The sequence below is a fragment of the Marmota monax genome, unplaced genomic scaffold, assembly GCF_021218885.2.
Source record: "Marmota monax isolate L192 unplaced genomic scaffold, Marmota_monax_Labrador192_F-V1.1 WCK01_AAM20220418_F8-fsc00871, whole genome shotgun sequence".
In the NCBI taxonomy this organism is placed as follows: Eukaryota; Metazoa; Chordata; class Mammalia; order Rodentia; family Sciuridae; genus Marmota; species Marmota monax.
Genome location: NW_026694812.1, coordinates 33,793 through 137,734, shown reverse-complemented (window position 1 = coordinate 137,734; position 103,942 = coordinate 33,793). Strand labels below are relative to the sequence as shown.

General features: G+C 33.6%; 1 protein-coding gene across 1 annotated transcript; it reads left to right on the top strand.

Moving 5' to 3' along the window:
* The first annotated feature begins 12,524 nt into the window (after window positions 1-12,524).
* Window positions 12,525-91,415, top strand: Adam18 (ADAM metallopeptidase domain 18). Its single transcript, XM_058573112.1, has 12 exons — window positions 12,525-12,570; window positions 17,591-17,610; window positions 20,411-20,547; window positions 23,086-23,269; window positions 26,937-27,032; window positions 29,731-29,929; window positions 34,720-34,825; window positions 36,869-37,058; window positions 54,239-54,319; window positions 76,845-76,959; window positions 83,455-83,614; window positions 88,504-91,415. The coding sequence occupies exons 1-12, from the start codon at window positions 12,525-12,527 to the stop codon at window positions 88,559-88,561; spliced, it is 1,392 nt and encodes a 463-aa protein (XP_058429095.1). The 3' UTR covers window positions 88,562-91,415.
* The last annotated feature ends 12,527 nt before the right edge of the window (window positions 91,416-103,942 follow it).

Here is a 103,942-nt window from a genome sequence, read left to right as displayed (position 1 = left end):
TCTCTACTTTTCTACATGTTTCAGAATTTCTGTTCCTACAGAAATTGGCTTTACTGCTCATCACCTCATGAAAATTTCTGAGGCAGGTGGCAGAAAAATAAGTCTATTCACAGCCTGATTTGAGGAAGATAGAGGAGAAATTTCTGTCTCAGATGTCCTCTTGGGAGCAGGAAAGGCCAGCTCAGGAGAGTGGGAAAGTTTTTATAAAAGACAGGAGGCAAAAAAGGGCAAAAGTCAAGATATATATATATATATATATATATATATATATATATATATATATATATACACACACATACACACACACACACACATACATGCAAATTTTTTTTTTTTTTTTAGCCAGAGAACTTGTCTGCCTGAATTTCCGTGGTGTCTGTCCTCAGCATAGCAGTTTTTTATTCTCAGTGTAAGGAAGTTCAGCTGTTTCACATCCTCTTTTCTACTCTGGGGACATTCTGGAGAACTTTCCTTTTTTACCAGTTTCTATTAGACAGTCTACACAGCTATGTTTTGAGAATATTTAGTCTTGTCTCTTTTGTGTCTTCCTCTTTTGTGGTTTGCTCACTCATCTTGATAGAATACATTTGTATATAATCAACATATATTTACTGAGAAACAGTTATGGGATGCAAACTGCATAAGAACTGCATGAGAGAAAATGTAAAGTATATATAGGTACCAGGGATTGAACCCCGGGGGTGCTTAACCATGGAGTCACATCCCCAGCCCTTATTTATATTTTATTAGAGACAGGGTCTTGCTGAATTGCTTATGTCCTTGCTAAATTGCTGAGGCTGAGTTTGAATTCATGATACTCCTGCCTCAGCTTCCCGAGTCGTTGGGATTACAGGCATTTTCCATCATGCCTGGCTGTAATAAATATTTTTAAAAGCTTGCTGAATTTCAAATTTTTAAAACATATGGCTTGAACTTTTGAAGTCCTCTCTGTTGTCTTTTACCTCTCTTCAGAAATTACAGGGAATTTTTATTCTCATTCACTAGTATGTGCCTTACTTGTTTTCTTTGTAGAGATATCCAAGAGATTTTTATCCTTACATGGTATCTTAAGTCATCCAGTGTTCTGGTTATATTGAAGCCCTTTCTATGTGGAAATTAATTAATTTCTGACCTGAGAAATTATACTATATTTTTTGTTAATTTTTTTGTTTCTATTTTCTGTTTAGAATTTTTAATTATGTATTAGATCATTTTGATTCATCATCTACTTTCTTTTCTCATATTTATTTTTGATTGTTTTATTTTGTGTTCCTTAGTATTTATATTTTGAGTCGATCACTCACCTAAGTGTTCTCAGGAGCCCCTGTTCTGGCTTGTCTCACAGAGAACTAGATTTCCTATGCTTGGCTTTTGTGTATGTTTATCAAGTATGGGTAATTGGAGAGTAGAGGGGAAAACTTGTGGTATAATTTTATCCTGTCCCTGTTTGGAGTGATGTTTCAGAAATATTGCCCCATGCCCTTTGAAGCAGCTCCTTCATCTGTGGGTTTAGGTCCTCCTGACCAGCACTTGTTTGTGTTTCTAATCATAATTCCTCCCTCATACTTTAATCTCTCTTCTTGTCTTAGAAGCAACATTCTGCTTTTCTGATCTCAGAGTTGCCTCCTCAACCTGTCTTGCTTTGTCAACGATTGGTTAACTGTTAATCAGTTTCTTTTTTAAAATTTTTTTTTATTATTAGTTGTTCAAAACATTACAAAGCTCTTGACATATCATATTTCATACATTTGATTAATCAGTTTCTTTTATTAAATTCTTTCTCTTTGGATCCTGTGTGTCCTTAAAATAATTGCTTTTGTTTTGTAACCACTAGACACATATAACTAAGAATTGTGCCCCTAAATGTGTTGTTTATTAAATATTTTTTACTAATTTATTTATTTTAATTAAGTAAATATGACAGCACAATGCATTTTGATTCATCGTACACAGTTGCAGCACAACTTTCATTTTTCTGGTTGTACATGATGTAGCTTTGCACCATATGTGCAATCATCCATGTACCTAGGGTAATGATGTCCATCTCATTCCACCATCTATCTGTTCATTAATTCTTGCAAAATTATAAATGGAAGGTGGTGTACAGCTGCACTAAATCTGTCATTTTATGGTAGGAGATTAATTGGGAAGGACTGAATCCTAAAATTTGAGATGTAACATTGCATGAACAAAGAAGCCTAAAATTTCTCTACAATTTTTTGAACATCTGAAATAACTTGGAATATTATTCATCAATAAAAGAGATTGGAATATTATTCATCAATAAAATTATGACATTTTCAGGTAAATGGTTGGAGTTGAAGAATATCAATTTTTTAAACATTTGAAATAAATTATCCTTATATGTCTGGTAAGGTGAGCTTTCTCATTTCTCTTGCATAAATATCCTGTGATTATCAAATTTGTATTATATATATATAATATATATATATATATATATATATATATATATATATATATTTGTAATATATATATAAAATATGCTTTTGTTATATATATATATATATATATATATATATATATATATATATATGCCTTTGTCTAGTATGAGATAACTGTATTTATGTGGGTTTGTCTTTGTGTCTTCTATTCTGTAGCATTGGTCTACATGTCTGTTTTGGTGCCAATACCATGCCACTTTTGTTATTATTGCTCTGTAGTATAGTTTAACAACTGGTATAATGATGCCATCTGCTTCACTCTTCTTGCTAAGGATTGTATTGCTTATTCTGGGTCTCTTATTTTTCCAAATGAATTTCATGATTGCTTTTTTCTATTTCTATGCTGTATAATGTTGGGATTTTAATTGGTATCATATTGAATGTGTATAGTGCTTTTGGTAGTATGGCCAGTTTGACAACATTAATTCTGCCTATCCAAGAGCATGGGAGATCTTTACATCTTCTAAGGTCTTTTTTTCAATTTCTTTCTTTAGTGTTATGTAGTTTTCCTTGTAAAGGTCTTTCACCTCTTTGTCAAATTGATTCCCAAGTATTTTATTTTGTTTTATTTTTTAGGATATTGTGAATGGGGTAGTTTTCCTAATTTCTCATTCAGAGGATTCATCAGTGATGTATAGAAATGGATTTGATATATGGGTATTGATTTTAAATCCTGCTACTTTGTTGAATTTATTTACTACTTCTAAAAGTTTTCTGGTGGACTTTTTTTGGATCCTCTAAATGTAGAATCATGTCATCAGCATACAATGATAGTTTGAGTTTTTCTTTTCCTATTCATATCCCTCTAATTTCTTTTGTCTTTCTAATTGCTCTGGCTAGAGTTTCAAGGACTATGTTAAATAGAAGTGGTGAAAGAGGGCATTTCTATCTTGTTCCAGTGTTTAGAGGAAATGCTTTCAATTTTTCTCCATTTAGAATCAGATTGGCCTTGGGTTTAGTATATATAGCATTTACAATGTTGAGGTATGTTCCTGCTATCCCAGTTTTTCTAGTGTTTTGAACATGAAAGGATGCTGTATTTTGTCAAATGCTTTCTCTGCATCTATTGATATAATCATATGATTCTTATTTTTGAGTCTATGGGTGTGGTGAATTATGTTTATTGATTTCCACATGTTGAACCAACCTTGCATTTCTGGCATGAATCCCACTTCATCATGGTGTACTAACTTTTCAATATGTTTTTGTATGTGATTTTCCAGAATTTTATTGACAATTTTTGCATTTACGTGTTATCAGAGATATTGGTCTGAAGTTTTTTTTTTCCTTTATGAATCTTCATCTGGTGTTGGTATTAGGGTGATACTAGCTTTGTAGAATGGGTTTGTAAGAGTTCTCTCCTTTTCCACTTCATGAAATAATTTGAGGAGTATTGGTTATTGGTATTAATTCTTCTCTGATGATCTTGTAGAACTCAGCTGAGAAACCATCTGGCCCCAGGCCTTTCTTGGTTGGTAGGCTTTTGATGGCATCTTTTATTTCCTTTCTTGAATTGATCTGTTTAAATTGTGTATGTCCTCCTGATTCAGTTTGGGCAGATCATATGCCTCTAGAAATTTGTTGGTGTCTTTGGGATTTTCTAATTTACTGGAGTATAAATTTTCAAAATAGTTTCTAATTACCTTTTGTATTTCTGTAGTGTCTGTCGTGATCTTTCCTTTTTCATCAAGAATTTTAGTAATTTGTGTTTTCTGTCTTCTTCTTTTCACTAGGATAGCAATGGGTTTTTCAATTCTAATTATTTTTTCAAAGAATTAGCTTTTTGTTTTGCCATTCTTTTTCAATTGTTCCATTTGTTTCAATTTCATTGATTTCAGCTCTGATTTTAATTATTTCCTGTCTTCTACTGCTTTTGGTGTTGATTTGTTCTTTTTTTCCTAGGGCTTTGAGATGCAATATCAAGTCATTTATTTGTTGACTTTTTCTTCTTTTAATGAAAGAACTTAATGCTATGAACTTTCCTCTTAGCACTGCCTTCATAGTGTCCCAGATATTTTGATATGTTGTATCTGAGTCCTCATTTACCTATAAGAATTTTTCTTATGTCCTCCTTGATGTCTTCTATTATTCATGGATCATTCAGTAGTGTCTTATTTAGTCTTGGAGTATTGGACTTGCTTCTATTTTTTATCTTATCATTGATTTTTAATTTCATTCCAGGTCAGATACAATGCAGAGTACTATCTCTATTTGTGTGTGTGTGTGTGTGTGTGTGTGTGTATTTTCTTAGACTTGCTTTGTGGCAGAACATAAGGTCTATTTTAGAGAAGGATTCATGTGCTGCTGAGAAAAAAGTGTATTCACTATTTGATTAATGGAATACTTTATATATGTTGGTTAAGTCTAAATTATTGAGTTATTATTGAGATCTATAGGGGTTTTTTTTAGTTTTTTTAAATTTATTTATTTATTTATTTTTTATTGTTGGTTGTTCAAAACATTACATAGTTCTTGATATATCATCTTTCACACTTTGCTTCAATTTAGTTTTTGTTTAGAAGATGAAACTAGCAGTGAGAGAGGTGTGTTAAAGTCACTCAGTATTGTGTTGAGGTCTATTTAATTCTTGAAATTTAGAAGGTTTTATTTGATATACAAAGATGCTCCATTGTTTGGAGTATAAATATTTACGATTGTTATGTCTTATTGATGTATGATTCCTTTAAGCAGTATGAAATGTCTTTCTTTATCCCTTCTGACTGACTTTGATTTGAAGTCCACTTTATCTGATATGAGGATGGAAACCCCTGTTTGTTTATGTGGGACCAGTGCTGGGCCTACCTGGGCTTGCCTGGGCCTGAGGCTTCTGGTGCAGGTTCTGGGTTGGTGACTACTAGATTTTACCGTTGTAATGCAAGCCAACTATGTTGCAACAAAATTTTATGAATCTTGAAACTTGAATTTCATATAGTTTTCATGTGTCACAAAAATATCGTCTTGAGTTTTTCCTTTAGATCATCGAATAGTCCATTATGATCTTTTTTGGTTTACATGTTTAAAAATATAAAGATCATTCTTTGTTGTAAACAATAGAAAAAGAACTGGCAGGCTTTTGAGCCATACATTACCAACCCAGCTTTATTCCCATCAGCTGTTATGCTCAGACTAATAAAAGTTGTAAAGGTTTCTCAGGAGCATGACAGTTCATAAAACAAAAGAGCCTCGAATATCGTGCTAATTCACATTGGTATGTATGTACCAGGGAAAATGTGGAGAGAAGGATACTAATGCTTCTAGAACAAAAAGAACAAAATAATTGTTGGTTCATACTAAATTAATATAGTTTACTAGAACTTCATTGAGGACTTTTCCATCTGTGCTCATCATAGATCCCTCTATATCTATCTTTTGGAAATTTTTAAAAAGGAATGATATTAATTCTTCGAGTATTTTGTAGAATTCAGTTGTGAAATCTTCCAGTCCTGGGCTGGTCTTTGTTGCAAGTTTGTTCAAGTAAGAAGAAATCACTTTATGTGTAATAGATTGATTTGGATTTCCTATTTCTTCATGATTCAGTTTTTGTAGGTTTTATGTTTCTTGAGACTTGACAATTTCCTTTAGATCATCTAATGTGTTGGCACATAATTGTGTGTAAAAATCCATTATGATCTTTTTTGTTTATGTGACATCTCTTTTAAAAAGTCTCCCTTTCATTACTATTTCCTTCTTTGTTAATGTAGCTAAGGTTTTCTAAATTCTATTTTTTTAAAGAGCCAACACTTAGGTTGCTTTTTTCAATTTTTTTTATGTTCTATAATTTATTTCTTTCTGTTCTGATTGTTGTTATTGCCTTCCTCTAGTGTTAGATTTATCTTGTTCCTCTTTTTTTCTGATTCCTTGAGTTGTAAAGTTAGATCACTTAGTTGATATCATTTTTTTTTAAATATAGAATTTTATTGTTAAATTCCCCTCTTAGTACTACTTGTGCTGCATCCCATGGTGTGGTCATGTTTAGTTTTCATTTTCATTTTCATTTGTGTTGAGATATTTTTTATTGGTACTTTTTAGTTATAGTTGACAATATGATGCATTTGGACTTAATTATAAAAGCATGGAATTTAATTTGTTCTAGGTTAGTCCTCTTCCTATCCCTTTCTCCTTCTCCATGTTCCCTTCTTTGAACTCTACTGATCTTTTCTGCTACTTACTTATAGTTCATTCATTCATTTATTTATTCATTAGTGTCTTGTGGATGGACATGATGGTGAGATTCACTGTGGTGTGTTCGTAAATGTACATAGAAATGTTTGGTCAAATTTATTCCATTGTCCTTCCTGATCCCATTCCTCCTCCTCCCTTCCTTCCATTACCCTTTGTCTACTCCACTGATATTTCTTCTATTTTTTAAAAGTTATACTTTCCCCATCCCCATGTTTTGGATTAGCTTCCACATATCAGAAAATATTTGACCTTTGGATTTGGGGGACTGGCTTATTTCACTTAGCTTGATAGTCTCCAGATCCATTCATTTGCCAAGAACTGCCATAAAATCATTTTTATTTATGGCTGAGTAATACTCCATCATGTAAATATATCACATTTTCTTTTTGCACTCATCTGTTGAAGGCCACCTAGGTAGGCTCTGCAGATTCACTATTGTGATTTTTACTTCTATAAACATTAATGTGACTGTGTCTCTGTAGTATGCTGATTATAAATTCTATGGATTCAAGCTGAGGATAGCTAGGTCATATGGTGGTTCCATTCCTAGTTTTTGAGGAATCTCCATATTACTTGCTAGGGTGGTTGTACCAATTTGCAGTTCCACAAAGAAATATATGAGAATACCCTTTTCCGCACATCCTCACCTACATTTACAGTTACTTATATTCTTAATTATTGCCATTCTGACTGGAGTGACATGGGATCTCAGTGTAGTTCTGGTTTGCATTTTCCTGATTGCTATAGATGTTGAACACTTTTCCATATACTTGTTGACCTTTTGTATTTCTTCTTTTGAGAAGCCTCTGTTTAGTTCCTTTGCCCATTTATTGATTGTGTTATTTATTTTGGTGTTGATTTTTCTCAACACCTTTGTATATCCTGGACATTAATGCCCTCTCTGAGAAGCAGGTGGCAAAGCTTTTCTCCCATTCTGTTAGCTTTGTTCATGCTCTTCATTTTAATGTGAAGAAGCTTTTTAATTTGATGTCATCCCATTTATTGATTTTTTATTTTACTTCTTGTACTTTAGGAATCTTGTTAAGGAAGTCAGTGCCTGAGCTGATACGTTGTATTGTGGGACCTACATTTTCTTCTAGTATGTGCAAGGTTTATGGAATAACTTCCAGGTTTTTGAAACCCTTTGAATTGATTTTTGTGCAGGGTGAGAGATAGGGGTTTAATTTCATTCAACAACAGATGGATTTCCAGTTTTCAAGCACCGTGTATTAAAAGGCTATCTTTTCTCCAGTGTATGTTTGTGGCTCCTTTGTCCAGTAGGAGATAACTATATTCATGTGTATTTGTCTCTATGTTTTCTATTCTATTCCATGGATCATCATGTCTGTTTGGGTGCCAGTACTATGCCGTTTTTGTTTTTATAGCTCTGTAGTATATTTGAGGATCTGTTATTTTCATGCCTTCTGCTTTGCTTTCCTTGATAAGGACTGCTTTGACTTTTCTGTGTCTCTTGTTTATTCAAATGAATTTCTTAACTGCCCTATTTCTATGAAGAATGTCATTGGAGTTTTGATGGGAATTACATTGAATCTGCATAGTGCATTTGATAGTATGACCATTTTGACAATATTAATTGTCTATCCAAGAACATGGGAGATCTTTCCATCATCTAAAATCTTCTTCAATTTCTTTTTTAGTGTTCTATAGTTTTCATTATAGAAGTCCTTCCCTCATTTGTTTGATTGGTTCCTAAGTATTTAATTTTTTGATGCTATTGTGAATAGGATAGTTTTTCTAATTTATTTTTTAGCAGATTCATCATTGGACCACAGGATGCGATTGATTTATGGCTGTGGATTTTGTATCCTGCTACTTTATTGCATTTATTTATTAGGTCTAGAATTCTACTGGGGGATTTGGGGTGTCTTAATATAGGATCATGTCATTGGCAAACAGAGATAGTTGGAGCTCTTCTTTTCCTATTTATATCCATTTATTTCCCTTTTCTTGCCTAATTGCTCTGCCTAGAATTTCAAGGACTATGATGAATAGAAGTAGTGAAAATGTGATGAAAAATTCTGCTGTACATGGGTAATAATGAATGTAATGCATTCTATTATTGTCATGTATTTTTTTTAAAAAAAAGAAATGGTGAAAATGGGCATCCTTCTCTTGTTCCTGTTTTTGGAGGAAATGCTTTCAATTTGACTTTCTTCTGAATAATATTGGCCTTGGGGTTGTCAAATATAGCCCTTACAATGTTGAGGTAAGTTCCTTTTATCCCTAGTTTTTCTAGTGTTTTAAATATGAATGGATGCTGTACTTTGTCAAAAGCATTTTCTTTATTGATGAGCTAGTTACATGATTTTTTTTCTCTTTAAGTCTATTTATGTGATGAATTACATTTATTGATATGTATATTGAAGGAAACTTGCATACAAAAACAGATTAAAAAGATAGGATACCATGATCAAGTGATTGAATGAAACTCACTTGATCATGGTATCCTATCTTTTTAATCTGTTTTGTATGCAATTTGCCAGTATTTTGTTTTGAATATTTGTATCTGTGTTCGTCAAGGATATTGGTTTAAAGTTTTCTTTCTTTGATATCTTTGCCTGGTTTTGGTATCATGATGATACTAACTTTATAGAATCAGTTTGGAAGAATTCCACTTTTTCTATTTCATGGAATAATTTGCAGATTGATATTAGTTCCTCTGTAGAGGTGTGGTAGAACTTGGCTGAGATTCTTTCTGGTCCTGGGTTTTTCTTTGATGGAAGTATTTTGATTATTGCTTCAATTGTATTACATGAAATTGATCTGGTTAAGTTTTCTATATCCCCTGGTTCAATTTGGGTTAGCCATGTGTCTCTAGAAATTTGTCCATATCTTCAGATTTTCTAGCTTATTGAGTTTACATTTTTAAAATTGTTTCTAATGATCCTCTGGATTTCAATAGTATCTGTGGTGTTATTTACTTTTTTTATCTCGTATTTTGATGATTTGAGAATTTTTCCTCTTTCTTTTGGTTAGTTTGGCTAAGGGTTTATGAATTTTGTTTATCTTTTCAAAAATCTAACTTTTTGTTTTGTTGATCCTTTGTCTTGCTTTTTAAGTCTCAATTTTATTGGTTTGGCTCTGATTTTAATTATTTCTTGTCTTCTACTGAATTTGCTGTTGGTTTGTTCTTTCTCTAGGGCCTTGGGGTGTAACATAAAATTATTTATTTGGTTTCTGTTTATTCTTTTAATGTAAGATTTCAATGCTATGAATTTTCTTCTCATCGGTAGTACATTATTGTTCATTGTGCCATTAAGCACGTTACAGAGTTAGCAACATTATGCAGTTTATCCCTCAGTTATATACTAGAGTTGCAATGTGTAATATTAGGAGCTTTGGGTAGGTCTCAAGGAATTGCCTTCCTTCTGTCATAGAAATTTTGATCTGTTGTATCACTATTCTCATTTATTTCTAAATAGTTTTTTTGTTTTATTTCTTCTGCTATCCATTTATCATTCAAATATGTATTATTTACTCTCTAAGAGTTAGTGTGGTTTCTGTTTTTTAATCATATTCATTCCATTATAATCTGATAGAATGCAATGTATTATCTATTTTCTTTTTGTATTTGCCAATATTTTCTTTGTGATCTAAAATATGGCCCATTTTAGAAAATATTCCATGTAGTGATAAGAAGAAAATATATTCAGTTATTGATGGATGCAATATTCTACAGATATTTGTTAAGTCCATATTATAATTTGTATTTTTCAGTTCTATAGACTCTTTAATTAGTTTTTGTTTGGATGATCTATCCAATGGTGACAGAGGCATGTTAAATTCACCCAGTATAATTGTGTTGTTGTCTTAGATTATTGATATCAATAAAATCTGATATATGTAAATGCTCTGTCATTTGGAGCATAAATATTTATGATTGCTTTGTCTTATTGATACCCTTAAGTGGTATGAAATGATCTTCTTTGTCACTTGTGATTAATTTTGGCTCAAAATCTACTTTATATGTTATGAGAATAGTTATCCCTGCTTGTTTAAGAGATCCACATGAATGATCTGTATTTTCTCATGTTTCACCTTCAGTTTGCTGTTGTCTTTGTTTTTGAGGTGAATTTCTAACAAACAGCATATTGTTAGGTCATGTTTTTTAATCTGATCTGCCAATTGATTTCTTTTGTTTGAATAGTTTAGACTGTTTATATTCAGTGTTACTATTGGGAAATGATTTTTTTTTATTTCCTGCCATTTTGATTTCTTTCTAGTGTTTAAATTGAACTTGATTTTCCTTTAATTGATTATTATTCTGGTGTAATTCCTTGCTATGCTGGTTTTCATTTTTATTTCTTCTTCTTGAAATACTTTATTGAGTATGTTTTGTAGTCCAGGCTTTCTAGTTACAAATTCTTTTTACTTTTATTAATCATGGAAAGTTTTTATTTTCTCTTCAAATCTGAAGTTAGTTTTGCTGGGAAATAGTGCTCTTGGTTGGCACCCATTTTAATTCATAGCTTGGTATATATTACTAAGCCCTCTGGCCTTCAGGTTCTGGGATAACAAATCAGTTGAAATCTGGCTTCATTTATTTCTAAATTTGACCAGCCATTTTTCTCTTGCAGCTTTTAAGATTATACCCTTATTCTGTATGTTGGCCATTTTTTTTAATGCCCAGACTGGAACTTCATTTTTTAAAATTTTTAATCAATTAATTAATTTATTTCATACATGACAATAGTGGAATGCATTACATTCATAATTATCCATTCACAGCACAATTTTTCATAACTCTGTATGTTCATGGCAAATTATGCCATTATACATGAGCTCTCTTAATAATGTGTCTTGGATTGGATCTATTGTGGTTTTGTATATTTGGAGTCCTATATGCTTCCTGTATTTTAATTTCCATTTCATTCTTAAGGTCTGAGAAATTTTCTGATGTTATTTTATTGAAAATATCATTCATTCTGTTAGTTTGTATTTCATAGCCTTCATCTATCCCAATGAGTCCTAAATTTGGCCTTTTAATGTTATCCCAGACTTCTTGAATATTCTGTTCATGGTCTCTTAGCCTTTTCTATGCTCAACTTTAATTTCAAGATTATATACTTTATCTTCAAGGCCTGAAAATCTATCTTCAAAGTGGTATAATATATTGTTGATTATTTGAATTTTTAATTTGATTTATTGGTTCCTTCATTTCAAGGATTTCTGGGTTTTTTTTCATAATCTCTATTTATTCAAGTGATGTTCACTTCCTGTTTTTTTTTTTCCTCTGATTTCATTCCTTATGACTTTCTGTAGCTCTCAAACAGTTTTACAATGAACTTTCTAAAGTCTTTTTCTGGCATTTACTCCACTGTGGTATCAATGGAGTCTGTTGTTGAAGCATTATGTGCTATTTGGGATGGTTTGATCCTTTGTTTTTGTATATTGATTTTATGTCTACCCATCAGTTGGTATAGTTCTGGCTTCTTTTAAGTGAAGGACTACCATGTGAGATTCTTTTTCTTAAAAGCCCTGGGTTGGTAGAATATCCCAGATAATAGTATTATAATTCAATATATGACCTCTGGCTCATCCCAATATTAGCACCACTTTAATAGGGCTATTTACTATAATCACTTCTGAGCCAAGCTCCATGCTATTCAAACTGATAAGTAACAAAAACTTGTTGCAATTGTTCTCTGTGGTTTCTAAAATTCAGGTATAAACCTATAATAAAGTTCTGGAATAAGCCAAAAAAATTAGTTGGTAAACTTAGTAAACTTATTATTTCCTTATTAAGTGGGATAAAAGCAGGAGAAGAAGAAAGATTGGGCAAATTGGTGAGAGGAAAATTGGGGGTGTAGCTATAAAAGGATAATTTACACCAAGATAGAAAGGATAGATATATGAATAATGGTATTTGAGGTAATAGACAATATTGCAAGAGAACAAATAGGAGGTAAGAGAAGAGGTATAAACTAGAGCTATGGTAACAAAGATAGGAAGATTGATTCCAATTAATGATTTAAAACATTAAATGAAGTACATATAGATGTGTTGGAGGTACACTGTTGACTATTGGGTTAACAATTCCCACTCTACTTAAGGAATTATTTATCTGATCAAAGTTGACATTAAAGTTGTTTATAGTATACCATGTCAAAGTAAAGAAAATTCTTGTTGAATCATGGTTTGGATTTCACTGGAGTTTGGACATTTAGCAGATGTCCATCAGTTTTGCCCTGTAGATCTCTCCTGAGTTGCAGTGGCACAGGAGCCAATTCCCTAGTTGCTATGAACCTCCTACCAGAAGATTCTGGTTTGTCAGCTCAGGGAACTGCAGCTGACTGCTCAGAGGATGGAGTGTTGTGAGCTTGGCTGTTTCTATTGTGCAGAAGTTCAGGATGCAGGCTCTGAGGTGCCCAATGTTTGCTGTGGTTCATTGTGTATCTGTTCCTGGCTACTGGATGCTGCTCAGAGCTTAGAGGGTCTAAGTGCACTTTACAGCACAGATTCCCAACACTTGTTAGATCCCTCTGTTTGTAGCAAGGGGGAGGGAGAGAAGTTTTTAGTGATTTTTGGCTAGTAGTGATCCTTCTAGATATTTCTGGGCAGATTCTTTAGAGGTCCCACTACAGTTACCTGGGAGTGGGATGATGCCATGATGACTTAAGGGGGTGACTGGCTGGCTGAGGGCTCCACAAGATGGCTGCAGATGCCGGACTCAATTTTCTTTCCACAATTTGTTTTTAAGTTGGTTGTGCTGTTTTAAGGACCCTTATGTTGCCATCATGCTTTAGACTTTGCCTTTCCAACAGTTTTTAAGTAGGTGAGCTAAAGAGAATATACACTCCCCACACCTTTCTCTGTTGCCTGTCCCCCTTCTCACCCACAGGTTTGGATTCTGGGTTAGGGCACTTTTGAGTTTGTTTTCTCTGAGTTTGTATCCTATCTTTCAGTCTCTCCAGGTCTCAGACTGTGCACTATTGAGTCTTAGGGTATTTTTTTTTTCATCTCTCAATTCTGCTTTTCCTTTGCTGCCTCTTTTCTGTGTTGTGAAGATATTAGGAGTTACTACCTAGATCAATTCTGTCATCTTCCAAATCATGTTGAGATATTTTAAAAATTCCTTTTAGGACTCAATATTTCTTTCAGATTGTGTTATTTAGTTTTCTTGTATTCATAAATTTTTCTCATTCTCCCCTCTTATTTGCCTCTGGTTTTATTTCATTACATTTAGAACAGATACTTGGAATTATATTGATCTCAAATTTGTAAATAGAGATGCTCCTTTACTTATGATGGGATTCTATCATGATGAAGTCATTGCCAGTTAGAATACTGGAAATGGCAAATGCTTTTATTACACGTAAGCTATGAAATATCATAACTTAAGAGCACAGTACACTCTAGAATATTAGTATTTTACCCTTGTGGTCACATGGCTCACTGGGATATGTAACTCACTGCTTCTACTCAGAAGAATATAATAATGAGGAAATCCACTTTCACCACTCTTATTTAATATAGTACTGGAAGTCTTAGCCAGAGCACTTATGAAGACAAAGAAAGAAAAGTCATCTAGATTGGACAGGATAAAATTCAGTTATTCATATTTGTGGATGACATGCTCCCATACATAGGAAAACCTAAATACTTAGTCATAAAGTTACTAGAAATTAACTTAGAAAAGAATTTAGTTAAGTGTCAGGATAGAAACTCAACATACAAAAAATGGTAGTATTTCTATATAGAAATAATGAACTTGCTGTAAAATTAAGAAATCAATCCAGTTCACAATAGCTACAAAAAATAGGATGTTTAGGAAAAAAGCTTAACCAAGAAAGTAAAAGATTTCTGAAAAACAATATACCACTAATAAAATTATAAAGGACACAACATTGCAAAGAAATATTGTGTTCATGAAAAGAATCATATTATTTAAATGATCATAGTATCCAAAGTAATCCATAGATTCAATGCAATTCTGTTCAAAATTTGATAACTTTCTTCATAGAAGTAAACAGACACTTCTCAAAATAAGCCATAGAAATGGTGAACAAACACTTGAAAAAATGCACAGTTTCAATAATCAACAGAGAAATACAAATCAAAATCAAATGAGATATCATCTTACCACAGTGAAAGTGGCTATTATCAAAGAGACAAGAAATAACAAATGCTGATGAGAATGTGTAAAAAGAACTCTCATACTCTGTTGGTGGAAATATAAATTTGTAAAGACTTTATGAAACATAGTATGGAGATTACTCAAAAGACTAAAAATAGAACTATTCTATAATCTATCAATTCCACTACTAAGTATAGACCCAAATACAATTAAATCTTTATGGCAAAACAAAACACATTACTTGAACCTCCAATTTTTCCAGCAGTATTCACAATAGCCAAAATAAGGAATCAACCCGGATGTCCCTCATTGGATGAGTGGATAAAAAAATGTGCATATTAGCACACATGGATACTACTTATCCATAAAAAGGATGAAATCTTGTCTTGTGCAGCAATGTGCATCTAACTGGAGAATCTTACATTGAGTGAAATAAGCCAGACAGAGAAAGACAAGTATCACATGTTTTCAATCATTTACAGAAACTAGTAGGTCAACATGTAGAAGTATGGAACAGATTGGTGGTCACTAGAGACAGAGAAGGTTAGGAGGAAGGGGACAGAAAGAAATTGAGAGTGACTTTTAAGGACTGAGAAGTGTGCTGTGGAGGAGAGGAAAAGGGAAGCTGAGGGTAGAAGTAAAATGGATGGACATGATCAATGCACAATGATTACATGTATGGAAATATCACAATGAATCCCATTAAAGAGAGAGTATGGTACTACATATCACTAGCCTGGGAAGAACTAAAACTCAAACTTTGAAGTAAAGTTTCTACCGAAGATATAACATTTGTTCACCATCATGAAGTCAAAAATCATAGTTTAAACTTGGGAGGCATAAATTGGGGATTGTTTGTACCTTTTTTGTGACCAATGTGATTTACCTTAGACAGTGTTTTATGTGCACTTGAGAGAAATGTGCTATTGGGTAGAAAGTTTCACACACACACACACACACACACACACACACACACCTCATTTGGAATAGTATTGTTCAATTGTATTCTTTCCGTACTGGTTTTTAGAAATGTGATATTCAAGTTTCCTACTACTATTATATTGCTCTTTGCTCCCTCAGGTCTATCATTGTTTTGTGTATTTCAATACTCTAATATTGAGTGAATATGTATTCATAATTGTTTTATTTTTTCTATTTAATTGACTGTTTTATCATTAGATAAAGAGTTTAATTATGTCTTGTGAAGTTTTTTGAACTTAAACTTTATTTGACATGAGTGTAGTCACTTCTGCATACTTTTGATTAACATTTATTTGGAATGTCTGTATCTTTCCCTTCACTTTTAGGCTGTGTATGTCCTGAAATCTGATATGTCTTTTTTAGACAGCATATTTTGTGAAGTATTGCCTTTCTTTGTTTATTTTTTTCTTCTTTCTTTCTCTCCCCCACCCTCTCCTGATGATTTTGGTTATTGTTATACAGGTGTGTTTTGATTCTTTTCTCTTTGCCTTTTCTATAACTATTGTAAAATTTTTATGGTTCCCGTGGGGTTTTCACTGAATCTTTTCTATTTATATCAGTTGTTTTAAGCTGATAGTTTGTCTTTAAGAATACATAGAGAGTTATTTATACTTTTGTATACTTTTATGTTCCTGTTTAGGGTCTTTATTTAAGCATGAAAAATTCCTTTTAGTACTTCTTGAAAGGCGGGTCTACTGGTGATGAACTCCTTAACTTTATGTTTGTCTGGGGAAGTCTTTATCACTCCTTCATTCTTAAAAGACAGCTTTTACAGGTAAAGTGTTCTTTGCTCTTTTTTTTCTTCTAATACTTTGAATATATCATCTTCCTCTCTTCTCACCTGCAAGATTTCAACTTTGAAATTCACTGAAAGTATTACAGAAGCCTTCTTGCACGTGACAAGTCACTTTTCTCTTGGCTGCTTTCAAAATTCTCCTTCTCTTTGACTTTTGGAAATTTATTATGTATCTTGGTGTAGGGTTATTTTGTTTCACTACATTTGAAGATTAGGGGCTTCGTGAATCAAACTATTCATTGATTTTACAAAATTTGAGTAAATGTCTGTCATTATTTATTTAAATATTCTATCCTCTCTCTTACCTGTTACTCTGTGAAACATACACATATATACTTGGTGGTGTCCAATAAGTCCTATATGCCTTTTCTCACTCTTTTTATTTTTAATTTTTGGTTCTCCTAACTGGATAATTTTAAATGGTCTGTCTTTAGGTTCTTTCTTCCATTTCATTGAATATGCTATTAAAACTCTACTAAATTTTCCAGTTCAGTCATTGTATTTTTAGGCTCCAGGATTTCTGATTCTTCTAAATTTCTACTTCTTTATAATTGTTTAACTTTGCTTATATATTGTTTTCCTTAGTTTGTTTAGTTTTCTTTTTCTACTTTCATAGCTCATGAAGTTTTCTTAAGAGCTTTATTAATTCTTTGCCAAGGACTTTATAAATTTATATCCCTTTGACATTATTGCTGCATCTCTATTAATTTCTTTTAAGAAGTTATATTTCTCTGATTCTTCTTGACTTGTGTAGCCTCACATTGATTCCTAAATATTTGGAGGATTAGTCACTTTATTCATGGTTTATGGACTGGCTTCAGCAGAGAAGAACTTTTTCTAAATAGCGTGTATAAAATTTTGAGAGATGTCACTAATCTCACTAATAAACTAATAATTCTAGTTCATGAATGCATCCACTTCTCTCTTCTTATGCTTTGCCATTCTATAGAGCCATACAATGTGTGATGATCACCCACTACTATTCCCTAGAATGGTGACTGAGGTGCCAACATGATGGGAGCAATCTCTCCTGAAGGAGCAGTCTCAAACCAATAGCCGAGATCTACTGAGATATACATGCTACCTATCAAGTATGTTTTAAGGACACATGATGGAAATGGGACCACATGGGACACCTGTTTCAGTGGCCTATAGGCCATTGACTGGCTGTAACTCTCAATTAGCTAACTAACTGATAGGATCTTTGGAAAGGTTGGCTGACTGGATCCATGTGCCAGTTATTGAGATCTGCAGGGTGGTCATGTGGGTACCTGACCATTTTGTTTGCTCTTAGTAATCCCCAGGTGATCTAGTTCTTCCTGTACCCTCAACATTATGGGTGAGGCTAGATAGAAAATCCTGTTGAAGTAAAATGCTTATTTTGTTCTCTTTCCCATGGAGTAGAACATAGCCTGAGAGGATGTCTCCTAGGCTTAAACTGTGTCAATTTGGAGGAGGGTTGTTCAGGTGATATAAAACTCTTTTTCTTACCCTTTTCAATGTGGCAATTCTGGGAACTTTTCCCCAACAGGTTATAAGGGCTTCCAAACTGAACCCTATTAATAAGCTATTAAAATGATTTCCTATGGATAGTTGTTTAATTGGTATTTCTCTGGGAGAGTGAAAGTTAGATCCACTTGTCATCTTGCTAACATCAGTTCTTTCATTTTTAAAAAATTTGTTTTATAAGAAAATTTCTTGTTTATGTTCAGAACAGCAATTTTGTATTTTGGATAATAGCTCTCCCCTCAGTTTATATCTGTAGTCTTTAAGTTGTGTTGAGGCTGTTCCATGCATGAATGTGTCCAGATACCATCAGCAACTTGGAGACAGAATTTGGAAAATCCTCACTCTGGATCTTTCCCTTTTTACATTTCTACATACCCAGAGCTATCATTTTCTCATACTCATATTTGACTCTTCCCAGGTCAAAGGTGGGAATTTTTTTTTTATGAATACGTATGCCATGCCAATTCCAAATGTCTCCATGGTAAATGTCAGAAAAATTATACTCTCTACAATTATTTTTTTTGAGCCTGATTCCCATCTAAATAAATTTGCCAGCTTTGTTTAATTCTTCAACATTATTGAGTAGCTGCTTTTTGTATCATGCGCAAAGGAGCAGAATTTATGTGTCAAATTTCTTTATTATTTGAAGCAAATATTCAAGTTAATGCTAAAGATTGCAATCTCTACAAATTATTTGTATATTCCCTTATTCATTTTTTTCTCTCTTCACACATACATCATATCTCTTTTTAAAACGTGTTTTAGTTGTAAATAGAAAAAAAAAAAAAAAATATATATATATATATATATATATATATATATATATATATATATATATAATTTTAATGATATTGAGGATTGAACCCAGGGCCTCACACATGTGAGACAAGCACTCTACAACTGAGCCATAGCTCCAGCCCTCTCTTTAAAATCTATAGATGTTTTTTATTATTCATACTAATTATTTTTATCATCTCATTTTCTTGAACAGTTTAATTAGGATTATTTTATTTTGAGGGGATCTCTTTTCTACATGACTTTATCCTAGAGGCTTACTTTCAGTTGGATAACTAGAGAAGTAGAAGACCATCCCCTCTCTTACCCAGCATTGACCGTCCAGCTTCTGGTTTTTACATCTTGCCCCAAGATGTAAACTAATGCCTCCAGATGTAAACCTTATGCCCCCAAATGAGATCATCACTCATGTCCTGTTCTGCTTTAACTTTCTTTCAAATTCTAACACTGGGATATTTAGGCTCAGGTATTACAGTATATTAGGGAATTATACCTACAAATGATTTTTTCTATACTGCTAGATGCATTTTTTTTTCAGTCATACACATGCATATACATACAAACAATATTTTTTTTTATTTTTTCTATGTATAAATTAAAATTTTCTACTATAAATTTCTTTTTTTGTTTTAATTAGTTACACATGACTGTATAATGATCTTAACATATCATACATTTGAATCAGATGGGGTATAATTTCTCATTTTTCTGAGTGTACAGGTTACCAATTCACATAGCAAAATTAGAAATGCTGTAAGAATTTTATTTGTAGTGATTAAAGAATATGTAAAATATCATTAGAGTTAAATAATATGGAATAATATATTTAAATATTATGAAATATATTGACACTCTGCCACCATTTTAAATCATTTTCCACCTCAAATTTCTTTATCATGGTTGTATTTATATCCCTAGCTTCTGTCCTGTCATTTCTTCCCTTCACTCAGACCATAATTTATTAACTGGTAGCCATTCAAGAACCCTGCCCATATTTATATTGTTGGGTCATCTCCCAACCTTAACATATCAGCCTACATACCAAAGAGGTTTTTGTAACTGCCTTATATTAATATTTTTCCTTATACTCCTTCATAAAATTCTCTTTTGAAGTATTTTGTTTTCTTCAAGAAACTTTTAATGATGTGTTTGCCTTTAAGAAGTTTGTTGTGGATTTCTGCTTTTGTTTTTCTCCCTTTCTATAAACTCTAGGTATGGATGAAGTCCATCATCTATACAGTGCTTGACACATAAATACACTGAAATATTTTAATTGCATGAATTGATTAAAATGAAATATTTTACATTGCATCAAAAATAATGTGTTCAAAATTGCAAAATTTGTGCATACTATATTTTAAATTAGTGACTGACATAGTTAATGTTTTATACTAGTTCATTTTACTTAATCAGTAAATTAGCACCAATATACACATCAATGAAAATCAAAATGAATGATTATAAATTGTACTTACTATAAAAAGTATTTAATTGTAAAGTTTTATAGAAACAAAAATGTTTCAAGCTTTTTGTTGTTTCTGTGTTCTTCTACTAAAATACTCTTTTCTTCAATTGTCTTTATTTTAGTATCCAGATGCTATAAGTTTGGAGGGATTTTCAGTTATTATAGCTCAGCTGCTTGGATTTAATATAGGATTAACATATGATGACACCAATAATTGTTCTTGCCCAAGAGCTACATGCGTAATGAATCAAGAAGCAGTGTAAGGCTTTTTTTTTCTTACTTAATTTCATATACACATTCATGAGGTTGTTTCTAAGATCTGATGAATGTTTTAAATCTTTCATATTCTATCACAAGTTGGAAAGGTATGTTATACTTGAAGAGAATATCATGTGTAATATTTTTTTCTATGTGGCCTGAGAGTGTGGAAAGTGATATGTACTATTATTAAGATATTTTCACTCAAGGGAATTAGAGGGATAAATTTGAAGTTGATGAAAACTATGGAATATTGTGTAAATACATGATGCTATTGCTTTTTTGTTGTAGTCTTTGTTACTCAAGACAAAGATATCTAACATCACCCTTAGTAATAAAACAGTACTGGCAACTTTGGCTATTATACTGAGGGAAAGAAAAAGAAAGAAAGAAATATCTGATGAAGAACAAACTGTCCTTAATTTGTGATGTTATCTTGCCACCTTGAAATATCAATAGAATCAACTTACAATTAAGACAATAGCAAAATAAAAACTCATTAGGTAAATGGATTTAGAAAATACTGTTTATATCAGCACTAAACAAATTAGATGAATTACTATACAATTGGTATTCTTTGCAGTAAAGTTTTATAAATTTAGTATAGTTTTCATGAATAATTTATATTATATTTAAAGGCACCTGATAAATTCTTGAGAGGTGATAAAGTTAGTAAATAGAGCAATATTTTGCAGAGTATGAGATGGAATTTGTGATTAAAGGAAGGATTTTATATATGGAAGACACTATATACCATCTCTAGACAGGGAGAAATAAATAGAAGACAGAAGCAGCAATAATGTCAGATGCAATAATTAAGAGTAAAATCACAGAGGATGGAAGCTGTAGTGCATAATATAGGGGCTAGTTCTTATTAGGACTGGGTACATTTAATAATTGTGATGGGGATTAGAAGAATAAATGTGTAGAGAGGTATGTAGTTTAATTAATTGCAGGTGTAAAGATGATGGCAGTTTCCTCTGAGTGAAAACTAAGAGCTGGGTATGTAACATCTCTGATGGAAAGTGTGAAACAGTTGTTTTGGAGACTGGAAATTGAAATGCTTTAGGAAACATGCTAGGATTGTTGACCATTTTGAAACCCTCAAATTTGTGATAATAAACAATGTGAATTCAAGCATCCTGGTTGGTTGTTTTGGTTGATTTAATATCAGTTTTTGATTAGTATATTCAGTAAAAAGGGAGTTAGTTTTTTTCCCATATTAAGTCCATGGGATTCAGAAAGAGATCTGTAGTATAAGCTGCTTTCTCCCAAAATAATTGTATTTCAAAAATTATTCCCCCGATCATAGAACTTTGGTTGAGAAATCAACGTATTTTGAGACAAGTGCCCTGGCTTACCTTATTCAAATTATCTTTTAGACCAGAATGTTAATCTAATCTGCAGGAGATGAATTGTTTTACATTTTCTTTCTATTGTATATCAAAATTATGTATACCTAGGGATCAAATATATACATATACTCATGCCCCACATAATGACTGTCCATCAACAATAAACTACATGTACCATAGCAGTCCTATAAGACTGTATCACCTGGTGATGTTGCAGCCATCATAGTTTGGATAAGTACATTTTGTGCTTGAACAATGACCAAAATCACCTATTGATGCATTTCTCAGAATTTGACATATGAATGTAATAATTTTTTCCAACTTTCAATTGGTGTCTTAGTCCATTTTCTGTTGTGAATAACATAGATAGTAAGTTTTACAGAAAAGAAGTTTATTTTAGCTGACAGTGGCCAAGGTTGAGGGGGAACATCCATGGATGGCTCTCCTGAAGGCAAAGTCCTGAGGCCATGCAGGTCACCACATGGCAAGAAACTGGAAGAGAGAGAGAGAGGAGAGAGGAGAGAGGAGAGAGGAGAGAGGAGGGAGGGGGGGAGAGAGAGAGAGAGAGAGAGAGAGAGAGAGAGAGAGAGAGAAAGAAGAAGAAGAAGGAGAAGAAGAAGAAGGAGGAGGAGGAGGAGGAGGAGGAGGAGAAGGAGAAGAAGAAGAAGAAGAAGAAGAAAGGAGGGGAGGGGAGAGGAGAGGAGAGAGAGAGGAGAGAGAAGAGAGAGAGAGAGGAGAGAGAGAGAGAGAGAGAGAGAGAGAGAGAGAGTGTCTCCTTTTTTTTTTTGGTCTCTTGCTTTTCTCAGAAAGCCACCAGTGTTCAATTGAGGTGACTGCACTCTGCTGACTATCTGATTTTAATTCCCTTTCAAAGGCCTTAATTTCTGAATACCATAGTCTGATTATGTTTGCACCTGCTTAATAACTTACAACGGATATTAAAAGGCAAGATGATTTTGTAAGGTACCAAACATATTCAAACCAAAGTAGTTTATAAGAAATGCTTTTGGGGAAAATACTAAAGTTAAGCAATATTGAAATGGAAATTTAATTATGGTGATTTAATCTCTTATAATATATAAATTTTTATATGCATCATTATATGAGTTATATGATTTGTGTATGGATGTAATATTTTATTAGCAAGGTTTTTTTTTTACCTGAGGAATATTATTTCATTTTAGGAGAGCCAGTGGTGTGAAGATATTTAGCAATTGTAGCATGTATGAATATAGGAATTTTATTTCAAATTTTGAGGCTCCATGTCTTCAAGACCTTTCATATTTGCAACCATTATATAAAAATAAACCAGTTTGTGGTAATGGAATTTTGGAATCTAATGAAGAATGTGACTGTGGTAATGAAGAGGTAAGCAATAAATTTGAAGTTTGAGAATAATTTTTACATTTCTGATGAAATATAAAACATGTTAGTAATGGTATACATAGAATGATATATGCAACTATGTCTTCAGTTAATAACAGATATAAAAATGAAGATAAATGTAAATGAATCACTTTCCAACACCACTTGAAATGAGAAGATGTGTATGGTGAAGGCTTGGTTTATCAAAACTGTTGCAAATTATGCCTTTAAATAGGTTTGAATATATAAGAAAAATTAAGTCCTTGTTAGTTGCTATTCAATTCCTAACTCATGTGGCTTTATTCTTTGTTTCTATACAAACATCTGTGAAATTTTATTGTACATTTTTTCCCTATCTTCTGTGGCTGCATGAATTTCTAAGCATTATAATGAGTTGTATTTAATCACTCTCAAACATTCCTGTGATTATGAGTTTTTGAATGGTCAATTTTTTTTCTATTTTTTTCATCATTTGATTATACTTCATCAGTCAGATTTTTAGTGTACATTACTCTCAACAGGTGGGACCGCATATTTAGTCTATTATAAATATCATTGTTCCAAATATTTATCAATTCTCCTCATTTATCTAAAATAAAGTATCTTTATGATTCTTCCCCCACCAGTCTCATGAGTTACTTCCCCTTACAAAAGAAGCTGACTACCATGTTTATATACTATTAAATCCCTATGAGTTCTCTTAATCATCTTCTCCACAAAATGAAACTTCTATGTATGAGTCTGCTTATCTGTGTGTGCATTTTTGCGTGAGTATCAAAGGTTTGCAATTATTATGCATTCCCCAACTCTTATTCTTCTGATAAGCAGTACCACATTCCTCTTGCATTTCCTACACCTAAATATGGTACCCATCTCCCTGCCAATAAATACTGGTTATTTTTAAAGAAGCATAAAATGACACAACCCAATACATGGCTAGATATGCATACTGTGGTTTTCTACAAATACAGACTGTGGGTAGATTGACATTTATAACAGACACTATCAGTGCCCTACCAGCATGTACTGTTGCTGCAGAGTGTTTTGTTACCTGTACCAGAAACTTGGTCCAGTACTGCTTCTTGTGGCCTTAACAGTGTGTATAGCCATTAGCAGAGGAGGCTCAATGCACTTAAGAACTAATGATTGGCCCTCAGACAACCATTATGGTCAGTTGGTGGATAAATGTTCCAAATTACTGTGTCTTGTGAGGAAATTCTCTGAAGAATGTTCTACATCAGCTTTTTTCACACTGTAGCCAGTTGGCTAAACCCAGCTGCCACTTTTTTGTTCTTATTGTTGTTTGGTAGTGAGGTTTTACTAGAATACAAACATGCCCATTTGTTTGCATATTATCTATGGCTGCTTTTGTGCTACTACATAAGTGTGGAAAAGTTGCCGTGCAAATCATATTGTGAACAACTTGGAAATAAGCACTCTTTGGTCCTTTACAGTAAATGTTGTTGATCTCTGCTCTATATCCTCTGTCAGAGTTTCTTGTGGGATTTAGTTTAGTTAGTTTGCTGGAGCAGTAAAGAGTGAGTAACCCATATGTAGTAGTTGCTTCCCTTACATAACCTCCATACTCCCATACCTAGTGGCTTGGTGGTAGGCATAATGGACCTTCAAAGGTACCCTCCCTGCAAAACCTGACATTTGTGGATATGTTACAGTACATAGCAAAGTGCCTTTCAAAAGTAAATAAGATTATGAACTTTAATAGGTAGAGATTATTGTGGATTATCTGGATAAACTCCATTTAACCACAAATGAAACTTCACCTGAGATCAGTTGCCTCACAAGACAATGCTTGCTCTTCCCAAGCTCTGCACCCAGCTTCCTCTCTTGGTTCTAGACCACAATTTGTGTCAAGTGAAAGGATAGTTCAAGAGAGAAGGCACTCTCTGATTATGGAATAAAGAATTATTATGCTTTTTAATTTGCAGGATTTTGCTGATATGCATAGATAAGAATATGCCATGGTCAGATGTTAAGGATGCTACCCCAAGTTGTTAAAATATGCACCTGAATAGAGTATTCTTTATTGATAGGGAAGACTCTCTGATGAATGACCTCAATCCTTGGAAAGAAAACCTAAGGCCAATCTTAACATGCTGCTTAATTGATCTCTGTAGATTGGAAACAACCTGTCCTACAATAAATGAAGTTGAGCTGCCAGAACTACCTTGGCAGAGTTAGGGGTCAAAATTTCAAAACAGCCACTTGAAAAGTTCAAAATATTGTTGAAAACCTTAACAATATATTTTTTCTATAGACTGATGTTGGTCATTGGAGGCTTTATTATGGAGCTGGTTTCCCTTATGTCATTGGATTATTAGATTGTATAATAACAAAGGCTAATGGCAGCATTTTACCATGTAATGTAATTAGCACAGATGCAATTAGCATAATGGGAAGTGAGGTATAGATGACAGCTAAGGGTCTTGACCTGCACGGGTTTATACTTGTGGCTCAGATAGATCTGGCCACTCAATGATATTGTTTAATGTATATAACCAAAAATTAAGAGCACAGGATTGGTGCCAGTTACTCTAAGTGGAAAACTTACAATTCATTGCCAATTTCCAGATCTAAGCCAATCTCAGAGCTACAGCTATTTGTCCGAATAGAGCATGAGATCCTATAATGCTCCAGCAAGGATAACTAGCTATTTATTCAGTAATTTGCCCCAAAGTGGCCCACAGCTATTTACTAAAGTAGCTTTACACTGTGGAACAGTGAATACCCAGGTCATCACAGGATACAAAATCACAGTATATACATCAGAAGGCCCAGAATACCATTGTATTTATAATAGCGGTGCAAGGAATCCAGGCAATTCCTGGAATTCCTGCAAAAAATCCGACAAGGGTCAGGTGGATCTATCATCTTAACTCATTTTCATTCCAGGAGTCCTTTAGTGACACACTAGGGTGGATCTATTTGGAAGTTGACAGGTGCTCACATTGGTTCTCTAACTTGTACAGTAAGAGCTCTAAAGACAGGAAAGGACAAATGGAAACACCTGAAATTACCAGAATAGAAATTAAGGACTAATATGTAGTTGATGAAGAAATTAGAAAGTAATCTCAACTATGTGAAAGTTAAATGAAATGATAACCAAGACATTAAAAATATATTGTATGAAGAACCTATACTAACAGTGATGACATCACAGACCTCCAAAGGTCATCATGGTTGGCACCGATTCTGTATCCATGGTCTCATCAATGTAGGTGCTTTGTAGAATAAAGAAATAAGCCACCACTAACACTACTAAAAGAAAAAAAAATACATTAATACACATTAAGCGTATTTGATTATGCTTGTTATACTTATAATAGAAATCTTTGATAAATGATTCACTAACAACACAATTGAGGAAAGTTTATATTTTTCCTAGAAATTTCCTTTTTAAAAAACATCCCCTGAAAATACATTTTCATGCTAGTGATTTATGAGTAAGTTTCTAAATATTTTAGCCAGTAAATTTTACTGATCAACTGCTAATTTAGATGTTGTTTTCTTAGTTCTTAATGGGTAGCCTAGAAATAGTAAACAAAGTAAAGCTTCATTGCATATAATTAGTAAATTGAACATGGAGTTTTGAATTGAAACAAGTTTTTGAGTGGTTCCACTGGAGTAATAGCTTCCTCTTTTGAAATTTTAGGAATGTCAATTTAAAAAGTGCTGCAATTTTAAGACTTGTAAGCTGAAAGGTTCAGTAAAATGTGGCTCTGGACCATGTTGTACATCCAAATGTGAGGTAAGTTGCTGACATTCCTGAAGAGGAAGTTGATTTTCAATAATAGAAGGCTGTGTTAACTGAATCAATATGAAATTTATAAAAAGCATATAGAATTAATTGAGTGAAATAATATATAAATTGCATAAAAAAATAAGTATATAAGGAAAATTGGTATGAAATAAAGAAGACATCTCCGATTGGTACTGATTATTCTGTAGTGTTGAAACCACAAAGCTTACCATCTTCTAAATTATCAAATAAAGAGGACAAAGAAAATATATATATTACTATATCAAAAATATTGATGCTTAAATAAATCATAAAGTGAAATGAATAAATGACTAATTATGAAGAAATTATAACATTAAAAATAGGCACAATGTCTAATATGCAAAACTCACATATAGGAACCATGGTTATTATATTGGAATAATTATATAAATTATTCCTTAATGTAAAAAAGTTAGTAAATGTGGGTTATTAATTTAAGTTATCTCAATACAATAAGTTTGGATAGGAAAGCAAGTTCCCCAATACAAAATATTTTATGATTTCAGTTCTGGTCAATCACTTAGACTTAAATATTAAGTATATTCTTTCTTCCCATTTTTTTCTATTAAGATCTAACTTAGTGCTGCAAAGTTCTGTTGGTGAGGATTTCTGAGTGTTATAAGTGATAACATCACAGCCAAGGCTAGGTTATTTTGTCATGCCCTCACAAGTCCCCCCTTACTTCTTTGCTATCAATCCATATTTCACCCACAGCTCCTAGTACCCACCAGTCGTTTTCTGCCTTTATAATTTTGCTTTGATACAAATTTCACATAAATTAAATCATACAATATGTGTAAACATATGAATTAGGCATTTTAGCACAATTGTTTTGAGATTCATTCTTATGCAGGTTTTATTGGTTCATTCATTTTGTTCCTGAATAGTATTGAAAGGAGTAGAATGACATACCATAGTTTATTATTCATTCCCCAGTTGAGGAATATTTGGGTCATTTTCAGTTTAGGGAAATAAAAAATGTACCTACTACAAATAGTAGATTGTATATGAGCATAGTGTGCCATTTCTTTTAACTGGACACTTTGAAGTAGGATTGCTGAACCATAAAGTAAATGCATATGAAACTGTGCTACTTTGAATTCCAACCAGCACCTTTTAAAATTTACAGTGTATATAATAAAATAACAGTGTATATAATGCTTTACAAATTAAATATAAATTCTAAAACTATACAACTACTAGTTTTATTTTATCTTCTCTATTGGTTTGCTGTTTATACATCTTAAAAATAATTTCACTGGTTGCTCCAAAATTTACAAGATTTGATTAATCAGAGACTAATTTCATATAACCTACCACTTCCTGTGTAATAAATTGATCTTATAAAAGAAAAATTCATGCTTACTCCAAACACAAAATCTGTTGTCACTATTTTTGCTTTAGTTAGCCTTTTATATTTTAGAGCAAGTGAAAAAAGAAAAATGAAGATTTATAATTAATACAATTTATTCAATTTCCAGCTCTTATTTCCTTTGTCTGTTTAGGTTTATATTTCTTGTCCTAAAAACCTTTCCTTAATATTTTTTTGTAATGTGGGTCTGCTGAAAACAAATTCTCTAATTTGTTTGTATAGAAGATTCTTATTTCTGATTCAATTTTCCTTTCCATGACTTTTAAGATGCCACTTCATTTATTTCTCACTTTTGCTTTATTAAATAAGCAATTGTATCAACATGGATTTTACTGTCTGGGTATATGTGTCGAGCAGAGAGAGAAGAGAAAGAAAGAAGGGAAACAGCATTTGGATGTGGTGGACTTTGCTATGAAATGCAAAGGATAACCAATTTTTTTTTCAGCAAGTCACAAACATTTAGTACTAAACACACTCTGAGCTATGCAGGGAGACCTTTATGCTCTCTGGTAATGATAAATATAATGATGGTGGTTTGATCAGTATTATATACACTGTTTTCAAGTATTATAAGCATTCTAAGCATTTTTCCATTAAGTCAATTTAATACCCATAAGAGCTCTATGAAATTATGATTATTATCCTAAATTTACAAATGTAAAATGAGATACCATATGTTGCATTCACACAAACAACCTAATACAAGTCAAAGCCAGGGACTAAAGCTAGATTGACTGGCTTCTTGATCTCTCTAAGAACAAAAAAGTAGTGGTAATGTTCCTTCAATTTTAAGAAACATTTGACCAGTTTGACCAGACTGTTTAATTTCCCTTTAAATGCTGGTTGCATCAAACTGCCTCACACTGAAGGAAACCACACAGGTGGGAAGTTGTAAGCCTGATGTCAGAGGGACCTTTGAGATAGTTACTCTTTCCTGGACTTCTCCATGCCTGTTGTACCTTATTTTTCCTTGGGAGGGAGAACTCTTAGCCTCAGGAATTCTGTCATTCCCTCAATTATCAATAACCAGCCATGTTTTTTTAAATTTAGTTTTAGTTGCAGTTGGACCTGATACCTTTATTTTATTTATTTTTATGTGGTGCTGAGGACCTGGAACATTTTTGTATGGATTTTATGTGGTGCTGAGGACCCAGGTCTTCGAAAGTGCTAGGCGAGCACTCTAGCGCTGAGCCACAACCCCAGCCCTGACCGGGCATGTTTTATTTGATAAATCTGTTCAGTAATTAATTAAGGAATTCACAGAACATAATTTTCTTTTTCATTTTCCTCCAGTTTTCAGTAGCAGGAACTCCGTGTAGAAAGAGTACTGACCAGGAGTGTGATTTTACAGAATACTGCAATGGAACTTCCAGCCATTGTGTTCCTGACACTTATGCACTGAATGGATACTTGTGCAAGTTTGGAACTGCATATTGTTATAATGGACAATGCCGAACTACTGATAACCAGTGTGCCAAGATATTTGGAAAAGGTACTGTTCTTTCATATTTCTTTTACCTTAAATTTGGATCCTTCTGTAGGTTTCAAAATGTACCACACAACTCTAGAAGTGGATAACTAACTCAGTGAGGATGAAATTCAAACTAAGAAAGTAAAGTAGTATAGTACTTCTTGAGATTTTCCCAAGATAGTGTTGTGTCTTCCTTTTCTCATAGCTTGATATTTTGGTTTTGATAGTTGGCTACCTGGCGAAAACTCTTATTATATTTAAAGCTCATAATTTATATAAAGATTCGAATGGCAAATCAGTAGATTCTGAAATTTTAATTACTTTCCTTTTATTCCCCACATTCATGATCTAATTTAAATGGCACGAAACTTACAAAGATCAGAGTGAATTTCATTCCTCACTGAAGAGCAACTGCTAGGATAATAGTAGTTGCAGACCATTTGATCAAAACTCCATGTTCATAGTTTGCTTTTCAGATATCTTTTAAGTGTAATTCATAAAAGATTCATGCATATATGCTTACTTTTTGGTGAGTAATTATTCAAAGTACTCAGTATGATTTTGTGTTTTTAGAGGGATTAAGATAATTTGAATACATCAAAATTACCCAATGAAATATATTCAAATATAATTATTTACTAGTTGACTAAAGGTTAAATAACACCTAGTTTTAATTATTTGTCAAGACAAGGAGTATAGTTTGTACTAAATGGTATGCGTGTGGTCCGTGTTGGCTAATTATTTGAAATTGTCTTAAATAACTCAGGTTAGGTGACTTAACCAAATTCAACCAGATCTGAGTTTTAATTTTTAAATCACCTGTCCATGCTGTTTTTTTCTATGCTGTTTTTTAATGCTACATTTTTGTATGGGTTTGCATATGTTTTTTTTTTTTTCATTTTTGTTTATTTTTTAATATTATTTTTTATTATCAGAATAACTTTACATCATGATATAACACAGCTCTTAAAAATAAAATCAGATAATATTTCTTGTAAGGAAAATCTAGGATATACTCTCTTTTGTTAAAACTAAAAATTAAAACCTTGTACTCATTGGATAACCTGATATTTTATGTCTGTTTGAGTTCTAATTGAAACATTTAGGAGAGTTTACAAATCATGTGTTTCTTCCTCTAATAATACAAGCTCTAGTATCTTCACAAAATGGACATACAAGGTTCAAAAAAAATCTCACTTTTTGATATAATTTGTTCATTCATTTATTCATTCATTCACTTGGGCTCTTATCTAATGCAGGCATTTTTTTTTCTTATGTTACCAAAAACCATAGAGCCAAAGACTGTTCTGAGACTGCTTATGTGAGATGTGCAGAGTAGCAAATAGTTAGCATTAACTTAAAATTGCTTAGTGAAAGAGAATATGCTAGCTGGCCCAATGGAAATGCATGACTGAAAAAATATCTGCAAGGACAGTGGAATTTGATAGTAATTAGTAAGCACTAATAGGTCTAGGAAAAGATAAGAAAAACATGTGTATTTCAAAGCAAAGTGTGATTTCAGAAGGTCTACCTGCAAACATATAATGACTCTTTCATCACTTAAAAAATGAGGTTCTAAAGAACTAAAGAGTTGATTATCAATTTGAAGCAACTCTAAAAAAGGTTAAGTTCTTTATTAGGTCTGTTTTCTCTTTGTTAGTGTTAAAGTTTTTGTTAGGTCTGTTTTCTCAGTGTTAAATTTCTGTCTGGAGAAAAAGATGGACTTGTATTTGGGATGGGGATGGTTGAAAACATGGCTCCCCAAATCCTGAGTTTCTAGGCTTCTATGAAACATCTGACCCTATGGAATGGTCCATCTCTGTTCCCTCCTTCTCTGTCTCTCAATTTAGCATGGCATAAGTATGATCCCCTTGGATAAAGAAACATTTATTGTTTAGGAAGCACTCTTGCAAAATCTAGGATTTACCGTCCTGGCAAAGATGCTAGACAATAGTAAAAACTTTTTAATAGTATGGCTTCCAGACCATGAATCCTTATTCTAAACTGAAATTTAAGTTCCAGAATTTCCATAACAGATTATGGAGAAAAAATGAAAATTCTCAGTAAAGTGTATTGTCTATACTGGGTGTATAAGGCCAAATATTTGGTCCAACAGGAAACCCCAAAACCATAGAAAGTGCTATGAGAGGGATACCAAACTCAGCAGTGCTTAACTTTCAGGAACCAAAAGGATGAACTCAATATAATTAGTGATAGGGTTGGAGTAGCAGACATGAGTAACTACTGAGAGTAAGGAAGTGATAGAATATGACTTCTCTTGTTCTGTCAGCAGACCAAAAGAATATAACTAAATTTGTACCATCAAAAAAAATTTGATGAACTTTGTAACCTCAATAAATGTCATAATGACATGTCCAAATTCTGAATCTAAACCAGTTTTTAGAACCAAAACATACTGACAGAAGCTAAGACCCCAGAAGAAAATCCCCACTGTACCTTGGTAAACACACATTCACAGTTCTCCTACCATGTTCCTACAACTATTTAACTAGGTATCTATACACTGGGGAAAAGAAAATGCCCAAGCATTTTTAAAACTGACATAAACAGTCTGAATTGTCATGGATACCCATAAGGTAGATTTGGACATCCCCAAAACCGTTTCATTGATTAATGATTTTATATAATAAGGCTCAACAAAGTTTAGCAAGCATGCTAGAAGGTCTGTGTTAAATACATGTGCTACAGTGAACAGGAGGTAGATACCAAAACTTTTCAGGGTTTGTCAACAACAGGAAACTTTTTAGGAACCCTGTGGTTAGACATGATCTGTTATTCCCACAAAGTAAAAGACAAACTACCATATCTTGTACCTCATATTATAAGGAAAAAATTGCAATCCATGGTAACTTCTCTCGAGTCTGGAAGCAGTATCATTCACATGAGTAACAAACTGCTCAGTTCCACTCATTGGATGGCATACAATTTGCTAATTTTGAGTAAAATCAACAGGCTGGTCCTGGACAGCAGCATGTCCACGCTGTGCTGCAAGCAGACCTGATTTTTGGAGATAAATCACAGCAGACCCAATAATATTAGAAGTGTTAGGTTATGAGGAAAAAAAGTCACATATAGCCTGTAACAAGCCTCTTTAGAAATATGGTAGTTCATGTTCTAGTGTTCTTAGAGCAAGGCTGCTATCTGAACAGAAATATATCACTTCTCTGCGTGATGCTAGTTCTTACAATGATGGAAAATCTGACTTGAGGACACCAACTGATGACCATATGCATTATAAGCTCACTTATGTCAGAAACACCAAGTTATGTGGTTAGATAGAGGAGTCATTCCTCTGGGTTCCAGTCTGCTTAAAAAAAAGAAAATCACAGAAGAAACATCCATGATCAGGAAACATCCAAGATCAGGAAATTTAGAGCAGTGTGTCTTTCTCCCCTCCTACAGCTTTTCTTTTCTCTCATCTCACAACTATGAATCCCTGGGGTGTCATCATGACCAGCTGACACAGGAAGAACAAGCCCAGACTTGTTTCTTAGATGGGTTGGCTAGATAACTGGTTGTAAGGCAAGGAAAAAAAAACAGTAACTGCTTTGCAACCTCACTTGGGAGTGGTCTTGAAATATTCTGACCACCTGGTCATGCTCCTTCTATAGAAAGATGTATGGCTGGTCATTGGACTACAGATGTTTTTATAGGTAGCGACAAAGGGCTCAGTTTCTTGGTGGGGAAACTGAATGTGAAAAGATTGGAAGATTAGAAATAAAAGTTCTAGGGTAGAAATACATGGGTAGACAACTTAAAGTGGGGGTGCAATGTGAAGATCAGCATTTGAATTCATTAGGTGAACACCCATTGGAAAGACACAAAGCACATAGAGATGTAATGACTCAGCCACAGATGAGACAGAATATCAACAAAAGATGAGCCACATCATCGCCTGCAGCACAGATGCATTCCTGGATTTTTCTCTATTACTTTTCCTTTTTGGTTTTGAAAGGCTGATATTTTTCTGCAGGAGGCTTGTCTCTTTCTTGAGTACTTGCCTCACCTGGTCAAAGGCAGCCAAGAGTAACCAAGACACACCCTCTGTTTTCTTGCCTCTGGGCCTAAGGCAACACATCTATCAGTGCCACTGTCTTTAAATGATTGAGAAGAGTTTCTCCAAATGTGGCAACAGCACAGAGCATGAGCTACTCACTTTTGAGCTTCTTATAGTAGTTTTCTAATCACCCATCACTAGGCTTCACTGCCAGGGCCACATTTGTTAGCCATATTTGATAGTGGTTTGAATTCATTAGGTAAATACCACTTCTAGGTTTCTGTTCCTGTGTTTAACAAAATGGAATAACTCTCAAATCTCCAAAATTTAATATTCCATGTTATTTTCACTATGATACCCAATTTGAAAGATGAGTTTTAAAATACCACTGATCCCCCATAAGAGAGGGGAAAAAAAAACCCATAATATGACAAAGTATATGCCAATTCCAAAGATTTCTGTCCCCAAATGACATGCTTTAAGATTCTCAACAGATTAAGAAGAGCAAGTTACAAGGTTACAACTAATAACTTTTGGACTAGGATGTAGTTGCTCCCATAGGGAGAAACAGTAGTTGTTTTTTAAAATGATTCAACTTGCCTCAGTAGACATAATCCTTTTCTGTTTTGTTAGATATGAGTATTATTTCTTTCAACTTTTATTGACAAGGTGCATATGAAAACCAAAATTGATCAAATACATGATTATTTTGAAATAAGAGTTTCATTAGTTCATTACTGGCAAATATTTAACTGGATTAAGGATGATAATGCAGTTGACATGTTTGCTATAGGTGCTCAAGGAGGTCCCTACACCTGCTTTAAAGAAGTTAATTCTCCTATTGAGAGATCTGGAAACTGTGGTTTTAAAAATTCTCAACCATTACCTTGTGAACAGAAGTACGTATATAGAAGGGGGATTATTTATTTAAGTCATAAAAATTACATATTTCTTGTCAAGAGACACCAAATAATAATAACAAACAATAAATGAATAACAGGACAATGTTTTCAAATTGCAGTATATATATATTTTTTCTTCTATGCCTTAAGAGTTTTCCTTTTCCTTACTTTTTTTGTTGACACCATCCTAAGAATGAGACTGAATGAAAAGAAGGCTTATGCTTATTACCAGAGGAAGGAAAGATGCACAAATTTTCAAAATTTAAGTCTCCTGCTCTGTAATTGAAATTGAGTTTAGATTAGGTGTATCAATGACAATAATCCTAAAGCAATTTTTTAAAGACAGGGTTGTTGAAAGGAAGAAAACAGTTTTAATTATTTCCAAGAAAAAGCATAGAATTACTTTTTAATATGTTAACATGGCAATTGGAGCTGCTAAAAGCCACATGAGAAAGTGATTAATGAAATCCAATAAAGAAAGTTCTTACCCTTCAACAAACAAATGCTTCCTTAATTTCATTGGGTATTGATAATAAAGCGAACACACACACACACACACACACACACACACACACACACACACTAATAACCAAACCAGAGTCAAAAAAATAAAGAATAAGGAAGATTATAGAAAACCCCTCAGATAGATCAAGTAATTCAGGAAGAGCAGAGCTTTCTTTTATTTTTCAATGAATTGCCTGGGGAAAAAAAAACTGTAAAATTCTTAGGTAATCATCACAGTTCAGTTCAAACAACCTTGGCTCCTTTCGAAGGTGTCTATTTGAGTGAGTCTAAGACAATATTCTCCTCTAGGCTCCTCCATCCATTAATCATCTATACATCATGTATGGCACAAAGAAGATATAAAATTTCCCCCACTACCCAACACAAGAGGACTAGTGGATGGAAATGAGATGTGGAATCAAAAAGATGAGTGGGAACAACATGAGTAAACCCTGTATAATAACTAAAAGACAAGGTATAATCAGCTACACCTTGTTAGATACTGATATTGAGCTCCAGTGACTAAGCACAGTAAGATATACCATAGTGGATCCCAATAAAAAGAGAAGGTGTGATAAATAATCTCTCTCCAAGATGGCCAGAAATTTGTTGCCTTTGGTCTAACAGTACTGTGTTAGTTAGCTTTTCATCATCATGACCAAAATACCCAACAAGAACAACTTAGAGGAGGAAAGGTTTATCTGGTTCGATTAGCCAACTCCATTGCTCTGGGTCACAGATGAGACAGAATATCATGGCAGAAGGGTGTGACAGAGGAAATCTGCTCAACTCATGGCAGTCAGAAGCATAAAGAGAGTGAGAGAGGAGCCAGGGATAAGATATAGCCCAACATTATGCCCCACCCACAACCTACTTACTTCAGCTATGCCCCAGCTGCCTACAGTACTACTCCATAGTTCTTTCAGATTGTTAATCCACCAAATGGATTAATTCACAGATGAGGTTATAGCTCTCATAATCTAATCTTTTTAACATCTGTATATGCCTGCACATATATATCAGGGGGCTCAGGATGTACAGAAACTTATTTTCTAGAAAGCATGACAGGGACCATAGGCATATCAGAAGATACAGAAAGAGTAAATACAATTAGCTACTCTCAGCAATTTTAGGTAAAAAGTCACCAGATTGGCCAGCCTATATCAAAAGGGATACAAGTGATGAATTCTCCTAAAGAATATGGTAAATTATGATGAATGCTCCTAAGATAACTGGAAAATAGAGAAAAATAATACTTTTTGAGCTGTATAATCAAAAAAGAAAATCATGTATTTATATCTAATTTCAGTATGTACATTTCAATTCTGCTACAATGCTGGTTAATCTGGTTGCATTTACTTGTTTCTAAAATGTGTTTTACCTTTATAAAAATATAAAACATGTTTCCATTTTGTTTTTTTTATGGTTTTGTGCCATTGGCTAAACAATATTTATGTTTTTATTCATGCAATATTCAATTGGAAGTTGGTATCATTAAAAACTAAAATAATAAGGAAATTCTGTTTTTCATTCCAGGGATATTCTCTGTGGAAAATTAACTTGTGTTTGGCCACATAAAAATACTTATAAAACTGCTGCTCAATATACAGTTTATTCATATATTCATGATCATGTGTGTCTATCCATAATTCCTGGGTCGTCTTTGAGTTCAGATGGAAGAGATAATGCTTATGTGGCTGATGGCACTGTGTGTGGACCACAAATGGTAACAAAATGTGATAATTTATCCATAGTTTTATGAAATCTTCTTAATTATCACCTATCACATTTCATGATGCTAGCATAATTATACTGAATGGATTTCAACCTGGTGCTTACATTAATTTCCCATATAATATAAAGAAGGACAAAGTCTCAGTTATCTAATAATGTTGCTCTTTGTATGAACCTGTTATCAGCTTTTAAGTGAAAAAAGAACATATGTGTTCTAAACATGAGATTATAGTAACTGCCAGATGATGTTTTTTGAGCCTTCAAATACTAGCTTTAAAATTCTAGTTCTGAATTTTTGCTTTATACAGAACCATAATCAATCTTTCATATTTCTTAGGTCATCTACTTATATATCTGATCAAAGCACTTAGTGTCAGTATTTCAACCTCACCATTTTCCTTGTCCTACCGTGTTAGCTAGTGTTTGTAGAACAATAACAATGATAAATGCAATGATAGTTAAAAAAATGTCAGAAGTCTGGAAGAACCCAACAAGAAAACCATTTCTCTGTTTCTGTAGCAGGAATAATAGTAATAGTACATATACATGCTCATGTACATATGCATGTGAGTGTATATTTATGTGAGAATTATATGCTTGTAGTCATACCATAAAGGACAGAAGTTGTACAAAGACTTAGTCAGTCTGTAGATATGAAGGACATATTCCTGAAAAAATAATATGACATTTGAGATATAAAGCAACAATTATAAATCAGTATGTTACATGTAAATGGCATTTAGCACTTACTTGCTGGATAAAAATAAAGCAAAACCTGCAAATGGTGGATCAAACAGAAACCAACTCTTAAATGTAATATCAGCAATCCTGGTCCCTTAAGAAGTTTGCTTGTCCTGGTGTCCTGTAAGATGGCTCCCAATGATCCCACTTCCTGGTATCCACTGCTTTGTGTAATCCACTCCCTTTGTGTGTGGGTTACATCTAAAGCCTTGCTTCTAACAAACAGAATAAATAAGGCAAAAGTTATGGGATGTCATTGGATTAGGTCAGAAAAGACAGTGGTTTCTGTTTTGCATGGATGCTCACTGCCGCCTTCTCACTTTGTGCAGCATGGTGTCCTCAGGGAAAAGCCCACAAGGAAAGCAACTGGGGTCCAGAAAGAATCTGAGGGCCTCAGTCAAGCAATCCATGGGGAGCTTAATTCTGCCAATAACCACATACACAAGCTGTGAAGAAGATCTTTCAGATCAAGACTTCATAGGAGACAGCAACCCCAGATGCTACCTTGAGCATAGCTTTATGGGGGACTGGGAGACTGGGAAACCAGTCTCTGAGAACAATAAGATGTTCTCAGATTTCTGCCCTACAGAAACTATGATATGATAAATATGTGTTGTTTAATGTCATTAATTGTAGGGAAAATTTGTTATGCAGCAATAGATAATGTAGATTTTGGTACCTGAAGTATGGTGCTGCTATAACAAATACCTAAAAATGGGGATGTGAACATAGAACCAGGAAGTGGTAAGGGTTTGGAGGCATTTGGAAAATCTTAATGAAGGAAGCTGCCTGAAACAAATCATGAGTATCCCTCTTGCCTTTGAGAGCCATGTTAGTGAGAGGTCAAGAAATAGTGAGATATATGTCATTGAAAACTGAAGGAATTTTGATTGGAATTGCATTAAATTTACAAAGTGCTTTTGGAAGTATGGTCATTTTGATAATATTAAGAATAGTTCTTTGATTTAAAGGTAGAGAGCTAAGCACTTTGTACCTAATGGGAAGAAAGAAATTGAGAGAATAATTATTAAATAAAAAGTATTATGGCTTTAGGATTTTGAAAATAATCAACCTCTCCAGACATAAAACTGCTTAATTAAGAAATTATTCCAAAGACTATTAGGAAAATGTGGCCCAGAGGCAAAGCAAAGAGAAAAAGAATTTTGCAAACATTAGTCATGAGTTCAAATAGAGCAAAGAATCAGGGCACATTTAATTATCTAAAATTCCATTTAAAACAAGCACATGTCTCACAGATCCACTTTAAGAAAAACGTATAAAAAAATATGTTCTGTAAAATCATCAGGGCTTTGATCTGCAGCCAGCTCAGCAAAAGCTCAAGGTAGCAAGGGGCTTATTTTCAAGATATTTGTGAATGTGGGTATTGTCAAATGTAATTAACCACAGTAATCTTCATAGGAAGTCCACTATTTTCGAAAAACATTAGTAGGCACATTGCCAGCAATGATGAACAGCACAAACAGAATAAAAATGAAAAGTGGCTATTGGACCCCCCCACTTCTCATGAATTAGTAAGAAGTAGGTGGATTAGTCTCTGTGTCATCTATTCTGTACCATTGGTCTACCAGTCTGTTTTGGTGACAATACCATGCTAGTTTTGTTACTATTGCTCTGTAGTATAGTTTAAGTTCTGGTATAGTGATGCCTCCTGCTTTACTCTTCCTGCTAAGGATTGCTTTAGCTGTTCTGGGTCTCTTATTTTTCCAGATAAATTTCATGATTGCTTTTTCTATATCTATGAGGAATGTCATTGGAATTTTGATTGGATTTGCATTAAATCTACATAGTGCTTTTTGGAAGTATGGTCATTTTGATAATATTAATTCTGCCTATCCAAGAGCAAGGTAGATCTTCCCATCTTCTTTGATTACTTTCTTTAGGGTTCTGTAATTTTCATTATATAGCTCTTTCACTTTTTTCATTAAGTTGATTCCCAAGTTTTTTTTGAGGCTATTGTAAATGGGGTATTTTTCCTCATTTTATTTTCTGAGGACTTGTCACTGATATACCGAAATGCAATTGATTTATGGGTGTTGATTTTTATATCTTGCTACTTTGCTGAATTCATTTACTAGTTTTAGAAGTTTTCTGGTGGAACTTTTAGGGTCTTCTAGATATAGAATCATATCATCAGCAAATAGTACAAATTTGAGTTCTTCTTTTCCTATGTGTATCTCTTTCTTTTGTCTCTTTAATTTCTCTGGCCAGTGTTTCAAGAACTATGTTAAATAAAAGTGGTGAAAGAAGGCATCCTTGTCTTGTTCCAGTTTTTAGAGGGAATGCCTTCAATTTTTCTCCATTTAGAATGATGTTTGCCTGGGGCTTAAGACACAGAGAATAACCCACAAAATTATAATTTTCTTATATTAGACAAAAGCGCCAAAAACATGCATTGGAGAAAAGATAGCCTCTTCAACAACTCGTGCTGGGAAAACTGGAAATCCATATGCAACAAAATGACATTAAACCCCTATCTCTCACTATGCATAAAACTCAAGTCAGAATGGATCGGGGACCTAGGAATAAAACCAGAGACTTTGCATCTAATAGAAGAAAAAGTAGGCCCTAATCTCCATCATGTAGGATTAGGCCCCAACTTCCTTAATAAGACTCCTTTGGCGCAAGAATTAAAATAAAGAATCAATAAATGGCATGGACTCTCAGCAAAAGAAACAATCTGTGAGGTGAATAGATAACCTACTTCTTGAGTTCTAATTTTTACCCCTCACACATAAGATAGAGCACTAATCTCTAGGGTATATAAAGAACTCAAAATGCTGAGCACCAAAAAAAAAAAAAAACAAAAAAAAAAACTCAATCAATAAATGGGCAAATGACCTGAACAGACACTTCTCAGAAGGTGATATACAATCATTCAACAAATATATGAAAAAATATTCATCATTGCTAGCAATTAGAGAAATGCAAATCAAAACTACACTAAAATTTCATCTCACTCCAGTCAGAATGGCAACTATTATGAATACAAACAACAATAAGTATTGGCAAGGACGTGGGGAAAAAGATATACTCACACAGTGCTTATGGGACTGCAAATTGATGCAGCCAATATGGAAAGCAGTATAGAGATTTCTTGGAAAATTGGGAATGGAACCACCATTTGACCCAGCTATCCCTCTCCCCTGTCTATACCCAAAGGAATTAAAAACAGCATACTACAGGGACATGGCCACATCAATGTTTATAGCATCACAATTTATAATAGCTAAACTATGGAACCAACATAGAAGCCCTTCAATAGATGAATGGATATAAACAATGTGGCATATATACACAATGTAATATTACCCAGCAATAAAAGAGAATAAAATCATGGCATTTACAGGTAAATAAGTGGAATTAGAGAAGATAATGCTAAGTGAAGTTAGCCAATCCCCCCCAAAAAAATGCCAAATGTTTTCTCTGATATAAGGAGGTTGATTTATCGTGGGGTAGGGAGGGGGAGCATGGAAGGAATAGATGAACTCTAGATATGGCAGAGGGGTGGTAGAGGAATGGAGGGGATATGGGGTTAGAAATGATGGTGGAATGTAATTGACATCATTACCTTAAGTACATGTATGAAGGCATGAATTGGTGTGAATATACTTTGTATACAACCAGAGATATGAACAATTGTGCTCTATATGTATAATAAGAATTTTAATGCATTCTGCTGTCATATATACATAAAAATGTTAATAAAAAAGAAGTAGGTGGAAAATGTGCAGCTGCGAACATGCAATCTTTTATGAAAAATAATGAAATAGTGTGAATGTCAGGGAAGAACTTAGAAAGTGTTCAGATGGGACTTGGACCCTAGGAAACAGATTCAGAATTCTGACAGGTGGAGAAAGATGTAAATTTCAGTTGGGATAGTAGATATCTTTATTCCAAGGCAGCAGAACTCCCCCAGGCCCTAGGTTCAACCTCTAGCCAGCCAGTCCTAGTCATTTCCGTAAGTCTTTTTTATATGCAGACCAGACAAAGAAGGCACATTGCCAACAGGGTACATAAGTGAGTACATGCTCACAAGCAAATGTTTATTACCCTGAGTACATACACTGAATCAAGGGGTTTATGACTTTACTAAAAATCACAGCCTGCCCTTCATAGGGCATATTCAAAATCCAAGAAAGATTATTATTCACAGACCCTGAATCCTAATCAAGGAACTCCCAACATGGGACATGTGATTTCAGAACTGCTATGTATCAGTTTTTCCTTTTTATCTTCTGTCCCCTGCCATTTTTGAGTAGAAATGTCAATAGAAGTTATTCTGTTCTTGTGTTACATTTGTATATTAGGGACAGATTTAATTCTTTAATTTTACATAGCCCCAGATGGAGAAGGCATACTCAAAAGAGTTATGCCACAGTGTCTCACAGCTGGAGTTAATTTACATAAAAATACTTTAGCTGAACTCATACTGTAATGCAATGATAGCTTTGGAGACCTTGGGAATGAATGTGGCATGCATTTTTAAAGGACATGTTACATTAGAGGATGGATGGTGGTCCTCTGTTTTTAAAATGCCCCTCAAAGATCTTACCTTCTCTTATCCATTTCTTTGAATAATGCACATCCCTGTTATATCATATGGCAGGATGGACCTAGAGACTTGCTTCTAAGAAGATCATTGCAAAATAACAGAATGTCACTTCAATATAGATTATAAAAGACAGTATCTTCCTTTATAAAAGACAGGAAGATACTGTCTTTTATAATCTATATTGAAGTGACATTCATTAGAAAGGAATTCATGGGAAGGAACTGAATATGTCCTCAACCTAACAACCCTTGAGAAATTGAGGATGTTAATCCAAAAGCCTGCCAACATCACATGGAAGGTTTGTAAGTTGACTCGTCTGAGTAAAACCTTCTGATGAAACTGGCTGGCACTTTAATTGCAGTCTCAAATGAAATCCTGAAGCAAATATCCTGAAGTTATGCCATGCACAGGAACTCTGTCTCACAGAAACCAAGATAACAAATTTATATTATTCAATTTCTTAAATATCCAGAAGTGCCATCTCTGGCTCACATGGTATGTACATGTTTGATTGTATCAGAAATAGCTATAAACTTTGACCCAGAAACTGTACGCTTTCTCATTTTTTTCCATGATGGGTGAGTGATGAGGTTTCACACATCCTCACCAGCATTTGGTGTTACCACTAATTTTATTGTAACCATCCTGATGTGAGTATATTGATTGATATTTGTGATTTTAATTACCTGTAATCCTAGCAGTTCAGCAGGCTGAGACAGGTGGATCACAGGTTCAAAGTGAGTCTCAGTAAAAGCGAAGTGCTAAGCAACTCAGTGAGACCCTGTTTCTAAATAAAATACAAAATAGGGCTGAGGATGTTCAGTTTGTTTGTTCTTTAATTATCCCACATGCAAGATTGCAAATATTTTCTCTTATTCTGCAGTTTTTATTTTTTATTTGTTTTGGTAGAATGTTTTTCTTGAATCACTTTCACATATAAAAATTTATACATAATTATATATCTAATTTGATGAGTTTAGAGATAACTATGCATCAATGAAACTATCACCACAATTTGTGCTATAAATCTGCCTATAACTTTCAAAAGTTTATAACTTCCAACATATAAGTTACTTAATTATTTATTATTTCTCACTGAAGCATTTAAAATGTTATTTTCCCTCTTATATATTATTTAAACATACATTCCATATCAATTATACTGAACTATTGATGTACAGGAGATCTCTAGGAATTATTTAATTTATATAACCAAAACAATGTACCATTTAACTGATGTCTCCTTATTTTCCCCATCCCCCAAATGCCTAACAACTACCTCTGTGCTTCTGTGTGTTTGACTATTTAATATTTATTATGTAAGTGATATCATGTAGTAATTGCCAATTTTTTCTGGCTTCTCATTTAACATATGTCCTCCAAACTCATTTGTGTTGTAGGAAGTAGCAGGAATCCCTTTTTTAAGGCTGAAAAATATGCCACTGAATGTATGTATCACATTTTTCTTCATCTATTCATCCATCAGTAGACATCAGTAGAGTATTGAGAAAAAATATCAACAGTGAACATGGGAGTGTGCAGATATATCTTTGGAAACCCAATTTATATTCTTCTGCATATAAACCTAGTACTGGGCTAGCTGGAATTATGTCATAGATCTATTTTTAGTTTTTGAAGAACCTCCATACAGTGTTTCATAGTGGCTGTATCAATTTACATTCCTACCAACAATACATGAGGGTTCCCTTTAATCCACATCTTATCAAATGCATGTTATCTTTACTTTCTTCTTTATAACTATTTTAACAGGTGCCAGGTGATATGTCATTATGTTTTTAATTTGTATTTTTCTGATAATTAGTGATTTTGAAGATTCTTTTATTTATCTGTTGGTCATTAGGATGTCTTCTTTTGAGAAATGCCTATTCAGATACCTTGCCTATTTTTAATTGGATTATTTGTTTTCTTACTAGTATTTGGATTGCTTATGTATTTTAAATATTAACCCTTTATGAGATGTATCATTTTGTAAAAACTTTCCCACATTTCATAGAATGATAGAATGTTTGTTCACTCTTGATTATATCTTGATTTTGCAAATGCTTTATAGTTTGATATAATTTCATAATATATTTTTTTTTGCTTTTTTGGCCTCTGCTTTTGAGTTTACAGCAAAAAAATAATTGCCAAGCCAATGTTTTGGAGTCTTTTCCCATATTTTCTTTCTTTAGTTTATAATATTTGGTCTTACACTTAAGTGTTTGATTCATTTAGAGTTAAATTTTTATAAACAAAAATCAGGATTGTGAGACAGTTGTCTACTTTTATTTATTTACATATGAATATCTCATTTTCATAATTATTAATTGAAGCAGCTGCTCTTTTCTCATTGTGTTCTTGGAAACTTTGCCAAAAATCAATTTACCATAAATGTGTGAATTTATTTCTGGGCTCCCTATTCTCTTCCATTGTTCCATATATCTGAACACTAATTTTTGTAATATATTTTGAAGTCAAATAGTCCAGTTTGGTACATTTTGCTTAAAGATCACTTTGATTAATTGGAATCCTTTTTGGTTCCATAAAAATTCAAGATTTCACCTTCTCTATCTCTTCATTCTCATTCTTTTTCTTTTTTTTTCTTTCTTTTCTCTTCCCTCTCCCCCTCCTGTTTCTCTTTCTCCTTTTACATGTTGGACTTCATCAGGCATTAGAGGATTAGGTATTCCAGTCATTCTAATCTGACTTTGGGCCTGTCTTTTCAGAAATTCTAAGCAGGCTGCTTAGAGGGGTGGTGTCAAACTAAAAAGCTGCTTTACAGCAAAGGAAACAATCAAGAATGCAAAGAGATAGCCTACAGAATGGGAGATAATCTTTCTCACCTGAACCTCAGACAGACCATTAATCTTTAGGATATATAAAGAACTAAAAAATCATAACACCAAAAAAAGGAAACAAACTAATTAGTAAATGGGCAAAGGAACTGAACTGGCTCTTCACAGAAGAAAAAATATGACAGGTTAACAAAAATATGAAAAAGTTTTCAACATCTCTAGCAATGAGAAATATGCAAAGTAAAACTACACTGAGATTCCATCTTACTCCAGTCAGAATGGCAATTCTCAAGAATACAAGTAGCAATAAATGTTGGGGAGGATGTGAGCAAAAAGGTTCACTCATGCAGTGCTAGTGGGACTCAAATTGGTGCAACTACTCTGGAAAGCAGTATGGAAATTCCTCAGAAAACTTGCAATGGAACTACCATTTGACCCAGTTAATTATCCCACTCCTTGTTATATACCCAAAGGACTTAAAATCAGCATACTACAGTGATACAGCCACATCAATGTTTATAGCAGCTCAATTCACAATAACAAAGCTATAGAACTAACTTTTGTGTGCTTCAGCAGATGGATAAAGAAAACGTAGGAGATATATATATACACACACACACACATAATACAATATTAATCAGTCTTAAAGAAGAATGAAATTATGGATTTTCTGGTAAATGGATGGAATTGGAGACTATCATGCAAAGTGAAATAAGCCAATCCCCTAAAACCAAAGGCCAAATGTTGTCTCTGACATGCTGATGCTAACACACAATAAGGAGTTCGAGGAGGGAAGAACAGAAGTTCACTGGGGGATGAAGTGAAGGGAGGGGGGTAGGAATAGGAAAGACAGTAGGATGAATCAGATATAACCTTCCTATATTCATATATGAAGACACGACTAGTGCAACTCCACATCATACACAACCTCAAGAATGGGAAGTTATACTCCATGTTCATTGATGTCTAAAAACCACCACCATCACCACCACCACAACAACAAAAACAAAACAAAACAAAAAATAAGCAGCCTGCTTAATTTTTCTGAATCTATTGTCATTTCCAATATTTTACCACTGTATGGTGCCCATTCCAAGCTTGCCACAAGTCTGCTGTTATATTGTCACTATTTCAGCATTAGAGGGCAGCTTTGACCCAAATCTGTATTTGGTGTGTTGCTCAGAATAAACCAGGGGAGTACCTAGAAAAGGTAGTACAAACCTGTGGTCAGGCACTACAGAATTCCTCTTGGCTTTGGACAGAATACCGTGAATGAACAATTCACAACTATCATAGGACACCCATACATGAGACCACCAACTTTACCAAGCTGTGCCATACATTGAGGCTACCACAACCCTGCAAGACCAGAGCAGAATGAATACCCACACTGCTAGGGGATGCTTATCATTGAGCAGAGTTTTCACTGCTGTGACTAAAGGATCTAACCAGAACAATTGTAAGGAGGAAATGTTTATTGGAGAGCTCACAGTTTAAGAGGTCTAAGTCCACAGAAGGCTGGTTCCATTTCTTGGGGCTGGAGGTGAGGCTGAACATCAATGATGGAGTGCATGGCAGAAGGAAGCAACTCACATCAAGAAGCAGGGAGAAAGACTCCACTCTCCAGATACAAATATATATACACCAAAAGCCATGCCCAAATTCCCACTCCTCCAACCACACCCTACCACCTCAGTTACGACCCAGTTAATCCCTATCAGAGGATTAATTCACTGATTAAGTTAAGACTCTTGCAACCCAATCATTTTTCCTCTGAACAATCTTGCATTGTCTCACATGTGAGCCTTCTGGAGATACCTCACATCCAAACCATAACTAATATATTAAGGCAATATCACAATTGTATGCCAACATACATGATAGCTTCCATAACATGGTCTATATTAGAGAAGGATTTACGTGTTGCTGAGAATAAAGAGTATTGATTGATGAAATAATCTATATATGTCTGTTAAGTCTAAATTAGCAATTGTATTTTTTACTTCTATATCTTTTTTATTTAGTTTTTGTTTGGAGGATCTACCCAGTAATGACAGACGAATGTTAAAGTTGCCCAGTATTATTGTGTTATGGTATATCTGATTCTTGAAATTGAGAAGAGTTTGTTTGATATACATAGATGCTCCATTATTTGGGGCATAAATATTTACAATTCCCTTAAGAAGTATGAAATTGCCTTTTTTGTCCTTCTGATTAACTTTGGATTAAAGTCCACTTTATCTGATAATGAGGATAAAAACCCCTGCTTTTTTATATGATCCATGTAAGTGATATGTTTTTTCACATCCTTCCACCTTTAGTCTGTGGATGTCTTTGCCTATGAGATAAGTCTATATTGTTGGATCTTGTTTATTAATCCAATTTGCCAGTCTGTCTTTTGATTGATGAGTTTAGGTGATTAATGTTCAAGGCTATTACTGAGATATAATTTATATTCCCAGTCATTGGGTTTATTTCTAGCCTTTAAAATTCTGTCATTATTCTGTATGTTAGGCATTTTCATTACAATAATCTTTGGTGTGTGTCTGTTGTAATTGTGTACATTTGGGGTCCTGTAAACCTCTTGTAATATATATTCAATTTCAATCTTTAGGTTTGGGAAATTGTCTGATATTATTTCATTGACAAGATTGTGCATTCCTTTGACTTGTATCTCCAAGCCTTCATTTTTCCCAGTAAATCCTAAATTTGGGCTTTTCATGCAATCCTGTAGTTCCTAGAAGCTCTGTTCATGGTTTCTTAACGTCCATCTTCTCTCCATTATCAACTTTATCTTCAAGATTATGTATTTTGTCTTCATTGTCTGAGGTTTTGTCTGCCAAGATACCTAGTCTGTTGGTGGTGCTTTCTATTGAGTTTTTAATTTGATTTATTTTTTCCTTCATTGTGAGGATTTCTGCTTGGTTTTCTTTTTCTGAATCTCTACCTCTTTATTGAAGTGACCTGTCACTTTCTCTATTTTCTCTCTGATTTCACTCCTTGTGCTATCCTTGGCTGATCAGTTTAACATGTACATCCTAAACTCCTTCTCTGTCATTTTTCCACTGTGGTATGGATGGATTCTGTTATTGGAGTATCTTCATTTGTTCTGGGCACTTTGTTTCCTTGCTTTTTGATGTTGTTTGTGTGTCCACCCATCTTACAGTATGGATCTGAGGCAGTACAGTTTCTACCACGTGGACCTATAGTGTCTGAAGTTTTCCAATACCTCACTGTTTAGGAGAGACAAGTAATAACAACCAATGTAAACAACATTACAAAATTAAACAAAATAGTTTCTACTATGACATCTACAGTGTTAATTATCACAATGAATGTAACTGGCATGATCAATTATTGCCTCCAATAAAAATAGCAATTTTGCAAAGGCATTTATAATTTCAAATGGAGAGAAGAAGAAGTAAAAAATGAAAAGAAAAGAGAGAATCAAGGAAAACAAGTCAGAAAAAAATTATAAAAAGTAAAAATTTTTTCAAAAAATTAAAAATAAAAGAATATAAAACAAAACTAAAATATACCAATCGAACATCCTAGTTCACAAAAAACTAACCCATGAAAAATAACTGGGTTCAAAAATGTTAGAAATGAGAAAAAAAAACAAATATGAATATGTATAAATGCCCAAGTACCATTAAGGTCACAATTAAACAGAGTAAAGAAAAGAAGAAGAGAAAAAAAATCTCAATGAAAAGTTAAAGAATTATTTCCATTGGAATTCAAAAGATTCACAGCTTCTCTTCTCAGCAGGTTTAAGGGGGCGGTCATCTGGAGCATGATGCTCCACACTCTGGATTGCTGTGGTGAGAGAGGTAATCCACTAGGCAGAATTCCTGGAGGCAAGGTTTAGGCTTAGGTGGGCTCCAGGCTTTTCCCTGGAGGCCAGTTGGTCTAGAGATTTTAAATCAGCACATCTCCAGGGCCCAGTACTTGCCACTCCACACTGGAAGATTGTACTCCAGGAATCTCCCCTGGGTTCCATTCCTGTGGTGGAGCAATTCTGAGTTCCCTACATTACCTGTGGACCCCATGTTTCCTCGTTTTGGGTGTCAAACTCAGGTTTGCCAGGAATTGACTTCATCAATTGCTGACCCTGCACAGTGCCTGCAGAATGGTTCCTTCCTTTGCCCTCCACACACCACCAGGACACGTGGCGCCCCCCCCCACACACACACACCATTTATTGTGCAGTGTGTATTTCAGGTTTGCTGGGATGCTCCATACCCAGACATGTCTCTGGACTCCCCCCAAAAGTGGATTCCTTTAATTCCCTTATCCCTCCACTATGCTCATGAAGAGACCACTCCGGCTAGTGTTTCAGCTGCAGTGGCTGTGCCACTGGGGATTTCTTCCTTATCAATTGATATGATCATATGATTATCCTTGTTTCAAACTACAATTCTGTTTAATCCAAGTTGCCAAATTAAAAAAAAAAAAGTATGGAAGATTTTTGATGCTGCTTGGGACTTTGATGTACTAGACCACAAGAAAACAATAGTTTGTGGAGATAGTAGTAAATTGTCCCCTCATTCTACATATAACTTATGTTGATAGACATTAGGATACACAAGTGATAAAATATACATGTAGAAATTAGGAAAACTGTTTGAAACAAAGATTTTGATGATAACTACCTGGGATATGTACATAAGATTGCTCAGCACCCTGGTTATTTCAAGATTCATTAATGATTGGGTTTCATTCTTAGCAGAATGAAAACCATTATATTTGTCAAAGTATGAATACATTATTATAGGCGTATGATATTTGGTATGTATAGAATTTTTTTTCCTTAGTTCATTTGGGCTTCTGTGGAAATATTTAGATGGAATAATTTATCTTTTAATTTGTTCTTTTTAGATATACATGCAAATAGAGTGTATTTTGATACATCATACATACAGACATGGAATATAACTTATTCTAATTAGGATCCCAGTCTTGTGGTTATACATGATGTGGAGTTTCACTTGTAGTATATTCACATATGAACATAGGAAAATTATTTCCAATTCATTTTATTGTATTTCTTATTCCCATCCTGCCTCACTTCTCTTCATTCCCCTTTGTTTAATCCAATGAACTTTTATTCTTCTTTCACTCCCTCTCTTATTATGTGTTAACATCCACATATCAGAGAGAACATTTGGCCTTTGGTTTTGGGAAACTGGCTTACTTAACTTAGCATGATAGTCTCCAGTTCCATCTGATTACCAGCAAATGCCATAATTTTATTCTTTATGGCTGAGACATGAAGAACAATGGAACAGAATAGAAGACACAAAGACAAACCCACATATATAAAGTTATCTCATATAAGACAAAGACACTGTAAACACGCATTGGAAAAGAAAGTGTCCTCCATAACTAATGGTGCTGGGAAAACTAGAAATCCATATGTAGTATAATGAAATTTAACCTCTTTCATCCTGCACAAAACTCAACTCAAAGTAGATCAAGAACATATGCATTGAATCAGAGACCCTGCACCTACTAGAATAAAATCTAGGCCCAACTTTCCATCATGTTGGCTTAGGAACTGACTTTTCCAACAATACTCCTAAAGCTCAAGAATTAAAATCAAGAATCAATACATGGGATAGTATCAAACTAAAAAGCTTCTTCACAGTAAAGGAAACAATCAAGAATGTGAAGAGAGAGCCTACATAATGGGAGAAAATCTTTACCAAAATCTTTACCACATGCACCTCAGATAGAGCATAGATCTCCAGGATATATAAAGAACTCAAAAAATACCAAAAGTACAAATAACCCAATCAATAAATGGGCAAAGAAACTGAACAGGCACTTCACAGAAGAAGAAATATGAATAGTCAAAAAATATATAAAAGATATTCAACATCTCTAGCAATTAGAGAAATGAAGATTAAAACTACACTGACATTCCATCTCACTCCAGTCAGAATGGAAATTATCAAGAATACAAGTAACAATAAATGTTGGCAAGGTTGTAGGGATAAAGGTTCACTAGTAAATTTCTGGTGGGACTGTGAATTGGGACAACCACTTTGGAAAGCAGTTTGGAGAGTCCTCAGAAAACTCCGAATGGATCCACCATTTGACCCAGTTATTCCATTCCTTGGTATATACCCCATATATACTACAGTGATGCAACCACATCAGTGTTAATAGGCCCCCATCTCTTAATACTACTCTATTGAGGATTAAGTCCCCAAATATAAATTTTGTGAGGATGCAAACACTCAGACAATAACTTTATATCATATTCATGTTCTTCTCACATGCTAAGTACAATTATTGCATCTAAATAATCCCCAAAACCTTGACTTGTTCCAACATTAACTCAAAAGCCTAAAGTCCAAAGTTTCATCTTATCTAAATATTATCTAGTTCAGATATGGGTGAGACTCAAGAAACAATTTATCCTGAGGCCTATTTCTCTCCAGCTGTGAACCTAAAAAATCCAACCATTTATGTGCTTCTAAATATATATTGGTGAGACAGGCATACAATGTACATACTTAAGAAGTCAGGAAAGCTATGTTATACTCTCAACTCTGCTTAGATACTTCTTTTGCCAAGTATCCCATTTCCTTACACAGAAATTTCACCATCCACAGAGCACTAGGACACGAATACAATTTAGTGATGTAGTTTGCCTCTTTAAGAGGATCATCTTTCTCTCAGTTTATAATACCTTCTTCCATTTGACACATTATCAGGATGATTATTATTATTCATATCTCTATCAATATTCTGATCATAACCATTTAGAAATCCGAGAAAATTGAAACCATTCTTTAGGGTTTTCTTCTTCTTTTGAACCTTCGCCTGAATTACCCTTAATGCATTAATAGGAATGTACGCTTTTTTCAGGCATGAACTTCCAAACCCTTCTATCCTTCTCCCATTACCCAGTTTCAAAGTTAATTCTATTTATTTAGGTGTTTGACATAGTAACATCTCATTTAGCAATATCAAATTTTGTCTTAGTTCATTAGGAATGATATTAAAATAATCTTAAACTGTTATTTTTAAATAACAGACATGCATTGCTCATGATCTGGAGACTGAGAAGTTTAAGATCAAGGCAGGAGCAGATTCAGTGTTGGGTGAGAACTTGCTCTCTGCCTTAGTGATGGCACCTTCCTGTATCCTCACATGTTGGATATAGTGAACAAGCTCCTTCTAGCCTCTTATGAGGACACTCATTCCATTCAAAAGGCGCTCATTCTGCTCTCATGACCTAATCAGCTAATAAGAACCACCTTTCAACCCGATCTCACTGGGGATTAATTTTCAACATGGAAATTTGAGGGTCTGCAAACACTCAAACCACAGCACATTGATATCTCCTTTAACCTATTTATATTTCTAAAATATCTGTAGATTATTTTCTCCTTTGTTGTGAAACAATTGCAATTTCTCACATAAAAATAATAACACTGATTATTTATAAAGAAATGTTTTTAGACCCTGAGATTTTTAAAATATATTCTTTGTCCCTATTAAATGCATAGGATACAGAAATTAATGCAATTAGGGGATCCTTTTTAAAACTATTACCCAATACTTTTCATATATTACAAGATTTAAAATATTGTACCATGACTTTTCTTAGCACACAGCATATTGAGCACACAGATAGAAGGATAGTACATTAAAGGGCAGGAAAAAATTTCGGTCATCATAGGACTCAGAAAATGTTGATAGTTTTTAAAATTTTGGATTTCCATTTTTCATGTGTTATCTAACTAATCTTTCTGAGTGGATTGTAGGAATCCAGGATATTAATGGATTAATTGATATTAACCAAATATGTTCTATTGCAATATGTACACACATTTTAAGATAAGGTTAATTTAACTTTCATGTGACTATGTGGTCTTTCATGCCCATATATTTCATATTTTTGTGCTACTAAAAATCTAACAAAATTGTTATGGGTTTTATCCAGAATTTTCTCCAAAGCCTTGTGTGTTGACATTTTTTTTCTTGATGTGGTGGTGTTCAAAAGTGGGGCTCTTGGGAAATAATTGGAATATGACCTCAGTGAATTAATCCATTGATGGATTACTAATTGAATGGCATGATCGGGTGGTGGTAAAACTAGGAATTGGGCCTGGTTTGAAGAAGTAGATCACTACAGGTATGATCTGGAAGGGTATGTCTTGTCTCCTGACCCTTCCTACTTCTTTTGCTTCTGTACTCTCTTCCTCCACTGCCTTCCTGGCTACCATGAGGTGAGCATCTTTTCCCTGCCCTGCCCCTGCCATGATATTCTGTCTCACCACAGGCCCAGAATAAATGGAATAGGCTTGACCTTGTGGAAATTGTGAGCCAAGATAAATACTTCCTCCTTCAGGTGTGTTTCTCAGGTATTGTTTCCCAGCAACAGAAAGCTAACTAATATACTACTTATAAGTTAACCTGCATTTCATATTGTGAATTACTCAATCACACTTTATGCTGATATTTTCCAAAAATAACCCTACAAAACTAGTTAAATTAGAAAAAGGTAAGTGAGGCAAAAATAATCACATACCCAGATGACTAATTATTAATGGCTTACTTGAATGACATGATAAATCATTATCTAACTAATTATGCACAATGGAATGTTAACATATCATATATGAATACTCAAGTATAAATCCATATCATGTACAACCACAAAAATAGGAAGTTATACTCCATGCAGGTGTGAAATATCAAAATACATTCTACTGTCATGTATAACTAAAAAGAACAAATAATTTTTTTTTAATTTTAACAATAAAAATACCACTGATATAAAATTCAGATTAATCCTAGCTATAGATATCAAAATGAATGACTATATATAATATTTACATAAACCATGTGAAGGCAAGCCACTCAGATTTTTTTTCTTGAAATTATGACTGCTGAGATTATTATATTGCATATGAGAATTTTTGTACCAGAATCAGAATAATAGCATGAATAGAAAATTTTCAACGTGTGCATCTCTTAAGCATGTGACAAAATAATTTTTTTTGTTTTACATGAAACTGAGAATGATTATTTTATGTTTTATTTTAGTATTGTGTAAATAAAACCTGCAGAGAAACCCATTTAATGAGATATAACTGTAATGCCACTAAAAAATGCAAAGGGAATGGGGTAAGTAACTTTTTCTTCAGTAATTCTAAATTTCATTATTATCATGAGTAATTCAAAGTAAATAATTATCCTGTTTGAGGAGATTGAGGGTCTATGTTACTTTAAAACTAACTTTGTCTTTAAAACTGACCAAGATTATTATGAAGAAAATTGAGTTAATTTAACATTTTTAATTGGATTGTACTAGATGTTTATTAAATTTGTTATAAGCATTCACAACTTGTGAAAAGCATTTATTCTTTTGTATACACAATAAATTAATATTTAACTTATGTTATGAACATTTTTTCTCCCTCACATGCTTAATAATGAAAATGTATGGCTCTAAAATATTTTACAAAAATAATAAAAACATTAATATGCTAAGTATTTTTTATATTATACCTATGAAGAGGGTTCCAATAGAAAACTTAGCCTCATTTGAAAAAAATAAATGTTTTTTTCTCAATTGTTCACCTATTTTAATCTATTAAGATAAGTTTGTTGTACTTTTACATCACATATATTTTACAATTTATAATTTTGGGATTTTTGTTAGTTTTCTAAAAGAAGATATGATCCAGTCAATGATATATGGATGGACTAAAATTAATAAATTATATTAGCATTCAACTTTGTAATTTTTAAATTGTTTTGATGCTGAAGAAATAAAATGCTGCCACATTGTCATTAATCTGTTATGAACTGTCAACAAGGAAATAACCATGTTCTGGTTTTCAGTTTCAGTAACAATGTTTTCCATGATTGGTTGCATCATTTTGTCCAATTTTCTGTTTTAATCATTCAATCTTAATATTTTTATAAAATCTCAAATCAATGTTATCATTGTGAAGTTTGATACTTTGCTTTAATCAGATATGAAATGTTTTCTTAAAAGAGTACTACAACTGTTATTTATCTAGGCATTCTGGATGTTTTCATTTTGATGAAATATGTAATATGAAATAGGACATTCATTAAGAAAGTCTGTAAGTTAGAACTTTTATATTAATTTTTGTTTATACTTTTCTGTGAATGCTATATTCCACAGTAGAAATATTTAAAAATAAAACTCTTCAAAAATAATTAATCAACTAAAAAGTAACTGAATTTAGGAAAAGCTCTGTTTATACCCCAATGCCAGATTTCGATGGACTGCTCTATTGTTTTCATTTTCATATCAGTTTTATTAGTACATAAGTGTTCAGAAATAGTGCACATTATTGGCCTTCAAGTATGTATAATGACTTGTATCCATGATGGAATATCATACAGCACAGTTTCACTACCCTACAAATGCCCTATGCCACATGTTATGTTTTCCCACTATCCCTCCAAACTTCAGTTATATTTTTACTATCTCTTAGCAACATTTACCTAAAATTCTTTCATACCTTTCCATGACTTTGTAGCTGACTTTCTTTATTGCTGAATATATTTTACATTTCAATTATAAAATATTGACAATTATAGTCTTATTCTTGTTTCATTAATGGTATACGTTTTTCTTGACTAATCTCCCTAAAATTTATCATTTCATTAATCTGAAAATTAGTAATCCAGGCATCAATATTAGAAAGTTAGGAAGAGAACAGAGTACTAAATTCAAAGTTTTAGTATGCAAATGAATATAAGTGGTGAATATACTTATGTTGTCCTCATAGTGAAAGAAATGATTTTACCACTTCACATTTTAGTTTAATATTTACAGAAGATTGGTTAAATGTTTTTCATATTAAAGAAAATAATTCTTATATTTCAATTCACTCGTTTTTTATATAAATCAATGCTGAATTTTGTCTGAGTTTTAAAAATATCTGTTGCTCTTAACATATAAATTCTCTTTTTTAATCTATTAATGCATGTTTTAGTCAGCTTTTAGCTGATGTAACTGAAAGACCTGACAATAACAATTTTAGAGTAGGAAAAGTTTATTTGGAGGCTCTCAGTTTCAGAGGTCTCAGTCCATAGACAGCTAGCTCCATCCCTGGGACACAAGGTGAGGCAGAACAGTATGGTGGAATGGCATAGCAGAGGGAAGCAGCTCAGAATGATGATCAGAAAGCAGAGAGACTCCACTTACCAGATACAAAATATATACCCTAAAGGCATGACCCTAGGATGCACCTCTTCCAGTCACACCCTACCCACATTCAGTTAATCCCATGAGGGGATTATTTCACTTATTGGGTTAAGCTTTCATAATCCAATCATTTCTCTTCCAACCTTTCTTGCATTGCCTCACACATAACCATGACATTTTGCTCCTGCCCCACCAAAGCTGATGATCTCACAATGTAAAATACATTTAGTCCATTTCCAAGAGTCCCCATAGGCTAAATAGTTCCAAAATTTCCCAAAAGACACATGTAAGACTCAAAGCTCACATTGTGAGCTCCTGTAAAAATAAAAAGCAATTTACAAGTATCCAATATATAAAAGTACAGAGTAAATATTGCCATTCAGAGAAATAGGGGGATAGGAAAAAGGGAGGGGACCAAAGCGAGACAGAAATTCAACTGGGCAAAGAAGTTCTTCAGATCTGTGTCCAGCACCTGGAGCACATGGTATCATGATATTTTCATCAAAGGGCTTTTTTAGCTCTGTCCCTGTATCTTTGTTGATTGTAGCCCACATGGCTTCTCTTTTGGCTTGTCTCTGCTCAATTCCCATAGTGTTCTTCAACAGATGTTCCACTGTACTAGAGTTTCTTAATCTTGGGGCTCCCCAATCCCATTTAGGTTTCCTCCTCATTTCTCCATGCATTGCCCTCTCTGGGGCTACACACAGGGACTCCAAACTTTGTGCACATTGTCTGGCCTCCAAGGCCTTCCTTTGAAATCTTAGTGGAAGCCTCTAAGACCTGCTAACTCCAGCATCCTGTAATCCTGCAGAATCAACACCATGTGGTTGTTGTTGAGGTCTGCCATCATTTTGAGCAGTAGGCAAGCCTCTAGGGATCACAGCTGCTGCATCCTGGGCAGCTGAGCATAGGGAAAAAAAAAATCCTAGGCTACCCAGTGCAAGCAAGTCTCCCCATTGGTCTCTTCTCAAAGGAATTTTTACTTTTACTCCCTTGAACCTGAGATGGGTGTGATCTTGCCAATTCCTGAGATGCCCTTAAGCTATCTTTCATATCTCCAGCAAAATATTTAGCATTTCTTTAGTGGCAGTAATGTCTTTAACAACTGCAACTTCCTTGGCCTCAGTTTTACTCCCACTTTTCAAGTCTAATTTTTAAAAATCTTTCTGCTGTGCTTTCTATTCCTGATTATTACAATAAATTTGGCTAAAAGCTACCAGCAATAATCATTCCACTGCCTGAATACTATGCTGCCTAGAAATTTCTTCCACTAGATTAAGAAGTCCATCACTTTTAAAATTAGCTTCACAGAAAATCTCAGGACACAGGCAAAATGCATTAGCCAGAGCATAACACAAATGGCCTCTAACCCAATTTCCAATAGACTCCTCCTTCTCTGAAACTTCTTAAGCCCTGTCTTTATTGTCCATAGTCCGATTGGCATTCTGGTCTTCTGAGCTTCTGCCAAAACTGCTCATTAAGTGCCACTTACAACAATCTAAGACTTTTCCAGCTTGTATCAATAAACTTGCCAAAATTCCTCCAACAAATTCCAAAGAATTCCAAAAGCTTGTAAACCACATGGTCAGGTTAGTCACAGCAAGGATCCCACTCTCAGTACCAATTTCTGTTTTAATCAGCTTTTTAATTGCTGTTACAAAAGAACCTGCCGAGAACAATTTTAAAGGAGAAAAAGCTTGGGCCTAACAGTTTCAGAAGTTTCAGTCTATAGACAGCTGAATCTTCCATCTTTGGTTATCACTCAGTTAATCCCCTGAGGGGATTAATCAACTGAATGGGTTAAGGATCTCATAATCCAATCATTTCTTGTCTAAACCTTCTTGATTTGTCTCACACATGAGTTTTGGGGTGACATCTCACATCAACCATAACAATGCATGGATAAATTAACTGGGCTTTTAGTTAGATATCATCTTTCAATTCCCAGAATTAAACCAATCATGATCTTTTCAATTTTTGAATATTTTGTTTGGTACAACTGTTAAAATTGTATGAATGCTATTTATCATAAGTTTAATATGTTGTACTTAATGTCTTTGTTTAACATGTTCTACTTAATACCAATATCAAGGTTATGCTATCTTGCTGGTGCTTCTTATATATTTTCTATAGTAGCTTTCAAAACTTGTAGACATTTTAAGGACAGTTTATGGTTTGGAGAAAAGGTGCCATGTAAGGACAAATGCTATATGTCCCCTTTTCTCTCCCTGACCCCGTTTTTGCTATCATTTATATCTTTGTGTCTTGCCTTAATATGGATTAGTTGATATAACTCATATGTCATCTTTATACAGGATTATTATCTAGGTTCCATAGTTTGTATTAAGATTAATGCTTTTTTAGTACATATTATGGGTATTCAAATATATATGACATGTATTCATCATGATGATGTCATACAGAATAGTTTCACTGTCCTTAAAATATACTATATGACATACTACACATTTCCTATAGCCCTTCAAATTCCAATGATCTTTTTACTATCACTTAGCAATATTTATCTAAGATTATCCACATTTTTTAGTGGCTTCATAGTGGATTTCCTTTTGTCACTGAATAGTATTCCATTATACAAACGTATCACAGTTGGTTCATTTCTCCATGAAAAGACAAATTTGTTTCTTCTAATTTTAGACAACTATTAATAAAGCTGCTATAATCACTTAGGTGCAGGTTTTTGTGTGGATGTAAATTTTCAAATCAGTTTGGTAAACAAAAAGAAGCACAATTACTGGTTTGTATGGCAACTTGTTTGGTTTTATAAGAATTGCCAAACTATCTTTTAAAGTGGCTCTACCTCATTTCTATAAAATATGAATGGGAGTTCCTATTGATAGATATCTTCACCAACAATTGATGTGCTGGATTTTAACTGTTCTAATTACTGCTTAGGACTAACTGGTTTTCATTTTAATTTGTCATTCCCTAATGATATAATTTTGATCATTATTTCATAAGCTTTTTTACCATCTACCTATCTTCTTGATGAAGTATCTGTTCTATTCTTTGGCCCTTTAAAAAAAAGGAATTTTGTCATTTTTGAGTATTAGTTCTTTGTATATTTTGGCTCAGTCCTTTATTAGATATGTCATCTTATAAATATTTTCTTTCAGTCTGTGACTTTTGTTTCCTTGAATACCATTCACAGAACAGAGAGTCAGTTTTAATGAAGCCCATCTATTTGTATTTTATAGAATAATAAGTTTGGCATTATGTCTGAAAGCCCCCATCATCAAAGCCAATGTCACTAGATTTTTTTCCTACATTGTCTTCTAGGAGTTTAATGACTTTTCATTTTACTTTTAAGTCTATGATCCATTTTAGAGTTGCATTATGGAAACCATAATAATTTATATTGTGCTTGTGGCTATCTAGAACTATTTGTCAGAAAATCATGGAAAAGAAAATTACATTTACTTCTTTATCAAAGAATATATTTGATTTCTATTTGAACATATTTATTTGGATCTAATATTAGATTCTCTCCTGTTATATGTATTTATTTATTTTTATTCTACTGCTAATGCTACACTTTTTGTGATTAATGTAGCTTTATATTAAATCTTGATGTTGGGTCAGCAAAGCGGTCCATCTTTGTTCTTCAACATTGTGTTGGCTAATCTGTCTTTTGTCTTTACATGAAAACTTTAGTTTGAAAAATCAGTTTGCAAATATCCAAATTAAATCAACTGGGATTTTGATTGGGATTTTGTTGAATGTATAGATCAAATAAGAAAGAGTAGATATCTTCGTAATATAGAGTCTTTTTTCCATTGGAACATCCCTACATTTATGTAGACCTTTCAGATTGTTTAATCAGATTGTTATGGCTTTCTAACATAGATCATGAAGATAAGTTACCCAATTTATAAATAAGAATGCCATTTTGTTCCAGGACAAATTGTATTATATTTTTAATTTTAAATTCCAATTGCTTTTTGCTCTATATAGATAAGCATTTGACTTTTGTACATTAATATCATGTTATGTAAACTTGTCATAATCACTTGATAGTACTGGGATACTTTCCCTGACTTTTTTTTAGGTTGTTCACACAAATAATCATGATATTTAAGAACAAATACATTTTATTTATTTCTTCCCAATTTTTAAGTGTTTCATTTCCTTTTCTTGTCTTGTTGCATTTCCTAGTACTTATAGTGCAGTGCTGTAAAGGAGCAGTGAAGAGGGATATATTTGCATGGCTTCCAATATTACCTAGAAAGCTTCTGATTTTTTTACTATTGTGATGTTAAGTGGAGGGATTTTTTGTAGATGTTCTTTCTCAATTTGAGGAATTTTCTCTCTATTCCTCATTTATTTGTTGAGAGAAGGCAGAAAGTATATTTAATCTTGCCATATATGAAAAAATCAAGTTTTGGAAACAAAACCCCCATCTAAAGTCTTTGAAATTAGAATAGCAATTAATTCCCTTTTAGAAATTTCTAATTCATTGAATGTGGCATACATGGGCTTCTAGGATGTTGGAGGCATAATATTACTTCAGTATATCTCAGTTAGTTAGTTATGATTTTCTGTTTGAAAATTAGCTGAACTGCATACTTATTATATGCTCAAATTATTGTCTTATTATTTAATAGCATAGTTTCATAAAAGTTTTCATTTATAACATCAGAAAAACAAGAGGAGTAAATTATTATTGCATCTGACACTAGAAACAACTATAAAACAAATAATTTTAAAATATTGAAAATGTATATGAAATGGCAGAATTGTTGGAAAACTTAAGAAAATAATCTTAAGAGAGAAACTTAAGAAAATAATCACAAATAATTTGTGATTATTGAAAAAAACTGTAATAATTTGCCTTATTACAATAAAGTAGATACAAATGGCTACCACAACAAATTATGCCAAACATATGAGAAGAAATGATGCCAACTTATGAAAATTATCTATTACAGATTTCCAATTGCTAGTCTAGCATGTGAGCAACTTGGAAGTCAAACATTGCCATCCTTATAATAAGAAAAAAAGCCAAATAAACTAAAAACCAGTAATCTTTTTAGATCCATCAGAGAATAGTCACAATGCCAACAGTGCCCTCAAAATTGTAAATTCATAAATACAGATACAGAAGTTCAGAACAAATCCACAGACAGAAAACTCCACAGGAATCCATGCTGGAGTAGCAAAATCTAAAATATAGTTAATGAATTGCTGGGGACTAGTGTAGACAAGTTTAAGAGTGAAAAATCACACAGGGGCCCAGGGATTCCTACACTTTCATGAGTTTTACCACCTGGGGACCAATCAGATTCTGAGAGTGAAGATTAGACAACACAACCCCTCTTCCCCCACCATGATTCCAGCATGGGGAGGAAAAAGTAGTTATACTGAAATATACTCCAAGAATTGTGTTTTATGAATGAACTGACACTGAAAGTAAAATATTTCATCAGCACCTAAATGACTAGAGTTTAATGGATCCTAACTTGAATGAAAGGCAATACCTAATTTCAGAATTCTCCAGCTTAAAAAGGAAGGAAAATATTCATTTAACTAAAATCCACTCCAGCATTGCACTTGGGGTAACAGAAATGCTCACATTGAACGTTTTTAAGGACTAGGGTTGTGGCTCAGTGGCACTTGCCTGGCATGTATGAGGCACTGGGTTCAATTCTCAGCACAACATATAAATAAATAAAATAAAGGTCTACCAACAACAACAAAAATATATTTTTTTAAAAAAGAACTTTTTTAAGACTCCTGCATAGGGTAAGAGGAATTTCTAATTCCTGATCCCACTAGCTTTCCTATGGCATGAATTGCAGTTTGGCTGCAAAATATGTCCACATGTCAGATCATAGGGACATAAGCTCATTAACAACCAGATACCTAAGGTTAAACTACAGAATACTTGTTTCTCCATATTTTTTAACCACAACAAAATAAATCTGTAAAGTAGAATACAACTAAAGGATAAAACTGCATGCCTTAGACCTTGTTTAAAAAATTTCTAAGGCAACTCAAAGGTAATGGAGGAAACAAAAAAGAACAAGAGAGGAAATTATAGCTGCTGACACCTATGTCAATACAAGACAGTAAACAATCCATAAATTGTAACACAAACTATTTGATCCAGTTTGTTTTACTTATAATACATATATATATATATATATATATATATATATATATACACACACACACACACATATATGATGCATCATATATATCCATATATCATCTACACACACACACATATATATATATATATATATATATATATATATATATATATATATATATAAAATATACAACTTTCAATAATAAATTACAAGGAATGTTAAAAGATGAAAAACACAACTTTAAGAGAAATAACAAGGTATAACAAGGACCAGAACTCAACTGGCTGAAAGATCAGAATTATCAGACTGGGTTTTTAAAACAAATATGACCCAATATGTAGGGGGAAAGTGGAGAAAGCATGCAAGAACAGATGGATAATGTAAGAAAAGAGATAGAAAATCTAAGAAATAATTAAAAGAAAATACTAGAAAAAAGAAGAAAAAACTAACTTAAATGAAGAATGCCCTGGGTGGGTTCATCAATAAACTGAACATTGTTGAGGAAGTGATTGATGAGCTTGAGGAAATGTCAATAGAAATTTCCAAAACTAAAATGTAAAAAGGGAAAAAAACAACTAAACAGGAAAAAAAATCTAAGGATTGTGAGACAATTTCAAAAGATGTTGTTATGATTTAGACATGATTGTGTTCCCAAAAACTTCATGTGTAAGACAATGTAAGAAAGTTTAGTGATGAAATTATTGGGTTATGAAATTCTTAACCTAATCAGTGCATTAATCCCCTGACAGAGATTAACTGGATGGAAGCTCTAGGCAGGTATGTGACTGGAAGAGGTGTGAGTCATTAGGAGCATGCCACTGGGGTATATATTTTGTCCATGGTAAGAGGAGGCTCTCTCTCTGCTTCTTGATTCCCATGTCCTAAGCTGCTTTCCTCTTCCACACTCTTTCATCATGATGTTCTGCCTTACCTTTAGCCCAGAGCAATAGAACTAAGAGTTCTGAAACTGTGAGCCCCCAAATGAACTTTCCCTCCTCTAAAATGTTGTTGACACAGTTTCTTGTCACAGCAGTGAGAAGTGGGAAGTGGGGCCATTGCTGTGACTAACCTGACCATGTGGTTTAAAAGCCTTTGGATCTGGTTTGTGAAGGAAGGAATTTTGAGAAGCTTAGAGGTAAAAACTGGAAAAGCTTCAGATTGCATAAGCAGAGCTTAAAGAGCAATTATGGTGGGAGTTTAAAAGACCAGAATGCTGATAGGACTATGGACAGTAAAGACTGGGTTCAAGAGGTGTCAGAGGGGAAAAAAGACTCCACTGAAAATTGGACTAGAGACCATTCATATGGTGTTCTGGCTAAGAAGTTGTCTGCACTTTGCCCATATCCTGAGACTTTTCCTGAGGCTGAATTAAAGGTGATGAACTTCTTAATTTAGAAGAAGAAATTTCCAGACAGCATAGCATTTAGGCAATGGCATGGATATTACTGGTGGCTTTTAGCCAAGTATACTATGACAATCAGGAGCAGAAAGTAGAGCAGGGAGATTTGAAAAACTTGGAGTTTTCCCAGAAATTGCAAGTAAAACTGGGGCTAAGGAAGTTGTGGTTGTTAAATGGATTATAGTCACTAAAGAAACACTGAATACTTAAGAACAATAGGAAAGATGTCTTGAGGGAAACTCAGGAATTGGCATGACCACACCCATCTTAAGCTCAAAGGTATAAATGTAAAAATTCTTTTTGAGAAGTGATCAATGGAAACTGAGACTTCTTAAACCATGAACCTCCAAATCAACTTTTCTTCCTCCTCCTCCTCCTCCTCCAGAGAGAGAGAGAGAGAGAGAGAGAGAGAGAAAGACAATGGTGCACCCTGCTTGCACAGGGGTCCTAGGAATTTATTTCACTATATTTAGTCACCTAGGCACTCAGAGCCTACTGAAGCCATATTCCCTAGAGACTTGCTTACTTTTCAAGATGGTGGCAGACTTTAGTATCAACCATGTGGGGCTGGTTCTTCAGAATTACAAGATGCTGAATTCAGAGGTCATGGAGGCTTACACAGATTTCCAAGGAAAGCCCAGGACTTAGGAAAAGTGCAGTAAGTTTGGGCAGCCCCTGAGAAGGCAATGCATGAAGAAGTGAAAAGGAAGCTGAAGCTACAGTGGAGATTCCCAAGCTTAAGAGAACTAGTGGAAAGTCTGCTGAGGTCAGCTTCAGGAAGGAATCAAGAAGAAATAAGACAAGAGAGAAGCCATTTGGGCTACAATTAGCAAATCCATAAAGGGGAATCTACACAAGTCCTTTGGTGAGAACATCATGATGTCATGTGCCCCAGATGCTGGATTGGCAGTTACAGGACTTGTTTGCCTAGCTGGATTTCTGTCTTGCTTTGGTCCCATCCCTTGTTTCTATGCTCCTGTTTCTCCCTTGAAGAATGTAAATGTTTACTCTTTGCCTTTATATATTGGATATATGTAACTTGCTTTTGATTTTTACATGGGCTCACACTGAGTGTTTGCTCTGAGTCTCAGAGGGGACTTTGGAGTTGGACTTTTGGCATTTATGGAGCTATTAAGACTATGTGGACTCCTAGAAATGGACTAAATGTATTTTGCATAGTGAAATTGGCATGAGCATTTGGGGGCCAGGGGTACAATGTTATGGTTTACATATGAACAATAGGAAAGATGTCTTGAGGGAAAGTGTCCCTCACAAACTCATGAGAGACACAGTACAAGAGAGTTTAGAGGTGAAATTATTGGGTTATGAGAATATTGACCTAATCAGTTCATAATCCTCTGATAGGGATTAACTGGATGGTAACTATAGGCAAATAGAGTATGGTTGGAGGAGATAGGTCAATTGGGGCATGCCTTTTGGGTATATATATTTTGTCCCTGGTCTTCAGAGTCAGTCCTTCCTTCCTTCCTTCCTTCCTTCCTTCCTCCCTCCCTCCCTCCCTCTCTCTCTCTCCCCTCCCACCCCAACTCTCTCTGTCTCTCTCTGATGTGATGTCCTGAGCTGCTTTCCGCCTCCACACTCTTCTGCCATAATGTTCTGCCTCACCTCTAGCCCAGAGCAATGGAGTTGACCATCTCTGAACTGAGACCTCTGAAACTGTGAGCCCCCAAATGAACGTTTCCTCCTCTAAAATTGTTTGGGTCAGGTCTTTTGGTCATAGCAGCCAAAAAAAAAAAAAAAAAAAAAGCTAATCAAAACAGATATGAAAGTGTAACACACATATAATGGGATATATCAGGTTGTCCCTTCTCCTCCTCAAAACCCAAACAAAACAAAAACAAAATTTAAAATCAGAACAAATGGGAATTGGCTATCTGATTATGAAGGCCAAAAAGTTCAGTCTGTCATTTTCCAACTAGTGAACAACAACAACAAAAAAAACATAGGTAGTGTAAAGCAACCTTAGTTCAAAAGCCCTCGAACAAGGAGTTTTGATTCTAAAATATCTAAGCAAAGGGGTTCCAGAAAGAGATTTCACATTTTCCCCATCTTTTGCTCTGTTAATATACTTAACTCATTAGATAATGCATACCTACAATGGTGAGGACGGATCTTCTTACTCAGTCTGGAATGTAAGGATATCACATATTTCAGGAGGTCACTATTTTACACTCAGTCTGTTATCTCTTGTTAGTAGCAGAATTGAATTGAACTTTTATGTCATCGCATTGATTTCTGCTAAGAAGATGAGGGGAAACAACTCCACACACTTGGAGTACAGAAATATTCTTTAACCAGAAGAGGAAACATGGTATTCCATGTGCAGTTAATTATTCAAAGATAGAGGCAAATTTATCCATACTTGGCATACTACTGTCACTATTATTCTTGCTCAGCTTTAAAATCACATTTTTCAAATTGCTACCAAGCTTGGGAACAGCTATCAAATTACTTTTTCCTTTAGACATTATTTCCCTCACATATCTCAAATGCATAACATAGCATCTGGGTTAATTCATTCTCTTCCATTGGTATACCATTTCAATTTAACAACTATAAATATTTTAGTAATAGAAATGTCACTGCATCACAAAAGCTGTCTATGCTCTCTCAAGGTCTTCAATGAAACCTGAACAGTTTAAGTTACTCACCCCCAAAAGACCAACTTGATATCATTTTCTCAGATCACTAATGCTCACAACTATTACTAATTGTGTTTACTGGACAGCAATTGAAGAGACGGAGATAATTCTGCAGAATGAAAGAGAGTGCTCTTTAAAGATAAATATATGTGAAAAGAAAGGCCAAAAAAAGTAGATTTGGACATGGTCAGGGAGCATTTGAGCTACAAAGCAGTTTCCAATAAAAACTTCATTCAGCTGTTTAGGAAGTCCTAAAGATGAAATGACTTGTTAAAAATGACCCAAGTTGGAGTGAGAGATTCAAGGTTTTAAAATCAATTATCAATTATAAACTTTCCTGAAAAGGAATGTAACCTTGAAATTTGTTAGTTTTCTTTATTTGAAGAAATTTCCAAAGGAGGCTGTGGAATGTAGGTTAGCAAGAGGCCTAGAGCTCTCATAAAAACTAGGCTGATGGTTTATTATGATCTTTGTTTTATGACACTAGGATTAACCTTAGATCATTGACTTTAAGATTTTCTTTTATAAAATAAGTATTTAAAACTATAAATTTCCCTTGCTTTAGTTGAATTTCTAAATTTTTACTGTTTTATTGTCATCACCTATCAATTTTTATTTCCTTTTGATTGTTTCTTTGAACAGTGGATTATTTAGAAGTGCATTTATTGCCACAATGTTTAGCTCTTTCCAAATAATTGTTATTGACTCCATTATGGTCAGGGAATATCCTCTGTTTTTATTTCTATTAAATCTTTTATCACTTTCTTTATGGCATACCATATGTCCTATGAATATATTGTGTACATTTGAAAAGATGATTATACCATGTACCTGTGAAAATAGTTTGTACCCATTAGTCATAGGATTAAAGATCAATAAATAACATCTATGTCTACATAACTGGTAATTATTTTGAGATTATCTATGTCTCTACTGTCTTAAAAATTGTCTAGTTGTCAATAATTGAGAATAATTCAGAATCTTCCATGATTTGGAATTGAATATTTCTCTTCTATCCCACATACAGTTTTCATAATAATTATTCAGAGATTATCTAGAAACTTGGGCTGAATTTATAGAGAGAGTTTGGATTCCTCTGTCCTCAATTATTATGACTTTCATAAGATTTTAGCTGTCCCACTACTTCTGTGAGTGTTGCTGTCCTCGATTAAAGTGGCTACCAAGCCAGGGGCAGTGTTATACCAAGAAGGATTGCATGACTCCAGGTGTTTGAGGTCAGCCTAAGCAAAAATAGATTGATTCAGTCAAAAAAAAAGAAAAGAGAAAAACTGCTACAGTGTAAAGCCCTTCCCATATGGATAATTTCCACCTCCAACATTCCACTACTTTGCAAGTGTTTGTGCCTTTTATAGGGACCACTGTTTTATTGTTATTGTTGCTATGGTTTTGCTATTGTTATTTTGTACAAAATTTACACTTTATAATTATTAAAAAGAGAAATGCACTCTTCCATATGAGAAGTAAAACCATTTATCTTTTGTTACTTATTTCTTATTGATCTACCTTTAGTTCATAACTAAATTAATTCGATGTTTTAAAATTTGTTGTGACTTAATTTATGTCCCAGTGTATGAGTGCCACAACATTCGACTAAATCAGTCAGGGTCACTCCAGGTGAATTGGGCTGGCACAAAATAATCACACAGAGTCAGAGAAAATACCTTTTTCTTGGGGTTCAGAGATGGTGCCTCTGTCCTACAAGGGAGGCTGGCAAAAAGAGAGAGAGAGAGCGAGAGAGAGAGAGAGAGAGAGAGAGAGAGAGAGAGAGAGAACATCTTAAGCCCTATTTATTGAGGGAAAGACACTTGAGGAAGTTCCACCCAAATGAGGCAAGGGATTGGGTTTCAGGGGGGGTGTAGCCCAGTCTCATTGGGTGATACCCAGTCCAAGAGCATCATTCCCCTGGAACAGAGGTGGGGTCCACCTGCTGTCCAGATGGGAAGCCAGTCCCACACACCTCCGTTGTTCAAGGCTAAGGGTCCGTGCTCACTCCTGTGTGGCAGCTCCCAACATGAGTGTATGATTAACGTTGGTATATATTGTGAGATCCTTAATTCAATGTGCATTAAGAAAGAGCTGGGTTGGGGATGCAGCTTGGTGGAAGAATGCTTACCTAATATGTATGATCCCTAGCACTAAACCAAACATATATACATATGTATAATTCAAGTTTATTCTATTTGTCTCTTATGCTTTATTTTTTTCTTCTTATTTCATTTGTTTCTGATAGGATAAGTTCACTCTCAGAATTGAAATTTCCCATTACTATTTTGGAGGTGACTATTTTTCTCCATAAATCTATCCGTTTTTCCTTGTATAGTTTTGAGGTGACATAGTCAAATCAATTAACAAATTTTACATTTTTACTAATAAACCTCTTAATTTTTTATATTTTCTCAATTATTTTGCTTTACTTTGCATTGTCCATTTACATATATTAGCTTTCTTTTAACAAGTATTTGCATAATATAGGTTTTCAGTCCTTTTCCCTACCTCATGTTTGAGATTTGTCTAAGAATCATAGATTTTCTAATTTAACTGTCAGTCTTTGTATTTAAACATATATGTACTGTAATTATTAACATATACTGAAATCTCATATGTATGTGCTTCCATTTTATTATTAATATTATTTTAAAGTGTCAAATCTTAATTATATATTTCACTGGGTATAATGTTATGTTCAATATATGTACATAATGTGGAATAATTAAATCAAACTAATTAAAATGTCTACTACATCACTTATTTTGTAGTCAGATCTTTAAAAATTTTTTTATGTATTGTTGCTTTCTTTCTTGTGTGGTGAGATTTCCAATTAAGTCATACTTTTTCCTTTGTTTAAAGGTAAGAAAATTCTTTACTCTCATTGATTACCATGGGTTTTTGTATTTTCTCATAAAAATGTCTTGTGTTTTTTCCATTCTCCATTGATAATGCAAGTTTCTTAGAACATAGCAACTTCATTTAAATCTTTTCAAAAATATTAAGTATATATAAATTATTTTTGGATCACATAATTGTCTCATATTATTAGCATCTGTCAAGTACTCTTTCTTCTAGTCAAGAGTTTCCTGGAAACGTAGCTACTAACTTGATTTTGAATTTTATGTAAATTTAATTTATAAAACTGTTGCCTTCTGGCATGAAAAAATTTGTATTATTTTAAATTTTATCCATATTATTGCATGTAAATTTTTGGTTCAGTCTTATTTCTTAGTATATTTTTATTGTGCAAGTATGTCACCATCCATTGCACTACTATTGGTGGGCATTTTGGCAGTTACCAGTTTTACATTATGCTATGCTTTGTTATTATTACCAGACACGATGCAATAAGATTTTTATTCACATCTTTAGGTGAACATATACTATTTCTATTTGGCATAAATGTTAGTTTGCTCAGGCTGTCATAACAAGATATCACATCTGACTAGATTAAAAACCAGGTATATATTTTTGTCATCATTTTTGGGTCTAGAAGCCCAAGATCAAGTTGTCAACAAAGTTTAATTCTGTTTTCTCTTTCCTTGGCTTGAAGATGGCTGCTTCTTTGATGCCTTCATGTGATCTTTCTTCTGAATGCACACCTCTCAGTGGCTCTTTGTATGTGCTCATGTCTCCTTTTTATAAAGATGCAAGAAAGACTACCTTAAGGCTCACTCTGAAAGACCCAAGTTAACTTAACCACCATTTTTATCTCCAGAGATATTCACATTATGAGGTAGTGCTGTTTAGGATTTCAGGATACAAATTTGATGGGTTGAACACAATCTTGTCCATAACAGAACTAAGAATGAAATCATTGTCATAGCACAGACACATGTGCTGCTCTTAAATATATATTTGATCTTTTTCTCTGATTCCTAACATGTGGATTTAAATTTCCCTGTTTCATTGCTTATGGCTCCTAAAAATCTTGGCATCTCTGGTTTGATGGATCTAATGAGAAAACTGGTAGCTCAGGAACTCTAGCTTCAGGATAGAGACCGCTCAATGGAAAGATGAAGACATGATTAGAGGATTGGGACTTTCAAGTCACTTCTCAACTTCTGGGAAGGGGAGAGTTTGGACACCAAAGGCCAGGGATGTAATCAATCATGCCTGTCTGAGAAAACCAAAAATCCAAAAGGATTGGACTTAGAGAGATCATGCATCTGCAGGGAGAATGACATATTTCAACTCCATGTGGACAGAAGCTCCTGTGTTCAGGATGAATCCAGAGATTGCCCTATACATCTTGCTCATGTGGCTGTTCATTTATATCCTTTAAAATGCCCTTCATAGTAAATGGGTAACTATAATGAAATGCTTACATGAGTTCTGTGGGCCATTATAGTAAATTAATTGATCCTAGGATGTGACTGTGGTAAATCTAATTTATAACCAGTTGGCCAGAAGTTCTAAAAGCTAGTTTTGTACCTGGCATCTGAAATGAGGGAACTGTCTTTGGGGAATGAATCTTCAACCTGTGGAATGTGACAGTGTCTCCAATAGTATGAGATATAGTGTGAGAATTAAAATGAATTAGAAGACTTGCAGTGTTATCCCCTGGAGAATTTTCTTGGTGTGAGGAGGAAATACACCCACACATCAGTAGTCATGGAGGCTTTCTGTGCTGACTGTATTGTGAGAGTTCAGCAGGTGAAACCAAATTTATCTTTCCCTGTATCTTCAGAGGCTATCTATAGGTTTAATAAATGATATCAAAAAGTGGCTTGACATATTTATACTCCTTTAAATATCTGTATCTCTTTCATTTTGGGTATTCTGGTGGTTGTAGAATGGTATTACAAATTTGAGGTTGCATTTTCACTTCTTTGATAAATAATTATTTGCACACTTTTCATAGTTCTTGAACATAGAGACTCAGGAATGTCCATTTGATTGCTCCAGGTGGATTTGGATTTGTTTTGAAATTCTCCAGGGTTTTGTTTATTTTGTAGATTTTTCATCATTTTCTTGAGCATATTAACACAGTTACTGGAAAGTTATTTTTTGCTGTTTCCTCTTTAGATCATCTTAAATTGCCTTTTTATTTAAAAAAATTCTGTGTTTTACATGGTTAGTAATTTTTAATTAAAACTGAATTTTTGGTTAAATGATGGTGATGGTATTTTTCACAACAGAAGCTTCATAGTTTCCTTTTGCAGAAATATTGTGGACCTGATTACTAAAATCCAGAGTGGATTTAGTTTTATCAACATAAGCTCATAGTTTTGGTTTATGTGTTTTATTATAAATCTAAGATTAGACTTATTAAATTTTAAAAAAATTGCATATATAGATGCAATATTTAATGTATTCCCAAATATTTTATAATTTATCTTTTTTAATATAATTATTTAGAGAAAATATAATTTCCTAATCATTTTCCATTTAACTAATTGGGTATTAACAAACATCAAGTTATAACATGATGTGAAAAATTTGGAGATACTACTATAAAGCGATTTGGAAAACATTCTATCATACCTTTCTCAGATCTTGTCAAGCTTAAAGGATATAGACATTTCATTCTAAAACTATTGGTCAAAATTAGTGAATTATGACCTCTCTTTCTATAGGACTTAGATAATTAACTATAGTTTTCATTTTCTCCTACTAGTTGTTGATCCATTTAGGTTAAAATTCTTCTAACATGAGTTGCTTATTTGCATTTTATTTAAAAATTAATGTATTTTCTGTATATTTAAATATGTTCCAAAACCTAATATGTGCCAGATATATCTTTATATCTTATTTTTTATTATTTTGTTTTTTGAATTGTCCATTCTTCATACTTATTTTGAATTTGCCAATATATGAATTGATCTATTTCCTAAGTTTCACTTTTTAATCCATTTTAACATCTAAGTCTTTATTAATTAATATGCTTGTTGTTTCATACATCACAGAACACTTATTTCTTAAATTTCCCTTTTTTTCCTTTCTTTTTTTCTTTTTTTAGGTACCGGGGATTGAACTCAGGGGCTCTCAACCACTGAGCTACATCCCCATCCTTATTTTGTATTTTTTTTAGAGACAGGGTATCAATAAGTTGCTTAAAGCCTCACTTTTGCTGAGGCTGGCTTTGAACTCAAGATCCTCCTTCCTCAGCCTCCTGAGCCACTGTGATTATAGGCATGCACCACTGCACTCAGCTTCCTTTCATTTTTGATAAATCACTTTATTTTTTAAAATTGTAACTATAATTATTTTTTTGGTAGTAGGGATTGAACTCAAGTTAGCTTTACCTCTGAACTGTATCATCAGTCATGTTATTTTATTTATTTTTTTTTTTTTGAGTCAGAGTCTCACTACAGTGCTGAGTGTTTACCTAAATTGCTGAAGCTGACTTTGAAATTGCAATCCTTTTACCTCCACCTCCAAGTCTCTGGGATTACAGGCATCTGCCACCACACCCAGCTGATAAAATAAAACTATTTTTCCCTGTATGCACAATTAAATCAACCATTTTTCATACTTTAGAAGGCCCTCCACCTTTTACCTCTAAATTTTGTTTTTGTTTGGCAATTTTGAAAGTCAAGATCTCTGATATTATAAGGGATTCTATGCATTATATTAATTTTGTCTCTTAAAAATTGTTAACATTTAAATCTATATCTAAGTTTGCTACTTTATGTCAGGTGTTCTTTCACTTATGTTAGTGTGGCTTGGGAGATGCTGCAGTACCATTTTAATTATAGTGTAGAGGGAAAATATACGTAGGAGATACGCATTTTAGAGTTCTTATGTATTAAAATTACAAAAAAATGTGCCCTTCCAAATAAATGGTCCCTTTTGTTGACTAAAGTTTTAAAATTTCAGTTTTATCCCCAAATTCTGAGCCCCTATTATATTTTCCTGATGCTTTCAGTCCTGAATGCTAGTTTTAGTCTCTTTACACTTTACAGAATGTTATATCTTTTCTTTCTATCGTTTTTCTTTCTTCTTCCTTTTTCTTTCTTTCTTTTTATTGTTATGAATATTTTGGGGGGATTATAAATATAGCCAATAAATGTTTGAGATTTGATGGATTTGTTCAGTTTTCCTATTGGAAAGTTAGTCTGCTCACATGGTCTATGTCAAGATTTTCTTCAATGCAGAAAAGCTGTCCAATACCATTTACCTTTTTTTTTTTTGGTTCTGTCTGATCATCTTTTCATACCAGTAAAAATAAAATGATGATATCCTTTGTTGTTTCATGTTATTTAAATAAATATAAATTAATTTACAAAGGGACTTTGTGGAATACATTTAAAATCATACTTAAGTGATGTTCTAATCCTAATTTCCAAACTGTATATTAAAATGCCAATCAAAATCCCAACGGCATTTCTTGTAGAAATGGATAAAGCAATCATGAAATTCATATGGAAAAATAGAAGACCCAGAATAGCAAAAGCAATTCTAAGCAGGAAGTGCGAATCAGGCGGTATAGCGATACCAGACTTAAAACTATATTACAGAGCAATAGTAACAAAAACAGCATGGTACTGGTACTAAAACAGGAGGGTGGACCAATGGTACAGAATAGAGGACACAGAGACTAATCCACAAAGCTACAACATCTTATATTTGATAAAGGAGCTAAAAGCATGCAATGGAGGGAGGATAGCATCTTCAACAAATGGTGCTGGGAAAACTGGAAATCCATATGCAACAAAATGAAACTGAATCCCCTCCTCTCTCCATGCACAAAAGTTAACTCAAAGTGGATCAAGGAGCTAGATATCAAATCAGAGACTCTGCGTCTGATAGAAGAAAAAGTTGGCTCCGATCTACATATTGTAGGGTCCAGCTCCAAATTCCTTAATAGGACACCCATAGCACAAAAGTTGATAACAAAAATCAACAAATGGGACTTACTTAAACTGAAAAGTTTTCTCTCAGCAAGAGAAACAATAAAAGAGGTAAATAGGGAGCCTACATCATGGGAACAAATTTTTACTCCTCACACTTCAGATAGAGCCCTAATATCCAGAGTATACAAAGAACTCAAAAAATTAGACAATAAGAGAACAAACAACCCAATCAACAAATGGGCCAAAGACCTGAACAGACACTTCTCAGAGGAGGACATACAATCAATCAACAAGTACATGAAAAAATGCTCACCATCTCTAGCAGTCAGAGAAATGCAAATCAAAACCACCCTAAGATACCATCTCACTCCAGTAAGATTGGCAGCCATTATGAAGTCAAACAACAACAAATGCTGGAGAGGATGTGGGGAAAAGGGTACTCTTGTACATTGCTGGTGGGACTGCAAACTGGTGCGGCCAATCTGGAAAGCAGTATGGAGATTCCTGGGAAAGCTGGGAATGGAACCACCATTTGACCCAGCTATTGCCCTTCTGGGACTATTCCCTGAAGACCTTAAAAGAGCGTACTACAGGGATACTGCTACATCGATGTTCATAGCAGCACAATTCACAATTGCTAGACTGTGGAACCAACCCAGATGCCCTTCGATAGATGAATGGATAAAAAAAATGTGGCATTTATACACCATGGAGTATTACGCAGCACTAAAAAATGACAAAATCATAGAATTTGCAGGGAAATGGATGGCACTAGAGCAGATTATGCTTAGTGAAGCTAGCCAATCCCTAAAAAACAAATACCAAATGTCTTCTTTGATATAATGAGAGCAACTAAGAACAGAGCAGGGAGGAAGAGCAGGAAGAAAAGATTAACATTAAACAGATACATGAGGTGGGATGGAAAGGGAGAGAAAAGGGAAATTGCATGGTAATGGAGGGAGACCCTCATTGTTATACAAAATTACATATAAGAGGTTGTGAGGGGAATGGGAAAATAAACAAGGAGAGAAATGAATTACAGTGGATGGGGTAGTGAGAGAAGATGGGAGGGGAGGGAGGGGGGATGGTAGAGGATAGTAAAGGTAGCAGAATACAACAGTTACTGATAGGGTATTATGTAAAAATGTGGATGTGTAACCGATGTGATTCTGCAATCTGTATTTGGGGTAAAATTGGGAGTTCATAACCAACTTGAATCTAATGTATGAAATATGATATGTCAAGAGCTTTATAATGTTTTGAACAACCAATAAAAAAAAATTTTAAAAAAAATGCCTATTGCCAGGCTCAAGTTATAGCTCAGTTGGTAGAGCATTTGCCTAGCATGTGTGAAGCACTAGGTTTGATCCTCCACACTGCATAAAAATAAATAAAATAAAGGTTTTGCATCCATCTATAACTTAAAAAAATACTTATTGCCAGTGCACTTCACAGGTAACAGTTGGGGTGTGGCTATATAACATAGGAGACCACTTTGTGGAAATGTAAGACTCTAATTCAGTGTTTTTTAATTGAAATTTCTTTTGGTGTGTAGGAAAGGGAGATTAAAAATTTAATGAACTTTAAAAAGTTTAACAGAATAATGGTAAATGCACAATGTAATTCTGTAGAAATATCTAAACTACTGAATATTCTGAATCTAATTTTTAAGTGGGCAAATTCTGCACATTTATACGGGGATAGAAATATGTTTATGGTATTATTTTGGCAAAAATACACGAATGTGTGTTTGTGGCTGAAAGATGTGTGTTTATAAATACATGTAATACATACATATGTGTATGAATGAAATGTAAACTTCTTTTAGTGGGACATGGGGCTCAGTGGCTAAATACACTTTTAAATTCATACACTTTCAGTTACAAAATATGTGCTTAATTTTAAAATAAAAATTAACACTAATAAAATATTAAAGCATCAGTAATATGAAAAAACTGCCAAATATAAGCTTCTAGCAATGCAAATTTATCATAAATTTATATTTATTGTTCATTTTTAATATTTTCTTTTCAGATGTTTTATTTTGTTTAAGAAAACATGTAAAATAAAATGCAAATTGTTGATCAGTAGTATAAAATGTTGAAGGGTTTAGGATAAGACATTATAGTATCCATGTCAATTGATAGTTATTTTATCAAAATGTGTATAAGAATTATAAAGTACATAAATAGAAAATGTCCAAATGGTGACAGCAAATGTTTCCAAATCAAATAAATAATATAAGATGATTGAATTTCATTTTTTTAAAAGATGAAGGAGGGATACAAAATATACTTTCATGTAAGTCATGATTTTGCCATTTGAATAATTAATGTTGTCAAAATTTCACTACTCATTCTACCATTTCTTATGTAGTCATAAAAATCTTATGAAAATTCATTATCCTTTGTAATTCAAACACCTATACCAGATATAAAGACCAAGATAATCCAAAGTAATTACACATTTTTCTGTTTCAGATATGTAACAATTTTGGCAATTGTCAGTGCTTTCCTGGCCATAGGCCTCCAGATTGTACATTTCAGATTGGTTCACCAGGGGGCAGTATTGATGATGGAAATATTCTAAAATCTGGTGAGTAAAAGTTCAACTTATAAAACAAAACAGAATTTTGTTTGTTTTACAGGGTACTAATTAAAGAAATCTACTTCTGCTTCAAGTCTTTTATGCTCTCCTGAGAAATTCAAAGAGTTACATGTATGGTGTTTCTATTTAAATTAATGTTATACAAATTTTTAATCATATTTTCTGAGACATCCAAGATTTATTTATTTAGTTAAATAAGATAACATAAAATAGTACTCCTAAATTTTAGTTAATATTTTAAAAATCATATAGAATAACAAAGAATACACATGTGACTTGCATTTCATATTATTAAAAACTTTGTAAATCATTTAAAAGCAACTGTAGGATACAGTGTGCAATTTGAATGAAATTTGGAAAAACATATGGCAAAATATAAAAGTATATTTTATATGGAATAATACTAAATCAATTACATTTGGAGTGGGAGTGCATATTTATATTTTCCCCTGTTCCTATGAATGAATACAATATCCTAAGGTACGTTGCTTCAACCATTCATTCATACTTTCCCTCCACAAACGTGTTGTTGGCTATTTGGAGAGGCAAATTAAGATCCATATTTCATAAACTAGTTATCTAAGTGTTTTATGGTTTGAATGCGAGGTCCCCCAGAAGTTCACGTGTAAGACAATGCAAGACGGTTTGGAGAAGAAATGATTGGGTTATAGCCTTAATCTAATCAGTGTATTAATCCCTGGTGTGATTAACTGAGAGTGAACTGGAGACAGGTGGGGTGTGGCCAGAGGGAGTAGTTCACTGGGAACATGGCTATGGGGTATATGTTTTGTATCTGGAGCATGGAGTCTCTTTCTCTCTGCTTCCTCACCACCATGTGAGCTGTTTCCCTTTGCCATACTGTTCTGCCATGATGTTCTGCCTTACCTTGAGCCCCGAGGAATGGAGTCTTCTGTCTCTGGATTGGGGTCTCTGAAACTGTAAGCCTCCAAATAAACTTTTCCTTCTTTACAACTGTGCTGGTTGGGTCTTTATGTCACGGTAGTGAAAAGAGCTGACTAAAACAAGGTGTTTGGTAATGTCAGACTGAATGAAAATATATTACTTGAAAAGCAATGACTTTAATTATAAGGCCCTTAAGCAGACAATGAAAGAAGGGAAGACAAGTAAGTTGTTATATAATATCAGGTATTTGTAAGTAGCAATGAGTAAAGAAAAATTATGGAGAAAGATGTTTGAGAATTAAAATTGATACATGGAGAAAGATATTTGAGAATTAAAACCAAATTTTCATTAGAAATCAGAAGAAAGCTGGGTGCAGTGGTGCATACCTATAATCTCAGCCACTCTGAGGTAGGGGGATCACAAGTTCCAGACCAGCCGTAGCAATTTAACAAGGCTCTAAGCAAGTTATTGAGACCCTATCTCAAAAAAAAATTTTTTTTAAAGGCCTGGGGATGGAACTCAGTGGCAAATTATCCCTGGGTTCAATCCCCAGTACCTCAAAGTAAAAATAGTAATAATAACAAATAAAAATAAAATAAATCAGAGGATGGACAGACATGAATATAATCCAATTTTCTCAGAGATTAATAATCCATAGTTTATGGTTAAGTCATCAAAGTAATTCATGGAATGATAAAATTATGCACAATGAGTTGAGATATAACTTCAGGAAGCAACAAGAGTTTAGAAACAAAATCTCTGAGATGATTAATAATCCTGGAAACAGAGAGAATGAAAAGGAGCAGCAAAACAGATATGTACTTCTGGCCATGGCAAAGTAATAACAGAAAATTACACGAATGGAATGTTTGTCAACAAGTGACAACAACAACATGGAGTATGATCCTTGAGAAAAGGGAAACATGAAATGAGCAGCACAATGGTGAGACATTGTCAACCATTTTTGTGTGTATGTTTTGGAAGATTCAGATGAAGAGAAGAAAGTTAATGTACAGAACAGATATTTTTTTTAAGTAATGGCCCCAAACTTCCCCCAACCATTATTCTTTTCTAGAGATCAATCAGCAGCTGATTATAATGAATCTTAACATAACAGGAGGTGGTTTGGATCATCCACAACTTTCTCGTGCTCCTGCAGCACACTGAAACCTGGTATTAACTTGGCCTCCTTATGGATGAAAGTCCTTTTAGGTTTTTATTCATGACGACTATTTCTGATAACAGAGTGTGAGGTCTGTGACTTACTTCCATAGGCTGCATCTGACTCAGTTCTCTCAATGTAGTAGTTCAACCAGGAAGAAGCTAGTGTAAAAAAGCATTAGCTTTGTTTTCTTCAACAACCAAAAGAAAAACAATAACCAAACCAAAACAAAATGGTAAACCCCCAAGTAAAGAAGGCAGAATGAGATCTCCAGTTTTCTTTTTTTTATTTTAAGAAAAGTTTCACAGGACTTTACCCATTCACAGTTCACAGGAACAAAATTAACAAAAACCATCCTCAAGGAATCCCCAAATATGATGTGTTAGACAAAGACTTTAAACTTTAAATATTCTCTTATTAAACCTGCTCAACACCTACAGAGAAACATGGACAAAGAACTAAAGCTAATCACAGAAAAGTGTGTGAACAAAATGAGAATATCATTAGAGCTAGGAGTTATAAATAGAACCAAACAAATTTTGGAATTAAAAAAGTACACTAACTAAAATAAAAAATTATAAAGCAGATTTGAACATATAGGGAAAGCAACAGAAAATTTACTGGTAGTTCTGGCTGGTTTGAATGATTTAAGAATTGTTGGTTGTTACATGAATGTCAGTGGTAGTCTGCAGGTACTAATGTGAGGGAAGCTGAAGGATCTTTGCAAACTCTAGATAAACTGATTACGGAGGAAAATTACTTGTGAGAACAAATATCCAATATGGATGAAACTTGTGTTCTGGAAATGGATACCTGAAAGGCATCATACTTAGAAGAAAAAAGTAATAATCACCCCCATGGAAGTTTACAGTGAAGGGTTTAGTAGATGCTTTTGTAGTAGACCTCAGTACACTTCTCAAAAGATTTGAAAATATGGACTCAAACATTAAAAGCTTTTTATTAATAGAGAACATTCATGGTCCATTCCACCATGGACATATTTCCAAAGAGAATAACACATCCTTCTCCAGAAGAGCTCAGACAAGTCCTTCAGGAGGCATTTGGAAAAAGACATTGTTGTCGCAGGAGATGACAGCTCCTGTATGTTTTTGCCCCTGAAGATCTTCTAGTGGGACAAGATGTGCAAGTGGACCAGTGATATTTATTATCTGTCTGGGGCTAAACCTAGACTAATGTTTGTGTTTATATGTTTTTAATAACAAACAGTAAAAAGTTTAATTTTTTTTAAAAAGTATGTTAAAAACATACAATAAGGGTACAAAGAAAAAAATATTTTACACAGCTATGCAAAGTATTTGTGTTTTAAACAAATGTTATGACAAAAGAATCAAAAGATTAAAAAATAGAAATTTTATAAAATAAAATATTACAGTAAGCTAAGGTTAATTTATTGTAGAATTTAAAAACAAAATTTACTGAAGCCCTACTGTCCAGTGTTTATTAATTCTTCTGTAGTCCAATCCTTCACATTTACTCACTGACGGACCCAAAGCAACTATGTGTCCTGCATGCAGTTCCATTCATGGTAAGTGCCCTATACAGTTGTATCTTTTTAAATTTTTTTCCTTTTCTTTTTTTTTCGTGGTGCTGAGGATTGAATCCAGGGTCTTGTGCATGCAAGGCAAGCACTGTAACAACTGAGTTGTATCCCTAGCCCAGTTGTATCTGTTTTTATTTTCATCTTTAAATACTGTATTTACTGAACCTTTTCTATATGTAGATATGTTTAGATAACCAAATGCTTATTGTGTTAGTTTTCTCCAATATTCAGTGCACTAATATTTAGTACACATTTGTAGGTGAGAAGAAAAAGGATATAATAATAGCCTAGATATGTAGTGGGATATACCATATAGGTTTGTTCAGATACATTTGTGATGATTGAACAATGACAAAATCACCAGTTGATGCATTTCTAAAAACATATCCCACTCTAAGTGGCATATGACTGTATATTTATAGTCATTGTATCTTCCTGATAAAAGACCCTTTTATCATTTTACATTCTTTCCTTTGTGTCTTGTGACAGTTTGTCTCATGGTGTATATATTTGTAAAATCTCATCTAATTGTACAGTTGAATATTTGCATTTCATTGTATATAAAAAATATAAAAAAGGAAAATACCAGAGCTATGAAATAACCAAGATTTTCCTTGGCTATTGATGGGAATATAATTGTTTCAACCACTTAAGAATATCACTGGAATTATTTACTAAAATTGAATAAAGGTATATGTTGTGAACAAGCTTTGCCACTCCCAAGGTGTACATGTGCAAGAGAAAGGCAAACATGTTGATGAAAAAAAATATATAGTAGGATATTCATGGCAGCACTATTCATAATACCCAAATGGCAAAGTACCCACACATCCTATGGAATAGAAAGCTTTAATAGCTGTTATTTCTTTGCAATGATATAGTATCCACCAAAAAGCATGAACTTTTTACCACAATAAGCAATGATGTGGGTCCATCACAAAAGCCAGCAATATTGAACAAAAAATGTGAGATGGATTAAAAGTACATATAGTATAATACCATTAATATAACATTTAAAGTCTGTTGAAAATGATGCATGTTTTTAGAGGCCAAAGTAGTTATTTTTCCTTGAGATGGAAAACAGTAGCCTTGGGAAGTTCTGAGGTGCTGGTAAATGTCATATTTCTGGATTTGGTGGTGATTGCATAGTCATGTTCAATTTAGAAAATTCTTTGAGCTATAATAGTATATGCACACATTTTAAAAAATATTATGTTACACTAAAAATAATAAATAAATGATAATTGGAAAAATAAGTGTATATAGATTAATGTATATATCTATACATAGATATAGATATTTATATATACAGGTTATATATATTAGATATCTGTATTATGTATATATTATATTTGGGTTCTGTTTTTGAGTCCAGGACAGTAGGCATATGCATATTAATTTTATTAATGCATTATTAATTCTACAAGTATATTGATATATTGTATATTTTTCTAAATTGTGTAATACCTTAGCTTTTCAAAAGTGTAAAAAATAACCAAAGGGCAAAACCTTGTAGAATATACATGAAAGGAGAAGTATATACACATATCTAGAAACACAGATATAGATATTGACACCAGATGGGAAGTCATGGAAATTGCTTCTTGCAAGGAGAGGAATTAATTTAGCAGTGTTATGGACCAGGCTGTATGGGCAATGACCAAACAGACTCCATTTTACCCTAAGACTTCATATCATGTAAGAAATGCTTCCCCCATTGGAAAGCTCCGCCTCTGTACCCATTAATAGTGACCAAGCATAAGATACTTGGCAACACAAAACAGCAATTCTTATACAATATAAAATTGTTCTCTTTGGTTTCCATTTTTCTTGGGCAGTGTACCTTGTCATACATTGATTGTCTAGACGTTAGTAACCATTCTCTAACTTGAACTGAACTTAGGTCATTTTGACCGCTTCCATTCTACTCACTTGCTGCTATGACAACCTGGAAAGTCCCGTGGGAAGTACCAATATATCCATTGCCCCTAACTGCCCAATTCAGCTTCTGTACCTGCTTGCTTGCAGCTACATCAACCTGGTTGTGTTTTTTTCAGCTTTTGCCTTTAAATATCCTAAAATGCTCAGGTTCAGGGATGTTCCTTGCAGACACAGTTATGGGTCCTGTAGGTATTGAGCCAGCTGGCCGGCTAAATAAAGACTCTTCAGTTTGGACAGGGGACTTGGTGTGTTTTCTGAGCGACCTGCCCTACAACAAGCAGGGAGTGGGTAAAGTTTTTACAATTTTTTTTAAAGTTTAGCTTAAGTGTTTTTAAAATAATAAATTATTTTTATTTAAATTAATATTATTTTTAACTTTTACATAAAACATAAAAGTTATACATACTAGTGGGGTAACATGTAGCACTTCAATACATATATACATTGTGCAATACTTAAATCAAGTGAAACATACCTCCTCAAAATTTATCATTTTTGTGAAAACATTCAAAACTTTCTTCTGAGTCTTAGAAATACACTATCATCATCCGTGGGCACTCTACTGTGCAACAGCACAGTGAAATTTCACACTCCTTCCTACCTGAGAAAGGGAAAGGTTGATCAATGAGTCCTTTTAAATTTTGGTGTTACAAATGAATCCAATGCAGTAAATAGCACTCAAAATGTATACAGCACCATAGTGTTTAAACAAATATGTATAAAAGACAAATTAGAAATGTATGAAAGTATACCATTATGGTTTGGGGATTATGAGCTTAAATGTTTTTTTCCCCTTAATAATTGCAATGTGTTAAAATTTTATGTGTGTGTGTACATTTATATGATTAAAATAAGAAAACTATAATTTATTATAAAGTTTTCAACAAATCTGTACTTTCTGATGTTGCATTTCTAGATTTATTTTTTCTTAAAAAAGGCTATAATGCACATCGGTACAACTGGCTTATTCTGAGTTTCTACATTTTTCTGCCATTTTTTATTGCTTTCATCCTTGTTATCATTAAGAGAAATGAAAGGAGAAAATCAGACAACAGAGAGAAAACAGAATGTGAAGGGTAAGTATGACTCTTGTAGTTAATTTATTAGGTTAAATTGTACTTAATATTAACCATTGTCATAAAATCATACTAATGTTATATAGCATCTGTCATTTTTACTCCTGAAGATGTGCATTTTAATATAATATAAATGCCTTTTTTACAATTTTGCTTTCCAATAGTTTGTTAGTTTATTGAGCCAAGTAAAAAATTAGACTGTGCTAAAACATTTCCTGGTGAGTGTTCCACACTGTACTGGGGTGTTTATAAATCAGAGAAGAATATATTTGGTGCATTATTTTAAGCCTCCTTCTATTTGAATCTAACTTATGTATTGGATTTGGCTTTCTTCAAGGAAAGCCTTTTTTAAATTTAGGAGTTGCATTAAAACTTTTATTAGCAAATTATTTTAATGTCATAATCTTTCTGTCTCAAATAACATAAAAAATCTCACTTAAGATTTCCTCTGAAATTATATACTGTTTCCTGTAGGTTTGTATATGCTATTCTTAGATTTGTGCTTTTTTTCTTCTGATGACCAAACATTCAATTAACTGAAGGCAAGAAACTCATATTAAGACTCTAATTGCAGCTTGGTTGTCTCAGTCTTTTTCTGTTATTACAATTGAATATCACAGACTGTATAATTTATAAATATTTATTCAGCTCACTGTTCTGGAGGTTGCAAGTTCCAAGATTGAGAGATTGCTTCTGTACTGAGGTTCTTCTTGCTAGTGAGGGGTACTCTGCACAGTCCTGAGATGGCACAGGGCATCATATGATAGAAGGGGCATCCAAGAGACAGAGACAGAGTGGCTTTTTTTATGACACAGTCACTCTCAAGAGAACCCATTAATTCATGAATCTATGAGTAGATTATTTAGTTCTTGAGGTCAGAGTTCTCATGACCTAATAACCTCTTGAAAGTCCCACCTGATTTCACCTCTGTAAACCTCACAATGAGGGTTAATTTCAACATGAGTTTTGATGAGGACATTCAAACCATAACATTCACAAATTGTTTCATCTTCAAAGTGTTGTTTTCTTTTAAGCTGTTGTTATGGGTCTGTTTCAGGAAGATACTTTCAGTTTTATACACACAATGCATATTGTTCCAGCAAAAGAATAAGTAACTTAATTAGGCTACCAGCATTTTTCTGAAGAAGAAAAAAAGGCCTTGCATGCTTGCATATGATACAATTGAGGGGATCTGGGTGATGTATGTGCTCAATACATCTCCATAAACCCAATATTTTTATTTTTTGTATTTCTACAAGGAACATTTACTTGGATATATTGAAAAGTTATTTTAACCAGTTGTGGAAATATAGGAATATACTCATTTCCACCATGCATTACCTCTTTATTGAATTTTATAAAGGGCTCTATAAAGGGCTTTGAGTCTCAGGAATCTTTGGATATACTTAGTATAGAACCATCTGTCTTGCTGCCTAGCTTCAAGAGTTCCCTTGAGAGTAACAACCTAAGGCTTAGTCCTAGAAAGTCTTTTTTCCTACCCTTGAGTTAGTTCAATTTTTTGATGTCTTAGGTTATAAGTAAAAAAAAAAAGACTATGGAATATTTTTTTTTCATCTATACCTTGAGTGAATATTTAATGTAAGATAGAGTTGGATTTCTTTTGGTTTCTTTTTTCTTTGTTCATTTATAAATGAGTTTTCCAGAGTAACTTTTTATCTATTTCTGATATTTAGGGGTAAGGATGGCCTCTGCAAACATGCTTTTAGTCATTCTTATCCTTGACATACTCGATCTTTCACTTAAGTAAACTCATGTAAAGTCAATAGACAAAATATTGGACTTTCATATAAAATATGGTAATGATCATTTTCATTCAGATCTTCATAGAAATAATCACTGAAATTAACAAAGAAAATAATGTATTGAGAATTTCTTTAATTATGTGAAATCCTAGGCACATTCCCAGGTAGAGTAGGAAAAAGAAAAATGAGGAGAGCTCTAGCTAGGCTGGTAAAATTCAGCAAGGATGTTGGCAAAATTTGTAATCTTTTTGGCTTCATGCACTCCCAGGAAAAAAACATGGCCATTTAAAATTTGGAGCGAGGTAAGTTCAAACCCGAGAGAAAAGAATAAGTCTTCCCAATAAGTAGGGATATGATTTTATTGTGTATTAGGGTGTGTGTGAGGAGAGGAGGTGGTAATTGTATCTAACTTTTATAAATTATACTTTCCTCTCTTCACATATAGTTCTTATTGACTGAAAAGTTGTGCGGATTTCTTGAACCTTGTGTCTTTGTAAAAGATGTCAAGTAAGACATAAGGCATTGTAAAAGTATAGCAAAGTGTGTTAGAAGAGAAGGAAGGGGGAAAAGACACTCTCAAGGGAGAGAGAGGTTGTATTTTAGAGGAGATAAAGAACCTACTTCTTGTGTCCCAGCTTTTATGGGGATTTTGGGGGGAAGTTTCTAAAGGGTCCCACATGAGAATCATCTCCTAGCTTTTGATTGACAGTTGGCTTATATCAGATTTCTAAATCCCTGTTGCATATGTTTACTAATGAGTGTCTAATGAAATCCATGTGGGTGAAAATTTATAATTACACTAAGATCATATCATGTGCCACAGACCTAAAGGCAACTGGAATTTTTAAAAATATATATTTTATAGTAGTCTTAGGCCAGGGCACTCTGTCTTCCTCTTATCAAAGGAGTCATTTTGAATAGACACCTTTTAGCCCTAGGGATAATGTTGCAGATTATTTTCATAATTAAGTCAGAGCAGTTAGTGTGACTTTGTGTAATGGTTTCCTTAAAAACATGTTGAGGGCTAGCACATAAGCAGGGTCTTTGCAATTAATGCCTTAATCTCTGTATTTTCAGTGCTTATGTCTACCTGTTCCTTATCATTCCAACTATTTTTCCTCCCATTTGAGCTCTTATTTATTCAATGATTTCACCATCAGGAGAAACAAAGTAGATTGACACTCCCTTAATTATTGTACTGTTCTACAAATCTATAACCATCAAAAAATTAGAAATCATCAAGATTCTTTCTTCAAAACTTCCTGCAAAATATAAAATCTATGAAAGATCAAGGCAAAATAATGATAGGACATATCAAGATGTTAAATTGAAGCCTAATTGTTTCAAGAGTCTTAATAAATTTAAGCAGTCTAAATCCCTTATTTACAAAGCAGATAATACCAGATTGGATAAAAATAAAGAGAACTATAAGCTGACAAGAAACTCACTTTAAACTTTAAGTTCTGGTGTGCTATTGTGACAAATATAATAATAATATGCTATGTATTTCAAAAAAAGTGGAAGGATGTAGAATATTTTCATCATGAAGAAATGAAACATATTTAACCCCAATTAAATTGGTGTACAGTATATATCTGCAAGTAAATATCACATGGTACTCCATTAATATGTGCAATGTTTATATTTATATGTAAGTTAAAAACCAAATTAAATTTAACAAAATGTCTAAAGTTAAAATACATATTTTAACTTTATACATATATAACTAAAAATATTTATAGTTATGTACACCATGCTAACACCAACCATAAGGTAACTAGTTATACTTGACATGGAGAGCTATGTTAATATCAGACCAAAGGCTTTCTGAATAATTATTTTACATGAAGAGGATAATTCAGTATGCCGATTAGAATAATATAAAAATCAAGTTATTATGGAGACACATAATTGTTTTGTTCTAATAAAAAAATATTTTTTATTAATTTCTTTATTTTTACCTTGGCTTTGTGTACTTGAACTTCTGTTATTTGGTGCATGAAAGAATGAGCTACAAATATTTGAAGTGTCAACAATCTTCTCTCAACAATTGATAAATTAGTAGGCTGAAGATATAATAAGGACCTAAAAAATTGTAAAACAGTAACCAGTAGCAGGAACTTTCAGAATACTCTGAGATACATCCATCAGGAATCATATTTAAGTGTTCCTGAAACTTCTGACAAACTAGACCAATTCAGTGCCATATAAATGTATCAATAATGGTCCCATCATGAGTACATTAAGACTGTATCTTTTCCCCCACATTTATGCCAACATTTATTGTTGCTATTTGCTTTAAGTTTTTCTTATTCTGCAAAAGCATAGGTAGTTAATGCAAATGGCTGGGCAAAGATAGCATTGGCAAAGGTTTTGTTCATGGATTTACAGAAGTTAGAAAGATAGAAAGCAGAACACTAGAAGACAAAATGTTAGAAAGATATGTAGTAACATTATCAGGCATCCTTGTGTTATTCCTCAAAGTGAAGAAATCCATCCCCGTAGGTAACCAGCTGAACAAATCATATAGACTTGCCTTCCTTTATTACATGCTGCAACCAGTGGGCTTCAGGCTGATTCTTTCTCCCCCAGTCCCTGTTTCCCCAGAAGTGTTGACACAGTGCAACATGTTGTGTTTGCTACATACATACTCCTTCATGTGGTTCTAGTAAATTTTCAGGAGCAATTCTGTTATGTAGGATTACCAGGAAAAAATACAATTATTTTTGTTTAGCAGCAATATTCTTGTAATACCTTGTGCTATTTGACCTGTGGTGGTAGAAAAATTTCTCACCATGTCTTGGCTTATGTATTCTCCAGCACTGCAAATAAGAATAGCAGGTATGTGTTGACCCTACCTTATCATCATAACATGTAAACATGCTTCTTTTTCTTCTGGAAATGGAGTTATGGGGATTTTCCCACTTGAAATCATGTTTTGTGTAGCAAGAGAGGAGTAAAGGAATGCCCTAAAAGGGAGGTATTCCTTCCATCAGCTCTCTAAAGAAGGGATTGGTCCCATCCTTGAGTTGGTGGATAAATACTTAAAATCACAGACAAAAATGTAGACTTTGGATTGCAGATAATGCCACCAAAAGTACTTTCATTTATTTCTTTATTGACCAGGAGGATGAAAACTGTATCAAGGCAAGGATGGGTGTGGCCACAGAAATCAACTGAATGACATTTAATTTGAAGGAGTGTCTGTCATAGCCTCATATTGTTAATCTGGGTGAGACACCTATCTATTAAGTTGGGAATAGATCATGGAGATCCTGGTGCATAGTTTTAAATTAGAATAGCAACATTTATCTGGTGAACAACTTTTATTTAGAAGGTAAGATCTGAAAGGGGAAGATCTTCATGGATTATGACAGTAGGGATGGCATTGAAATTGCTTATAGGAATAATTAAGGGCATGCGTTGGTCATGGATCTATTATGAAATCAGGTGACATATCCAACAGTTGGTTAAAACCATTGCTAATTTTATGACACTTTGGGACAACTTAATTAAAGCATGATCTTTCCAAGTTTGGGTACAGTTATATATGGGCTCTTGTGGGTTCTAGCAGTTAGGATAATAATGATGTTGAGTAAGCAATCTAAAACATAGGGAAAGTAGCCTTTTGGGTGCAATGTGTTCAAAATTATTAATATTCATAAGAACAAAAATTACTTTTGGTAGCTAAAAATTAGCATAAGGACACATAAAATAAGGATATTAACTGAAGAAGTTACAGCCGTTGAGCGTATATGATTGATTATGCTTACAGAGAATATGAAATAAGGATTATCAGAAGAAGTCATCAAGTAACTTGTAGTGTTACTAGGGATTAGATTAGTCTCTAAATCAGTCAAAATATCCTGGCTTGGTCCAGAACCTTGGGTTTGTAAGCTGACCATGGTAGATATCTACAACTTCTTGATTTTGAGTGTTAAATCATCAATAGGAGTAACTTCCCAGGAGGATTTTGACATTCTTTTAAATTGAGAAACATGAATCCAAAAATCATTACACTCTTTTAGAAATCTTAATGAGACCCAAGCCCTGATCACTGTCAGGGTATTTGAGGTGCTGGGATGAATATCCTTTATGGGATCCACCTCATGGGTGAGACAGGATTTTTCCTTCTGACCAGCAATGGGATCTATTTATTAGGGGAATTGTATGAAAAAGCACCACATCTTGGAGTCCTGAAACCTCCATGAAGTTCCTAATCACCTAGAAATACACCTAAGGGGCAGGGAGGAGTAGATGCCCTCTTCTCTTTGAGGTGAAAATACCCTCACCTCAAATATCTTTTGTTGATCAAGTTAAGCAACTTCAATTTTCCAATTGCAATTTTGGAAATGACCAAAAGATGTCACTGTGAACTCAATGCAACAAGCAGAGCCAAGCAGGAGTGCACCCCATCTTGGAGCAGCTTCTGTGACAGATCCATATTAAAAATTTTGCCGAATAGTATACAGAGACATTTGCTGAAGATCCCTTTACACATTTTTTGTTTCCTTTTACAAACTTAGAAAGACAACCAATATTTGATTGTTGTCTCTATGCATCATTATATGTAAGGTATAGAAACCCAGATAGTTTATGGAAACAAGAATGTAAAGAAAAAGAAAAGAAAGAGAAAGAAATAAAGAAAGGGAGGGAGGGAGAAAGAAAGAGTCATTGCAAAATTAAAATTAGGTAAAATACTCCTAGGTAACAATGTTCTTTCCTGCTGTTTTGTTTTTGTTTTTATTTTTTAAATAATAGTCATCCTAATGAATGTGAAGTGGTATCTCAATGGTTTGAATTTTCATTTCCCTGTTGATTGGTGATACTGAGCATCTTTCCTTGTACCTCTGAGCCACAGGGGATATAGGAAGATATTGTTTAATGTGTATGAAATTTCATTTTTGCAAGATGAAAAGAATGGTACAGTCGTGGTGGCTGCACAACAATATGAATATGCTTAATACCGTGTAACTTAAAATTGGTTAAGATGGCAAAGTTATGCTATGTGTATTTACCACAATAAAATGTATTATTTAAAAATAAGTAAATTGTGAAAAAAATTGAAATTAGCATGTTACAAATTCATTAGCCATAAAATGAAAACTTTTCCATGTTAATTCCATTGTCTTTCCATGTGTGAACGTCCATGTGTGAACTTATTGGTGGGGGGAAGGTATGACCGATCTTTCAAATGCTAAAGCCATGGGGCTTTCCAAGAAACAAAGTTTTTCAAAACTGAATAAATAAGTGGTAGTTTTGTATTATGGTTATTTCATAGTTGTATTTTTTTGTCTGATACTTAAATTATAAATCAATACTAAAGTCATAAAACCATACACTTTGTAGTTAGCTTCTTGCTTGGACTACTCAGACAGTATTCTTAGACTCAAATTGACTATAAAAAAATTTATTTGTTGATGTTTTGTGTGTTTTGAACTAAAGCATAAAGTAGAACTCCAGCAGTAGATATGGTTACAAATAGGCAACTACTAATGATCATACTGAGAATTTCTTTCTTTTCCTTTATTACAGTAATTCAGCTATTGTACCAGAAAGCTATGATGTGAAGTATTAATATTGCCAAGAAGTTCACCACCAAATGGCCTAACAGAGAAAATGTGCTTTATAACCCCATGTTATGCCCAAATGCATTTTAAATGTCAGATTTTGGAAAATAAAGCCCACATACATAGATAGCAGGCTCCTATGAGTCAAAGGCAGCTTGCTGTGGGTGGGTGCTCCTGAGGCTGCAAGTGACACTGGCCTCTGTGTTCACAAAGCTGGGGCCTGGGCAGCTGAGTCCTTCATACACCCACTGCCCTTTGACTCAGCTCCACTTCTACTGCCCCAGCAAGAGCCTAGGAAACAACAGGTGTTAGCCTGCCACAATTCAGCTCCGCAAGTCCACCACTGTGTCCTGGCTGACTGGTGCTCTCTCCTTCCGGTTTTTTCAAGCCTGGGCAAACTGGCATTCCCCAGTAGAATATTGCTGGACTAGGGCTTCCTATCATAGTGCCAAATGGTAAGGAAAGATTTTCTCTTGGTTTAGAATTTCAGACCAGGCTGAAAGGTCCAACACTGCCCAGTTTCAGTGCCCAAGAACTGTGGGGGCCCTGCTAGACCTAGTGGTTGAAGGGTTCAGTGCATAACAGAGACACTTATCCCTCACTTACCTGACCTGCAGAAGAAGGTGCGTTTCTCCTGGGGAGTGAGGAAGGAGAAAGCTTGATGGAGTCTGAGACCTACAGCCTATACTTCTTCCACTCAGGGCTGAGGTTAGTAGGCCACAAAGTGTCCCTAGACGATAGTAGAGAAATTCTCTATCTCCTACAGGAGCCTCTCCCAGAAATCAATGTATAATTTTATGGTGCTTATTGTGTATATGTGGGTGTTGGGGTTTGGAATTATAAAGAGCAATGAGAGATAAAAAAATAATTAAATGAAGAATGACGATGCAGCTCTACACTGAGAAATGCCCATATAAACTTTGCTCCCCAAAGATTCCAAAACACCAGGACTGCAAATCACAGTGCCATAAAAGATAGGGGAAAACAACAATGAAGGAGATGTTTCAATACAGATAGCCAAGTTTGTGTGTGTGTGTGTGTGTGTGTGTATATATACATATACATATATATTTTTTTTTCAAAAAACAATGTGGAGAAATCAAAACCCTTGCGCCCTGTTGATGGCAGTGTAAAATGGTACAGCCACCATAAGAAGCAATATGATGAGTCCTCCCAAAATAAAATGTATAATTACCAAAGAGGAGAGCTCTTCCTTTTCTGAGTACATACTAAAAGAATTGAAAAGGTTTCAGGAGATATTTGTAGACCCACATTCCAAGCAACATTATTCTCAATAATAAAATACATTTATATATATATATATATATATATATATATATATATATGAATTATCTCCTTAGTGATTGGCCTATGGATTATAATTAATATAACTTACAATGGATTAATACCAACTTAATCTCAGTAGTATGCAGAGTTAGTTCTGTGTACCTTTGTTGTCTCCATTATGTTTGGCCTTATTTTCACAAACACTACTATATGCACAGCAACACAGATTTATAATTATTGCTTTATGTGATTATCTTTTAAATAATACAGGAGAAAAAGTTACAACAAAAAATGTGCTTGCACTATCTTTTATATTTACCTTTACTTCATAGTTTCCTTTATTGGCTCAACAGTTCTTCATATGCATTCAAGTTACTGTCTAATGACTGTTAAGGCATCCTGAGGAACTTCCCTTTAGTATTTCTTACAGGACAGATCTATCTGTTAGTGATAAAATCTGTTTTTTCTCTATCTGGGAATATCTTAATTTCATCTTCATGTTTCGAAATATAATTTTGCTGCTTATGAAATTCTTGGTTAATTATTTCTTTTAGCACTCTATTTCATGCCACCACCTTCTGGCCTCCATGGTTCCTGATGGCAAATCAGCTGTTCTTACCTGGTGTCACAAGTCATTTTTTTATATTACTTTCACAATTTGTTTTTCTTTCAGTTGTTTGATTATATGTGTATAATAGACTTTATTTGGAGTTCATTCCACTTCTTAGATGTGTAGATTTATACATTTTTATCATATATGGGAAGTTATAGCGCCCTGTTGATGGCAGTGTAAAATGGTACAGCCACCATAAGAAGCATATTTCTTCAAACATTCTTTATGCCCCTTTTCTCTTTTCTCATTCAGAAATTTCTCCTATTATATGTAAAGGCATAATAAAGTCCAGCAGAATTTTAAGGCTCTGCCTTCATTTTTTTTTTTTTTTTTTTTTTTTTTACTTTAAAATCCTCAGACAATGTTAAGGGCTGGATTGTATCCTGCAACATTTGTATGTTAAAGCTCCCAGTGACCAAGTGACCCAGAATGTGATTATATTTTGAGGTGAGACCATTAGAAAGGTAATTAAATTAAAGCAGAGTCAAGGTGAAGAACATAGAATAGACTGAGAATCAACCTACAGGTATAAGAACAGAGCAAAGATATGGGGACACAGCATGAAGGCAGGGGCCATTTTCCAACTAGAGACAGAGAGGCTTCATATAATAACTGTACAAAAACAGTATTATTAGGTACACTTTCTAACATTTGCAGTTATCTTCATACTAAAAATTTTAAAACTCTATGAAAGACAGCTAAGAATATCTAAACAGATGCACATGAATAAGAAGAATCAACATAATAAATATGTCCATTTCTCAGTTCAATCTAATGATTTACTAGAAAAAAATAAAAATTTAAAAAACATCAAATACCCTAAAACTGCAGAACAAAATTGGAAGATTCACACAACGACAAGATATACTGTAACACCATATTAGTCAAGAACAGACACACAGATTTGTAGAAAGGAAAAACAAAGGCAGTACAGGGCCTCACATACATACTCAGCCTGCATGTGATGATAGTGACAAACGAATGGAGAAATGATAGTCTCTTAACAAATGGTGCTGAAAGAATTGGACATCCACATGTCAATAAATATACACCTCAACACACACCTCATACATTCACAAAAATTGAGAATGGGAAGGAAATCTCAGTGTAAAGTACACAAGGGTAAAAATTCTAGAGGCAAATATAAAGGAAAGATTGTTAGGGAAATGCAAATTAAAACCTTAGCAAGACACAGTTAGTCATGCATCTATTAGAATAGTTAAATTTTGAAACACCTGACAATGCAAAACTCTGGTAAGAATGAATTGCAACAAGTTTTCTCATTCATTGCTGGTGTGATAATATCACCGCCACTTTGAAAAGCCATGTGCCAACAATATCTTAGAAAGTTACACACATATTTAACACATAACCCAAACATCTCACTCCTAGTGGTTTGAAAACAAAATGTTAAGTATTGCAATACATAAATCACACTATATTGTGATCAGTATTTATTCAAAAATTTCAATTTAAAAAAGCAATTAATATAATTTATTAAATGAGTAGAATATAATTATCTGAATAGAAGCAGAAGATCTTTTGATAAAATGTAACATCTATTCATGATATAAATATTAGCAAACTTGGAATACAAGTAAAGGATCTTTTTTGGCAGGGGAGGGGGTACTGGAGATGGAACTCAGGGGCATCAAGCCACATCCCCAGCTCTATTTTTATTTTTATTTAGAGACAGGGTCTCACTGAGTTGCTTAGTGTCTCTCCTTTGCTGAGGCTGGCTTTGATCTCATGAGCCTCCACCTATCTCAGCCTACTGAGCCACTGGGATTATAGGCATGCACCACTGTGCCTTGCCAGAAGTAAAGGCTTTTAATCTAATAAAGGGTATCCACTAAAAACTTAGAAAAATGTCACATTTAGTCATTAAATATTGTAAGTGTTGCCTCTAATATTGAGAACAAGACAAGAATACCTGTTCTCATTCCTTATAATTACACTACAGGAAATAATGCATTTAGCCAAGTAAAGTGATAAAAATGTTGACAAGTGGAAAAAAATTATTTTTACACAAAATAATTGTGTTTATAGAAAATCCAAAATAATCTCCAAATTAGTAGAATTAGATTAGAGATATTAATATTCACCTTATATGCAAATGCCAGTTGCATTCCTGTTCACCATCAAAGAGGTAAAGTGAAATGCAAAAGGCTAGACTATATACAACAACATCAAAAATACCTAGGATTATATTTTAACAAGAGTTATATAAGAACCTCTTCATAGAAAACTGCAATATCCAAGAAATATTAAAGAAGACTTAAAAACTAGAAGGATCTAGCTTGTTTGTGTATTGAAGAAGCCACCTTGTATTTGTGAACAACAATCAATATTTCTCAATTAAATCTGTATTCTCAATATGTTCTGGCCAAAATCCAAGCAGATTATTTTAGGAAACTGACAAATATTCAGTGCATTAAATACACTCAAAGGAATGTTGTGCTCATTTTGGCAGCACATATGCTAAAATTAGAATATTAATGAAATTTTACAAAATTGGAGTAAGTATACTTTTACATGTGAAAACTTCTTCCAAACATCAAAACTAGATAAGTTATCACAGGAAAAATAAACCATATACCAATATCTCCCCTGAGTATAATGATTCTCAACAGAATATCAGAAACTATTTTAGAAATTTATAAAAAATCATTAGACATTAAATCTGTTATGATTTATTCCAAGAATGCAAGAACAAAATCCAAATCTATTCATAATAAAAATTCACAACATCTTCTCTTTTCTCATTAGAATGATTAAGTTTTGGTGATCTTTTGCACTGCATGGGGGACAATGTTAATAATACTATATATATATATATATATATATATATATATATATATATATATATATATAATATAATGTATCTATATATAATAGATACATTATATTATATATATACACTATATATAAATAAAAGATATCCAGATAGTGTGTGTGTGTGTGTGTGGATATATACATACACACACTATATGGAGATTGAACCCAGGTATGCTTACCACTAATCTACATTCCCAATCCCATTTTTTAAAATATGTTTTTTATTATTTTGGAGTCTCTATAAATTACTTAGGGCCTAAATTGCTGAGGCTGGCCTCAAACTTGTGATCCTTCCTCAGCCTCCCAAGTCACTGGGATTACAGATTATAAACATGCACTACCATGCCTGGCAGTGTATTGTGTACTTCAAAATTGCTAAAAGAATACATTTTTAACAATCTTACCATGAAAATAAGTTGACGTGTATGTTAATTAGATTGATTGAATCTTTCTACTGTCAAAACATTTGTACCCAAGAAATATGTCAATTAAAGACAAATAAATAAATAAAATCAGAACAGACAGAAATAGAGGGAAATATCCTCAAACTAAATTAGGAAAGAAGAAATAAAAGATATCTAGATAGCAAAGGATGAATTAAAATATTCTATATATCCAATCATGAGCTTGTGTATGGAAAATTTAAGGAATACACATACGAAACATTAGAATAAATATATGAGTTCAGATATGTCACAGGAAAAAGATCTAGATTAAAAAAAATCAAAAGTATTTCCATATCATAGCATAAATAATAGGAAAATTAAAGTAGGAAATGATAGCATCAAAAATAATCTAATACTTTGGAATAAATTTAACAAAAGAAGTACCAGATTTAAAAATACAAAAGATTTCCGAGAGAAATTAAAGAAAATCTAAATAAAGAGACAATCCATGTTCAGAGGTTTGAAGAGTAAATATTGTTAAGATGGCAATTCTCAAAATGACCTATAATTCTAACACAATTCTTATCACGGTTCTTGAAGGGTTTTAGCAGAAATTGAAATGAAAAGATTACTATGGAAATTCAAATGAATCAGGACATGGGAAACAATTTTAAAAAATCAGAATAACTTTCAATTCACTTTCAATTTTCAGAACATAAACATAAGGCTAAAGTAATAGAGTCTGGTACTGATGAAAAGATGGACCTACATACCAATAAAACAGAATTGAGAGTATAGAAGTGAACCCTTGCATTTGCGATAAATTGACTTTCTATAATGGTGTCAAGTAAAGTCATTGCAGAGAAGAAAGCATATTCAAAGAAGTATGCTGAAACAATGATGTCTCTACATAGCAAAGGATGAATTGTTACCTTTACCTTACATCAAAAATAACTCAAAGTGGGCCAGAGATCTAAAATTCTAAAATAAAACTACAGAATATTTAAAAGGCCACTTCAGGAAAATCTTGATGTCTTTACTTTAGACAAAGAGATCCTAAATATGACACCAAAAGCAAAATTCATATAGGTGAAGTTCATAAATTGGACTTGTCAAATAAAAAGCAATTCAGTAAAGAGAGATTATATCTGAAAGGATTATAACAAGAGGGGGTGGAGAACTAATAGAGACAATTCTCTGATATAAGATTTGCAAGTATCAGAAGTCTTAGGAAAAAATGTTTTTTTTTTTTTCTTTTCTGGGGAGTAAGAAGTGTCATGATCAGATATCATCAGAGATGAGACATGTATCAGATACTGTTTAACCCTGGAGCCAGAGTTTTCACAGGAGGGACTATTAGGGAAGAGTTGTATATTGTCTTAGACAGAAGATGGGCCAAAGATCAAGGACCTAGCAGAAGGAAAGAAGGTTAATTAAAGCTTGGTTAACAAGAATGTTGTTATAAGTGTTGACCAGTGGAGACCCACAGTTCAATTTATCATTTATGAGGCAAATGGGATGGAGGATTGGTATCTGTGAGCCTTTTCAAGGCAATATAAGTGAAGTTGTGTCTTTGCATGAAGCCATTTTCCAGGACACAAATGGTGGGGGTTTTCTTATTTTTTGATACCAAAGGGATTTGGTAAGTTGCAAAATTATCTGGACCTCATCAAAACTAACTACTTTTGTGCTTCAAAATGCAAACACAAACTGGAAAAAATATTTAAAAATGATTTATCTGACAGAGAACTTGAATCCAGAACACAGAAAGAACTGTTACCATCCATTTGCTCAGTTTCCAAAACAATGCTTTGTTTGAATTAGGAAATCAATAAATATTTGTTGATTATACAATTTAATTGACTTACCCTTTTCACCATCTTGATGACTTTATGATCTGATAAAATTGCTTTCAATCTTCATCCATGGAGACTGAAGAGGGTTACTTTTTAAGACCCCAGACATTTGAAGATGAAAATAAGTCTCCTTATTGAAAATAGAATGATTAAATAAATTCATGCATACTGAAGAGTAAACCTGATCCTTTCTCCAAAGCCTTTCCATGACCTAGACATGGCGGCTGAAACTCTAACTGCTGGATTGATACACACACCTCTATCATCAGAAAACTGATTCTGTCTAGGACAGCTCAAGAGATAAGACCTAAAGATAATTGGTATTTGGGGTTTCTCAAAGAACCAGACCTTTTCTGTACCTTTCTTGTGTACAGAGAAGTTTGCCATTTTAAAATGCCCACAATATGATTAAATCTGACTGGTAATTTCTACCATTTCCATTTTTTTTCTTCCTGGAGACATGCCTCTTGGTGTATCTATCTTCTCATTCTAGTCTGGATTATTAGACAGTTGTTATCCCAGGACTTCAGTTCCATCCTAGAAATTCTCAATGACCTCTTTCTTCTCTTGGATACCATCTTTTACTCCTGTGCACCAAGGGTGTGGTTTGTCAAAGAGAAAACTTTTCTGTATCATATTTCTAAGGAAAATTTGAAAATAGCTCCTTCTCAAGGGCATGAATATCATTTTAAAAACTTTTCAGTGTGTCTACAAACTAAACATATACCCCATAATTATATTTACACAGAGACATAAAGAAATTCATTAAAATATTTAGCAGATTCTAATTTTTTTTAGAGATTATTCCCAGTCTGATTCTGGGATAATAGAATGTACTAAATGACATATATCAGGAGGAGGAACCAGAACCTCATTCTCACATAGCAAACTAAAGCCTACCAATAATTATCACTGCTTCCACCCCTAGTGAACAATCTCCTGAAGAGTCCATCCATATGCTTATGACCCTGACTTCAATTTTGCCATGCTGATTTTCTAATGAAATTGATTTAGCCTAGCTTGATCCTGCTGGTCTTTTCTTTTAGCACAGCAAGAAAACAAAATGAAATGTCAATGAATGCAAGGCAAGGCCATTCTCCCTCAGGAATTGTCACCTTCCCTTTCTTCATTAAAAAATAAATCAATTAAATGATCACACAATACACCTCAAATTGAAGTCATACATTTTCTTTCCTGAACAAGACTTTGCAGTCAGCAGTAGTGTTCCCATGACCCATTTGATCAGGTCAGGGTTTGTGTACGTAAACCACTACAAGTAATGTGATCTCTCAGATCCAGGCAGAATATTTGAGAGGATTATTGGGCTCTCTGATTTTAATTAATTCATTTTCTGAAGAGGAAAGATTGGAGGGTCCCATTTTATTTTGTCTGTGGTTTCTACCAGGACACAGATAGTTCAAGTTTATACAGAATCTTTTGGGGGTGTTGAAATGCAATAGACTGAGGACTGAACTAATTTCCTAACAAGTTCTGGATAAAATAATTTTACTCCATTCTGAACTGATGACTAGTAAAAGATTATGAAATGCTGGTGAAATTACTGAGTGTTCCAACCCTTGGTGTTAAAGGTCACTGAAGCAAATCCTGTCAAAAATAAGTAGGGATTTGTTTTAAAACTCACTCCCCCAAATTAATAGGAATAATAAAATTGGGACTTTTTTGTGCTTTCTTACTTTCTGGTGGTTCAGAGACTATATTGGGTGTCTCCTGGTAAAAACTAAAGATGATTATGCCCTACTTGCCAACACACATGTCATACTTATATTTTTTCTGTTATTAATAGATGCAAAATATTTTATTAATAGACATGATAACTAACAGGACAATTGCACCAGTGAGTACCAGTTATGATCTATTGCCTAACTTGGAAATACATAGTGTTCAACAGATTGTGCTATCATTAATTGTCCTTTAACAAGGTAAAAGCCCTCTTTCTTGACAGCTTCAAAGACGAGTATATCATATCTTCAACGTACTATGGAAATGACTTGATTTTTATTATTTTATTTTATTTTTTGTAGTGCTGCAGATTGAGCCTGAGGTCTTGCACATGCTGGGCAAGCACTGTACCACTGAGCTATACCCCAGTAGTGTGATAGAACAATACTCATAAATACTTGAAGAAAATGTGTGGAGTTGCATCATCCAGTGACCCAAAACAAGAACTAATGCCTGAATGTATGATTCTTCATACAAACAGCAACAGAATCCTGCCATTAGAAATAGAGAAGGAATCCTCCTTTGAAGGGAAGGGGCTTCAGTTGTTCCTCATGACTAGAACCATAATAAACAATGTACCTGTAATATAGAACATAAATATTACAATGTTAATAACAATCTTGCAGCCTTGTTTTTCAAAGTCCATTTTATTTTGATCAGTTCAGTATACTCCACTAATTACTTTAAGTCTTTTCATTATATGAAATCTACCATGTGTCAGAGATGATTTAATCTATTTAAGTGTTGAACTGCTAGCCAAGCTTGTACATTTTATAGTAATTCAGAATTAGTAAGGAAAACAGTTCACCAGTGTTTAGTTTTATATTGGGGTGCTCAGGTTGGAATAAAGTGGTATAAAAAGCAAAAAAAAAAGAAAAAGAAATAAAGAAGGAAAGTGTAACTTGTATCTGGTACATGGTACTGTACTTGGTACATGGTACCTGGTACTGCATTTATTAGAAAATAAAAAAAGAGTAAATCCTTTTGTCGAACTCAATTCACAATTTCCCTCACGGTGATTTTTCAAGAAAATCTGTTTGAGAAGTCAAAAATTGTGCTCCATTTGTTTACAATGAATCAAACAGCATTCTGCTGTCATATATAACTAATTAGAACAATTAAATAAATTTTAAAATAAAAATAAATTAAAAAAGAAAAATCAGACAGAATTTTTTATATAGATCAGTGGTAAAGTACCCCAAGTTTAATCACAAAACAAACAAAAAAGAATATTAAAAAAAACAGTGACTTAAGGATCATTTGATATTTTAATTTTCAGAACTCTGAAATAGATAATAAACATACAATTTTTGCTATTTTATTTAGAGGAGACAATAGTGTATTTTAATCTACACTATAGGAAATTACTTATTTTGTACTTATTTTTCAACAGTTTGTTTAAATGATGTTTATTATAACTTTAAATAAGGTTTATGATAACTTTAAGTCCATCAAAGTGAGTCTCAAATAGTTTAGAATAAAGAGAGGTTGATCACAGACAGGAAAGCTGAACAAAAACATGAACTTTCCCAAATGCTCTAAACTGCATTTAACAGAGTGGGAAAAAAAGAGTCAGAACAGCCTAAGGCTCCTCTTCAGGAAGTACTCTTTATACAGAAAAAATTAAATAAAGGATTCTTTACTAGCCTTAAAAAAAAAAGAAAGAAAAGAAAAAATAAAAAAATCTGTATGGTCCAACCCAATTTCAGAATGCACTAGATTTAGGAAGCCAAGGGATTTAATGTACTATGAATTTATCACATTCTTATAAGCATCAGGAGTTGATACCCAGCAATAACATGATTAAAATATTAATCAAAGATATAAAAATTTCCAGCAAGTATAAGAAACTTTCCTGGACATGCAGAATGTGTGAAGAATCTCTGTAAAGTTAAAACGTCAAAATCTCTTTACTTCAGAAAGATTTTGTCATCAAGATTTTTTTTTTTTTTTACAAAACACCAACAACTTTATTAAAAATATTTTCAACATCTCCAGCCATTGGGCAAGTGCAATTCAAAACTACACTGAGATTTCATCTCACTCTAGTTAGAATTGCAATCATTAAAAACAAACAACAACAACAAAAACCAAGACATGTTGACAAGAATATGGGAAAAAGCAACTCTTATACCTGGTTGATGAGAATATAAATTAGAGCAGTTACTATGAAAATCAATATGGAGGTTCCTTAAAAGAGTAGGAATGGAATGACCATGTGATCCAGCAATACCATTCCTTTGTGTTTATCCAAAATAAATAAGGTTAGCATGCCAAAGAGATACATACCTATCTATGTATATAGCAGCAAGGTTCACAGTAGCAAAATCATGGAACCAGTCTAAATGTCTGTCAACAGATGACTAGATGATGAAAATGTGAGATATATATATATATATATATATATATATATATATATGTACATACATATATACATACATATACATACACAATGGAGTTTTATCCAACCAGGAAGAAGAATAAAATTATGTCACTTGCAGAAAAATGGCTGGACAAGGACATCATGTTAAGTGAAATAAGCCAGTCAGAAATCCAATTTGCAAAATGGCCACAATTATTGCCCTCCTCGTGTCCACATCTGTTTTGAATTAACTGTGTAGTTTTTCCCCTCAAGAGGTAGATTATAGGGCTGGGGATATGGCTCAAGAGGTAGCATGCTCACCTGGCATGTGTGCGGCCCGGGTTCAATCCTCAGCACCACATACAAACAAAGATGTTGTGTCCGACGAAAACTAAAAAATAAATATTAAAAAATTCTCTCTTTCAAAAAAAAAGAGGTAGATTATATTTCCTCAACATTTGGATCATCAAGATTTTTGAAGTAAAAATTACCTCCAAAATATTAACCTATGCACAATAAAAATTACAGTGTGGTTTAAAATTTGTATGCTTTTAACATTAGTGATAATTTTTCCCAGAAAAGTTATGTTCTCTTATACTGAAGGAAACAGTAATGAAATATAAAGTAGGGTAAAGTTAAATAACATATTCTCCACATGTTATATGTCTAGAGAAAGGGAGTGAGAGAGGAAAGAAAAAGAGAACTACGAGGAGAAAAACGCTTTCTAGAAGAGGAGAAGAAATAATGATGAACTACTTCAAAAATTCTGTCTTGGTGTGTTGACTACTCTTGATCTATTCCTTTGCAGGGAATAGGTTTACTCAGTTTCTAAATATGAATTTCTATATATTTAACTGTAAATTTGGGAATTTCATGCTAACTATTTATAATTTAAATTAAAATGTAACATGATTAATATCAAAACATGGAAATATTTCTAATGGTTTGGATTTGTGTTATTATTATTATTATACTGAGGATTGATCCAAGGGCACTTTACCACTGAGCTGCATCCACAGTCCTTTTTGTTTCTTGTTTTAAGACAGGGCCTCATTAAATTGCTGAGGATGGCCTTGAACTTGTGATCATCCTGCCTTAGCCTCCTGAGACACTGGGATTATAAGCATGTACCATGATGCCCAACTGTATTTATTTCTTATGCAGCTATTTAAAGTTAAAAAGAAAAGTATTATTAATAAAATGAATATTGCATGAGTTTAACTTTTGGAATGTGATGATGATCTTCACTTGTGTTTACTGAATTATCACTATAACAATACAAAATGGTAATGCAGCAGGTGAGTGGGGCACAGGGCAAAAGAGGCCCCTTAACAATCTATTCTAAAATTTATACAATTGCAAGGAGGACAAAGTAGTTAAATACTTTTCTATCTTTTAGTTGAATATATGTGTAGGAGAAGCTCCACAATTACATGGATTTGTTGCCTCAAAGAGCTTGCATTTGCATTTTGCACTGAATCTCCTGAATCATGCCACCAATCTTGTACACGTGTGACAATTATTGAGTAATTTTAAATTAATTTTATTTTTTATGTCATAATGAAATTATCCTTGCACATTCTTGATTTGTTTCTTTAGAAATTCAGATAATCTTGTAAAATTAAATGAATTCTTGAAAAATAGTCCATGGGAACATTCGATTAAGATGTTCTTGTATTCTTTTCTGAATTATGAATTTTTTCAAGTTAGCAATAACAAGGACATAGAAGAGCATAAATAGAATGTCATATTGTTTCAAATACATTTTTAAGAAATGAACTGGCATGGTGTTGCACACCTGTAATCAGAGAAACTCAGGAGGCTGATCAGAAGTTAAAGACCAGCCTCAGCAATTTAGCAAGGCTCTAAGCAACTTAGTGGGACCCTGCCTTAAAAAATAATAAAAAGGGCTG

What these genes read in the sequence shown, in the direction of transcription:
- Adam18 (XM_058573112.1), top strand. Translation starts at nt 12,525, where the DNA reads ATGGTATTTGAGGTAATAGACAATATTGCAAGAGAACAAATAGGAG. An exon ending in GTAATGAATCAAGAAGCAGT is followed by an intron (nt 20,548 to 23,085) that starts GTAAGGCTTTTT and finishes ATTTCATTTTAG; the next exon opens with GAGAGCCAGTGGTGTGAAGA. An exon ending in CCATTACCTTGTGAACAGAA is followed by an intron (nt 34,826 to 36,868) that starts GTACGTATATAG and finishes TTTTCATTCCAG; the next exon opens with GGATATTCTCTGTGGAAAAT.